Here is a 104,777-nt window from a genome sequence, read left to right as displayed (position 1 = left end):
TTTTTAGTTGATTAATTTTACTCAGATACATTGGCAAATACAAATACTACTGATTTTTATTAGAAGTTTTTACAATAAAAGAATACATTTTTTGGTAAAGATATTGAATAAAACATCAATATCTCTTCCTCTGGAATAAATCAAGGCTGTGACCCAAAGGGGTCACCTGTACAATTACAACATTTCCCACATTTTCACCACTATCCACCCCATATCTTAAACATTTGAATTATGAAAAGCCACTTAAATTATTAAAATCATTTTGTGTGTGGAAGGTGGGATGAGGGATGGAAGTGTTACATGTTATACAATTTACTGACACTGCCAGCTGTGGAGACGTCTTAAGTTCATGTTTCCATAGATCACAGCACCATTTCCATCATGTCCGCGTTCCCAAAGGGAATGATACAAATCCCTAGAGTCAGCACGGGGAGCTGTGCCTCAGCTGTTCAGTGTCTTCATTCAAAGAAGACTGGGCACCAAACCCTTAACAGATTATAGGAAGAACTCTATGTCCTCAGTGTATTTCTGTAACCACAGATGTTACTGTATATAAAGATACATAGGCCCCTCTGACCTCCTCTAGTGGAACTGAAGGGGTGTGCCAAAGGAATCCCTTGGTCATGTGAATACTAGTCACGAAGCTGAAAGTCCATCCCTGAGTTCCTCATTTGGAGATTATTCCTCAATCATGAACCTTCATTAAGGACCCTATGAACAAAACAATTAACCTGAATATATGCATGACAGTTATGATAAATATGGGCACTTATCAGGATTTCTACCTGTGAAATGGACCCTTGATTCTGACTCATTGTCCCAGACAATTTTTGTCCTGTAACAAAGAAAAAACAAAAAACTCTTGTTTGAATATCTTGTTAAAATATCTAATGTGTGCAAAAATACTGGTCATATATACATGTCAAACATAAATATTGCATAAAATAAAACTTTCTTTTTGCTTTTTTAGATCTTTTTAATCTTCACTTTTCCAGGCCCAGGAATCAGAAATTAAAAAATTAACAGTTTTCTATATTTCCACTTCAAGAACACTAAGAAAAATTATTGAACTTTATTGACCGTTATATGTTAAGTGAATAAAATCTAAATAAAAAAAGACTTTATTTTTTTAGACATTTTAAATAAAAAAAATTAATGAAAAAAAATGAAATTATATTTAGAAATCCCTCAACTAAGCGATTTCACATAACAGATGTCTATATACCGTCCACAAGACAAAATAACTACATTTTAAATTAACCAGTTCTAAAGTTTACATACTTTTAATTATTTTGTATTTTCACCCTACTAAATAAGAAAATACAAACTGCATTTTATTATCCCTTTTGACTAATTCTGCAAGTGAAGTATGATGCTAAAATTAACAGTTGTCAAACAGAAGGAAAAGTGCAGTGATTCAGGAAAAGTTTGATTCTATCAGCTGACACTCATTCAGTGAAACCGTCTCAGAGCTTCGAGTAAGTGATGCCAAAACCAGGGATACATACAGACGATCTTTACTCACCAGCTCTCCTAGAAAAAGGATTGATCCCACTGAGTTGGGGCTGTGATGCCTTTGGGATGGGTGGTGGAGGAGAAGGGAAAGGAAAGCTGGCTGTTGATTCCTACCAAGAAACAGAAAAAGAACATTTGTTACTTGACCGCAAACGAGGCTCAGCTAAAAAGGTGCATCATTAATTCTGTCAGTATATAGTGCTCCCAAAACTAATCTGAATACGTCTGCCATCCTTAAATGTCTGTAAAATTTATTTAGGTTGAAAACTCGGTCACTTGCTTTGATATTTTTGCTATATAATGTGGATAAGTAATCCAATTGCTTTTTAGGACCACTGTATGGATGAACAGAAGAAATGTGGAAACTTGGAAAATGTATCAGATTTAAGTCACTTCGATGAATGTAATGAGTGTAAAAAGGATACTTATTCCAGCAAGACAAAAAAATTTAATAGCTGACTTCTCCAAATAATTTCAATGAAATACTGACTGCAGAATATAGCAGTTCAAAGGTGCCATGGCACAAGTGGTTAATTTTTATAAATTGAAAAGGGTTTCAATTCTTCCTCTTTTCAGTCATATGATTAGTGAATATAGTTATTTTATATGACAAGGAAGGACAACAGTATATGACATGTTCTAATTTAGATCTTTTCTATCACAAACTTCCTTAGATGGTTATATTATGATAGCAAATGTAGGAGCGTATACCGTAGTGGTGGGTTCTGGGATTTGTTCTTTTGGGTCTTCTTTAGGCTTAGACTTGAACCAGCCACTGAACCATCCAGGCTTAGAGGGCTGTTCACAGATGAAATAATACAACATTTTTAAAAATAAATAAAAGTAGAGAGGAATCATGTAAATATTTGATGTAATATACCTTTGCTGATTGTGTGCTGGATTCTCTCTGGTTGTCCTCGTATGGAATTGTCCCAGACTGATTAACGCCATCAGTCATAGTGTCATTTTCAGCAGCACCCTGTATGAATTGTTCACAGAGGTGATACATGTCATTTTTTTGTGTTAAAATACTTCCTCCAATCTCTATTAAACATACAAATGAACTTCACTCAGGTTTTTCTCAAACTTAAAAATAAACATGAACTGAAATCTCTTTTTCTCACCATTATTGCACCAGAAGAAAAGTCACCATCTTAGAACACAAAAGGCAAAAGTTTAGTATTAATAATATTAAATAATAATAATAGGTGTTTGAAATATTACTAAATATTACACTACTGTTTAAAAGTTTGGGGTGGGTAAGATTTATTTATGTTCTTGAAATAAGTATCTTATGATCACCAAGGCTGCATTTATTTGATCGAAAATGTAGTCAAAACAGCAATACTGTGAAATTTAAAGTAATGTTTTTCTATTCTAATATAATTTTATGTATGTTTTTAAATTGTAATTTATTTCTGTGATGGCAAAGATGAATTTTCCTGCAGCCAAAACTTTTCAATGTCACGTAATATGATTATTTGGTTCTTAAGAAACATTTCATATTATTATCAGTGTTGAAAACAGTCATGCTGATTAATATTTTTTTGGAAGCCATGATAAGTTTTTTTGGGATTCCTTGATAGAAAGTTCAAAAGAACAGCATTTGAAATAGTATTCATTGGAACATCATAAATGTCTTTACTGTTTTTTTGTCTTTTGATCAAATTTTGAATGGCAATGTACAGAACAAAACTTTATTTTTAAGAAATCATTGAAGAACGATATACTTTATAAATTGTGTCATACTGATGCTGCCATCCATAGTCATCCTAACCTGTAATGTTGTAGCTTCTTTCAGGGAAAGTAGAAGCAGCAGTGTAAAAGTTGTCATTTTTACTGCTGCTATCAAGATTAGAGTAGCCTTGGTCCATTGAAACTTGTGGAGGCCCAGACATTTCCACAGGGTAGACTGGGTGCAGCTGGGTCGGGTACAGTGGCACTGGGGCCACGGTCTTAGGAGCCTGTTCTTCAGAAGAGTAATAAGAGTGGCTCAAAGATTCCTGAAACCCGGCATCAGTGTTAGGTGTCATGGATTGAGGTGGGTTCAAGGTTTCGTTGTCAGTGCTAGTCGGGTTAATGGCATCTGTCTGGAAGCCTTCTGTAAAATCTACAGAGAAGCCAAGAGAGAAAATACATTTTTTACTGCATACTGACAAACTGTTAACACTTTTCTCCTGCACATTAACAATGTTCTAAAATTACAGGCAACACTGACAAACTTTCTGAGTTTTATTGCCAGCTAGCGACTCAGAAAGTTTCATGGGCACATAGTCAAAAAGATGTGGCAAATGTTTTAAACCTGAACAAGTGTTGCTCTCCTCATGACTCCAAGTTGTCTCCCCAACTGGTGACTGATGTGTTTCACTACAGTAGCTCCCCTCCTAATAAAATAAACATTTTAAAAGTGGAACCGGGGGAAAGGACACAACATTATGGTGATTAAGAGTAGCTTCTTAAGATGTGTAGGGCCCATTTTACACCTGGTACAAAATCAGACATACAGTACCACCTCTCCCAAGGGCAAGTAGCCTTGCGCTATTGATAGCCTGATAGCTCACTGACGTCTGCAAATTATATATAACGCCCTGTTTCTACAGCATTAAAGTGCATTTTTTGTTAATTCAATCACAAGTTGTTTGTGCAGATGCATTTGCCATTTCCACCTGGTATGCATGTGTTTTAAATTTGTCTCATTTGACCATTTCTGTCTGGAATTCATCACAGTTTACATCTGACATCTCTGAGTGCAGTGCATGTATACTTATTAAACCGGGTAATGCAACTTATGAGTGAGCAAGGGTTAAAATCATGTAAAGCATACATATCTATATGCAAAATTCGATATATATCTATGTTTTTATTTAGTTGGATATATATATATATATATATATATATATACCAGGTATAAACTGGACCTGAAGGTGGGCACCTTGGGTAATGAAAAACGATAGTGTGGTCTGTACATTGAGTTCCATATAGATAGTGTTAAGTCTTGCTATTAACAGTCCTGCTGATCTTAAAGTGGACTAATGGCTATCACATATACTGTCCAAACTTTGGGTTTACCAATATGGCCTGGTGTCTGCAGCGAATCTGCACTAGCCAGTCGGGATCCAGGAAAGGCTGACCTATGTCACTGAGCTGTGACTCGGTGAACTTCAGTCTGTCCACCAACTGTGATAGCAAACAAATCAGACAAATTACAAAACACTTTTCAAAGCATACTCAGAAAAGACAAAAGCACTGTATGTGCAGGTGTGTGTGTGTGTTACTTTAATAAGCTCTCCCTGCAACACCACATGGGGTTCCTCTATCTTGAGCAGAGCTTTTGCCACCAACTCACAGTAGTGGAAAGCCTGAGAAACCAGACCACAGTCCAGCAACCGGCATGCATATAAGAATTTATACACCTACACAGAACAAAACTCAATAATAACTATGCAATAGATGAAACATAGAGTATAAACACACTGAACCATAGTAATACAGCAAAAAATAAATGTGAAACAATCATATGATCTAAATAAATTTTTTTATTAAGTAGCGCTTATCACCATATAAAACACTGACCTATAAAAATCTGACATAAATAGTCATAAATTAAGATATACAGAGAGGTCCAGAATTCTGAAACCACCTTGTTTAAACAATAAAAAGGCAGTAAAATAAAATTCAATTTTAAACAAATATGTAATGATTTTGTTTTATTATTATTTAATCAGAACATAAGCAGATCCCTGATTTGTTAAGATTCCTGTAGTTAATGTACAGTATGAATACCTGAAAAGCAGGAACGATAAATTCAGCATTTCCAAGCCTCTGGCAGTACTCAAAGAGTTCAGTACAGCGGATGGCAGAGTTGTGACAGAACTTGGAAAACAGAACACTGCAATCAAAGAGTTTAAATAAAGAGCCATTTATATTCAGCATCTCAGCCATTTAGATATCTTAGGGTTCATGCTGAATTCTCACCTTTGCTTGCTGCCCAGAAGCACAAGGCGTTCTGATCTGTTTGTGTACCAACCAAAGGGACACTGAGCCGTGAGGTAGCAGATCTGGGAGGCATACAGCATATCCCTTGAGGCTGAGAGGAGAACATAAGAGAACACGAGATCTACTTGAAGAATCATTTGATATTAGCCAAAATATGACAGAACATACAAGGAGATGGTTCCTTCTAGAAATTGGACTAGACATTACCTAGGGTATCACCCATGGTGATGATGGACCTGTGATGTATCAAGGGGTCTCCTGTCTCATTGGAAAGCAAAACAGCCAAGTGTGGTCGCCAGTCTCCCCACTTCTCACTACTCCAGGACTGAACAGTGGAATTAGAGAGCAGAATGACAGCATTTAGAAGAGAAAGCCAGAGAGGACACTTTAGAAGAAAACAAGAGTTTTCACATGATCTGTGACTGGAGTGGTCTGTATTACACTTCCATTTAAAAGGAACAGTTCATTTAAAAATCTGTCATTATTAGCATCCCACTCTCATGTTGTTCCAAATCCTTATGCTGTTATTTTTTTCAATGAAGCATAAAATTTGAAATTCTGAAGAACTCATTTATCAGAAAGACAAAAAAAAAACTTATGGAAGCACTACAAGATTTGAGGAACCCTGGTTTAGAACAACATGAGAGCAATAAATTGCTTTTAATTACAATAAACAGAACGCGAGCACAAGATGCTGTAGAATACCATGGAAACAGCTGGAATCCTCCCAGAGAGCAGCTGGAAGAGGGTTTGCAAAGGGTCACTAGGAGCCAGACTCCCTGTAAACCTGCAAACACATACATAAATATTAAATCGGCTATAACATAGAAACAGGGGAGTCGGACTGGGGGTAAAACCAGTACTGATTACCAGGGCCCCAAATGAAGAGAGGGCCCTTGAAAAGTCTGGAATATATATTTTCGGGGGGGCATTACGACTGTCTATGCATAGGGCCCGGGATCTTGTGCAGCGCCCCTACATAGACACGTTTAGCTTGGCACAAGAGTATACTGTCACACTTATGCACATAGCATGCATGCACAAACATATTAGTCGGCAAGTTCAGAACTTGCATATCAACAAATAAAAATTTTACCTTCTTAACTCAAAACACAGCACAAAAGGAGCGACATTTCCAAGAAATTAAACCAAGGCAAGGCTCGCTCAGAAGTGAAACCGGGTCCACTTGCTGGTATCCTCATTAGCATATGTAAATATAAATAATTTACTGTACTGTTTTCTGGGCTTAATATTTCACTATTGGGATTGCTTCCAATTTATGTAAAGGAGTCTTCTCCGTGAGACATTTTCAAGGTATGCCAATGCTAATAATGAAACAGATATCAGACTGCTCAGAACTGGCAAGTGCCAGGAAGTATAAATATAACCTTGACCAATTTGTGGCTCTGCAACTGCCTTCACTCACTGTATATTTGATCTGGCCTCATACCAGGGTGTTTACGGAGTGTAAAATGTATAACTGCAATTAAAATGCATGATAAACCAATCAAAGCCTAACGGATTCTATAGAGACATGACACTGGGATTTGTGCTATTTGAAAACATGACAGACTGGTAGTTATTGATGGAGAGTGGTTAATGCTAAAATGCATGCGTTGATATCCCTCAGGCAATGACAGTATCAGTCATCTTTTACAGTGCTACAAACCTGCTCAGCACTGTGTTGTAGGATCTGCTGTCCATTTTGCTAGCCAGAAATAAAGCATGACCCCAAAGACCACTCTGCATGGCTGACTCTAGTGCCTCCTGCAGGGAGGAAAGAAGTGTGGAGAAAAGATCAGACAAAATTAAAAAAGAAGAAGAAATTGTACCACAGTTTCTACAAAATTGTTCAGCAATACAACAGTTTCCAATAAAGAGGTTTCTTGAGCATCAAAACAACATTAGAATGGTTTCTCAAAGGATCATGTGACACTGAGGACTGGAGTAATAGTTGAAAAGCAATTACATTTAAAAAGAAAAATCAAAATAGAAAATTATTTTAAATAATTTAAAGTAATATCTGTGGTTTTGCTATTGATCTCTCTCTCTCGCTCTCTCTCTCGCTCTCGCTCTCTCTCTCGCTCTCTCTCTCTCTCTCTCTCTCTCTCTCTCTGCAGCCTTGGTGAGCATAGGGGACTCCTTTTTTTTATATATATTTATAAATTGTACCAACCACAATCCTTTTACTGCTATTGTACATATTTACAGTGTGCAATGTCTTTCTCTAAAAGGGAATAGATTAAAGCTGTAGTCTGTAATTTTTGGCGCTTTAGCGGTTAATAAACAGAACTGTGTGCATCTTGTGGAAGAACATTGTAGCCGGAGCTACTTCTCTCTGTCCTCCGGAGCGGTACCTACCCGAACCAGTCTAAATAGTCAGAATTTAAACACTTATTATAGGTGCACCGTAGTGATCCAGGACAAGCCAAAAACACAGTTTGGAAAATGGATTCATGGTGTACTCACTTATTATATCATTTCTGTACATTTTAAACACAATGAAAGTAACAGGCGGCAGCTTCAAAGCATATATATCCATATATAGCTTATATATATGATTGAATATAGCTCATATATATATATATATATATATATATATATATATATATATATATATATATATATATATATATACATTATGTTACTACAAAGAGTCAGGTTTCTTCAAATAATTTTGTTCAATAAGATGCCCTCTACAATGAGGCTATTGACTTGAAAAATTAGAGGAAAGAGAGGGTGGAAAAACTGAGGATTAACTAAGGATTTTTTAGGATTTATTATGTACTGCCCCAATCTCTATTCTCAGTAGAAATTATGACAACAAAGAAAGAACTGCACTGGTTAAACAGTTTTACAGGGTCTTTACCGGTCAAAAAAAGCTCAGAAAAAAGGTTGGATTGAGAGACTCAAGGTAGAAAATACATTTCAATAAAAGGATTAACCTTCTTTCTGCCAGACAGCAATAGTTTTGTGTATCTGTGAAGGTTTTGCTCTGCAGCCTCTTTGTTAGTTGATGGATATCCAGTCAGGAGGTCGGCAAAGTTGAGGGTCTCTTTTTCTGATGCGGGTGTTTCACTCAGATCAATGAGAGTTTCTCCATCTCCATCACCAGAGACCCCACACGCACCCAGAGAACTGGAGTCCCTCATCAGCAGTTCTGCAACATCTGAACCCATGATTCTCTATAACATCAACAATTACTCACATTAACAGTGCAAAAGGGGCACACAAACCTAACTGAAAAGAATGGTCTTAAAATATTTTAATGCAATGAGCTGTAAATGGAACTTACTCCATTCTGTCTGCACAGCAAGATTAGTAGATGCCACAAGAGGGCAGCAGAAGATGCATCTTTTAATTTGTCATCCTTCAGACATTTCTCTGACATTTGGAGGGCAAAATTAATGGCATCCACCTTATGCAAATCCTCCCTTAACGAAAAAAAGAAGAAAAGCAGCAATCTAATATATAACTTTTCAGGCTGGATTAATGTATTGCAAATTTAAGTATTATTGTGAGAGAGAGATATTTTGGAATATCGTACCTAGCCAGTGGTCCAGGAAAATCTCTCATATCCTGCTGTTCATGTGCGTCACAGAGAATTACCTGAAATCATTAAAAGAACATATTTAATCCACCATGATACTTCATATTATGCTTTCAAATTCATGTTTGTACCATGTCTCTGTTACCTCCAGACTGTGGAGTTCCACTTGAGCAGGCTCACCCTCAGAGGCAAGGGCAGGACTGACCCATACCAGCTGACCCGAAGGCCCAAAGCTCACTGCCACATGAGGGATGCAGAACTTCAGTGGAGCCACCTCCATGGGTACGGCATCTAAATCAAATGACCAAATAAACCACAGCCATTCAGAATCCACCGACCATTCAGATTCGAGGACTGTAACTAACTGCTGTAGTTAAAGAAAATGAACAAGCACGCATTTGCTGTACAAAAACACAAACCATTAAAGTTCAGTATTATTAAGCCTGGTTGTGACAAACCTGTGTGAAATATGAGCTCAGGCTCACTCAGTTCAGCACCATTGATGTACTGACTGAGCTCATAGCTGCTCGAGGACAGACCTGAAGCTTTAGAGTTGGCAAGAGCTCCACTTTCATACACCTAGAGAAGGAAAACAAAACAGTTCTACTACTGTTTAAAAGATGAGGGTGATGATAAATGACTTGCCCTTGCTGAATAAAATTATTAGTTTCTTACTCACCACAAAACTTTGAACAATAATGTAAGTTGACTTTTATGAGCAAGTTTACAATAAAATCTTATGAAAAGTAATTTCTGGAAACAAACCTCCCCAGTTCCATCTCCATTTTCATTTTCCATGCTTTCTCTGTGCTGTCTCTCTGAGACACCATGGTCATAATGACTGTCGGTCCTATGGCTATAGCTGTTAAATACATGTGTAAGGTCACTTGATATGAAATGATTTGATTGTTCTGAAAACATATTTCAGGCATTAAGGAGTATATAATGTATGAGTGTATGCCATTAACCGACCCCTGCTGATCTAAGTACAAAGCTCTTGCTGACTCCTGCTGCAGTCCTCTGTCCTGATACCCCTCTGTTCTCCAGCCACCACCATCTACAAAACACCAATGGCCTTAAAGTGAGTTTGAATTTTGATGAGAAATAAAAACTGTGGGCACGTGATAGAATATGATGTACCTGGGGAGTTGTATTGTGATCTGTGATAACCATGATAATCATAATACCCGTAGTCTTCTCTGTAGGGCCAGTAGTTGGACGCGGAGTAGTCATATTCCTGCCTGAACAGATATTAGTAGTTAGACCTGGGACAAATACTAACAGACAAGGTGCCCGGATATTCCAGTATATTAATATTAAATACTGTTCAAAAGTTTGCAGTCTCTTGAGTTGCAAAAGTTTCTTAAGCTAACCAAGGCTACATTTATTTGATCAAAAATAAAATATTGTGAAATTTTAACTATTGTGAAGTTTAAAATAACGCTTTGAATTTTAGTTTATTTATTTTTAATATTTTAATTTAGCATAGATCATAGTTGAAAATAATGGTGCTTAATAATTTGTTGAAACTGTAATTCATTTTAGGATTCTTTGATAAATAGAAAGTTCAAAACAACAGCATTCATTTAAAAAAATACAAATGTTTTATATTAATGTAAAAGTTTTTATTGTCATTTCTGATCAATTTAATGCATCCTTGCTAATAAAATAAGTTAATTTCTTGGAAAATCTTACTGACCTTAAACTTATGAAGAATTAATCAAAATAATACTAAAATGCTGCCTTATCAGTATTTTTTCTTTATTTTGGGTTGTATAAAAATGTCAGAATATTCCAAATTTAACTTCTTTTTCTTTCAACTTCATATCTGACAATTATCTTATTTTTATTCTGTGAGATGACTTTAAAAATCTAACAAAATATACTGATGTTTGTCAATAACTAATTGTACTGCAATTTATGCCAATGAACGGATTAGCCAGTTTTATGGAAATGAAACAAACAGTAATTCAGATATGTTCTCATAAAAAAAAAGTCTTAATATTTTATGCTGTTTTGCTTCTCAAGTAGATTTATTTGGGATACATTTTAAACGTTCAAGGACATTTGCAAGAAATAAAATGCTGATTAAGAATTAAGAAAGCAATTTTTACTGATTTACCTGGAGTGAGGTCTGAGCTGTAATGGTTGGTTTGATGCATAAGCACTACTATATCCAGGAATATACTCTGGTTTAGGAGGAGGACTGGCCATGTAGCCTCCATAGCGAGGATCCACATGAGGCCACGGTCTTTCTCTCCCTCTCGGGTCTGTAGGTGGGTAATAATACGGTGTTTGGTGGGAAGATCTGTAGTGGTCGTCTCTGTTACTAGACTGGTACTGATAGCCTGGCGTATGCCAGCCTTGCCCTCTGGACTCCATCATGAAACACAGCGCCGGATAAACTTAAAGCAAACTGCACTTACAAAGACAAAAGTCAGGAGTTAGACAAACGGGAGGATTTTGCCTGCTGCAAGTCAAATGTTATCAGTGAGCATAGATCCAGACACCGTTTATCAGGATGAGAGAGCAGTAAATCTAAAACAACCTTTGTTTTCAGTCTGTCAATATTTTTGTGGTAACTTTTGTTATACCTAAGGACATCTGTATGAGATTTTAATTTTTGATTTTAAGTACTTAAGGGAAACAATAGTGGTAATATTTAGGTTTTAGAGTGGTTAGGGTCAATGTGTAATTATAGATCTAATTATAGAAATAAAATATTTCTTAAATACAATTACAATGATGAAAACGACACAGTTAGTGCTTAAACAATTGATTAATTGAAATACATAATGCATAAATACAGTACATAGTGGTTAATTTAAAGTGGGTCCTAAAAGAGTGGTGTGACTGACGCACACAAAATATAGGCCTACATAGAAAGGAAACTTACTGTAAGTTTAACAGGTTTTTTTAAATATAGAAAATAAACATAATTGACATTAGCATTAATGAAACATTTCCTCATAATCGACTTTCAAATACCTCACAGGTGTCTATTTGAGATGTTTTCCATACACACGCGCGCGCTGTTGACGGAGTTGTGTCCTGTCATAGTTTCAAAGTGCACATGCCACATCATTTCAGAGCACAACACAAACAAAGCTGAACCATGAACCTGCTTTACTGTAGTCTCAAAGTCTCTCCATATGTTTCTTTGCCTTTCTACCTCTAAAGGAAGTCAAAATACACATTACATTTTAATGAACCTCTTCATGACTGTTCTAAACAGCTGTTGTCAGCCCTATGCAACAGCTGGACATCGGCTTTTTATCATTTTTACTTTTTATCTTTTTATTTCATATTTATAACTGCCATACATTTGTGTAAAAAACAAACACTATGCGTTTAAACGCACAAAATAAGTTATTTTACACATAAATAACGCTAAATGTGAAATAAATCAAAGCAGGACTTACAGTATGTTTGCATACAGAGGTTTGACAGGCGACCTGGGCTTTCTGAACTCACTCCCATATTTGGAATATTCAAAGTTGCCACGTCGAGCGGAATCATCGCGCGGAGACGCTGGAGCTGCACGGACACACATCGAGGGACACAGCACTTACTGGTTTTCAATGAATACTTCACTAATCTGCCACCAGATGTCACTATAATCACGTTGTTTAGAAATATTATTATTTGGCTGAAGCAACATTTGTTTAGTTATATTATGTGCAGAAAAGTACTTATGTGATTGCCTACACATTATGGTGCATGCAAAATATTTAGAAAATATATAAAGATGTTTTAAAATTAATGGCACTTATGAGTTGTCTCCGCTCTGTTCGTTCATGGACGTACGTCCACTTGAGCTGACCAATCAGCGACAGTATGTAAATGAGGCTGGAGTGAGTACTCTACCGCGGTCTCCTGACACAAGCGCGTCATTATCACTCCACTCAGCGCAAGCGGTATATCCGTGCTCCTGCACCGCATAGGACTACACGCTAACGGATAACAGCGCGCGACACATACGAAGGATATCCGTTTCTAATGTGCAATATGACTTTTGAAGAACCGTGTGGAGACAACGCAACGGAAAGGTGTGTTTTCTTGTTAAACTCACTGGTGTTGCACATTTGTTTGAGCTGAGCATCACGCGTAAGTTATCTGTCCGTGCCGTTGAAAGATCGTGATTTTTCGAATTTTTTATACAGATGTCCTCTTGGTGACGTGTGCTTATAAATGACTTTTACTCGAACGTTGCACATGGTCTCCTGTTAACTTTTTTAAAATGCTTTGCTGCATCGCGTGCAAAAGTTTGATCAAATGACAGTAATGTTAGTGTTACTAGGCGTGACATTGATTAACGTAAATGTCCTCTTCAGTTGCAAATCGCATTCATGCAGAACGTTTCCCTATATTTTGTGCTTTAAGATAATTAGATTAGGTAATTTGTTGTGTAAATCAAATCTAATGTGTGTTTTTCAATCCTGTTGAAGAATGGACTCGGTTGAAAAGGCACTGGAAGAGGTCCTGACTGCTGCATTACCTCAGGGTTGCGTCACTGTGGGAGTTTACGAGGCAGCGAAGTCACTTAATGTGTAAGTGATCATTGCAAATCCCTTCTAAACCATAAATGGCCCATTCCACGTTTTAAAAATGCGATAAATGCTGGGATATAGTCAACAGGTTAACTTTTTTTCCCCATGTTGCTATCAATAGTCTTATAGTCATGACACTACAAGGAGACTAATACTAACAAAACACAAGATAAAGATATGTTAGAATGTCTGATTCACAAACTGGACACGCATTAAACCGTTTTTTTTTTCTTTTTTTCATTATTTTCATGTTTTTGCAAATTTTTCAATGTACTTGTCATTTTCACAGGGACCCAGACAACGTGGTTTTATGTCTGCTGGCCACAGACGAGGAGGATGTGAAAGACGTCGCGCTCCAGATTCATTTTACCTTGATTCAAGCATTCTGCTGCGAGAACGACATCAATATCTTACGAGTGAACAACATGACACGTCTGGCAGAGATCCTGGAAGGCGTGAAACCAGGAGGAGAGTCGATGGACCTCCACTGCGTATTAGTCACCGTATGTGTCATTTCACTCTCCTATTGTCAGATTATTGCTTGCTAGGTAGCCTTGAGCGCACAGAGCCATCACAGCTGCACATTTGCAGAATTGTTCATGCATATTCTTATTAACTATCAGGAAGGTTTAGTTAAAGTCTTTGAGGGCGGCACGACTGAAGTAGTTTAAAGTCCAGTGATCCATTAGAGCGTCTGTGATGTGGAATTCCAGCCGGTCCGGGGCTGCAGTAAACTGGCAGCTCTTCAGTGAGATCTAATAGCAGTGCTGAACTTCTGTGGCTGCCTTTAGTATTCACAGAACTTCCTGTGCAACTCTGGGGCATTTCTGCAAACACCATTTCCTGGAAGAAAAGCTCTGTGAAGTGACCATCTTTAACAAATTAGAGAGAGGCCCTTTGAAAACAAGTGCTTGTCCGTTAACCAGCAGCTGTTAAAACCACTCTCAATCAGACTCTTGCTGTTTGTAAAGTTTTTCTCTCTTCTCTCACAGAATCCACAGTCATCCACGTGGAAGGATCCAGCCCTCAGCAAACTGCATCGATTCTGCAGAGACAGTCGGGGATTGGATCAGTGGGTACCAGTTATCAATCTGCCCAAAAGATGAACAGGAGCGGACAATGTCAGAGCTTTTACGGGCTCCAGGACTAGATTTGTGTTCTGCTTTGGATGAAGCCTAATGCCACTGAGAATGAGACATGAGGGGGATTAACAATATGCAATGGATGATATGTTTTCCAGCAAACCCAGTGATCAGAAGTGTGGGTTTTGTTTGTCCCGTTGGACAGGCGATTCATGGTTTCACCTCGGAGCAGGAAGAATGACTCAGCACTGTGTTCGCAGTGCTGTCAGGGAGCGTCAAGTTTGCCGGGAACTGTACAGGAAACTGAATCACACATGCTGGATTACAGTACTAAGAGTGAGCTGAGAGACTGGAGTGTGTTCAACTGGAATCTACTCCGTAAAATGTGACCAGACTGTCGGAGGTCAGATGGACCGTTAAATGATGGGCATGACCCTTTAGCATACATACTGCCATTTAAAGACCGTAACTTCTGATGTTAATGCTGTCCTGTATTATAGTTATTTAAAAGGGAATATACTACAGTATTTACTGAGTTAGAAATGAGTTGCTTGTTTTAATTCAACCATTCTGGAATATGTTCTGTATTTTAAACTGTTAATTTTAAACTTTTTTTTTTAATTTATTAATTGTATTTATTTTGTGTTAATTGTCAGAAATGTAAAAATAAAATGTCTGACCCATGTGCATCTGTCTTTGGCAGTGTTTCAATTGTCTGTGTAATGCATGTTATAGTGTCTCAAAAAACGTCCTGGTAATTATAATATATATATATAAAATAACAAGAAGCCTGTGTTATTTGTATTGCTCCCATCCTACACTTAAGTGCGAACTGTAGTATGCTCTGCTATAGGCTATGCTAATTAGAAGGTGTTCATGGTGACTGTAGAATATTTAAACTGCTTGGTCACTGTCATAACTTGGGAGAAGCAATTAGTATACTGAATAACCAGACGGCAGCGTGTGGGTGTTTTGCTTAATACTTGTTCGTAGATCTGTTGTTTACATTTATTAGGCTACCTGCTGCAATGAAGGAATATGTCCATCCCTGTATGATTACAGTGTCTTCTGATGGCTACTTTCAGCAGGATAATGCACCATGTCACAAAGCTCAAATCACCTGAGACTGGTTTCTTGAATAGAAACTTTACTCAAATGCTCTCTGCCGTCACCAGATCTCAATCCAATAGAGCAGTTTTGGGATGTGGTAAAATGGGAGATTCGCATCATGTATCTGCAGCCAACAAATCTGTAGCAATTTGGTGATGCTATCATGTCGATATGGACCAAAATCTCTGTGGAATGTTTCCAACACCTTGTTGAATCTATGCCACGAAGAATTAAGGCAGTTCTGAAGGCAACCCGGTACAAGGTGTACCTAATAAAGTGGCTAGTAAGTGAGTGTGTGTGTGTGTGTATATATATATATATATATAGGCCTGTCGCAAAAATCAATATATCAACGCAATATATTATAACGCAAAATATATATATGACCACATAATTTTTGGTGATGCAATATATATCGGCCATTATATTTACTTAAAAATGTATATTATAAAAATTTATGCAACCATGTTTTGTACATTCCATGTGTCTTTTGCAGCCTCTCAAACATAACGTAGTAGTCGTTGTGCATACAGACATCTGATCTGACTGCTAAGTAGTGATTGTGTTTTTCAACATTAGTGTGCACCCTTTATTTACAGAGAAAAGAAGGTCCGGGAAAAATCTCCTTACAAGTTTGTTATGCATTTTATTATTATGCCCTTATTGCAAAAAGAAAAAAAAAAGTTTATTCAAAAATTAAAAGTTTGTTGTCATTTGGAAGTGTGTAGGCTGTAATTGTAGGCTGTTACATTATGATTTTATATTTAGTGGCATGGTCTTTAAAATGACAATAATATTGATTATCGCAATTATTTCTGGGGCAATATATCGTACATCAAAAAGTTGTTATCTTGAAAGGCCTATATATATATATATATATATATATATATATATATATATATATATATATATATATATATATATATATATATCCTCCTGAAAACCAGAAATAAAAAGCTCTCTGAATTGTTTAGGGCATAAGAAAGCAATGGTAAAATAACAGTTTTTTTTAAAAATGGACAAAATAAAATGAAAAGAGTAGACATGAAAAGGCAAAAACAAAGGATTTTAGGTCTCAGGATATTTTTTATACCAATCTTTAAGGATGGTTCTCAACTGTTTTAAAATGTTAATAATTTTGCTTTATGGAATTTGTGTTTAAAAATTCCATAAACTGGCTTTTCCATTAAGCACAATGTTATCCACTGTATCTAATTTGCATATTAAAGTGTTGTTGGTACATCATGTTGAAAAAAATCATGTAATCATGTGATCAGTAATTGGCCAGATTTTCATAATATCTAATATTCATAAGAATATTGATAATTTGTTTTCCTATTCAATTATTTTGTCTCCCAAAATGCATAATAATCAAGGTTTTAGTCCTGGTGTCCTCTACAGTGGACGAAATTATATCCTGTTAGAAGTCATATTTTAATTTAAAGCCCCATGACATTTTCCTGAGATGTTGATTTATAGCAAACAATTTGAAAATAAATCAGAATTACATTATAATGACAAAATATTCTATTTCTATAAGGATGTACAATTATATCACTACACTAATGTCAGCCATTTTTAAAAACTAAGGAGAGGGAGTGGCCATGGTGAAACATCCAATCACTTATCTCTGAAAAAACTCCATAACTGGGTCTCAGGAGGATATACTGTATGTATATGTGTGTGTGCGTGTGTGTGTGTCAACCTCACAGCCAAAAGTATCCTTAACCAGCTACATTAACTGGCTGTTTGGCTTCGCTTGCTTTCGAAAAGTTCATTATAAGTAATATAATTATGAAGGCCTGGTCGAGCGCTGATGGGCTGGCGATGGGGATAAGTGTCCCATCCACAAGGCCAATTACTCACGGGACACCTGCAATAGAATGGAAGCCTTGATGTGCCTCCATCAGTTCACGCCAGGTGAATATAATATAATATAACATAATCAGTGGCATGATGGAGCAGGCTGTTTGTGACTGAGTGAACGCACCGCCACACTGAGGTCTTACTCAGCCCATATCCATCTCCAACCACCTCCAGAAAACTCCAAACAGTATAAACAGAGAGCCGCCAGCAGCTGAATTTCGGGGCTTAGGAGGTAGCTCCGTCGAGTTTATCTTGACAAAGTTGGACCACAAGATGTAAAAGCTGCTGAATTTGCTACCGTGATGGGCAAAATTTTTGTAGAATTGTATCTTTTGACATGGAAGCTATTCTGACACTATTAGGGAATAGTGCACTGCACATACACTAATTGGCTCCGCGGATGCAAACTGTTTGTTGTCTCGCAGCCATAGTTTGACCAAACTTCCCATCACATTCATTCCCTTTAAATAGACTCCAGACAATGTTTGCCAGCCAATGTGCCTTTTTATATTTTAATGGAAAAACTAAAAACCATCAGTATGATGACAGTTTTATTCTTTGCATAAAAACACTTCAATTAATTGAACACTAATTGAACACTGGGTGTATTACAACTTTAGAATTGTAATATTTCACTGGTTTTGCACTTTTTTTTCTGGCAACAGAATTACAATTGTATTGACTGAAATGTGAAGAAGCTTTTTGCACAGTTGTGGTCACTAGCAGAGTGGACTGTGAACAGCGATATGGTATAGCTAAGAGTGGTCCAGACTAATCTTAAAAACGAATGACTTACAATACTGTAGGTATACTTAACTAAGAACATTTCGGGAAACAGGTATTAACGTCAAGGAACAACTTAAGGTAGAACTTAAGCATGACATAGCGTTAAGAAGGTTTTGGGAAACGCAGCCCAGGCTCCTCCTAACGGAGCAAACTGCACAACTTCTTGTCCAGGCCCTTGTCATTTCTAGGCTGGATTTCTATCAAGCACAATCATACCTCTACAAATAATTCAGAAAGCAGCGGCACGACTGGTCTTCAACGAGCCCAAAAGAGCCCATGTTACACCTCTTTTTATCTCCTTGCACTGGCCGGTTGTGGCTCGCATCAAGTTCAAGACACTGATGCTTGCATATAGAAAAGCCACATGCTCAGCAAAAGCCTACTTCCACTCACTACTATTTATCTACATCCTCTCCAGCAGTCTGAGATCTGCTTCCTTGTGGTACCATAACAGGGAGGCTCAAAATCACTTTCCAGAACGTTCTCGTTCACCATTCCTGGCTGGTGGAATGATCTTCTCACCCCTATCCAGAATGCTGAATTCCTGACAATTTTCAAGTGACGTTAATTTTCTTTCGATGCTACTTGACTTCATCCTTAAAAAAAAAAAAAAAAAAAAAAAAAAACTGTCTTTCTCTTTATTTATTTCTAGCTTGTGCTTATTTGAACAAATACCCGAAACTTGGTATTACGAGCACTTCCTGTGTCTGTTTGTCTCTTTAAGAAGAATCACTTTACATATTCCACAATTGTAAGTCAGTGTTGATAAAAGCATCTGCAAAATAACTAAATGTAAACAATATATGAAACACTGTGCACGATATATCGGTACCATAATAGTTATCGGCCGATATTACAGAGTTTGTTCGTTTTTTGTTTTTAATCACATGCAGTGTTTTTGGATATTTAATTGTAATCTCTGGTTGCCTTTATATTTTTTACATTTAGATTACCTTTGCAATCATCTAACATTTATTTAGATGATGGTACATGCTCAATGTTTGTCTATAAAAATGCTAATAAATTAACTGCACTGTTGAAATTTTATCTTAAAATCACAGATCTTAGCAAATCTTAAAATAAAAATCTATTTTTCGTACTGTACAGCATAATGTTGTGATGCCTTCATCCACTTACAGCATTTGAAAATACTTTATTCATTTATTTATTAAGTAGTTTTAAATGTGTACAATTCAATACATTTTTAAGGCCATTTTTTTCTGCTATCATTTATTAAATTAAAATAATATTATTGGGTTGAAGGAATTGGTATTTTAGTATCAATGCCATGGTCAATGAGTGTATACAAAAACCACAAAGGACATTTATTTGCATAAAAAACCCCTGACTTTTTGCAACTATTTATTTTGATAATATAAATGCACCGTATGCAAAATATTTCACAAGGCAAGAACATTCTGAGGGCAGTAGAGTAGAGGGCAGTTTCAAAGTGTCATTGGGCTTTGTTTTGTAAACAGCGTTCTTCACATACATTGCTAAAAAAAAGCTATTTCCACAAGTAGGTGGGAAAGAGAATTCCATTACATTCATTACGTCAGCAGGGAAACGCATGACGTCGGGTCATTGAGGCCTTGTGTCTTTACACAAAACAGAAGATAATCCGGGTCCTGACCAAGCCAGAAATAGATACAGCGCTGAGAGAGTGAATCATACCTGACAGCATCAGCAGGGGTGGGGGACATGGCTGAGTTAAAATGTGGACAAAAAAAGAGAGAAAAGATAAAGTGAGTCAAGGCCATTCAAGGCTGCAGCAGGAGAGCTGACAACTAAAAATAGCCCTCTGTTCCCTTTGCTCAGTTTGCTGAGACCGTACAAACAGAGAGAGGACTGGAAAGACCCTAATACACATTGAATGCGACTGTAAACTGTTGTTTCATTTCCAGCTAAAGCTTTGCTGCATTGCTCAAGCAGTAGCTGCTGGAAAGTAGAATTCAGGCTTCTAGTAGAAGCTGGGTCATGTATTTCATTCAAACAGGAGTCCACTTATCCTCAACAGGTTCACAAGGAGAGTTTGAGATGTCCCCCCTTTATTTTCACACAGTATACTGTATTTTTTTTCTGAAGTTATAAATAAAACAAAGATTATTGGAGTTTTACAAGAAAATACAATTTCATATATATTTTTTTTAACTTTAAAATTGTACATGTAATGCAATGTGTTACTTACATGATACATAATTACTTTTTAATTATTTGTGAAATTTACTTGCAATTTCTAATTGAAAATTTCTACATTGGACCATTTTTTTTTCTCTCTGTGTCTAAATGAGTCTTTCTATCTTTGGGTTCCAGGCAAGATTATCACATTTTGGGGAATACTTCCTTTGTTTTAAAATGTTGTGCATGGAGGGAGGAGGGGATTTCTGTACCTAGCTGACTAGAAGTAAACAGAGCTGACATTATGTCCCTGCTGCAATGACCGTCCGGTCTGACATTAGCCTCATCCTGCTAAATACAGGTTTGCAGGTCAGTGGAGTCACACAGTGGTACTTTCTCTCCAAATGTGCCTAGAGCTGGGAAACTCCAGCTTCACTGGGACCATGAATTTAGGTGGAAGTGAGACATCGGCTGTTCCCACGCATTGGGAATACAAATGTTTCTGAAAGGACCAACTGCAGCGCCACAGATCAAACCCGGAGCATGAAGGACACTTTAAATGGATAGTTCACCCAAAAATTTAAAATTATGTCATTAATTACTCACTCTCATGTCATTCAAAACCGTAAGACCTTCGTATTCAGAATACAAATTAAGATATTTTTGATGAAATCTGAGAGCTTTCTGACCCTGCATAGACAGCAACGGAACTGACATGTTCAACAAGGCCCATAAAGGTTATGAGGGCATTATTAAAATAGTCCATGTTACATCTGAGGTTCAAATGTAATGTTATGAAGCTACGAGAATACTTTTTGTGTGCAAATTCAAAAATTTCTTCTCTTCTGTGTCAGTCTTCGCCGTATTTTCAGGACAGTACAAGGACACATGGACACGTGTGCATGGACACCTGTGGTCTCACAAAGCTCTGGTATATAGCTGAATAATAACAAATAAATACCAGATGCTGAATGGCTTCTTGTTTCCCTCATACAGGATTACGGGGGTTTATCCTGGAGCTTTTCTACCGAGCTGACAGGTAACTTTATCACTAAAAATGACATGACCACAAAGCCAGTTCATCAATCATAGACAAGACGCTCCGCTGATTACATCGATGTAGGGCAGTAAATACAACCTGACCTGTTTCTGAGTGAAACAGGTATGAGAAGAGCTCTACTGGGATCATTACATAACAACAGGGCTTTGACCCGGAGGCCCAGATAAAACAATATCAGAGAAAGTAGTGGGAATACTGAGACCATGAACACCTGACTGTTGAGGGAAAGCAAGAGGCAGGCATTAAATACACATTAACTCCTCCTGACTGGTTTGCTAACTAACTTTTTGTAGTTATTATATTGCATAAAAAACCAATTAAAAATATGTATATATTTAAAAATATATATATATATTACTATATTAAAAAATCTATATATTTATTTCTCTAAGTGTAATGCTGAATTTTCAGCATCCACAAGAAGCATTCTGTTTATTGTCAAACAAAGCTGAAAACATTTGTTTTGAGTGATCTTTATGGAAAGTGTGATGCAATAATTTTCCCAGGATTAACTAAACGTTCAAATAAAAAAGCATTTTTTGAAATACATTTCTTTGGAAACACTTTCCATATGTTAATGGTTTTATATACTACTTTAGCATGAAAAAACAATGAACAATACTTCTATGGCATTTATTAATATTAGTACCTCTAGTAAATAAATAAATGTAAATGTTAGACTTGACTCACCACAGAACATATACAAACAAGACAACAAGATTGAGAATAAATCTATATTTAGATGGAAAAAGACAACATCTACAACCCAGTACATTGGGACCTCAGCACAAAGGAAGGTGGAAAACTCACTACAATACAGTGACACTGAATGTTCTTCATAATAAAAATATTTTTAAATGCAAAAAGAGATAAGCCGGCAGACAGAAGAGCTTGTCCATGTCATATTTTCAAAACAAAAGCACCTTCAGAAATGGCCACAGCATCAAAAAAAAAAAAAAAAACAGCAGCCAAATTAACAACAGGCCACTGAGAGAACCCAGTTCTACCGTTGGGAAACATTAAGAAAATGTAACTTAACAAGCATCACACAACAAGAAAGCAAGGCTGAAATTGCCATTCAAAGCATACTGTTGTTCAAATAAGATTGTGGTTTAGCAAAATCGTAATGCAGGTACAGTTGCATGATGCACAGGCATAGATATATCCAGCCTTAGGCATGAGACATGTGTAATGATGAAGATACACAGTGAAGATGTCTGTAGGATCTCAGCGCCGCTGGTTCACAGTAGTTTAACTCTGGCTGTCGTCTCGAGACAGGAGTACGGCAATGAAAGACTCAGAGCAGGAATACTTCATTAAGGCTGGTTCAGCTGGTCTGGTCAGGTTGTTTTCTGCAGCTGTGTCGTGAAGACATTACACACTCCCTTTCACCAATGCATGGCAATTCACAAGATTATTACAAAAAAGGTACAGGAGCTGTAAACATGGAATGATGTAAAAATGCATGATTATAACAGTCACAAAAATAACTACAATCAGAGAAATCATCATGTGCTCAGTGTGTATACAGAAAAATCATATGCTACCCTATTGTGGGTTTCTATTGCTGGTTAGAACCCAGAACGAGATGGCACAATGACATTTTGTCATAAAAGAGACAATGATTATGTGTCGAGTGGGGCGGGGCCGAGAGACGTGGGAACAGGAGCGAGGCCGGTGGAGTGATTGGAGATGAGCGACACCTGCTCGACCCACCGGACTCAAGTCCCACGGAGGACATGGAGGGATATAAAACATGAGCTTTGTGTTTATTTTTAAATCTTAAATCTTTTAAATCATTATTAAATCTTATTTGATTGTCCGCCGGTTCCCGCCTCCTTCTTCCCGATGATTATGAAGTTTTAATTGTTACAGATTATTAATAAAAAAGAAAAAAATCAGAAGAAATGTGTACATTAACATAAGGCATCTTGTAAATAATCATTAAAGGGTTATAATATTTTATGTACCATGATCTGCTAGTATTGCTACAAGACAAAGTATTTATAATGTAAATTCTGATGTTTTGAGTAGGGGAAATCTCATCCCATTGACTGAAAGTAGGAATTTAAAGAATGGAGAAATTGGTAAAGCAACACATGTTGGTAACAATTTGCAATAAGACAAAATGTAAAGGATAAAAGTATCATGAACTAATTCTGATTTTTTTTTTTTTTTTTTGTGCAACCTATAATGGCTAGTTAGGTTAATGTTCATTCTACATACACTACCATTCAGCTTGGGTTTGTCAAGATTTTATTATTATTTTATTTTTGTCTGTTTGTAATATAGGCTTATTTATGATGTTACCAAAAATATTTAAAATAAATAATGTTATTTTGAACTTTCTCTTCGTTCAGCAAAGTTATCATATTAAGTAGATAATAAGAAATGCTTCTTAAGCACCAAATCAGCAGATATGCAGAAATGATTTCTGGAGGATTATGTGACATTAAAGCCTGGCATAATTTTAATATACAAAAAAAAATATATATATAAGAAAATCTTACTGACCCCAAGCTTTTGAATGGTAACGTATATGAATACATTTTTAGCGTTTGTTTTAACAAGTTGTATACATTTACTTTGAATTATTAGCTATGAATTATTCATTAACAATTAACAATAGTACAGCACATTTATAAATTAACATTGATTGACATTAATAAATGCTGTTAAAATGCTTTTCATTGCTAGTTCATGGTTCCTAACACATTAATGATAACAAATTCAACCTTATTGTAAAGTGTTTCCCACATTTTGTTTCAGTAATTAAAATAAGAAAAAAATAGTATAGGACATACTAAGACTTTCATACTACGGAGCCCCGCACATGACATGCAAGAAAAAATAAATAAATTGTGCGCACAATTTACTAATTCGTTCCCTCAATTTACTAAAACGTGCACACAATTACTATTGCGTTCGCTCGATTTACTATTGCGTTCGCTCGATTTACTATTGCGTTCCCTCGATTTACTATTGCGTTCGCTCGATTTGCTAAATCGTGCGCACGATTTAGCAAATCGAGGGAACTAATTAGTAAATTGTGCGCACAATTTATAAATCGAGTGAACGCAATAGTAAATCGAGGGAACGAAATACGTTTTAGTACATTGAGGGAATGAATTAGTAAATTGTGCACACGATTTAGCCTTATATTTTTTCCTGCGTGTCATGTGCCGGGCTCCGTACCAAACAAATGCATAAACACATCACCTTATTTTAATCTTAAAATGCTGATCTGCAAGTTTTAGCAGTTGTTGAACATGTGAGTTGGCCGGTTTATTGCGAGAAAATAAAAAGGGCATAGTCTAGTGTGTATTGATTTGACAGGAGGGATTAGCTTTGTATCTCTCCATTGTTTAGACACAGTGAGTAAATGGGGGAGGGCCGAAGCAGCACTGTGTCAATGTGACGCCTCCAAAAGACACCTGTTTCCTCCTCCACTGAGCGCAAGAATCCTTCACACATTAGTGATGCTGACATTTCAACCCTCACATCAACCCCCCACTCCTCCCTGCAACTGGACGCCTTTAAAAGCATCAGATGCGGTCAAAGCACTGCTGATGAGGCTTTGCTTATCTGCAGATATACATGACAGAGTGCAGTCATTAAAAATGATCGTTTCCTGTGCTTCATGATACTGAGAACCGCCCACACTGACCTCACCCTTTATTTGCAGAAGACACAACCACATCAGTGGACACTATCGCAAAGCAAACAATTCATCTGTGCTGTGCCCTAAAGTGAAAAATTCATTCATGGGTTGGTTTTGTCTTTGCACCACAAATAATTTGTTTACTAGGAGCTTTGACTCTCCTTTTTACAGAAAACAGGAACATTTCTAGTGTGGATACAATCAAATAATAGCTTGGGGTTTAGCTCATTTTAAGGCGAATAGTGAATGAATGTATGAAGATCATATTCTTTCTATTAAAAAAATAACAATAAAAGGGAACATCAAAACATAGAGCAAGAGTTCAAACATCCCACTACAATATAGTGCATGGCTTTTTATCTTTAAAAGGGTTTTCCGAAGCTGGGATACCAAGAAGTAGAGGATCATACTTTGCATGGTCACTGCAGTAATGCATGAGGTCTGCAGAAGCTTTAGACACCTGCACAGAAGAGATACAATATGAACAACAATTGTTAGATTTGTATGATTTATAAATTAACAATTTATTAGTCATTAAAGGGGGAGTTTATTTCAAAATTCTGTCAATCCGAGGATTTCTGTTCTTGAATATTCTTGAATTTAACTGTTAAGAAAATTAGAATACTGCATAAAACATTTGCAAATAAAGCACCATTTCATGTTTCCATCATCTCTTTTTGCAATACTGGCAAAGTAGCAATTAAAACAAAAGTTTCTGCAAATGGGGAAGCATGTGGCTCTTTTTTTCTTCTTACATAATACTGTAAATGATTTGCAGCAGATGAAATGCAATAACAAATGCTGTCATGTTATCTTAAATGCCTGATGTTTGGGAATGCAGTTGTGTGAGACAGTTATGGGAGGTGTTCATACCAAATCATTTTAATGATGGATTTTGCCTCAGGGATTTCAAACTATTGAAATAACATTTAAGATGGTTTGGGATGGGTTGGTGTGCTGATTAGTTCGGTCATCCTATTACATGATTTGCTGAGGCAAAGTCGCATGCGTTTTTTGCTGTTGTTGTTTATGCAAATCAAGGAATTTATTCAAATTTTTTTTTTGTGGATTTTATGCAGATGAAAAATGATATGTGCATCTCATAATTGAGGCCGATGCGATACACATCTCGGCGCATAGCCAATGAAGCATACATTAAAAATACGATGCGATACAATACAAATCACCCTTGTTATGAAGCAGTGAAGTCCAATTTAGATTTGAGTCAACACAATGCGATTCGATGCAATGATCGCTAAATTAACTTAAACCGTTAATTCACCCTAAAATTTAAATTAGCCCATAAATTTCTCACCCTCAATTCATCCTAGGTGTAGGGGGTGGTTGGTGAACAAAGTCCTCCTGTAGTGAATTGATGCGTTTTTGTAAGAAAAATAACCATATTTAAAATGCAATAATCAATTTAATCTAGCTTGCGCTCACTGTTGTACAAGGAAGCAACTCCAGGTGGATGATGTATGATGTCAGCTTTGCTCAGAAGTGATGCACGCAAAAGTGCAGGGGAGAGACCAAAACAAAACTATGTTCATTAATTAGAAGTACAAAATGAAGAATGGTAAAGAGGAATGTCAGATAAGAATTTGATTTGATTTTGATTTATTTCACAAGTTCCATTAAAAAAAATTAATATTCAATATAAATTCAATATAATTCAATTCAATATAAAAAGAATATTGTGAAAAGGTTCAATATTGAAGACACCTGGTGCCACACTCTAATCAGCTAATTAACTCAAACCCCTGCAAAGGCCTTTAAATGGTCTCTCAGTCTAGTTCTGTAGGCTACACAATCATGGGGAAGACTGCTGACTTGACAGTTGTCCAAAAGATGACCATTGACACCTTGCACAAGAAGGGCAAGACACAAAAGGTCATTGCAAAAGAGGCTGGCTGTTCACAGAGCTCTTAATAGAGAGGCAAAGGGAAGGAAAAGATGTGGTAGAAAAAAGTGTACAAGCAATAGGGATAACCGCACCCTGGAGAGGATTGTAAAACAAAACCCATTCAAAAATGTGGGGGAGATTCACAAAGAGAGACCGCAGCTGAAGTAAGTGCTTCAAGAACCACTATGCAAAGACTTATGCAAGACATGGGTTTCAGCTGTTGCATTCCTTGTGTCAAGCCACTCTTGAACAACAGACAGCGTCAGAAGCGTCTAAAGACAAAAAGGACTGGACTGCTGCTGAGTGGTCCAAAGTTATGTTCTCTGATGAAAGTAAATTTTGCATTTCCTTTGGAAATCAGGGTCCCAGAGTCTGGAGGAAGACAGGAGAGGCACACAATCCATGTTGCTTGAGGTCCAGTGTAAAGTATCCACAGTCAGTGATGGTTTGGGGTGCCATGTCATCTGCTGGTGTTGGTCCACTGTGTTTTCTGAGGTCCAAGGTCAACACAGCCATATAGCAGGAAGTTTTAGAGCACTTTATGCTTCCTGCTGCTGACCAACTTTATGAAGATGCAGATTTCATTTTCCAACAGGACTTGGCACCTGCACACAGTGCCAAAGCTACCAGTACCTGGTTTAAGGACCATGGTATCCCTGTTCTTAATTGGCCAGCAAACTCACCTGACCTTAACCCCATAGAAAATCTATGGGGTATTGTGAAGAGGAAGATGCGATATGCCAGACCCAACAAGGCAGAAGAGCTGAAGGCCACTATCAGAGCAACCTGGTCTCTCGTAACACCTGAGCAGTGCCACAGACTGATCAACTACATGCCACGCTGCATTGCTGCAGTAATAAGGCAAAAGGAGCCCCAAATAAATATTGAGTGCTTTACATGCTTTTAATTTTCATACTTTTCAGTTGGCCAAGATTTCTAAAAATCCTTTCTTTGTATTGGTCTTAAGTAATATATAAAATAATTTTCTGAGATACTGAATTTGGGATTTTCCTTAGTTGTCAGTTATAATCATCGAAATTAAAGAAATAAACATTTTGAAATATGTGTGTCTGTGTGTAATGAAAGAATATAATATACAAGTTTCACTTTTTGAATGGAATTAGTGAAATACATTTTTGATGACATTCTAATTATATGACCAGCACCTGTAAGCCAAGAGGAGACTGGTTTTACTTTGCTAAAGTAAGGAAACTTTGCTTCCTTTGCGTCTGTTAACAAACGTTGGTTTTCACGAGACTCACATGTGCATACCCCATACTTCATCCTCCTGGAGCTGCTTCTGTGTACAACTGTTGGTGCAAGCTACATGGATATTTATCTTATAAAAATGAATCGATTTCCTACAGTAGGCCTTTGTTCACCCCCTGGAGCCATGTGAGACACTTTTTTAATAGATGGGGGCTTTTTATTTCACTTCTTTTGGACTGATGCCATGAAACATCAACTGAGTGCCATTAAACAGCTTGAAAGATCAAAGACAATTTTTTTATATAACTCTGACTGGATTCATGTGAAAGAAGAAAGTCATATACACCTAGGATGACTTGAGTGTGAGTAATTTATGGACTAATTTTCATTTTTGGGTGAACTAAACCTTTAAACATCTTCTGACTTCTAACGCCTCAAGGCCTGTTTCATAAAACAAGTTTTCAAATGATATTACTACTAACTCTCTGATATACTATTATAGCCATGCAGCCGTTAAGTCTGGTGTTATGATAGTCGTACCTTTTATATTTAGCAGAACAGATAGCAGAACATTGGAACATTACAATCTAAAATAGCTCTTTAAAGCATTACAATCACTAAATTAAAAATTAAAATAAATAATAAAGAAAAAGACTAAATTTTAACGGCTAAGAAACACACATTAACTCATTTGAGCTTTGTAATTAGGACTGTATTAGCTTACATTTTTTTACCCATTGCAATAGTCCCTTTACAGTTACTGCTATCAAAAAAAAACACTTATATGTAGGTTTAAATTTCTACAAAAGGCACATTTAATGTCCAACAACAAATATTTTAGCAAAATGATAATTTTACTCAGAATTATTGTGCAACTATTCTATTACACTCCGTCTGTTTAGCGTGAATGTACACAGCAGCACTCGTTCTCTCGCGTAAAACTGACAGCAAAATCGATATATTTGCATGTCAGTTATGCACTGAGGAAAACACGTGTTAGATGCATTAATCAGCACAAATATATTTCCTTTTTGCCATGGTGGATTGATTTGATCCACAATCGACATTAAGGGCTGCTTAAGATTAAGCGTCCACAAATTAGTTAGATTGTGTAAACTTATTTTGTAGTTTATTGTATCGCTTTAGCCCCAGTTGATTTGTAAGGTTATTTCAAGGTTATGAACTTTAATCGCCTCTTTTCTTGAGGTCTCTGTGGTGTTGTGATACATCATATTCATGCAGCAGCAGCGGTGATGAGAGAACATGCTTAAGAAACAGTTTATAGAGGAGAAATCAATCTACATATAAAACATTGGTCACAGATTACTGGTCATTTTCTAAACAATAAAAGTATAGCGCATCCACTAGTTATTTTAAATAAATCATTTTTTTACCAATACAGATATTTTAGAAACGAAGCATCGTGACACAAATGTCAAATTGTACCCGATGCACTTTTTCAAATTAATGCTTCGCATCGTTAACTTTTATGCCGATGCACCGGGCGAATCAGTGAATCTTCCCATCCTTAGTTTCCATAGTTTTTTAAAGTGATATACAGTACCAAAATATGCATAAAATATGTGCATGGAAACAGCTTACAATATTAAAACATACAGATTTGTCAAAATACCTTATTTTGCATTTTGCAGTAAAAGTGCATACAGATTTGTATAATTAGTGTAAAACTAAATGAACTATGAATTTGTCATTAAAGTGGTAGTTCATTTAAAAATTCAATTCTGTCAATTCTATGACTTACTGTTCTGTAAAACACAAAAGGAGAATATTTCTATTGTTTCTGTCAATGCAGTGAACTACGAACCTCATCACTGAGCCTAAAGCCTATCAGTGGTCTACAGTCCAATTTACAAGTTTGGCAATCGGTCCGAGGAACTGTAGACTTGGGCTTTTCACTCAAGGCATTCTTGAATCTTACCAGCACATATGTTTAAATAGTTTAAACAGTCTGTCTGTTGCTGCTCCATATTTATGATTCTGTTTAAAGAGATAGTTCACACAAAAATGAAAAATCTGGCATTAATTACTCACCCTTGTGTTGTTCCAAACCCATAAGACCTCCGTTCATCTTCTGAACACAATTTAAGATATTTTTAATAAAATCTGAGGGCTCTCTGACATCTCTGACCATCACGGTCAAGGTATAGGAAAATACTAAGATGATTGACAAAGTACTCCATCTGACATCGGTGGTTCAACTGTAATGTTACGAAGCTACTAGAATATGTTTTTTGCGCAAAACAAAACAAAAATAATGACTTACACATTTTCCGCTCTACTGCGTCACTATTAGATACTCATTCACGACAGTACCATGATCCAAGTTTATGGCGGCGTAATGATGCTGAACACAAGGCGCCGGCGCTGACCCAGATCATCATCACACGTGAACGCAGAGTAAGTAATAATGACTTAATTTTCATTTTTGTGTGAACTATCCCTTTAAAGATCTAAGGCATGATAATGATGTACTAAATACTGAAAGTTTTTTTGTTTGCATTTTTGAGATGTTTCACGTACAGTCGACATTGTCAAGTGATCCCTGTTCACACAGATCTGCAAAAATGACTAAATATGCTGTATTAGGTATGCTTACATGCCAGTAACACTACACTCCTGCATAACTGAACAGGTAATAAGCATGAGTATGACAACACTGTTTTCCAAAATTTGTGTGACATTAAAACATAGTGACATTAGTATGCCATTTCAACTGTCTTTAAGTATGCTAGACATTTATTATCTATTTTCCTTCCCAATTGACTTATGATCATGAGAAACATACTTTTATAAATGGTATTTTAGCATTAATCCATTAAGTAGTAGTATTTGACACTAATACCATGGTGGGTGAAAGGAACATTACATTTACCTTTATTCTCTCTATGTTAGCTTCTATCCGTAGCTGTTGAACAGTCCTTCTGGCCTGGACTATATTATTAGAGCTTTGCATCTTAGACGACATCTTCGATTATCTTCACAGACCTGAAAACAAATGAAAAGTTGATTTTGACATGCACTATAAACAGCCTGCAGAAGATCAAAGTTACACATCATTTAGGTCCCATGATTCATGAACTACATACAACAGAATTCTCTTACAAAGCATGCAAAACAGGAAATTTGCATGTATGTACATGTTAACACACATAGTGAGACAGCAAAAACTCTCTGAGGAGGTACACAGGGCCACTTTGACTCCTGCAGAGTTTGGGGGTGTTTAGTGTGTCAGGGCTTTTTCACTCCGTCTGCTTTACGACTGCAGGAGGGAGAACTAAAGCAAGCTGTGTGTGTTTGAACAGATGATCACATGCTGCCAGTGGTTCAGTCTCTGCGGCTACTGTCTGTTCCTGCGTAGCACGCTTTCCGTAAACCATCGTCAACGGTTACTCTGCCAACTCATCTTACACAATGAACACATGTGCACAAGTGGAGAGAGACTGAGTCAGCAGTGCAGTCGCTCAAGCAGAAGGAGTTGTGCAATGTAAACGGTCTAAGAAAAATGGAAATGGTGTCAAACAGGTGGTCTCTCATCAACCAGGAGATAAAAGAGGACGGTTAGCTTTCTAACTTCCTAAATTTAGTGAAACAAAGCAATGTTGAAACCTGACAGGTTGATACTGAAATGCTAACATTTCAGCAGTAGATACCAAAACCAGTAAAATAGCACAGCAAAATTAATATGCCAATAAACACACTTCATTAGTTTGAAAAAAAGAAAAGAAATAAAGATAAAATTCAAATAAAATATTAATATAAACAAAAGTTCCTTAATGAACAATCAGACATCTCCAAAGACAGCTCTACCAAAAAAGTAAATGTCATTATCCAAATCATTAATAAAGAACATAGATATAAAAAAGTTTCAGTATATTGTTTTCTCTTTTTATTTTCAATACAGTGGTTTCATTGATATTGACTGATAATGAAACAACCCTGCTGAAAAATAGAAACCATCACAGAAATGCCACTACAAATACCATTACAAACATTACAAAGCATCATTTAAAATGGTTTCCTGTATTGTAGTGTGTTTTGGGATATATTCCAATAGGATTTAGTGGTTTTAATAAGACACCAATAGAAGGCAACCAATTATCAATAGAGACCAACAGGCACCATTACAGTTTCGCCGCTCATGTCTAATGTAGACAAGTTGTAAGTGTTGGTTTTAACAACATGGGAAGTGTTTAAAAGAGTGGCTTCCATATTGCTACATGGTCAGCTGCATAATCTCTAGCACAACAAACCCTGATATCCTACTTCCTGAGAAGCCCACACATAGCTTTATCAAGAAATGAGAGGAAGAGTGTATGGCTGTCTCCTGTTCCACTGGCACAGGGCTGGTATCTCTACACGGAGGTCCGTGTTGGGGGTGACCTTATCTGGCCGCACACCAGACAAACTTAACCACACCAGAAGGGGTTAAGAGGTTTGGATAACAACTAGTTGTTAATGCAGTGACATAATTAGTGTGAGACAGAGTCCATAGTTGCTCCCACAAGCCCTGGGGTCAAGGGGCCATTCATACATTACGGGCCAGAGAACAAACTGTTTAGCTGCTTAACAAGCATAGACAAAACATGACACTTCTGATGACATCGGTTTACTTACGATTACATCTTCCGGACAATAAGGCATCCCAGGTTGCTAATTTTATTTCAGTCAAGAATTGATCATATCAACTGTTTGCATCCATGTCTTTTGTTTAAAGGCAGGAAATGGCCGATTATCAATGCATGCGTTTACAAGCCGTTATAATTGAGCACATATTGTGTCCATCTCTATTGAGGTTTTGACAACAAAACACAAATATATACATTATATGTACATGTTTTTTTTTGTTCGTTTGTTTTTCATACCATTGATTACTGTTTTAGCTTTTATTAGTTTTATATTTTTTTAATTAGCTTTTAGAATTATTTAGAATTATTAGATTTTCCATTTTCATTGTATTTTTAGTTGAAAGTTTATAATTTTGTTGTGTTTTGGGGGATTTTCAATTTAGTTTTTAGTTTTTTTCATAAATTTTAAAATATTTAAAATTTAGTTATTTTTCAGTTTTAGTTATTTTAGTAAATCAAGCTCAACTGAAAGAAAATGAAAAATTATGTCTTGGCAACAAGATGAAAAAAAAAAAAAAAGTTTATATATTTTATTTTAAATATTTTTTTAAAATATTTTATTATATTTATTATATAAATATTTTAAATTTATATTTTCTTTTATTTCAGTATACAATTATTTTACTTAAAGTAGGCTAACTAAAATTATTTGTATGATTTTAGTTGTAGTTATTGATAACTCAGAACTCAAAACTAATGCTAAGTCAGAACTATAATAATAATAACAATAATAATTCATTTTATTTATAGGCACCTTTTTTAAAACACCTAAGGACACCTTAAAATAATAAAATACAAAGTAACTAAAAAAGGAAATGCACAATAAAACACAAAACTATATCAATCAGAATAAACTTAAAACAAGAATTCTTACTTTTTTTAATGTTACGAAAGAATCTGATTTATTCCAAAATCGTACCAGTCTGAGTTGAGCAAATGCAAAAGACAATGTCATTTGTCCAAGGACAGATTGTGTTGAGTTGATCTCAGTCAAGGTTGAGTAAGAATGCAGCTCTGTGAAAGGGCACAGTGTTCCTGTGAGGTAATGGTTCATTCGCACAGAGTGGCTCTGAGGGACAACCAGTTCATTTTCTGCAGACGCAGCACAGAGAGCACAACTGTGACGCAGACAGACACGGCTCAAGAGATGTGCCAATCAAACTCACTCGTGACCTCTGACCCCTCAGGCTGATTGTTGTGCTCATCAACTCACACCAGCCAAGCAGAGGTTCCCGTGTAGAGACAGAGTCAAGATGACAATGTGATTAACCTCCAAAACTAGCACCCAGCAAGCCTTCCAAGAGCCCACATCCGTTTCATTAACACACTCCCTTCTCTCCCTGCAGTATAAATGATTAAAGATGTGTATGAATGTATAAATAGCGAAGAAACAGGAAGAGGGGGCGTCTGCGAGCCTGGACTCAGAGGAGAAAGGGTTCGCTAATTACTGCATATCCGGACCAACAGGATCTCTTTCATTCCTCTCACGTTCGTCCTGATAAAACCCTTCATTTGCTCTAGAATTTGTCATTTCTGTGCTGGCAAATCAATATGTGACGTTTCTGCCACCAAAGTGTTTTTAAGCATTTGCCCTCTGCTGTCTACGCAATACTGACTTTAAATCATCCAGCAGATTAACCGCTGGTTTAAATGCAGATTGGACACAGGATGCCGGCCAGTACAGCTGGCCGCTGAAGAGAGAGGACACTTGAGGTGCACTCAACTGTGCCGGACGGCTCATCTGGACGTCTCGACTGTAGTTACAGCTTTAGAGAGAGATACCCAACAGTCAAGCACACTCTAAAAGCTCAGGCTGACGCCACAGAATTCAGTCTTTTGTTACATCTCTCTCACATCTGCCCTCGCTGCGACCCTGCCCCCCAAAAACAACTGTGACGCTTCAAGAGTGAAGGCCTATTCACACTAACAAATGTTTGGCATGAAAATGTTCTCTATTTAGACCAATGTAAAAAAAAAACGGTAGCTGATAGAGATTTGCAATTCATCAAAATACAGTATTGATTTCGGCTTCCAACATTTATGAAAATACAATAATCAAGATAAATCAATTATTGTTACCTATTCACTCCTCCATAAAAGCCCAAACTTCTAGTGTAAATCAGAAAAATCATGTAGCATGACTTCCGTTTATGTGAAAGTGCTCTATCACAAATCAGAACACAGGCAAGTAAAGTGAACTTTTAGCTTATGGTGCAGGCTTAAACAGTCATATTCATGCAGAAATGTGTCAAAATGTGGCACTTGTGGCATTATTCATTGTAAACCCTCCTCAGTTTGGTCTTAAGTGAACATAAACATTTGAGAATGAAAATATTTGTGTAAGTATATTGGATCCGTGCAGCTCTTAAAGTGATGACCGGTATTATTCCTTCTGCTGACTGTGTGCATAATAATGAAACAACAAAATACAAAAAGAAAATTACTCACAGCTATTGACTGAATGATTTTTGAAGCTTTAATAATAACTTTAACAAGTTTAATTCTTACAGTGAAGACTATGCTGTTTTATTTTACATTGGATTATTCAATTTCTGCAGTAGCCTGTTAGCTCAATACTTTAGACTAAAAAATGTAAAGCAATGTTTGTTTCATCATCTTTTATTTTTTAGGATTTTGTTTTTTATTGTATTACTAACTATTTATTTTTCAATCTTTTTTGAGGACTTAAAAAAATATATAAGTTACTGTTCTGCTGTGGTATCAAGAATTGTGAAATTTTGCTGGTACATTTGTACATTATAGCAACTTTATTTACAAAAAAAATAAAAATAAATTATAATAATATCTATATATATATATATATATATATATATATATATATATCATACATTTTCCCTATTGTGTGACAACAAAAATTAAGTAGAAAAAAACAACAACTCTTAATTATACATAAATAGCAAGACAGAGATTAATCTTTATTGTGAGACACTTATTTTCATAAAGTGATATTTATTTAATATGAAATTATAATGAACATAATTCTTGTTTCGACAATTTCAAAACAATCTTTGACAAACAGACAAACTTTGCTGTCATTCGTTCAAAACTGCTGAAAATCATACCATTTTAAGTTGAGAGATATTTGTTTATCCCCTTCTGCAATCCTCAACTGTATTTCTTTTAAGATATTTTGAGATTAAAACAAATCTGTGGTGCTTTTATGTGTCACACCATAGGACACTACATCACACTAAAGGACAGAAACGTTATTTTTGGTCATATGATCCACTCATGAGTGTTAAATAATTAATTATGTTGCATCTGGGAATTGCATCAACATTTTCTTGTAATGAGAAGCGCTTAACAAAATATAACAATTTCTAAGTTTTAATTCTAAAATTGTTATTATTATTATTATTATTATATAGCCATAGCAATATATAATTACAAAATTTACCCAAAAATTCAGCAAACCTGGATTTTGTAAATCACATTTTTTTTATCAGAATCAGTGGTATGCATGATATGCAAATGTTTCTGCAGTCTAAACAGATGCATTAACAGCCGTGACAAAAAAAGACTGAATGAAATAAGGTGTTGCATTGGATAGCTGGTGCTCGTCTAATGACGGAGGTCAGGAGGGGTTGGCTGGATGTTTGTATGTCTTGCAAACGTGTAGAAACCGTGTGAGAGAGGGCGATGGAGATGAGAGAAAGAGAAGGGACTGTAACCGCTTTGAAGTGTGTGACTCGAGCTGAATCACTAACAAACAACAAGAAGGGGAAACTAAGTAAGACCACCAAAAGGCAGAGTACAGACCACCTTGGGGCACAGAGAGATACTGCAGCTGACTGAGCTGCCCACTGGGCCACCCACACCTCTACACACAGGCTCGTGCCTCCCTCCCGCTCTGGCTCTGCCGTTGTCTGCTGGATCTCAGCCAGGACTAGGCGGCTCCAGACATCGACCCAGCTTCTGATGTAGCACTCCAGGAATAACAGAGCGCTGACATACTGAGACCACCACAGCGGTGACACAGAGAGTGGGAAATGACTTTCAAAACTATTTTACAAATTATAAATTAAATCTTCACATTTTCTGAAGAACAAGTGTGTCACTGCAATGCATGGTTAGAATGGGTTGATATGTTTATAGCATTATGGGAGGTTGCAATGGCCTTGCTAGGTGGTTGCTAACCTGCTTGCATAAAAAACAACAACAAAAACACCTGAAGTCTCAAAAATGCTTGGGTCTCTCCCTCAATGTAAATATTTGTTAAAATCCAAAAGCATTTAGAAAAGTAATAGTATCTTTTCTCAACAACCTGCATGATTAAGGTATGTTGCAGACATGCAATAGTACAAATGTAGTTTGATTCACAAGCAAATGACTTTGAGCAAATTCTGTTCAATTGTTGGACTATTAATTCCATTATTTGTAAGACTTATTGTACAAAATCATAAGATACTGGACTGAATCAGTCAGCATCGAAGTAGCTAGCTTACTGAATCAACATTGAAGGGACAGTTCATCCAAAAATGTAAACTCTGTCATCATTTACTCAAACACATAAGATTTTTGTTCATCTCCAGAAAACAAATGAAAACATCTTAAATATTCTCTATCATTTTTCTCTGTCCATTGAAAGTACATACAGTCAAAACATTCAGGCTTTAAAAAGTTAATAAAGACATCATAAATATAAACTATATGAATCAAGCTGTTTAATCCAAGTCTTCCACATTTTGATGAAAATAAATAATTCACATATATCAACACACATCAAAAATGGTAAATGGACAATTAAACTTGCTTGCTTAAAGGGTGAGAACCATTGAGGTTAAAGGGATAGTTCACCCAAAAAAGAAAATTATGTCATTAATGACTCACCCTCATGTCATTCCAAACCTGTGAGACCTCCATTCATATGACTCATGGGTCTCTTAAAATGAACAACTAAGTTTCCTTTTTTAGAAAAAATATATTTTTATTTTTTAAATGCATAGAATGCAATGCATACATCAAAAATAAACATTTAATTATTACCCATTGTTTCTCTGTCTGTACTTGTACTGTGAACAATGATGTTAATTTGTCACAGTTGACAAATTAATTAAGTGCATTTAAGTGCCATTCAGTTGGGTTTTAAATAAAGCATTTTCTGATATGCACATTAAACATTAAACACATAAAATATTAATTTAATTTATCTTTTAATTATTGAAAATTAACTTAACTTTTTGGTAAACAAAGGGGATTTACTATTAAAAATAAAACATGGAAGAAATGTTGTGTGATTAAACCTAAAAAAATATATAATGTTTGATTTTTTTTTTGTAGTAGGCTATGTACATTCTGCTGAACAATAGTCTTTAACCAGACTTTTATTTTGACAATTTGACGTACCTTTACAGTTCTGTGTATGTGATGTGACGCTAGTTTTACTCAAATCAAACGTTCGAATGCTCATGAAGTGCCTCTAAGAGCAGTTCTGGAGATATTGTTCATGTGTTCACATCCTCATTTAGTGAGACAGCAGACGCTGAAATTACCGCGAGCGTTCAGTGTGTTAATAAAGGAAGATGCGCTTCTGCTCCATTCATTAACAGAGACACGCAGAACATGCAGGATTCTTATTTAAATAGACTGTTCCGGCTAAATATTTACAGATATTAGTCCATATTGCGATTTGATGTAAGTGCAATGACCTATTTTTTATTAATTCATTCAAAATTTGGCAAATTCCGTGCCATTCCGCGTTAAAGTGTCAATTCCGTTTTTATGACTGGATTCCGCGATTCCCTCCGCGTTTTCTGCATCGCAGAAATCATAGGGCCCTAGTTGTGGTATGCCAGCTCTATCAATGGACACACACCACGACGTTCTCTTTACGTTTGTCCGCGCCCTCAAATCAAAACACTGCTGACTCCTTGCAGTATGCGACTTCAGCCGCAGCGCCAGAGGAATTTGCCTCTATCATTTTTTGTAATCGAGTTACTCGAGGAATCATTTCAGCCCTAGTGTGTACGGTATACTGTCCATGTCCAGAAATGTAATAAAGCATCATCAAAGTAGTCCATGTGACATCAGAGGGTCAGTTAGCAGTTAGAGGGTCATTTGTTGAAGCATCGAAAATACATTTTGGTCCAAAAATAACAAAAACTCAGACTTTATTCAGCATTGTCTTCTCTTCCGGGTCTGTTGTGAGTGCGTTCAATTGTAGTGATATCCGGTTCGCGAACGAATCATTTGATTTAACCGGTTCTTCTTGAACCAGTTCACCGAATCGAACTGAATCATTTGAAACGGTTCGCCTTTCCAATACGCATTAATCCGCAAATGACTTAAGCTGTTAACTTTTTTAAAGTGGCTGACACTCCCTCTGAGTTAAAATAAACAATATCCCGGAGTAATTCATTTACTCAAGCAGTACACTGACTGAACTGCTGTGAAGAAAGAACTGAAGATGAACACAGAGCCGAGCCAGATAACGAATGAACGACTGACTCGTTCTTGAGTCAAGAACCGTTTCTGTCGGACGCGTCCGATTCGAGAACCGAGGAGCTGATGATACTGCGCATGCGTGATTCAGCGTCAAGCAGACTGGCACACAGCGTGTCTGAACCGAACTGGTTCTTTTGGTGATTGATTCTGAACTGATTCTGTGCTAATGTTACGAGTGCAGTCAAACCAAAGGCTTGAATGAAGGTCAATCATCGCCAATGATGTCATTATGTCGAGCGCAAAAGAACCGGTGAACTGTTTTCTTCAACCGGTTTATTGAATCGAACTGTCTGACGGAACCGAACTTCCCATCACTACTGGTGATCCGAAAACCGATGCAACCGGTTCTTGACCCAAGAACGAGTCAATCTTTGGTTAAATCAAATGATTCGTTCGCAAACCGGATAGCATTAAACTTGAACACGCTCACAACAGACCCAGAAGAGAAAACAATGCTGAATAAAGTGGTAGTTTTAGTTATTTTTGGACCAAAATGTATTTTCAATGCTTCAACAAATTCTAACTGACCCTCTGATGTCAGATGGACTACTTTGATGATGTACTCTATGCTGCAAAAGTATTTGTTGTTATGTACACTAAAGTACGCCTTTCACATTAATGTTATTCATATTCACACTGCACTAATTCTTTTTTTTCTTTTTCTTTCAAGACTTGAGGAGAAATATATATACAGCTGCGTTTCCAATGCTCAGACAGGAATTTGCCAGCTGGTCGTACCTCACATGAGAGCCCTTGACCACAGTGACAGCCCAAGTCTGACTGGACCACCATCACTGGGACAGAATCCAGCAAGTGTGCACATTAAGTCTTTAGCATTCTGAACATAACGTCTTAAGATGTACATGAATCAAGCACTGTGTTCCTAAATGACTGGGTGGCAGTATGGGTTACAAAGTTCTAAGAAGAACAAGCTATTTCTTATTCCCCTGTCCCACAGAGTTCTTTTACCAGGTCTATTATCTCTCCTTCACACAGCCTGATTGATAAGTGACGGTTATGGCAAAAACTGTGCCTTGTGCTGTTGTAACACAATAAGGCTGTTGAGTCCTGGATGCACAGTGCACAGAAAGGACAATGAAGACTGTGCTATCAGAGAACCGATGCACTCCAGCTTGTAAAGTGAGAGATTATGGCTAGACAGCAAAACACGGTAGGCTGATGTAACCAGTTTAACAGCACCCTCATGGGAACTAATCTCCGAGAGCCAGATATTATCAGACAGACAGGCTGAAGCCATGAAGCGTGGGGAAGAAGGGAGACAGCCTCTCTCACAGTGACGCAGGGCTTTGGAAGGAGAAGGCGGGGGAGGTGAGGAGTGTTGACAGAGGTGTGTGCATGCATGTGTTTGTTTAAATGGAGAGATGGGAGTCACAAAAAAATTGCTGAACACTTTAGTGCTTACTGTGAAGGTAATTCTATAGATAAGAACACATTAAGATACTTGATCATGACAGACAAGAGATAATAGATTGTGTGAATGCTTTAAAGGTGTCAGGTAAAGGCACCAAGCATAGGTTGTTTAATTTACACTGTGTACTCGGGACATTTAGCCAGTGAGTCACAGCTTGTGAGTTTCTCCCATGTCTCCAGAGTGTCTAGGACTGAGGGACTGAAGAAAAGAGATGAAAATAAATGCACACCTACATCCCTAAAACATCCGGGACAGTAAGACTCCAACAGCCTCCACTGCGTCTAATTCAGACAGTATTCGCTTTTCTCTTCTTCTTCTTTCTGGCTTTGGCTACAATTACAATGTCACACCTTGAAGTGTGAGTTTGGAAATCTCATGCTCAAACAGAATAAAAATCTCATATAATTATTATTGCAATTTAAGAGCAAATGCAGCATAAATGCATTCATGTCACCTCTGAGCTGCATTGAATCGCCTGTGTAATTACAGTGTACATCTAAATGTCACTATTTGTTTGTTTTTCACATTTGCTGGAACAGAAATTTTAGTATCTGATGTGAGCACACCAGACAGGTGCTGGAACGATAAAAATGTGGCAGTTTGATCTCTCAGTACACAAACGCACAGACATCAGATCTCTCCCTCCTCACACATTCTTCAAGCTGGCCCGCACACAGCTCTGCCCAATGCAGTGTGGACTGCCAGGTGAGAGACTTCAGATACTCCGACTTCACTTTCAAGTGTATGAGCATCTTGCCACATCTGCACGGCAGGACGAGAGCCAAAAGAGAGAATGACCATCAAATGCAGCGGAGAGGAACGATGTTTGCATTTGGGATGGGCGGCCCTTCTGAGGTATGGTGGGACAGGAAATGGTGCGGCACAGTAGGGAGAGTTCAGTTAGGAACAACCAGATGCAACATCAATGAACGAACCCACCATCTGCTTCTATTAATATACCAGTATGGGACAAAGAGAGATAGGTGGGGGAGAGAATGCAGATGCAGCAGAAGTCTGTTTGCTTTAGACCTTGGCTATTGAACGAGACAATCTGGCATGAAATTCTGGTTAAATGGGTTGAGAGTATGCGTGCACCTTGAAGTGGCCTCAACTAGCCTTTTGTAAAAAAAATTTCCCGTTAAGTCCACTTGTACTTGTAAGTTTGTGCCAAAAGCAGAGGCTCCACGCTTGCCCTTACTCTTAAAGTCAGTATGAAATTAAATTCATTTTTTAAATCCATGGACTGTTCATCCATGCATATGTTTTTATTTATAAATTTATTTTAAACAATGTCGTAACTCATTTCGTGAAACAACAGACTTCTCTCAGTGATGTACTGTATGCCAATCTTCTCCAATCATTTTGTCTGCTTAAACTTTTCTTACAATCAACAGCAAGCTCACATTCAAATGTAGTACATCTGGATTTCATTCACATTGCCATTTTCATATTATATAGATACTTTTTTTAATGGTCGCATAATAAGTTTCAAATCAAATGCAGTGAATGCAGTGCTATGACTATGTAGTATGTGATTTCAGATGCAGCTAAGAAGTTTCTAGTATGCTAAAGACCTTGATAGGGTGGTTCTGCTGTATTTAATTAGAATTGGAGCTTACTGTATAAAGCAGTTTACAGTGGAAATAATCTGTTGTTTTCCTAGTACTGATATTTACGCAATAACTTCATGAAAGTTAATCTCCAGATGAGTCACTGGCCGTTAATACCAGGAATTATAATGCATTTACATCGATTCAATCACAAGTAGACAACGCTAAACAGGGTCTAAAATATTTTGAGCTTGTCCACTTTCAACCACTCCCAGAGGTAGTCAAATACTGATTCAGTGGCATGTGGTTAAAAGATTTGAACAGCCACAAAAGGTCGCCTACTCAACCAAACTTTTGAGTGTTCTGAGCATTTTGAGAAAATGCACCTGATCCAAAAGTTGCTATGTTGTGCCAAAACACATGTATTTCAATTGCAATGGCCATTAACATTTTCATCTCCTTTCCATTCGCTTCCTTTTGCTGCTCATAATCAGCGTAAAAGCTTCATTCATTCAGTCTTACTTGTGGACTAAACTCGCCGGCCCACAAAAGTGATGTAGAGTGTGACAAAATAGGAAGAGAGGGTCTAGACAAAATCTGAACATAAGTTGCAATAGGTGATGCCTTTAAAAGGCATGTTAAGACCAGGTGTAAATGGTAATATGTCACAGCTGACCACTCAAGATCTCTATAAACATCTTAATAACAAGTGGAAACAGGGCCCTTAATGGGACAGCAAAAAACATCCAGGAACATGCAACTAAAAACTGACTCAGTGTTTCTTTGTGTTCTTTTGTGGCATCAGCAGCTTTTATCCTTACTGTCACTGTGGTTAGTGAACTGACAGAGACAAACATTTTAAATCACTGGACATCTTCAGAGCTGCTGGTAACCTGTCACCTTTTCGTCACCCTACCGTCATGTTATGTATAAGTGCATCTTTAAGGAGATGAAAGAGGACGGGTGAGTCATGCAAAGGCCATATTTTATGACAGTGTGCATGCTCACCTTCGGTGAAAGCCTGTATGAGCAGATCACAGCTTTTGTTTGGGTGTTTTATCGTGGAGTGCAGTTTGATAGGGGCTCTGTGTGTGGTGAGAAAGTAGAAAGGCTTTCTTCTGTCTCTGAACAAACAGATCGTGCACTATGAAGCACTGACTCACCTTTATAAACCTGATAACACATACCAGACATGAAGACGAGCAGTCTGTCTGGACCCTGTTTGTTCTTCAACGATGCACAACAGACACTTTCATTTATTTAAAGTCATTTCACGGTCCATGCTATCATAGCAGATCATTATATTCAGTGATCTCTGCATGCAGACAATAAGGAAGCTGTGGTTGCATGTGTGCAAGAAGGGTTGCATTAAGGTTACCAGAAATTACAGTATAAAGTTTTCCAGTTCCTCAAAATCTCAAATACTCATTGACCTGTTGAGAAAATTTGCACTGGTTAACTCTGCTTGTGAGGTCTACATTTATCTTATGGAAGAAGAAGAATCTCTGTATTTCAGCCAAGTAACCAATGCTGAGAAGCAACACTGAAGCATTTATGCAAGCATGAAAAAAAATGCAAAACAAGAATAAATAAAAATCACTACAGTCATATGACATGGTTTAAGGCATGAAAATGCATTAGAATATGCATATGCACAATATGCATCAGAATCACCATAATTACAAGAGAGCTCCACATTGTACCAACTGGGGGGTACATTTTTCACCCTCAAGCAAAAGTGTGGATTCTTATTCATATGATTCGATGATGACTTAGAAGATGTAGAATACACATATTGCATGGACTACTTTTGTGTTAATTTTAATTAGAAGAAACTTCATATTGCTCTTTATTTTAGCTCAACATATCTTGTTCCTGTTCACTTTGATTGTATGGAAAGAGCAAAGAATTTTGCGTTGCATGGAAGATGGTGTGTGTTGCTTGTCTGGTGTGACAAGAGAGTAAGTAAATGATGACAGAATTGTATATTTTGGTCAACAATCCCTTTAATTCGAACTTCAAAACAAAACCACATAACTACTGTCATTTACTGGAAAATGCTAGTTGCGTAAAGACTGGAAGAGTATCTATGAGTATCTGGCGTATTTCATGTTAAGCTGCTCAACTCTGTGTTTCCTGCTGCGCAACAGTACAGATGCACAACTCTGATGTCCATCAGTCGTGCAACTCTCCAAGTGAGCACTGAGCAGGAGGGGATGTCATCATTTGTCAGTGGAGTAAATGTGAGGGACACAGTAAAAGAGACTCCCAGGCAAGCCTGCACACAGGAAAGCTACAACTGGAAGAGCGTGCATCTTAAGATCAAGCAGAGCGTTTTGGACACAGCACCCTCCCCAGGGTCTACAGAGAAGGGGCTGATGCTGACAAGAGCTCAATCCCATTTTTTTCCCTCCACACACCACTCCCTGCAGCCCTGAGCTCTGGGTTAGACTATTTTTGTGCTGCTCGAACAAACACATTAAGTCCTGCCAACGAATCCATTCCAAGTCTAGGGGCCAGGCCAGACTGAGCTCATCTCCCAAGAATCCAGTTTCAAACTAATGGTTCCTCACATTAACACATACTGTGACCCTAAAAAAGTATTTAGACACCTATGCCACATTTAGTATGTATAAATGCAATTGCATTAGATAAATTAAACTTAATTTGCTAAATCATTTTTGAGCTGTTCTTGCAACTCAGCCAATGACAACTGTTTGTATATACTTTGGATAAAAAAATAAAAATAAAAAAAAAACTTAAAAGTAACAATTAAAAGCTTTTTCCTCGAAACTTACACATGGAAGAATATCTCCATCAGTCATTGTTTTCAAGTTTTTAAAATACATTGTGACATATTTTTGTAAAGTATTTGTAGCAAATATCATGCATTTTTAATTCATAAACATCATCACAATTTTTGATAGGTTGTATAACATGACATTTTACTAACTGAACTAACCTTGACAAAAAAAGCTCAAAATATCTGATATTTTATTGTCCTTGTGACAAAGTTTATTAGCGGTCTTCACTGTAATATAATTTCTTGTTTTATTTTTTCTGCATGTTGGTTGCATCCGAGCGCCAACCTCCCGCTCTCTCTCATGAGGCCAATAAGGAAAGGACTAAAACTGCAATTCATCGACTGGCCGCTTGAGGCTGGCTGCAAAAGGGAGTCAGTCCCATAGACTCCCCATGTTAAATTGCCCAACTTTACAGCAGGAAAAAACATGTTTACAGCCTGGTTCAAAAAATGATTTTGGTCTAAATAGCTAATTTTGCCCTTCATGACAACTGTGAGGGGGGTGAATTTTTTTTTATAACTCATCCGTTTAAATTATATTAAGACTTAAAGTTCTGCATAATTAAGGGCGTAGCCACTTGAGTGACAGGTGGATTGCCGCTGCTGACACTGCCGTCGTGCTCGGTGGGTGGGGCTACAGCAACTAGCTCCCGCCCTTTTGCCCATGTTTGATTGTCCGGTAGAGTTGCGCGGTGACGCACTGCCAAGATGGCGACGGCCCGCTCTACACACTTTAGGCTTCAAAAACTCTCTTCAGGAGTCTACGGGTGACGTCACGGACACTACGTCCATGTTTTTATACAGTCTATGGTTGCATCACATGACATCACAAAAACTGTCAAATATTGAAAAGAATTTTCAAGAATTTTATACTTTTAACCTTTTTGGACAGCTCTCACAGGACCTACAGTATGATATCTGTTGGGCACTGAGATATGTTTGACTCCGTGCCATTTTTTCATGAATGACTTTTGAGACCTCACCTTGTCCGTCCAACAAAGATGTTTACTGTTAGCTGCTCTCACAGCAGCAAAAAAAATGCTAGTCAACCGTTGGAATCCTCATCACACAATGGACAGACGAACCTGGACTGTGTATTTGTTGGACATTAACTCAATTCAACTCTCAACTTCTCGTATACATGGATCTAATGTGAAAACTGTACATTTATGGCATTCAGCTTTTTATGTTGTGTCAGCTTTTCTAAAATCTTTGTAAAAAAATATATTTTATTTGTTATTATTATTATTATTATTTTTAAAAGTCTACCAGGCTTGGCATGGGTTCCAAATTTGCACAGTTGCCATTTGTTTTATATTACTATCTTAATTTTTTTCTTTAGCATATCAGAACAAATTTGCTACCAAGTTATGCATGTCTTTCTATAAAATGCCACTTGCTGTAATCTAATACAATGTTAGTAATACTTTATATGAATGTGCCTTGAAGTGTCTGAAAACATCAAATGCTCGAGGGCCAGTTAGATACAAAAGTACATATGTTGCCATCTGACTTTGCATGTAAACTTTATTTACTCTCTTTATCTCTATGCAAACACTTAAATCTCTCCACAAACAGTCACAGTAAAAGAGCAAAGCAAGGATTTGTATGAATGTGCAGGCAATGTGTGTTTATGTACAATAGCACAATAGCTCATAACGTAAGTGAAAGCAGCACAGGATCAAGAAATTGCTGTAGATGTGAGTACAGAAAAGCTTTGGGTGTGTTCCTGAAACTGACCCATCAAGGATCCATGGCAAGGTTGTTTAGTCACCTTTTACCTCCTTTCCATTTAAAAACCATCTCCGTTGTGTTAAGAATCGCAGCTTACATTCATGACAATGACATCAAATTTCCATGTAAATCTATGTTTACTCTCCAGTTATGTGCAAAGAACATCAAAGATGAAAGACATTACTGACATGCTGTAGCAAAGTCATATTTAAATCTCCTAAAATCACCCTTACTTACCTCTACTTTGATCTACTTTGATCTATTTAAATCAAGCCATTCATATGCACAAAAATATTCCTACAACTATTTGCTGTTTCCTAAGAACTGTTATGACAAGCAAACAGTGCAGATGAGATTATGAGATATTTCAGTGGAATTGACAGCAGGCATGAGACAGACTGCAGAAAAAGGACAATGATGGCATGAGGCAGGAATGTGAGCTGCAGCTTCACACACAAACATAGGTTTTTTTTTTTTTTTTTACAGTAGAAGAGTACATTCTTATCTCTTAAACATGGTGTCACATGCAAGGTTATATGCTCTTGTTATCTTTTAGATGGCGACAGTCTTTTACACACCCGTAAGGAAAGAAAAAAGAAAAATCACAAATGTTTAGTATCTTCAGTATCTCAATCAGTACTTCTAGACAACAATGACGTTATATAGGGGGGCAAATAAGGAATTTTGCAAGCCTCCTATAGTAAATAACCATAATAATCTCACATGCATACTCTACTGATAATGTAATAAAATCTGCAGTCAAAAGTCAGATATTCTAACAATTCTCAATGATTTCTTCTAGACTAAATGATCTGAGTGAACTTCGCTATATAGATTTTTTTTTCTTTTACAGCTTTGTAATTGTACTGTTATCTGTAATTTTTTTCTCTCTATATATATATCTCTAAAGGACAAATGTGATAATTAAATTAATATAATTGAGAATGTCATTATGCATGGCTTAGCAAAAAGGATTTTCTTCCACTGTGCTTAACATTTAAACTGTCCCCACCACATACACACATACAAAAAATTAATTTAAGTTGGAAAAACTTAAAATGCAAGCTATAAATTCATATTACAGCACTCCTTTGGAAAGCAATGTTATATGGTGATTTGTTTCAGTACTTTCTAAATGATGCTTTCATTACTATTGTCAATCTTGCCTCATCTGTGTTAGTCAGCAAGATGATGTCACTTTTCTGACATTTAAATCAGCAGAATACACAGCACCAATCTGCAATATATCACAAATGACTTATGCAATATTTAAGTTTGCAAGGCACATGACCATTGAATGCAATGATAATGCAACACTGCCCTGACAAAATGAAAATTCTGTTAACTGGTCCAAAACGCTCACACACTTGGCCCAGGCCATTCTTACCAATAGCCGCGTTTCCACTATCGAGCTTAAACCGGGCGTGCTAGTGCGTGCCAGGGCCAGTCGCGTTTCCACTGTCACTTCCGGGGATTGACCGTGCCTCGCCGGGGCTTCCTTGGGGCCAATGGCCAGGGTTTTTGGGCCCGACAAAAACCTTGGGCCAAAGCGGGCCAGCTGGGGCTAGAGGAAGGGTTATGAACAAAGGCGGAGTTTCTCCGCGTCTGGAGAGCGTCAACGCGGATCATTTCAGAAAAATAACAGCTTTAACACCAGCATTAAACACTTTTTTAAATAAGTCAAGCTCAAAACTCACTTTCAGTCACCAGCGAGTGTTTGAAATAACTTGATCTGATGTGGATTATAATCACCATACAAGGCAGAAATATTTATAAACGATGCAAAAGACTATGCACGCTGGGCATTAACATTACCATAGTAAACATGGTAAATATGAATCGCTTGAAGAAATCAGACGTCAGCTTCTTATATTCTCTATTTATTTAGTAACTTAAATTATCTGTCACAAGCCTCGTCTCGAGAGTTTAGCTCACGTTGCCTATCATAAAGAAATATAATAATGTTTTTGTTCGGGAGCTTTTATAAAAATAGAGATATTATCATTCATTCTAAATGTGACGGCTACTGTGGCTACAAATAAACAGAAACAGACTCGACTGAATAAGCAGGCTATTTTCATAAGCGTTAAAAATAAATAAATAAAGTGTATTTATGTATGATTAATTTTGATTCCTGATCAATTAAATCAATATGATCAATGTATCACTTATTCTATAGTTAAAACATCAATGCTTTTGAATTTGAATATATAAAATGCATGCAAACAAACGGACGCTTTTATCATGTTCGTTTTGTGATCGTGCATGTTCCAGTGACTTATTTCTTAGTTTTCTGATAACTTCTCTTTGTTGGTGAAATGATGAGGTTGCATGACGTTGTTCTGAGAGGCGTGTAAAGGGTGTGTTTTAGTGACACGCAGCGGAGCTTCAGGCTCCACTGTGGAAACCCTGCACTATTTTGGCCTTGGTGCTACTGGACCGAGGCTATGAGCCCTGCCCGGCCCGGTTTAAGCCCTGGCTCGCACTGGCCCGACAGAGGAAATGCGGCTAGTTAGTGCTGCATTATATCTCTGGACTTCTGAGCAATATATTTTCCTCTGGCTATGACTATCTGACACAAGAATCTTGACACTTTCCGTACAAAAATAACCATAGTACAGTTCAATCTCCTTCATATGCACTAACAAATAGGTATTATCTGCACTGTTTACGCATTAGTGCATGTGCACACAAGGAGACAAGAGTCAGTACAGAAACATTCCTCTACTTGAGCCGTAAAAATATAAATTGGCAAAATTGCCCCTCTCCTGATATTTTTGATGCGGTTCTGCTGCACTCCATTAAAGCTGCTCTCCTGTGTTGTTAGAATGACAAAAAAGTCAAGTTATTAGGGTTAAAATATATATAATAAACAGTGTTGGGGGTAACACATTACAAGTAATGTGAGTTATGTAATCAGATGTCTGTTTTCAAGAAATTAGTAAAGTAATGCAATTTTTTTTTAATTTACAAGAGAATATCGGAATTACTTTTTCAAATAAGTAACGCAAATTATTATTTTTTTTATTTACTGATTGACAGCTCTCCTGACTCCATGTTGAGAGAAATCTGTTACTGTAGTTCTAAAATAAATATGAATTGAATAATGCATAACTCATTAACTCACAAAAAAAAAAACAGATTCAGTATTCCTCAAAATAAATTAAAAAAAAAATGCAAATCAGAATATGATGCAAACTTACAACAATAAAATGTTAAACCACACAAATATCCTTTCTGTATTTAATCCCCTTCTATAAACCAACGGCTTTGCTTCTGACCTTTGATGATCCAGTTCAGCCATACTAATAAGCAAAAATGTATTTGTCTTTTTTTATTGCTGAAGTGTGTTGAAATTTTTTCTTCTGCATTCTACTGTACGGATGTAAATTTACTTTCTCTTCAGCCTGAGGCAAATTCATTTCACTTTTGGTGTGAAAAGGCTTTTATATTTGCCAAAACTGTTTTACTTTAAAAACAAACAAGCAAGCCCTGTCCAGATTTTAAAAAAAAAGGCAAAAGTAATGTTGACACCTTACTTTCCATAAAAAGTAACATAATTAGTTACTTTTTTATGGATTAATGCAATATTGTAATGCATTACTTTTAAAAGTAACTTTCCCCAACACTGCTAATAAATATACTGTATATATAATGTTAAAACATTTTTGATGGCCAATCAAATCAAAGAAAGTGAGCTCTACTGTCCACAAAAGACAAATGTGAATTGCAGTGCTACACTTTTTAGTATATTTTTAATAGTAATACAGTATGAGATAAGAAGTATCTAAACATTTAATATTTGCCACATTTTGCAACAGAAATATTAAACAACTGACAGAAATATTTAGTGATGCAAAGAAGTTTTTTTATCAAATTCCACATTTTTGAACTGGAAATAGACTTTTCCGTTCACGTGTTTCATGTAGAGTACTCTGTTTCCTATTTCAATGTGATGAAACAAGAAATATTAAGTAACAACAAATGTCTGTGGGAAACTGGCACAACAAACTAAATCACCATGTACTGCATTTTTGAGATATTGCAATGTGACTCAGTGAAGAAAGTCCCTGATGCAGGTGAAAACAGCCTCTTTTGTTTTTGTGGAGGGAAAAAGAGAGAAAAGCATAACGATGACCTCATCGTGGCATAACTTTACAATGATGTGTGTTCACAAGCATCAATCTCTTGCCTACATGACTGAATACTATCCTTACTGTCCAGAAACAAAGAGTGTGTGTACAAGGAAGAGTGTGTGTGTGTGTGTGTGTGTGTGTGTGTGTGTGTGTGTGTGTGTGTGTGTGTGTGTGTGTGTGTGTGTGTGTGTGTGTGCTCAGGCTGACCTCAATGGGTAGGAATAGGTAAGACTGGGAAATCAAGCTGGATTCTCGAACACTTCAACGGCTGATGAGAAAGCACCTGACCAAAGAACACATTCCTGCATAGTTAGTCACCTCCTCAGTGCAGTTCAAAGAACACACACTCACACAAACACATGCATATGTAAGCTTACATACTGTATGAGAAAATCTAATGCAAATAACCTTGCATTGTAGATGCAAATTTACTATTTACTATTATGTAAATTATCACGTGCATTGTATACTTTTATCACTGTGTTTTACACAACGTTATGTATAGGATATATCATACAGACTTAAGTTTGCAAACTGTTGAACATTAATCTGATTTATATCAGAAAAGAGACAGATTAATCAATTACCAAAATAGTATAGTATATATAAAATAGTTTCTGACACATGCAATGCTCTACACCCTGTGTGAAACTCTGGCCTCTGCATGGCTGCAATCTTGAGAAGGGGCCTTAATGACAATTGAGAATTCAGAGAATTCAGAGTTAATGCTTAACTGGAAGCTGGGCGTTAGTTCAGTTCTGTTCCTCCCTTGATTCTTAGAAGTGCCAGCACTGTTTCTAGTGAAGTGAAATTGAAAGATTTCTCTGAACAGGTGGAAAAGGAGAAGCCTACCTGAAAAAAAAAACAGTGCCTGCAGGGCCAAGGACAAGAGGGGGCTGCTTGTGGTGTTGTTGAGCAATGACATGTCCGTTACAAAAAGGAAAAGCAAGGAAGACATTTCAGAGAAACGTTTGTCAACCATGTGACTGTCTTACGGTAAGGCCGAGTAAATGGAAATATAACTGAACTGAAAACCCAGAAACAGACAAGTCTGTTAGAATGCAGTGCAGCAGGGTCAAATGCTTAAATCAGAGCCCTGTGCATTAAAATCAAATGCAAACTATCTAAAGTCACACAACGATCTTGTTCTGTATTCTCACTCGTCCTTCACTACTCAATCTCTTTACATGAGAGACATGCACATGGGGTCATCTGCCTTGCTCTGGTGGGAGGACAGGACAAGGTAGAAGTGAGTGTATGTTTGTAAATGTGTGTGAACGTCCTGCTGTGGTCTGGAGGCCGTTCTCTTGACCTGTATGTGGAATGTGTACTTTGTGCAAACTTAGTGGGGGGTCAGTGCTAATATGACCCTTAGAGAGACAGAACGGAGGCAGACGGCTCATGGGAAGGTCCCTCCCCTCTCTCTGGTCAAATACCTTGGTGTACACATTTCCGAGGACCTGACTTGGACTAACCACATTCAAGATCAAGTTAAAAAAGCCAGACAACGACTGTACCATCTGAGACTCCTGAGAAAATTCAAGGTTTCCCCTAGATTCCTGAAAACTTTCTATATCAGTGCTATAGAAAGTATATTGACTTAGTGCATCTCATCGTAGTATGGATACAGTTCAGCCCAGGATCTTAAAGCCCTGCAAGGAGTAGTGCGCTCCACTGAGCACATCACCAGAACATCTCTCCCCTCTCTGCAAGACATCCACACCAGGAGATGTAAATCTAGGGCTGTTAAGATCCTTAAAGACCCCACCCACCCTGAACTACTAAACAATGGACATTAAACACACTACACTTTAGAGACTCTGGTAGTGTAGGGTTACCCAATAACTCTTTGCACACTGCACTTTTTCATGACAACCTAACTATGCACATCATCTGTACATTGTTTACATCTCTGCACATCATCTGTATAGCAGTTATTGTAGCATCGCTACACAGTATCTGTGTAGTAGTTTAATATTTTGTGTATATTTCATCATTTGTATTTAATTATCTTTTTATTTAATTTTTTTATTTTTTATTTTTTCCCTATATTTCATTATTTGTATTTAATTTTCTCTATTTTTTTGCACAGTCTAAAAAGAGTATTCCAGACCTACATTTCACTGCTTGTTGTATGTCATATAACTTGTATGTGACAAATAAAACTTTGAATCTTGTTCATTTTCCATGTTCCAACCTCCCAAGGAGGAAGTGAGGAAGAACTAAAACCTTGGGGGGAAAAAATCCCACCATAAACAAGCAATGAGCCTTTTCAATCAGTCGTGATAGTTTAGAAAGCACAAACTGGCACAGTTGGTCTCAAGTATTATTTTCACAACTCTACAATCTCATGGACACGACCTCTAATGCCACGTTTCCACCGCAGGAACTTTACCCAGGAACTAGGGACTTTGGCCTGGTACTCGGTGTGTTTCCACCGCAGGAACCATGAATTAAATAAAGTTCCGGGAAAAAAAATGCTCCTCAGAAAGTCCCTGTTGGCGAGGTGGTACTTTTTCAAAGTTCCGGGACTTCCGGGGGTGGGACTTGAGCGCTAAACATCCTGATTGGTTGAGTTTACACAGCATTGGTTGAGTTCAACCACCATTTATTCGGATCATTTTCAAATTATTACTGTTATTTTGTCATGAAATGTAATTTTAAAAGTATTTCAAGCGAGAATGTAGTTGTTTAAAACTCAAATCTGTGGTTTATTTATAAAAACGGCGCCCATTTAAAAATGTGTTTCGCCGATCTCGGAGACGGTGAGCTCCACGCGATCAGCGGGAGCTCAGTCCTCATGTATCCGCCGAGAGCAGCCTCACCGCTGACTTTGATGTCTCTTTAGATGTTAAACATAACATATAATTCGTTTTGGGTAAATCTAACAGGTTATCTTTGGTCTGTATTCAATTTATCTATATATTAAAATGAAAATAAAAAAGGCAAATTTATGTAATATTTCGTTTCATTGTAATGGCTGTATACATATCCCTGAACTAAGGACATTACACTCCCGAGTCGAATGCGCAAAGTCTGAACTTGAACTACCGAGGATGCACGTCCAAAATCAGAGTGCTTTGTATTGAGAAATGCGCGCAGACCTACGTCACCAGTCTATTTGCCTAATCTTCCCGGTACTTTACACCGTGGTGGAAACGCAGAAAGCAACAGGTCTGGGGGGAAAAAAGTTCCTGGGAAAAAAAGTTCCTGGTACAAATGTTCCGGGTAATTTCGGTGGAAACGCTGCATAAATCTCCATAAGGAGTGTCCATGCAGATTATACATCAATGACTAATTTTTTTTTCAATAACAAAAGCTGCAAGACACTAGACATGTCCCGGTATTCTGTAATGCGATACATAAAGATAATGAACATACATGATATTGTTATCGTGAGCGCTTCAAAATACAGAAAATAATTGTAACTAAACAAGCATGGATAAGAAGTGCAGTGCATAGCGGAGCGCATGAGAGACGCTCTTAATGAAAGCACATTCACTCTCTGACAGCAGATGGCGGTACACTACAGAAATGCAGCCGTTACCCCGGAAACACCATCAAAAATCCAGGTGCACTAGTGTTTAAATGAATTAAACAGCCATTCAGATTTTTGTAGTCGATGTGTTGTTCATCATAGCATCAAATACTTAAATATTTAGACTTAGACTTAAGTTTTATTTGTGTTTTAGTTAAGGATAATAATCCTGATCACAGCCAAAATAAATGCTTAATTTGCTACCATGATTTAACAAAATTAAAATGAGGGAAAAAATTAGCACGGCATGACCACGATTTAACTACAAGAAGAAGAAGAAATCTAAAACATGGCAATGAACTAATAAATCTTGGGAGCAAATTCTTAATTTTATGTCATGTGTGGGGTTTTAAAATAATCCACATTTTTGCCTTTAGAAATTATTTTTTGTGGTTATTAACTGTTTGTCACAAATGCTTTTAATTGTGCTAACTTGTCCCCAGAATATTCTTTTAACTGCATTTCGAATGAAGCAGAATTAGAGACGTGTTAGAATTAGATATGTGCCACTCACCTGCTCTGAGACTATACATCATGTGGGCTCATAAATATTAATAAGGCTGATAAGATAAGGGTTTCAGTGGTAGATAAGACTCATTTAAACACTGAGGCAGTTCTGAAGAAATGTTTTCTATATAATATACTCATCCAACACAGAGGGACACACATATACACATGGTGAGACAATACATTGCAAGCACACAAATAGCAAGAGCATCTGAACAATGTCAACGTAAGTTGTTCATAAGCTTTGCTGCTTTTTTAATGAAGAGCTATTATCATTTTGTTTGAAACCCAGTAATTGCCAGAGGTCTGTGTCCGAATGTCTGCTCTTGATGTGCATGTTAGGAGACAAGGTTTATCCTACAGGAAACACAGTGTCTAAACTGCCTGTGATGCACATAGACTAAACATACATAACTGCACATGCAACAGCACATTACACCCACATGCACAGACACATGTATTCTCAGCATGGGAAACTACTTCAAAAGACTCATCATTTAAAGTGGTTGAAGTCCAGTTAAGCTAACCATTTGCATTATATAAAGAGACACAATCCAAATATTTCTAGCATACCAAAATTGCTCAAAACTTGCAAAAATGCAGAATTTTCCTTTTAAATTTATGTGCAAAAGCCAACGAGTGCTTCTAGCTGTTTTTCTTTCTTTCATTATTTAGAACATCCAGAGACAAAAGACAAAATTTCCATTAGAGAATGCTTCCTTTATGTGGTTCATGTGTGAATGGTTCACTCTTTACATGAACCAACTAACACTGTAGGTTACAATACAAATATTTATGTCTGAATTTGTGTCTAAAATCTTTACTTTCAAGTGTCCCAACCCACAAGCTTTAAACATGTCAAATTCCTAAAGCTTTAATTTTGGAGGAATTTCTTCTGCCTTCTTTAGTCCACAAAAAAAAAAAAGAAAAATAAATAAATAAATAAACACTTGGAAATTATGCAAATGTCAATATAAATAATGTCAACTTAGTAAAAATGTGTTCCCAAATGCACGTTAAAAGCAGTGTTTGCAGAGAAGCGGCATTAACTGTGAACCAGGCTGCTGGTACAATGCAATATTATAAGCTGCACGTGTATAAATAAATACTCTGAAACATGCACCTAAACAGATTATATAATTCTTCAATTAAATAATAGTCTTTTATTTGATAATCACAATTTGGTAAGATATACTGCTGTTTCAGTTTAACTTAAATAAGAAATAATTAAAGCAAAAAAAGAGAGAGAGTTTATCTTCTACTTAAACTGGAATATTAACACTTATTAAACTGTGGGGGTGAGAGGACTGGCAAAGCTGCCCCCCTCTACTTTCCAACACATTAATAATCTCTGGCCACCGACAGCCACTGCCGCTGCAATTAAACTCTACTTATTTATGGCCAGGCAAATATTTCCTTTTCCTCTGTCTACCAAGAGACATGACTTCAAATGAACCTCAAAAAGAGAGAGAGAGAGAGGGTACAAAAAGCACCGTGAAAGGCAGACTGCAAGCAGAATTTCAGGCATGTGGAGATTGTTCCTGTGAGGCCACAGAGGGTTTGGTCACATGCCACTGACCTGTGGTCATCACTGAACATTTCGGCTCATGTCCTGCTGAAGGCAAGGGTGATGGAAATGTTTCCAGATTACATACACATATACTGTATACCAGCATCGACTGATTCTAACAGCACTGAGAACCTAACCACCTGATGCACAGACACTCACAGTCTTAGATTACTGTCTTTGTTTAACAGTTCTGCCTAATTAGTAATAGTAAGGCAAACACTATCATATCTCATATGCTGTTGGCATTCAGCAAATATGCATGTGAATCAATATTTAATCCCGCAAACCTTGCAAGCTTTCAGCTGTTAGATTCTATGAAGTGTGCGATTGTTAAAAAGAAAAGTTAATTATCGTTCTGCTGTAAGAAACAAACTTTTAAATTCAATTCAAGTTTATTTGTATAACGTTTTTTGCGATACGAATCATTGCAAATCAATATGTAATTTGAGTTTCATTGTGTGCTATATGTAAAATTAGTTGTAGTATGTACTGTAAATTGTTACCTGGAGTTTATTTGACAAAATATGGTGCATACTGAATTACAAGATTACTGAGTGAACTGTTTACTTACTTTTTAGTCAAGTCAATTTCTTTATTTGTAAAAAAAATTACAGAATTACAGAATCGATAAGTTGCTAACTAAAGTATAAATTTGGTAATTTTCCAAATACTTTTACGTTAATTTATTTTCAAATTCTTCATAATTTAGTAAATATTATTTACAATAAATATGCAGTTTATTGCAGCATACATCTTCAAATGAAAACTATGCGAGATCAAATATACTGTCTTTGCATTAGCCATTCTCCACCTCTTATTATCAGCACTGGCCATAAAAAATATTCTATATTAGTCGACCACTATTCTTTTTTATTGTCCCTCACATGAAAATCATATATCAAATTATTCATATAGTCATGTAACACTAAACTGCCACAAACACACAGAGCAAAGATTTTATTTTTTCACCTAAAATTAGATTACTTATAATTGCACATAAATGTACTAAATGTACTGCATTAAACTGATCCCACGAATGACAGTCATTGTCAGTGTGAGAAAGAAAGCCTGAGTACCAGGAATGTGATCTGAGATGACCCAGTTAAAGATACTCCTCAGATAATCTTACCACACGCTTCTGCAATGAACAAAAAGTCAAATGTTCAAGCCCTGATTTTGGCTCTGAGAGCTGGTAAAGAGCACTTCCTGTCTCCTGCTAGTCAATTAGTGACTGTAAGATTTGAACTGGCCCTTGCCCCGAAGGAGAAAGCTGCTGAAGGTACACAACAACACAAGATTCAGACACTCTTATCAGAACTATTACTGTTAAACAAATCTGACTGCTGTCAGGAGACCATGAGTGCACAAGACATCCGACAGATTCAGCCATGAGGGAGATCTGTGAATGAATTAGCTCTGGTTCAAGTGTCTCAGTGTGTGTGTTCATATCAGTGCTTTAAAAACTCTCTTCGAAACTCACTTTGTGAGCAGCCTGAACAGATTGTCCCCAGAGGTTTAAGTCTACTCCTTGTTGTATTTTCTGGGTAGTAAGCTTTATTTAATTACTTTGAAATATATCTCTCCTTTCAAATCTCTTTGGACATTATATTATAGAACAAATAACAATAAAACTATCAAACTATATAAACATATTATGCAAAATATTTTCAACAAATACTACTTACTATGACTTAGCTAATTACTACTGATACTGTGACAAGTTTTTTAATACAGAGCACACAAAAGTGTTTTTGTTTTTTCATTTGTTTACAACTTTTTAACTTATTCACTTGTTTCATTTAATTTTCATTCTCTCGATTTAGACACAATTCAACAAAAGGGGACCTTTACACAACACTATCTTCAGCTAAAAAAATGAAAACATTTTTATGCATTTTTGCAGCTCAACGCGACAAATAAATTTTAGGTTCATGTTCATGTTTTTGAAAAACGATACCATTACCACCAAAAGACATTTATCACCACATTATATGCTTTTTTCTTTTGCATTCCATGTGCAGGTCTATTGACATTTATAATTAAACTGAAACTATTTTTGGTGTTGAATGAAATCAAATCAACACAATTATAATCTATTTGGACCAGCCTAACATAAGGAATGCATATGATGCCTTAAAATGCTGCCTAGGCAGCTCGCCGGGTTTTAGAACAGAGCTATTATGTGCAGATATGCGGATATGACTGATCCAGGCAGCAGACACACAGGTAAGTTATGTCTTCTACTTGCTGTAAAACTCTGTTCCTTTGTTTTCACTGGCTCTCCTAACAGGGTTTCTCCCTATTTTCTCTAAATGAAGTTATAAGCAGGAACCTGCTCTACAAGTCACAAGATGCAGCTGGCAAGATTATTCCACAGTGGCATAAACCAACAGACAATTAGACACATTAGTTTCTCAGTCATGGAAGAGACTGTACATTGCTTCTATTATTTTAATACTGAGCTTGTGATATTTTCTATTCCCTTAGCCTAACTCTGAAAGTAAAAGTTTTTTTTTTTTTTTTTTAATTGAATACATCTTATTATATTTTCTAGTATATTCCCATATATATTCTGTTTCATAAGGGTTTAGAGAGTGGGGCATATTTGTATGGCAAACTGCAATTCACACGGAGTTTAAATGATGATTTTGTACATTTCTTAAACTGTTTTCTTTCTGGTACTACTGGCTCATCCTCACAGTGCAGCTGATTTCAGGTTTTGTTATTCTTGTGGTACATTTTGTAGGCAAAACATGACCCTCACACATAGGAACAAGGAACTTCATATTCTGTTAACAAGCAACTACAAAGTTATCTGTGGTCAGCACCCGCACTAACAGACAGAGAGAAAAACAAATCCTAAATGAAGCACTTCCTCATTTTCCTGTGGGGCGTACTACTACACGCATGATCAAAAACACCAGTACTACAAAGTCAAGTAACATCACTTCCTGCCGGGCCACGTCTGTCTGTGCTTCGAGCCGTTTTGCACGGATGTCGAGTGAGTGTGTCTGTGCGGACGACGTGGGAGAGTGTGAGTCTAGTACGTGCTTGTGAAGGGGGAGCTAAACGAATGGCAGACGGAAGTCAACCACGTTCATATAATGCAATGTCCATATATGTGCAGATGTTTGCGAAACAGGAAGGTAGAGATGTCTTGAATGGGAATGGCCTATAATAAAGAAAATGTGGTAATGTAGGCCAAATGTGTCAATTCTCACTTTGACAGTGTTTTATTTAATTTTATTTAATTTTATTTATATATTAGTACTATCACTTTTTTTATATTTTCATACTTTACTTTCATTTGATTCTTTTTTAGTTTAATTTTCTGTGCTGTTGTTATTTTTATTATTTTTTAATATGTGACAATGGACCACAAGACCAGTCATAAGGGTCTTTTTTTTATTATTGGGATCTGAAAGCAGATTAAATAATCTTTCCGTTGATGTATGGTTTGTTTGGATCGGACAATATTTGGCCAAGATACAACTATTTGAAAATCTGGAATCTGAGGGTGCAAAAAAAATCTAAATATTGAGAAAATCACCTTTAAAGTTGTCCAAATTAAGTCCTTAGCAATGCATATTACTGATCAAAAATTAAGTTCTATGCGTTTACGGCAGGCAATTTGCAAAATATCTTCATGGAACATGATCTTTCCTTAATTTCCAAATGATTTTTGACATTAAAGAAATATTGATTATTTTGACCCATACAATGTATTGTTGGCTATTGCTAAAAATATACCTGTGCAACATAAGACTGGTTTTGTGATTCAGGGTCACATATATGCCTGTATATTTTCATATTTATTTATTTTTTAAATTTTATATTTAGTTTTGGTAATTTTGTAAACTTAAAAATCTAAAGTAACTATTAGAAAAAATAGAATTTTTTATTTAATTCTTTTAACAGTTCACATCTCACCAGTGGGCATTTCATACGTTCCTAGAAGACAACAACAAATAAACTTGTGCAAACGCATATTGATGCATGTCTCTCCTGCGACACACAAATGCATTCCTAACCATACATTCTGCTTAAAAACTTCCACAAGATACCAGCGATGCTTCCAGGTCTTTTGCACATACAACATTTCCCAAAGACGGGTTAACATTCACTTCCGCTGTGCCCATTAGATATAGCATACCATTAATGCAAGCCCAGAGCACACATGATTATGAGCTCTGAGAGAGCGAGCCATCGATCCACACAAAAGAAAGACTGAAACCAAAACCGGCTGCTCTTGTTGTCTTGCAAGAAGAAGGAATTTTTCCCACACTTCCTCCAGCAGGGGTGAAAAAACAGCCTTTCTCAGCCAAGAAGAGCCTCCCTCCTCTAAAGCAGCTCAGTGTGACACTCCATCACAGATTGTATTACACTTCATGCATTCCAACCTGCTCTCTGCTTAAACATTTAACAAATACACTTTCATTAACGTGAACTACGGCTGTGTTCTGAGAAACTATGAGCACACCTGACCTGTCTATACTGTTGAGTGTGTTATTACAATGCTAGGCTAGTTTTGACAGTGAAATTTCACAAAGAATTTTGTTTTGTAAGGAGTTAGTCCTCTGTGAGAAGTGGAGGAGCAGAGCTGAAGGAGCAATTGCAGCATAACCATTCCAGCATGCAAATAGTCTAATATATTACCACATACAGTACAGACCAAAAGTTTGGAAACATTACTATTTTTAATGTTTTTAAAAGAAGTTTCTTCTGCTCATCAAGCCTGCATTTATTTGATCAAAAATACAGAAAAAACTGTAATATTGTGAAATATTATTACAACTTAAAATAACAGTTTTCAATTTGAATATACTTTAAAAAAATAATTTATTCCTGTGATGCAAAGCTGAATTTTCAGCATCATTACTCCAGCCTTCAGTGTCACATGTAACATCCAGTCTATCACATGATCATTTAGAAATCATTCTAATATTCTGATTTATTATGAGTGTTGGAAACAGTTCTGCTGTCTAATATATTTGATGAATAAAAGGTTAAAAAGAACTGCATTTATTTAAAAAAAAAATTCTGATAATATATATTCTAATAATATATTTTCTTTACTATCACTTTTTAGCAATTTAACACATCCTTGCTGAATAAAAGTATTGATTTTATTTTAAAAAAAAGAAAGAAAAACATTACTGACCCCAAATTATTGACCAGTAGTGTATATTGTTATTACAAAATATTTATATTTGAAAAACATAGCTTTTTTTCTTTTTTTTTTTACTTTTTATTCATCAAAGTATCCTAAAAAAGTATCACATGTTCTGAAAAAATATTAAGCAGCAGAACTGTTTCCAACTTTGATAATGAATCATCATATTAGAATTATTTCTAAAGGATCATGTGATAATGATCCTAAATATTCAGCTTTGCATCACAGAAATAAATGATAATTTAAAGTATAATAAATTTAAAAACAATTATTTTGAATTGTAATAATATATCACAATATTACATTTTTTTCTGTATTTTTGATCAAATAAATGCAGGCTTGATGAGCAGAAGAAACTTCTTACAAAAACATTAAAAATAGTAATGTTTCCAAACTTTTGGTCTGTACTGTAATGGTGGGATTAAATTAAATAATATATAGAATCATAATATATACATGCTGGACCTTGTGCACAGCAACTGAAGAACCCAGTCGACTTTGTTGATGGCAACTTGGTGATCTATGTTGAAGGAATATAAAAAACTTTTATTTTAACTCTTTGACTCCCCCTAGTGGAGAGTCAAAAAATTACTATTTTTGGCTTCAAAAATTATATTAACCACGAATTGTTGCTCTAGACATCCAAAAGTAAACTGTCCCCAAACCTTATTATTTTACTTAGTCACTTTAATTATGTTCCCTATTCTAAAGTGTTACCGATTTTACTAACTTTTTTGGAAATCCCTACTTTAAATAAATACTTTTGTTTAAATAATTGCTTCATATTTTACATTCTACTCAAGTCAAAAGAAGTAAAACAATACTTGTAAATGTTTGGTTTTCTAGTAAGCTGACAGTGCTATGATAGATAAATAGATAGATAGACAGACATACAAGCAAATACAAAATACAAGCATTTTTCTATATAACACTAATATCCACATGTGACGTAATGTAGCTATATCACGCTGTAATTGCATGCATTGCTGTCTTTATCCCACTAGGGGTCAGTGTTCCCCAGATTTCACTCTCTCCAATCGCTATCCATATATCAGGAACAAAAGTTTGTGTTTGTGTGTGTGTGTGTGTTCCTACTTAACCATATTTTGGGAACAAATTTGTACCCAAAAGTGAGCTAAACCTGACAAAATCTCCAAAAACCTCCCTTTGTGTGTTTGTTAATGTGCAGATGCGTGTTTGTTAATGTATTAAACATTTTAGTTTTTTTTTTTTTTTTCTTAATTAATTTAGCAAGGATGTATTAAATTGATCAAAAGGGACAGTGAAGACATTTATAATGTTACAAAAGATTTTATAAATGTTACTCTTTTAAACTTTATATTCCTCAAAGAATCTTAAATAAATGTATTGCAGTTTCCAAGAAAAAAGAAATTGAAAAGTTTTTTTTTTCAATAATAATAATAATAAGAAATGTTTCATGAACACCACATCAGCATATTAGAATGTAAAAATGTTACCGACCCCAAACCTTTGAACAGTAGTATATGTATATCCATAAATATTATTACAAACTGTGTGCTCATTGAAAGATTATAGACAGATGTTTGAGACAGAATAAACAAACATGGACAAAGAGAGGAGAATTCTTGGGCAACTTATTAACTGTGCAGGTAATAAAAACTCCATCTGTGCAGATTTTTTGCAACTTTTAACACCCATTTTGGATTGTGAAAGTAAATGCTAACAACAAAAGTATTCCAGGAGGATATAAAACTCAGAAATAGAAGGAAACACTGATTATCTGGATCAGGTTGGACATTATCAGCAAGAGGATCTGACCATATTCTAGTGAAACCAGTTTAACCCCTAAGACTCACCTTCATCAACCAACAGATGCAGGTCGACGTGAAGAGTGACAAAACCTGAAAAACACATTCTTGTAAAATCCCTATGGTCATTATTTCCTCCAGTGTTTCTACAGAGGCTGCCTTGCATGTTCATATTTAGCGTGATTTCAATCGCCGTAAAAATCAGCGATGGCTAACAGCACATGAAATCTCCAGCCTTTCTACACCTTTTCTGGACATGAAGTCTGGAAATATATTTCATCCTCAAAAACATGACTTTGTAGCCAAAAAATAAAAATCTGTAAAATTATCCATATGTGTATGAGTGCATATGACTACCCAATCATATTAGAGCTTGCCAGATTGAGTGTTTTACAGTGTTCCTTTTAGCCATGCATCAGAGATGAGCATAAGACTAACAGTCTACCAAACTATAGTATGATTATTGTGGACATAAAGCAACTGTATCAGTATGAAATGTTACATTTATTACCGTCTCTTGTAAGCAGCTGGAGCGGTCAATTTAGGCAGTTGAGGCAGATAACTGCTGACTGTTACAGTAGATAAGCTGATCTCTGACAAATACAGGCATTGTTTGTATGGTTCTGAAAAACTTTTTTTAACAAAATAATCTAATTTTATCTTATATAACCATCAAATAAAAAGTAATAGCATATTTTCCTTGCACACTGAATGAGGGCGAGTGAACAAATCAATAATTATTTTAAATTATAAATATATAGGCTATATATATAAAGTCATGCCCAAAAATATGGACACCCTTGGTAAATATGATCAAAGAAGGCTGTGAAAATTAATCTGCTTTGTTAATCCTTTTGATCTTTCATTTAAAAAAAATTCACAAGAATCTACCCTTTCATTGGATTATAAGAATTTAAAATGGGGGGAAATATCATTATGAAATAAATGTTTTTCTCTAATACACATTGGCCACAGTTAAGGACACCCTTTTATTGAATTATTTTTGAAACCTCCATTTGCCAGTTTAACAGCTTTTAATTTTCTCCTATCATGCCTGATGAGGTTAGAGAACACCTGACAAGAGATCAGAGACATTTCTTCATCCAGAATCACTTCAGAACCTTCAGATTCCCAGCTCCATGTTGGTGGTGCTGCTCTTCAGTTCACTCCTCTCATTGTCTATAGGGTTCAGGTCAGAGGACTGGAATGGCCATAGCAGAAGCTTGGTTTTGAGCTCAGTGACCCCTTTTTGTGTTGTTTTTGAGGTTTGTGCTTGGATTATTTTACGGTTAGATGATCCAAACATGGTCCATTATAAGATTTCTAACAGAGTTAGTCACTATTTTATCTGTTGGTATTTGATAGAATCAAAGATGCCATGTGTCTAAACAAGACATCCCGGACCTCCAGCAGAAATATAGGCCCACAACATCAAAAATACAGCAGTATATTTCATTGTACACATTGGGTACTTTTTATCCCTGCGATCACCAAACCCATCTTGAGTGTTTGCTGCTAAAAAGCTCATTTGTTTTGTTTCATCTGACCATAGAAGCCAGTCCCTATTTGAAGTTCCAGTCGTGTCTGATAAATGAATATGCTGGAGTTTGTTTTTGGATGAGCTAGGATCATTTTTCTTGAAACCCTCCTAAACAACATGTGGTGATGTAGGTGCTGTTTGACAATTTATTTTTAAGGTTTTCTGACCCCGAGACTCAACTATTTTCTGCAATTCTCCAGCTGTGGTCCTTGGAGAGTCTTTTGCTGCACATCAGAAATATATTCTTTGGTTTTTCTCATTGTGATGGATGATTAAGGGCATTTGGGCTTTGTTTTCCCCCCTATTTATATTTCTGTGAAACAGGAAGCAATGGCTGGATAATTTTATGTTCATAATCACCCTGGAGTCCTCAAAATTGTATTTATATATTCTGTGAAAGGCGTAAGACCAAGAAATGTACGTCCAATCAAAACGCTCGGTTGGGGCATTTTAAATAGCTTTCCTACCTGCCTGTCAACGTATGTATCTGCATACCTCTGCGCACCCAGTTCATGCAGACAGAATACGTCATTAGCGCATTCACACACACTGTGCAGACAGAGCTAAAATGGCAGACAAACATCAACAACCCGGTCATCCTTCCTGGTATTGTAGTACTTTTCAAGTTTTCTCACTGGTTAATGACACATGATGTAGCCCAGCGGTTCCCAATTCCAGTGCTCACGCACATATTTTGCATGTCACGCTTGGTTAACACACCCGATTCATATGACCAACTCGAGCTACGTGAATGAACTGTGTTGCAATCGATATGATCTAGGGCTGGGATAAACGATTATTTTTTAAACGATTAATCTAGCGATTATTTTTTCGATGCATCGATTAATCTAACGATTAATTTTTCCAGACCGATTTGATTTCGATTATCTCCCCATTAATTGACTACTAACAATTTATACATGTTGATTTACATATCTGAATGAAAAAAACATCAATTCCTTAACATTGCAATATATGTTTATTGCTCTTAAAATTACAAAATAAAAGACTGACTAAGAATGCATTACTTTGCACTTGTATAGAGATAGCATTCAATAAAACCTTGAAGCCTTGAAAACACATAGCTTACTGAAACAAGCTTACTGAACACATAGGGCCTAGCTTACTGAAAAAATAAGTTCTTTCAGATGAAAATAACAACAACTTGATGTCTAGTATTCAATAAAAAAGGTCACCCAAAATACTTGTTTAGAGCAATTGAAAGAATACAGTATGTAAATGTAAACGTGAGGGCTTTAAGCTAATACAGAGAGTGCTTTTACAAAAAAAAAAAAATTAACAGTGGTAGCCAGCAGCCTGTCATGGAGAAAAACAATCTCCGAATGCTCCACGTGAAACTTTGGCGTTCCGCCCTTTTTCTATCGTGTCTAATGATTTTGGTTAATATGCACAAGGGAGGGAGAGAGCAAGAAGCACTCGTGTAGTTTGAAGACTGTGAGTGCGCGTGAAACTCTGGTGTTTCGCCCTTTTTCTATCGTGTTTAATGATTTTGATTAATATGTTCAATGGAGGGAGAGAACAAGAAGCGCTCGTGTTGTTTGAAGACTGTGAGTGCGCGCGCAGCCGGGGCTCTCTCTCGTACGCGCCCTGTCACTGTCACTCACCGATCAAATAAGGCTTTGACAGCCGCCAAAAAAAAAATCAATGCAGAAAAACCCCTGGATTGGTTATATAACGTTGGACAGAATGTTGATCCGGCCATCGCGTATATTCAGCGCACATAAGGTAAACGTTTTGCAAACGTCTTTTAGATAAATAAAAACAGGTCGACGAATCGATGCGCATATTTTGCGTCGACATATTTTTTGCGTCGACGTCATCGATGACCTCGACGCGTTGTCCCAGCCCTAATATGATCCCTACACCATGTTCATTGCTCCCTACTCCCTGAGCAGGGGTTTACTTCACTTCGGAACATGGACTGGAATTGGGAACCGCTGATGTACCTTATTGTAGTAATGTTGTCTCTGGTATTCTGGTCTGTGAGCACAAATGCGTTCAGGGCCGTGGCTTTGGACGGCGTTGCAGGGAGGGTGGAACGTTCGCTTTCAGTGCTATCAGGCTAATGTTAGCATTTTCCAAGATCTCCTATTGCACCTTTAATAGATCTGGCCAAAAAAAAAAAAAAAAGAACAACGTCACTGACCCAGTTAAATATGAGATCTTGCAGAAAATCTCTGTAATCCTTTCACAGCCAAAACACACACAGTGAGACACAACAAGCTTGTAATTGCCAAGTCTGAATTCTGGCAGTAGACTAATTGTAGCAAGTACTACAACAACGGCATACATTCTGGGTTTATAGATCACTAGGCAACAGAGCAGAAAACTCTTCATGGACACAGGAGGAGGGGGGACAGAAAGAACTCCAGATGAAACGGCTTAATGAACATAAAGTAGAGGCAAAGTCCAAATACTACGTCTTACTGCTGATTTAATGTAAGTATAAATCACAAACATGCTTGTTTTGTCAGCTTAAAATCTTTTTCTAATTCATTCACGGCACAATTTTCCTTAAAGTGTCTATAATTTGTGTAATCTAGTTGTCCCAACAACACAACACCGTGACAAAAGATAAGGCCTTGTGGACAGTGAGTACTGAAGACGTTTAAAGAGTAACGCTTACACAAAACAATCATGGCATGTCAGCAACACCCAATTATTAATTCAAGCACAGAATCGATAAGGCATAATGAAGTTACTATCATATCTCTGTTCCTTCAAAGCACATCCACAAACTCTCATTCTTCCACAGCTCAATCATCTACTTAATCATATTTGGCTCAAAGACAAAAGATGCTTTTCGACACCAAACATCATGGCGTGTGCTGTTTTGGTTTAGGTGCTAAACCTATTTTCTCTTTTTATTACCTAGTGTGGTGTACAGTTTCTAGGCAACCAGTTAATTTCCTAGCCGGTGAGTTTGTACAGGGTTCTCCTTTTTCTGCCTTCCCATTTAGGCTATAACAGGACCACGGCATTCATCTGCAGACACCTAATTAACCAGCTCTTGCCGAGTGACCCTGTGCATCATTATATGAGTGATTTCTGCTGTCGATGCACCGCTTGGTCAATAAGCTTCCAACAAGTAGCTTGAAAGTCCAGAAATGACATCTTAGATGACAGAAACATCTGTGGCAATAAATACTTAAAGGGGTCATATAAAATTTTCCCTTTCTCTTTGGAGTGTTACAAGCTCTTGGTACATAAAGAAGATCTGTAAAGTTGCAAAGATTAAAGTCTCAAATCCAAAGAGATATTCTTCATACAAGTTAAGAGTCAACCACGCCCTCCTAAATTGTCTCGTTCTAACACGCCCCCACGTCTACGTCACGATGTGGGAAGATTTGCATAGCACCGCCCAAATGTTCACACAGAGAAAGAAGATGTAACTTTTATTCTTATTGTTGCCGCTGCCATGTTGTGGAGTTGCTGTGGTTTGTTGTGAAAGCAAAACTACTTTGTGTGGCCTTCCAAAAGATGACACAACTAGAAATCAGTAAGTGCCCTGCGAAGTGGATCACAGGATATTCTGCCATAATTCCAGTTTGAAGCGAATGTATATGTTCCATTCAAAGTGCATTAAAGTGCAAGATGTGAATTTAAATTGTATTTATTTACAGAGGTATACATTTGTCCGTGTGTAGACTTTGCGCAAAGCAAATCTGTGAATGAATGTTCCGAAGTGAGGTAAACTTCAACACATTTCCCCTGCTCAGGGAGTAGGGAGCAATGAACACTGTGTAGGGACCATGTCAATCGCAACACAGTTCAAGCAAGGAGCTCACTTCTAATGAGCTAATTAACAAAAGAGCGTGTCAACAAAGAGAGACATGCAAAATGTTTTTCTTAAATGTAATTAGCATTTGTACACATGACTGATAAATGACTTAAAATTAAATTAAATTAAATTAAATGTAATTTTAATTTAAAGGGATAATTCACCAAAAAATAAAAATTCTGTCTTTAATTACTCATGTTGTTCCAAACCTGTAACCTGTTCATCTTCAGAAAACAAATTAAGATACTTCTGATGAAATTCAAGAGGTTTCTTACCCTTCACAGACAGCAAAGTAACTGAAATGTTCCAAGCATAGAAATGCAGTAAGGACATCTTCAAAATAGTCCATGTGACATCAACCGCAATTTTATGAAGATACGACAATACTTTTTGTGCACAAACTAAACAGTAACTTCATAAAATTACGGTTGAACCACTGATGCCACATGGACTCTAGATGTCATTAATATCTCAAATAAAAAAATTTTTTAAAGCAGCGGCTATTTAGTGTAAATAGCAATATATGCTATGTACACTATAAGAGCAAATAGCAATTAGATGCTATTTACACTAAGTACAAATAGCAATGGATTCTATTTAAACTTAGGGTGTACTCACACAAGGCATTTTGAACTGAGCCCGAGCTCGTTTGACCCCCAAAGCCCAGTTCATTTGACTAGTGTGAGTGCTCCGTGCCACGCTCGGGCTCAGTTCGTTTAGCTGTCACTGGCCCGGTTGAAAGAGCTGGGCCAGGCAATGGTTCAGTTGGGCTTGGGGACGGTACGCTTGCAATTTGAGCGATAACCGTGCCAGAGCACGAAACAGATACTGTTTTGTGTGCGCTGTCATCATTATGACTGCAGACATATTCTATTACTGCTACTACACTTTTCAATTAATTTAATTCAGTCAAGTATATTTAGGTTTATAATGGCTCTGGTTTTCACCTTATTGATGAACAGGAAATGTAGTATGCGAGTAAAGCTGCAAATTATTTAATTAACGTCAGCTGCCTGTTTAATAATTCTCTAATAAGTGAAAATCAATGTACAGCATAAATTATAAATTAATTATTATTAGTTATTTGACAGAATATTAGTGAAATTGGTTTTCTCCATTATCTCGTACATGACGTAAGCATGCTTTGGCCCAAAATGTTCAGTGTAAGTGTGAGTGCAGGCCAGTGGGGCAGTAATCGTGCTCGGATCGAGTCAACCATGTCTAGTGTGAGTATGCCGAGTGAAAATAGTATTTTTCAATGATATGCTATTCACACTAAGTGCATAGCATAAAATAGCAAGATTTTCTGGTATATATAATAATTATTGCAAATAGTGGCAATTATCTGTACTTCAGTATTGTAGTACATTATAAAACAGTACATAATAATAGTAATAATATTGAGTGTAATACTGTAAAAAATTAGAATAATAATATTGAGTGTCCATTCTCATTTTAATGCAAATTATAAAATTATTAAATGGATGCATTTGGACAATAAAGCCTACATCCGCCTTTAACCTAACCGATTACTTTTTTTTATTAGTTTTATTTCCTTCATTTTTATGGAAAAAAATGCCTTTCCAATGTAATATATGATTTGATAAGGAAATAATGTTTTGGTAAAAGGCGGTTAAGAAATCGGGTCAATCGAATCAAAAACACATGCTTTACCATCTACACCACTGAAACTGAGCATCTTTTGTAGTGTTGACTACCTCGATCACTCATTGCTAGGCAAATAGACTCTGCCAACAAGGTGGCTATATACATTTAGTGTAAATAGACACTCGGAAATCTTAATTTGTGTTCCAAATATGAATGAAAGTCTTAAAGGTTTGGAAAAATGTGAGAGTGAGTAATTATGGACAGAATTTTCCATTTTTCATTGAACTTTCCCTTTACAATTGCCAACCAAATTGCTACACTAATATGATATTGATGACATTACTGTGCTGAGGTTGAAGTGCTGTGAAGTGCTCTTCCACCATACATTAGAGTTATCATTTTTTATCCGCTTAGAAAATCGCCACATTTTATTTTGTGTCACCATACTTACTCACGTAACTACTCATGTAACCATCTTTAAATAGGGAAAATGTCATGTCATATACATATATACATTCTGTTCACAAAACTGAAAACTTATTCTCATAAGTTTGTAAAATTACGGTTGAAATACTGATGTCAGGCAGACTACAGCAAAGCCTTCTGGGAGACTAATGAAATGAAGTCAATGAGATAGGTGCTCTCTGATGGTTAGACTAATGAGTTATACCTTGAATTCCCTGAGCCGATGTGCACTGGCGTAGTCGGGACCAGATCACGTGGGGTTTGCCGGGATTTCATTCAGCAGCACAGTTCCACTGAGATGAATAAACTTTTAATTAAGTTCTTAATCAATTAATATAGGCACATTACCAAATTAATTCAAAGCAAACACAGACTAAAAGCCAAGAGATTTCATGGGATTTCTTTTCATGGAGATATTTAAAGTTGTAAAATGCTTAATATACTGAATGGCCCCTCATCTGACATTGTTTGGGTAAACTAGTAGTCTGCCTCAAACTCATGCCATTGGTTAACACGTCATAATTAATGTTTTCAAAGTGCCTTAAAGCCAGAGTGTTTACATTCATTAGTAAAACAGCTATTGAATGGATAACTTATAGATGCCTCTGTACATTAAACTGCTAATTTAATACAAAAATGAAACACTTGACCTTTAAAGGTCAATAACTTCAAAACAAAGAAAGAGATCAGCGACTACTAATCAATCTATGGAAAAAGTAATAACTCTGGAGCTGCTGTGATCAACAGAGCAAGGCTGCTTAATGATGAGAATAACAGCTTCTTGGAGATCAAACCAAGTCTCCACAGGTCAGAGGCAGAATGTGTCACATCCTAGTACAGGGTGTGTTTATAAAAGAGAAAGAAACTATGTTTCGAATCATGTCTGTCATAACACATTTACTGCCTTGTGTGGCTTAATCATACACTGATAAAAGAAAGATGACCATAAATATATGGTGAAACTGAGATTCAGTGCCAACAGGCTAAACTAGGCACTAATTTTTCACTGACAGCCCTACTTTGGGGCAAAAATGTAGCCTTTACTAATGTTTGTGCTAACATATTACAAACCTGTTTCCAAAAAAGTTGGGACACTGTACAAATTGTGAGTAAAAAAGGAATGTAATAATTGACAAATCTCATAAACTTGAAGTTAGAGTTTGAAGTTATCATCATCTACAGTGCATAATATCATCCAAAGATTCAGAGAATCTGGAACAATCTCTGTGCGTGAGGGTCAAGGCCGGAAAACCATACTGGATGTCCGTGATCTTCAGGCCCTTAGACAGCACTGCATCACATACAGGAATGCTACAGTAATGGAAATCAGGGCTCAGGAATACTTCCAGAAAACATTGTTAGTGAACACAATCCACCGTGCCATTCGCTGTTGCCGGCTAAAACTCTAAAGGTCAAAGTTCTTTTTGGAAAACTTGGATGCCATATCATCCGGACTAAAGAGGACAAGGACAACCCAAGTTGTTATCAGTGCTCAGTTCAGAAGCCTGCATCTCTGATGGTATGGGGTTGCATGAGTGCGTGTGGCATGGGCAGCTTACACACCTGGAAAGGCACCATCAGTGCTGAAAGTTATACCTAAGTTCTAGAACAACATATGCTCCCATCCAGACATCGTCTCTTTCAGGGAAGACCTTGCATTTTCCAACATGACAATGCCAGACCACATACTGCATCAATTACAACATCGAAGCCTGTATGAGACAAGAATGGGACAATATTCCCATTCCTAAACTTGAGCAACTTGTCTCCTCAGTCCCCAGTCGTTTGCAGACTGTTATAAAAAGAAGAGGGGATGCCACACAGTGGTAAACATGGCCTTGTCCCAACTTTTTTGAGATGTGTTGATGCCATGAAATTTAAAATCAACTTATTTTTCCCTTAAAATGATACATTTTCTCAGTTTAAACATTTGATATGTCATCTATGTTGTATTCTGAACAAAATATTGAAATTTGAAACTTCCACATCATTGCATTCTGTTTTTATTCACAATTTGTACAGTATCCCAACTTTTTGGAATTGGGTTTGTAGAAAGGTTGCACCATGCAAGCAGTTCTGAGTGGAATTTCAGTGAAGAAGCAGACACAGGACACAGACGATGATATTAGGAATCACATTATAACTAGATACACTAGTACCAGCCAAACGTTTTTGAACAGTAAGATTTATGTTTTTAAAGAAGTCTTGTCTGCTCACCAAGTCTGCATTTATTTGATCCAAAGTAGCAAAAACTCTAACAATTTTAAATCTGAAATATTTTTTTCTATTTAAAATGACTTTTTGTTTTCTCTTTTTTAATATATTTTAAAATGTCATTTATTCCTGTGATTTCAAAGCTGAATTTTTAGCATCATTATTCCAGTCATATGATCCTATAGAAATCATTCTTAGATTTTGATTAATTACTCAAATCCCTTTCTCTACTTAACTGTTCAACCAAATTTGTTAATTTAACTGTTGAAAAACTGTTGAAAAAATGTGTTCTACTTAAATGAATATATTTCTGTCTAATGCAGTATGAAATTAAACTAAATGTGGATTCTGTTAACTGTGACAAGATGAGTGACAAGATGCTTCAAATGGTGAAGTTTACCAAATCAAGGGCTGCATATATTAAAGAAGTTGTGCTATGTGCTTCAGAGTGACAAGCAGCACTGTGTTTTCTGTCTCTTTTAGGCATACTTTTTTTATCTATCTACCTCTCTCTCTCTACAATTTTACATATAAATGCAAACAATATAAATAAATATCTTACTAAAAAAAAAAGATTACTTGCATGTCATGTGACTAATAACCCACATTAGAAAACCTTATGTGTTTTGAAAGAAAATATTTAAATATCAAGCAAATATTTTACATCAATGGGGTTCGGCAGACAGAAAAGTTTAAGAACCCCTGATCTACTGACTTCAGAGGGACAGAAAGGTATTTTTAGAAACGTACATTTAGTATTTATCTGTTCAAAAGAAGTAGACTTTTCATTTATTGATTTAGGATGATATTGAATATATATTGACCAAATGAAAACACTTAAAAGTTAATTAATCTTTAAAAACATAAATAATTTAATAAAAATGTAAATGTAACTTTTAGCAAATCCCAAAAATGAATATCCATTGCAGAGCGATCAGATTACGTAAAGAGGGAAAGCCAATGGCTAACCTTGCAACTTGCGTGTACCTGAACCTGGACCAAACTGGTTAATCCACATTCATTGTTTAACATGACTCTGACCTGATAGCATGTAGTAATCAGACAGAAAGTATCTAACTTATATAAACTTTAAGTATCTCTGTATGTATTGCACACTGCAGATTTCCTATAAGAAATAAAGTGAAAAAGTTATAACATGAAATTCTGTATCACAGATGCAGAACAATACAATATTAACATCATGCTGAAAAGTAGGGCCATTAAAGCCAAGGTGATGTGATAACTGCAAGTAGGCCATTTAGCAGCGTATTTTATGGAGGACGAGGACTGTTAATGCCGGTCTGTTTCTATAAAGTGGGGCAATTCCAACTTTGCAAAGACAGTCTGGTGCTTCTGACTCACAGCCTGTAAGTACATTTTCATATTTAAAGAATTTGCCACTGATGATTCAAATGCAAGTTCTGAGCAGTGTAGAGTAGCGTTTGGTGTTTGTCGTTTCTCCAATCACAAATGAAGACATGGTTTTATGTTTATGTAGTGCGATACACAATGCAACGTGTAAAAACACAGTATAAGTCATTATAATTAGTAATTATGACCCCACTGGATGCAACAAATGCCTCGTTTATAAAGGGATTTATTGTTTTTGTCTTGTCGAGCTGGGACACACGGCATCAAAGTATGTAAGGGGCGTAGCATTTCCGTCACACGTTTGAGGCATTCGGCCAATCACAACACACTGGATAGCTGGCCAATCAGAACACAACTCACTTTTCAGACCAATGAGCTTTGTAAAAATCGATGTGTTTCAGAAAGAGCCACAGAGGAGAAACAGTAATGTACAGTGTGTGGAAAATAATGTGTTTTTTGAACCTTAAACCGTATAAAGACATTTCATTACACCAAATACACAAAATAATGTTTTTAGCAACATCATATGAACCCTGTAAAAGTCTCTTTAGACTTAGTTAACCCCAAAAATAAAGTTTTTTTCTCTCAACCTCACTAATTATTCTGAACCTGTATTGTATAGACAAATCAGTGTTGTCTTGGACCCCAGTGACTTCCATTATATGGACGAAAACAGTTCTTCAAAATATCTTCTTTTGTATTCCACAGAAGTCAGGAAGTAATAAGGTTTGGAAAGACAAAAGGGTGAGTAAATAATGTCCCAAAAAAATGAGGTGGGGTGCACTATACATATTTTCATGAGCTATAACTCCAACCAAAAAAGGCTTGTTTATTGGCCTTTCTGGTTGGAGTTATAGCTTATGAAAATAGCTATAGTGCTCCCCACCCCATTAAGCATAGAAAGCTGGTAAAGATTTAAGACCACCTCCTGACAAAACATTTCACAGAATTAACAGCCTAGAAACATCCATACAGCCATTGTTTCAAATGCTGTACTGTGTAAATACAGTATGATATTAATATCTTGTAGCAAACATTCCCAAAACAAATAATATATAATGCCACTGAGAGAACAGACTTGTTTAAGAGATCAGTGTGCAAATTCATCTACATCAAGTTTACATATCTTTTTCAAGTCAGTCACAAAAAATGAGTTTGTTCTAGCTTTCTTCTGGATGACATGAACTATGTTCTTGAATTTCCTGCGATATGTCACGTCTTATCTTATCGTCTTATATGTCAAATGTCTTGATTTGTTACTGCAGAACATTGATGATGATCATTGTTCCCAAACATAAAGAACAGAAGAAAAGTAGCAGCTCCCATACAGGAATCATTTCTTCATATTACCAGATATAAATGATTTTGTCTAAAGGTGACAGCTAAACATCTCAGCTGATCTTAAACTGACAAAAACATATCGTAAACATTGTAGCTGGAAACACATCCATGGCAAATAGATAAATATGCCACAAATCTCAACAGCCATGGTAATAATTTTCTTATTGTTGAACATGGGCTTCTGCTTACAGCAACTATCAAACACGAGACAGATCATATAAACTAAAGCCAGAAAAAAACAATATCGTACACAAATCAGTCGTGCAACAGTGTTTATAAACATTTACACGATTATTTACCCCTGAACAGTGCAGTACATATTGAAACGCCTTTATACATATTGTATATATGTTGTCAGTTCGACACTTACCGTATCTCGGCTGGGTTTAGTGGGGAGGAAAAAAACGGGAATAGAAGACCAGCCTTGGTGTAATACTGGAAAACAGACCGTTCTGTCGATGGCAGTTCATAAAGTTCGCCTGTTACAACTGTCACCTCATTAACTTATTGTTATTGTTGACTTGAATGTTCTGAAAAACTGTCTCTGTTTATCTGATACAGCCGAACTCAGAAAACGATCTACCTTTCACTTCTGCACGCGTAAATAAGGCGGAATGGTGGGAACGGTGGAGGACTGGAGCGCAACAGTTTCTCTACACGTCTTCGGCGTGAGTTACGAATTCTACTATGGCAGAGGCAGAGCTTATGAATATAAATTAGGCCACGCTGACGTTGCCTGGTAACATTCGGACAGCGTCCAGTCACGTTAACTATTAATATTCAAGAGCAAATGATTCAGCAAATCACTCTTGGCTACTAGGAGAACGTCAGATTGCGTCATTAATATTAATGTTTCAAGCCTTTGCCATAGCAGGATTATCATCTCTTTAGGAGCGCCATCTGTCGACGCAACGTAATATAACCTCAACCGTGTTTAAAGAACACAGGGCTCTATTTCCATTTTATGTTACATCAAGTTTTACATTTTCGGCATCTTTTCTTACTGTTGTCATTTAAAATCTTGTTATTTAAAATACTGTCATTAACAAAAACAAAACAGAACACAGGCTGTCTATAAAACGGGTCGACTTTATTGCTTAGAGAATACAGCTTTTGCAAAGGCATGTTAACACGCTTCTCAACTACATCTTACCAGTCATCACAAGATAAGAATTAACCACACATTCACAACTCCACTTTTACACATTGCACCTGGAAAAAATCTGCTATCAAAACATTGTACAAAGTGAGAGTTACAGAGCGCTCGGTGCGATATGCACCAAAGCGCCCACATCATATAGAGAGCAAATACCATGAGCAAATTTCTGAATTCTATCTGGTGACTGAATTTTTAAAGTTTTTCTATCTTTGGTTCTAATGGACAGATTTTATACTGCACATGTAAATCTTTTCCTTGGAATACTGTTTTTGAACACAGGGCAGGTAAAAGCCTATCTACACGTAATCTTTATCCTCACTTGAACTAAAAAAAAAAAAAAGAACCAAAAAGCAACATCCTACATTACAAACCACATTCTCAGATCTCACTCAGCAGAACAAAGAGAAATACAGAAGTGGGGATGAACGGCTGTAAAAATCATTTTCCCAAAAATGTTCCCCAGATGTGTCTCTTTAAACTATTTTACAAAGACAAATATAAGAGAAATACGCAAGTCACCTAAAACAGAATGCAATTCGAAACGCCGGCTCCTGATTTTAACCAATGACAATTAACATGGTGCGCCTCATGTCACATCACATGAGTTAACATCCTTCCCACACAGATACGGTGAAAATTATGCCAACTGCCTTCAATTAAATCAGGAACAAATGAGAAAGAAAAGAAGGATTTTCAATAGCTAATAATTCTAGTTAACAAGTGAATCGAGGCAAACATAGCAACAAATCACAGGAGAATGCCCATGATTGCTCCTAAACCATCAGTATGAATTTATACTGGCGATCTGGGATTTATAAGTTTATATAGAAGAGAACACTGCAGAGGTCCCTCTCTGCTAAGGTTACAGAGAACAGAGTCTGTGTGGGAGACCGAACATGGCGGTAAATATATATATTTGTCAATCTATCTGTGTGCTTCGGTGAAAGCCTGCCCGGATTCACATGTCGTCCTCTTCATCTTCATCCTGGGAAGATCCGGCCTGCTGAGCGGAACTGGCTGAAGCGGCCGCTAGCTGTGCCTGCTGGGCGGCCTGCTGCATCTGTAACCACTCCTGCTGTGCCAGCTCAGCCTGCTGCTGCCGTGCCTGTAAGACAGCCCAACTTATCAGAAGAGCCGCTTGAAATCTCAGCATTCATGCTGTTACACAAATATAGGGCATAAACTGGAAAGCCACCGGGCGGGAATTTCATTTAAGTAGCTTCGTGCACAGTTCAAAATGCTTTTATAGCTATTACATTATTTTTACCTTGGCAAATAATTCCTGTTGTTGACGAAGAAGTTCTTCCTCTGGTATCCCAAGGTTCTCTAGTCGAGAGCTGGCCTTCCTCCGTTTAAGTGCTACAGTTTTACACTCTTGCAGAACATCTTTTACTTCTGTGATGTATGACCCAAAACCTAGACTTTCAAGTGCTGAGGAAAAATAAATTAATTCCCTGTTACATATGTGTGTTGGAAATCAAATATCCAACCAGTAAACAAACAAGAATCAACACATTCATGCTGTATCTATATCATGGTTTCAACACAATATTATCTATTCACTGTCTCTGCAAATCCAAACATAGTAAATTAATCTTTAGATTAACTTGAATTAGTCTGTAAATACAATCTAAGACCTTAGAAGACCTAAAAGGTTGCAGGTTCAAACCTACAAAGGGACGACAATCCAATCACCATTGTAAATTTGATGAACATATGTAAAGGGAAAGCTCTTTTTTTTTTTTTAAACCCCTCATGTTGCTCCAAACCTCTATGACTTATTTCCTACTATGGAACACAAGGATACTGTGGTGGTTTGTGAAGGACTGCATGAAAGTGTTTTTGTGTTATGAGTTTTGTTCATTCAATTAAAAAAAAATCAATAGGGTTCAGCATTGCAAAAAATATATATATATATATCTTATTTTGTGTTCCAAAGAATAGTCAAAAGCATACAAGGAATTTCATTATCAGATGAACTCAAACCAATCCAACCAGTTTAAGGTGGTCCCCCAGAACATCTTCAGCAAGTCTTCAAGACTGAACAGACGAAAATTGCCCAAAACCCCTATAAATCAGTCAAATGATAAACCTAACCAGGAGACCAACGTAACCAAACTAAGACAGTCTTAATATATCAGCTATGTTTATGCATCTGGCCACAGAGTGAGAGCAGCTAAGAGCAGCAGAAGCAGGGGTGTTTCCCAAAAACATCCTTAGCTAACTAGGCTCGTTAGTTCTGTTGAACTCTATTGGAAATGAGAGAACTTTACGGCCATAGTTGCTTTTGGAAACGCACCCCAGTTTAGCCTGGTTTTTCATCATGAATTGTATGGAAAATAAACCAATGACAGTGAACGGTGACTGAAGCAAACGTCCCATTTTGTGTACATCTGAAGCAAGTAAGAAATACATGTTTTTGAATAACATGAAAATGAATAAATAACAGAATGTTAATTCTTCAGTAAACTACCCTACAACTCAAACTCACTATGCAAACTATGAATATAATTCTCCATCATGTATCCAAATGGATTCATTAGCGTCTAGTGACCTCACAGCCATCCTCACCGTTTATAACATGTTCTGGGGATATAGTCTTCTTCTCGGATTTATTGCAGATCTCGTTGGCCTCGGATGAGACGAGGTGAATGAACTCTGTGCAGCAGTTCACCACCAGCTCTCTGGCATCGTTCGCCACTCGCACATTGGGAAGCGTTTCTTTAATCATTTTATTGATCGCCGCCCTCGGGATCGTCAGGTCATCGTCGTTGCCCGATGAAGAGGCCATGAGGGATGAGCTGCCCAGACGCTTCAGAGTTTGAAGGGAATCGAAAGCAGGCGAGGAAGTTCAGTGGGCTGTTAATGTAACAACACCCACAGCGGCGGCTTTGTGTGGAGATTCAAATGATGCGGTCGGTTTCTTCTAGCAGATCACTAAAACACTGTCAGAGAGAATGTATACTTTTGCATATACGTTTGAATTCAAATTTAGGGAAAGAATGTGAGTGTTTGACACAAGGAAGGGAGGGAGGATGAGAGGAGTCGGTACCTTTCGGTCGATCAGTTTACGCTGACTCTCCACATCCACACATCAGAGCTGCTTCTGCTGCTGTTCCTGTGCGCGTTCATAATCATGATTCAGCTCCGATCATTCATTCTCAAGCTGCTTGGATAAACTAACAGACGCCTCGCGCGTTCGGCTAAAGCCCGGGGCGGATTTTTTAAAGCATTCGAAGCTCTTAATTCATTACTTCACCCACTCAGTTAGCGATCAACGAAATGAACCCCACCATGCAACACTTCCGGATATCCGGCGAGTCTTCTGCTTGTTATTGTTTCGTAGTGTCGCTTGACACTGCCTCCTACTGTACGGAACGGAAACTTACGAAATTTGATCCCGAGGTACTCTTATTACCCACAGCAACTCGAAATCCGTCAAACCATTAAACACTGTATTGTATATACCCCTAACATTTTGTACGGAAAAAGTACAAAACTGAGAGCGCAAGATTAGGGAAAGTCACGTGGTTATAGACTATAGTTTTTGGTCCAAGCAGCCATGCAGTTCCTTGAACCTCGTGTTTGTTATTGTTTTCTTTTCTTCCTTCTTCATATGTTATGCATAATTATGTGATATAATAGTAAAATATTGAGGCGATCCACTCCGAGAAGAGCGCTCGCGGCGACCGGAAAGCGATTCGCTAGGGCGCCACGTGGGACTGGAGGAAGGACGGAGTAGGAAATGATGGAGGTAGAGGGTGCGGGTGTGAGTGGAAGTAAGCGGAAGAAAAAGAAATCATTGGAAATATCAGATGATTATAATGAGGTAAAAGATAGGGAAAAAGTAAAAGAGTTTAATGTGTTTATCACACTGGTGCAGGAGGGAGTGACTTTTGATAGATGGAGTCCAATACAACTTTCGAAAGCTATACATAAGGAAATAGGGGAGGTAAATAGTGCGAAAAAATTAAGGAATGGATCACTATTGGTAAAGTGTAAGGATGAGGTGAAACAAAAGAAGGCAGTAAGGGCAAATGCATTAAATGGACAGAAAGTAAAAGGGGAGAAAGTTCAAAGCCGAATCAGAGGAGTAATAACAGGAATCCCTGAGAAGGAATCAATGGAAGGAATGTGTACAAATATAAAGAATGTAAAGGTGAGTGAGGCAAAAAGATTAAAAACAAAAAGAGATGGTGTAGTATGTGATAGTCTCTCAGTACTGCTAACCTTTGAAGAAGAAAGACTTCCAGAGAAAGTTTTTATAGGGTACATGAGCTACGATGTTAGGATGTACATACCACCCCCTTTGAGGTGTTTCAACTGCCAACGATATGGGCATGTGGCAGCAGCATGTAAAGGAAAAATAAGATGCAGTAAATGTGGCGGTGAACACAAATATGATGAATGTGAGGAAGGGGCAAGGAAAAAATGTTGCAATTGTGGTGGAGAGCACAGTGCTGCATATGGAGGGTGTGAAGTGTACAAGCGAATGCAAGAAGTTCAGAAGGTTAAAATTAATCAGGAAATCACGTATGCTGAAGCAGCCAGAAGAGTACCAAAGATACCACAAAATGCAGTGAACAAGAGTAAAGGCAATGACGGATGTGTAAAGTGTAACAGGATTCAGGAAGAAACATTGATAGTGAGCAAAATAGGCTTTGTGCTTTTCATGGCAGAAATCATTAACTGCACAGCCCAGACGACTAGCAGGACTGAAAGGATTAAGATTATAGTAAAAACTGCTGAGAAGTATTTGGATGTAAAAGGGTTACAGTGGGAAAATATTAGAGAAACCCTTGAGGAAACTCAACAATCTCAGTCATGGGCTGGATCCTCTTAATGGTGTTAATAATACTCCAATGGAATGCCAGGAGCTTAATTGCGAATGGCCAGGAGTTTAAGAAGTATGTGGAAGATGTTAAGGAAAAACCCAATGTTATATGTGTCCAAGAAACGTGGTTAATTCCCAGGCTAGATTTTATCATAAAAGGGTATAATGCAGTAAGAAGGGATAGAGAGAATGGGAAAGGTGGAGGGATCATGACTTTTATACAGAAAGGGCTGCAGTACAAGGAAATTAAGAAAGGAGAGGAATTGGAATATGTCACTGTGGAAGTGTGGGCAAAAGAGGGTAATATTAAAATTATAAATTTTTACAACCCATGTAATCAGTTAAAAAGCAGCCAGCTTGAGGAAATTTGGAAAGATTTGGAGGGCAGAGTTATTTGGTGTGGGGATTTTAATGCACATAGCACTTTATGGGGTGATAAAGATGATGTAAATGGGAATGTGTTGGAAGAATTTTTAGAAGAGAAGGAACTAGTATGTCTTAATGATGGAACTTGGACAAGGATAGATGTATCTAGGGGAAAAGAGTCAGCAATAGATTTAACCTTGGGCACGAGAAATGTGGCAGACAAATGTGAATGGGAGGTGTTAAGAGGAAATACAGTGGGTAGCGATCACTACCCTATAAAGGTACACATAGGTGTGGAGATGGAGAAAGAAGTGAAAGTAGAGAAGTGGTTTGTGGAGAAAGCTGATTGGAATAAGTTTGAAGAGCTAAGTGAGGAATGGCTATCATGTATTGATGGTAGTGAAAGTATTGAAGTGTTAACTAGAGAAATAAGGTCAAGCATTATAGCAGCAGCAGATGCCACTATTCCAAAATCCAAACCCAAACGCTTGAATAAAATAGTGCCATGGTGGTCAAGAGAGTGCAAGGATGCTGTTAAAGAAAGAAATAAGGCATTTAGATTACTTAAGAGGACACACAATTTCCAACATTTGATAGAATACAAGAGAACGCAAGCAATGGTAAGACAAAATGTCAGGAAAGCAAAAAGGGAGTACTGGAGGACGTTTTGTGACTCTTTAGGACGAACTACTCCAATAGAGAAGGTTTGGGGGATGATTAGGAAAATGAAAGGAAACGGTAGGGAATATGGATATCCTGTGATAATTGATGGAGATGGCAGTATAACTTCTAGTAAGGAGAAAGCAGAAGTTATAGGCAAAACACTAGCTAAAGTACACAGTTCAGAAAACCTTAGTTATGAAGAGAGAAAAGGGAGAGAAGAAACTGTGTCTAAATATCAAAGGGTGTTTGAGAATGGGAATGGGGAAAATGATAGTTTGAATGAGAAATTCACAAAAGGAGAATTGAATAGAGCACTGAAGAAGTTAGGAAAGTCAGCCCCAGGAAAAGACACTATATGCTACTCAATGTTAGAGAATCTGAGTGATAGTGGTAAGGATGTCTTGTTGAAGTTGTATAATAAGATATGGATGGAGGGAGTTATCCCTAAAGAGTGGAAGGAATCTATCATTGTACCAATTAAGAAGCCAGGGAAAGACCCTCATAGTCCAAGCAGTTATAGACCTATAGCATTGACATCGCAGATGGGTAAGACAATGGAGAAAATGATAAATGATAGGCTGATGTATTGGGTGGAGTCAAAAGGATTGTTGCAATGTTACCAGAGTGGTTTTAGAAGGGGAAGGGGTACTATGGATCCAGTGGTATGCCTGGAGGAAGCCATTAGAAAGGCCCAAGTGAATAAAGAGACTGTAGTGGCAGTGTTTTTTGACATCGAGAAAGCCTATGACATGATGTGGACAGAAGGACTATTAATTAAATTAAATCAGATGGGAGTTAGGGGAAGGATGTATCAGTGGGTCAGAGACTTCTTATCTGAAAGAACAGTGAGAGTTAAAATTGATGGGGAAATAAGTGAGAGTTTTAGAGTAGAAAATGGAACCCCTCAAGGAAGCATTGTGAGTCCTTTATTATTTGTAATTATGATAGACCAGATATTTAAAGACTTGCATGGCCTAGATGGAGTAGCGTTATTTGCGGATGATGGTGCAATGTGGAAGAAGGGAAGGAACATTGAGTTTATTGTGCGTAAGATGCAAGATGCTGTGAATGTAGTTCAGCAATGGGGAGTGAAATGGGGATTTAGAATCTCAATAGAGAAGACAAAGGTTATGTTCTTTACAAGGAAAAAAATTTGCAGAGAATTAAAAATAATGGTGTCAGGTAAAGAGTTGGAGAGGGTTGAGATCTTTAAATATCTGGGAGTCTGGTTTGATAAGAGGTTAACATGGGCATGTCACATCCGAAAGATGGTAGAAAAATGTAAAAGGATACTAAATGTCATGAGGTGTCTATGCGGGATAGATTGGGGTGCTACAAGGTCAGCATTGAAAACCATCTATACAGGTCTAATGAGATCAGTGTTTGACTACGGCTGTATAGCATATGGATCAGCCTCCAAGACAAGCTTGAGCAAACTTGATGGTATGCAAAATCAAGCAATGAGGATAATTAGTGGTGCAATAAAAACTTCTCCAGTAGCTGCAATTCAAGTAGAGGTGGGTGAGATGCCACTGCATTTGAGGAGGGACCAGCTAGCACTGGTATACTGGGCAAACATCAGGGGTCATAAAGAGAACCACATGTCTCAGACAGTATTAAGAGAATGTCAGGAAAAAGAAAGTATGAAAGTTAAAAGTTATGGGTGGGTTATAAAAGATAAGGTGAATAACATGGGAATTGGGTCACTGAACATCAGCCCTACAGTAGCATATCCAGTAGTGCCTCCTTGGATGTTGGAAGAATTGAGGGTTGATTTAGGACTGTTGGAGGAAAGAAAGAAAGATGGAGTGGATAAGTATGGGGTAAGAAATTATATAACAGGAAAATACAAAGAGTGTGTAAAGGTTTTTACAGATGCGTCTAAAAATATTGAAAATAGAGTAGGGGTAGCTTATGTAATCCCTGAGATGGGAATAGCAAAGGCAAAAAGGATAAATGATGACCTATCAGTGTATACTGCTGAACTGGTTGCCATATGGTTAGCACTCGTGTGGATAGAGTCTAACAATTGTCTGCAGGCAGTGATTGCCTCTGATTCAAGTTCAGCAATGTTTAGTGTTCAGAATTATCGGTCTGATTCAAGGGAAGATATTTTAATCGAAATTTTACAGCTGGCAAGTGGAATACAAGCATCAGGAAGGAGGGTGACATTCTTATGGGTTCCAGCCCATATAGGAGTAGAGGGTAACGAACTGGCCGATGAGCATGCAAAGAGAGCTACAGACAAAAGCAATATAGATGTAGATGTAAAGTACAGTAAAGCAGAAATAAAAAGTATAGTAAAGGCGAAAACGATTAAAAAGTGGCAGCATATTTGGGATAATGGGTACACAGGAAGACATCTTTATAGGATACAAGGGAAAGTGGGAAAAGACACACAAATAACCAGATCAAGACAGGAAGAAATTATACTAACAAGGATGAGGTTGGGTCATACAAAGTTGAATAGTACAATGTTCTTAATAAAAAAGCATGGAGATGGAAATTGTGAGTATTGCCAGAACAATATACCTGAAACAGTAGAGCATGTAATAATGCACTGTCATAAATACAATGAGGCAAGGCAGAGGCTTGTTAATGAGTTGAAAACAAAGAAAATGTCGTTAGAAATTAAAACACTATTGAAAAGAAGCTCAAGGGAAAATTTTGATTTATTACTTCTTTTTTTTTGAAAAGTACAGGCCTGTTAAAAAGGATATAAGTGTTTTTTTTTTTTTTTTTTTTTTTTATTATTATTATTATTATATTAGTTTAACGTGCTGGTATATTTAGTTTGGGAATAGTTAGTAACTCCCGTGCCTACTTCAGTCCAGTGGTGGCGGTAATGCACAAGAAATAGTTGAAAACCGCCAATCAAAAAGAAGAAGAAGAAGAAGAAGAAGATCCACTCCGAATTTTATCACGTTTAGATGGTTTAGGTTGCTATTTACATAATCGTTACATGACGTTTTTATTTAGTAAAGTGCTGCAGGTCTTAAAATAGAAATAGACAAATTAATCAGAATTTGTGAAAACTGATCAAATATCATTTAATGACACAGTTGATAAAAAAGTTTAATCGAGATTAGAATAGTTTTGCGATTCAGGTTCAGGTCATCTTATTTCTGTGCCAGTTTTTCAAAGCAGAGTTGGATTAGATGACCATGATACACTTGTTTAAATGACCAAATCTGGATTATCTGTGCTCTCTTGAATAATTACCACAAAGTAGGCTACTATAGGTATAACAACAGGTGGAACTTTTAGTGTGGAATCTGTGCTTTCAATTCAAATATGCACAAAACAAATATCCAGCAAATAACAGTTTTAATTTTTCAACAGTCAGACCTCATCTTACCCACAACAAATAAATAAAAACAAACAAATATACATCACAAATACATTGTGGATATTTTTAGCACATATTCTTAATTTAGGCTTTTGAAGCCCAGCTTTTAGGAGCTTTCAATTGTGTCTTTGGTAGTTTGGTGGTAGTTTGGTCAGAGTGATTTGTTACTCTGCATGACAAATTTGTACTTCTGCTCTTTGAGTTTCTAATTTAAGAAGTGACTAGGGAACATGGTATGGGCGGGGTTCGTGGGTGGGGCAGGAGGTGGGGTTTTGACCAATGTAGCATACGTGTAACATATATATGTAGCAAGGTTTTTTTTTTTTTTTTTTTTGCTTGTTTGTTTGCTTGTTTTGTTTTTAGAATAAATAAAAAGAAAACAAGTAGATATAATAGAAAGATAATAGGGAATGCTAGTGTTAGAGGATCATTTTCAAATAAACATAAAACAATTCAATAGAACAGAAAAAGAATAGAGAATGCTTATGTCAAAAGCTCTTTTATTTTTAAATAAAAGTTAGAATAGAAATAGAAATAGAGAGTGCTAGAGTTAGAGGGTCAAATGAAGATGAAAGAGATGTATTTTCAGCCGTTTCTTGGAAATGATTAAGGACTCAGCTGCTTGGATTAAGTTGGGCAGGTCGTTCCACCAGAAGGGAACAGTTAATAAGAAAACGTTTTATCATAGGTAGAATGCAAAATGTTTCAATACAAGAATTTCAGTCAAATGTATTTTATGCCATATTCAAACATTTAACCCACTTGGAAAAATCAACCCATGGCAACAGTTTAAAAGTAGTCCAATGCTGTTGAAAAAAACTTTCGGACTTGGCAGCCATGCATCCAAAAAGAGCTTATAAGAGGAGGCTGCAGACCTGGAGCTAGCAGATCCCCGGCCCTCAGTTTCACGCCCCTGTAGTTCCTGATGCGTCCAGTAGGGGGAGGAGGATACACGGCGAAACGCTCGAAACTTTATTGATAACCATCCTGTCCATAAACATGACTGATTGATAGTTGTTGTTTTTTGTTTGTTTTTGTTGACGTGTGTGTTAATTTAAATATAAACATTACATTAAGATATCAGATGATCTGCACAATAACACACATAATTGGATCAAATGGACAAAGTAATTATACATGATGTGGCCTAATTATATTCACTGTAGGTTTTCATACAGAAGTGGATTGATATATATATATATATATATATATATATATATATATATACGCAAGTTACTTCCAAACCTAGTGACGTCCCTACACCTGCTCTATACACTCTTCTGAAGCTGGTCTTTTAACTGTCCAAACAACATGGCTAAAACCTATGGGTGATGTGGCTTTTTCTTCTTTGGCTCCTAAATTGTGGAATTCCCTGCCTTCTGAGATTAGGAATGCAGAATCCCTTAGTGTTTTTTAATCGTCTCTTAAAACATACTTTTTTAGGGTAGCTTTAATGTGATTCATGTGATTACTTTGTTTGTTATTATATTGGCTTTTTATTTTTAGTTTTTTTACTGCCTGCACTGTTATGTGTATAATTTCATATAAGTGCTATGAGATGCTACTTTTAAAGGCGCTATATAAATTAAAATGTATTATTATTATTATATTACATTGGCTAGCCTGGTCAGTTTGTCTCATTTCCAAAGGATGTTCAGATTGCCCACACCAAGCATGAGTTTTATTTTTTAACATTGCCCAAAACTATTCAACTGCCCATGATGCACGTATCCTTAGGAAGAGTGCTCTATAGAGTTCCAATCTGATCCGGATAATCCTGTTGTTGTTTTGTTTTTGTTTTTTGTTTTTTTAATCAAAGGTAAAGATAACATTTTTGAACAACACCTATAGACAATTAAACCGTGATTGAATGACTGGATCTAATCCAAAATCAGATTATTATTATTATTATTACAACCCATGTTCAAGAAATGTTCTAAACTGACACCCGAAAATCCGATCAGTTTACCTTTAAACAACTGGGCCAATAAAATGATTTCTGTTATTTGAAGATTATGACAAGTGTAATGTAAAAAGGCAATGCCCTTTTGAGAGAACTGGCCACAAGGTGGTGCTATAACAAGAGATTTAAAAAAAAACAATGTTTGCATTTTTTTTCTCACATTTTCCTTATCCTTTCCTCACATGCATTTGCTATATAGCTCTTCATCTCATATTCTTTTTCCAACTGTTGGTAAACGAATATATCAGTTTCATTCATTACATAGAGTAATTGGATAATATCCAAAAGTTAAGAATACAATCTCTTCCCTCATGTCCTGACTCATGTCTCTTTTTTTTGTATCAAGAAATGTATCCAGATTAAGTCTGACAGATAAAATTTTGCTTGGTACTAGGCCTATATTTAAGGATAACCTAAAGTAGATTATAAGACTTCAAGATGACCAAAAGAAAGAGGGAAAAGATCAGATGAACAATTAATTTAATCAGATGTCTTCAAATGATGGATGGAAAATAGAAGGAACAATTAGCACAAGCAACAACAAAACTATGCATTTTGCATAGTTAACTTTTAGCTAACTCTGTGATTTATAATAAAAGATCATGTACAATGTACAATATTTGGTATTATGCATTATTGCATTTATTCACATATAATGAAATTCTGAAATAATGACAACAGGTCAGCTGTCCTTGGAGGTATACCAGAAAATAAGGGTAACATCATCGTTTCACAAAATATACAGATTGGCTGTACTCTGGGACCCTGTTTCACGACTCGAACTAGCAACCTTCTGGTAACTAGTCCAGCTCTCTAACCATTAGGCCACGTGAACTGGGCCTTATTGCCAAATAAATCCTGAACTCAGCAGTCAGGGCAGCTGTGGCCTAATGGTTAGAGAGCTGGACTAGTTACCAGAAGGTTGCTAGTTTGAGTCTCGGTGCTGGCAGGAGTTGTGGGGGGGTGGGGGTGCTCTCTTCCACCCTCAATACCCATGGCTGAAGTGCCCTTGATGGATCTATAGCTGCCCACTGCTCATGGTGTGTTCACTTCTCACTCCTTTGTGTGTGCACTTGGATGGGTTAAATGCAGAGGACCAATTTTGATTATGGGTAACCATACTTGGCAAATGTCACGACTTTTACTTTTTTTAACTTGTAGAACGTGTGCGATTAATTGGGTCTAGAGTTAAGGCTGGAATACACAACATGGCTTTTGCCCAGTACCAGACTTTTTCAGTCTGGACACACTGATGCTAGATACTGAAAGTCAGAGCCAGCCTGCAGGTTATCGACAGTCAATGTTGACAGATTTACCAAAAAGAAAAAAAGGCATAGCATATGATGGGCAGATTGAGCACAGTCTATGTTTGTTTATTTTTTTGTGTTTTTTTTATGTAGTATGTTCTAGTAATGAGACACACTTTAAAAATGCTCGGTTACTTAGTGTAATGATGCTCAGGTTTTCTCAGTAACAATTTACAAGTCAACAAGTGTATGATACCTGGTGTTTTTGTTAAAATTCAACCTTCATGAACAAATACATTTTCAACAGAGTGTTGAATCCATGAAACAAACTCTATAAAAACAAATGCTAAGAAGCACATATCGCTATTATTGACGCTATTATTCTTTTTTTCTCTCTTGGTAGGCTACTGTACTTCAGTGATGCAGAACTGATGCGAAATAAAGATATTATGCAAAGATATTATGGCTATATTATGTTCAGGGGTATCCCATCCTGCTCCTGGAAGACAGCTCCAACCCCAATTAAACACACCTGAACCAGCTAATCAAGGTGATCAGAGTTAACTGATAATTGGAACTGAAGTCTGCAGTGCTGTGCTTCCCCAAAGTATAATTTCCCAACTAGTTCTATAAACCCTGTGACCATAGTCACTTTTGGGAAACGCACCCCAGGATGATAGCTCTGCTGAAGAAGGGATAGAGATACTATAGAACAGACTATAGAGTCTGTTATGAAATAGTCTGACTTTTTGTTCTAAAAAAAAAATCATTTCTTGGTAAACATCTTGAAGATTAGTCAATAGGTTGTCATGATAAGCTGTTTCCTCACAAAAGCAGTTTATTCAACATATGGAAGCATTTCCTCCACTGACATCCTTTAAAAAACAGCCTTAAACACATCTGAACAAGCTAATAAAGGTCTTCAGGATCACTAGAAATTTCTTGGGAGTTGTTTTGGCGCTAAACTCTGCAGGACAGTTAGTCCTCAAGGAGCAAATCTAGACCATTTCTAGATCTATATCTATTTCTAGATCTATTTCCTGCCATACACAGAATGTATATAGATTTTTTAGGGATATCCATTTTGCTTCCATATTGGTGTGATGTATCTAATGTGTACGTTAGTTGTATTTTTTTTTTATTAATAAATTATATTATATAGAAAAATGTAGTATTATAATGCCTTAAAAAGATAATATCAGGCCTTATCTTTGCTGTCACACCCACTGGCGCCTCAACAAAAAGGCAAGAATTAGCTGAATATCTGAGGCTGAGAGGCATTTTTCTGAAGTAAACCAACCCTGGAACATATCCTGCTCTGGAACGATTTATGTTTAGAGAGTAATTTGCTGTATACTACATAATGCCATGTAATTTCCTTTGGTTTTTGGAACCAAACGTTGAGGTTGTCCATTTACTTTGGGTAAACTTAGCAGTTAAACTGCTTAACTAAATTGTTAAATCGTTTTCTGGAATACCCCCAGGTCTCCAGCACTATATTCTTTAGGAAGAATTCTTGTCTTTATGGCTTCTCCAGCACAGGAGCTTGAGGAAATTGAGACTTGTTTTGAACACCTTGTCATGTTCAAACACCATTTTGTAGAAGGTTTCAATGGGAAGGTCACCATTTGGATCTGAATATTTTAGGTTGGTCATGGGTGTGCACAGATGGTTAATCTGATGGCGAAATGGTGGGTTGGTCATGGTAATCATTTTGAATGTGTGCTGGTTATAAAAGAAACAACATATGGACTGTTAGTAATTCAGAGACGAGACCAAACATCAGAGCATTGGAAAGATAGATGATTGAATGAAATGAAATGCTATATGAAAAAGCACCTCTGCAACATCCTCTGGAGTTTGTCCAAGACTCTGGAATATCTGGTTGTAATTTTTCAAGTAGATGTTGGTAAACATATCTGCTGTCACTTTATCAGCTTTGGAGAGGTCTATCTTCACGCCTTCCTCGTACACCTTACGCTCAAACTCTGTGATGACGGGTCCTGGTTCAATGAGGCTGATACTGCACAGATGCAAATACAATATACATACAATTACAACTTAAACATGGGGGTCAAAGCTTTCAAAACACATCAAAAATCTTGAAATTATTGCTGCGATTTATTATAATGAAGAAGAAAACTGAGCTCTTATAGGACTGAGCTACCATAGGATGTGATGAAGCAATGTGGTTCATAGATTCATGTTTAAGTGAATACATTTTAATGGGGTAGTATATGAGTATGACCACTTACTTCAGATTGAATCTCAGAGCTTGAACTGCCAGACTCTCACAGAACCCTTCAACAGCAAACTTGGAAGCAGCATAAATGTCATTAAACAAAATACCTGTGTACGTGAACACAACAGTGATTACCCAGGGTGAATCCTCTCAGAGCTCCTTTAGTCATTGTTGTTAATCCTTTAAGTATCTAAGTTGGACCTCTCACCCCCTGGTATAAAGAGCTTAAATGCAAATATCGTCTTAAGAAAACCAGTCATTAATAAAAGCTGTTGAGTTATTTTTAACAACTCACCCTGAATCCCCATTACATTGCTGATTACCACTATGTGGCCACTTTTTCTCTTCTTCATATCAGGCAGAATCTCCTTCAACAATCGCACAAGCCCAAAGAAGTCAGTGTCCAGGACAGATTTCATCTCATCAATGGTCTGACACTCAATGGGGCCAATCATTCCCATTTCAGCATTTCTGCATAAATGCATAACTGTAACACAGTTAATGCAAGGTTAATATCAGCAATGCTGATTCACAGAAGACAAATTAAACAAATCATGAAGTCTTCTTGAATTTTCCAGATTTAAAACGGTTCCAGGGTTAAAAGCAAGGTTTAGATTTAAGATAATCCGGGGTTAAGGGCAGTGTAAAAAAAAATCCCTGCGTGTTACAATTATGTCTGTCACCGCCTTATATTAAGGAGCGGTAAACATGGTGTGCGGGTAAAATGAGATATTATGGCCACAAGTTAAAGCATAACATTTGTGTTTTGATGTAAAGTAGTACATAGAAAACCCTTACTGAGAATGTCAACTCTGCGCATGGGCAGGCTGTCCAGACAGGCTTTGATAGAATTCTCATCACAGACGTCGAGCTGCTTGATCTCCAGTGTGCTGCCCAAAGTACAACCGGCTGCCTTCTCCAGAGCTCCACGTTTAGCCAGATTCCTCATAGTCGCATACACTGCCAAAGTCAAAACATTTAGCTTAACTTTCATTTGAACTAGTCTACTAAGATTTCAGCTAACAGATGGAGAATAATCATTTAATTACTATTAAAGCTACTCATAGACTAACGTTTTGTTTTGTTTTTTTGAAGTAGACTCAATTTATTTATTTTTATTTTTTTTACTAATCTGATTACCTTTCCAAGTAACAGATTATGATCAAAGTCGTTAATTAATGACTAATGGATTAGTGCTTCTCAGATGCTTACTTTGTAGTAATTCTACATGCAAAGTCAATTTATATAGAAGAAAGTTTAAAAAGTTGCTTACGGAAAAACAAGATTATGATATTTTTTACTACATACAGGTTACAGTAACTCTTTGAATATTACACATTCCTTTCTGTCAATAATGTGCACATTCACATTTGTCCTTTTAGAAATAATTGTTTTGGGACATGCCTTTGTTGACAGCACTAATGGTGGGACAATCTGTCTATAACACTTTAGATAGAATAATTTTCCATTAGTTAATGTTAGTTAACTACTTCAGTTAACATGAACTAAGCAAGAAGCATCCTTTTACAGCATTTATTAATCTTAGTTAATGTTAATTTCAACATTTACTAGTGCATTATTCAAATCAAAAGCTGGTTAACATTAGTTAATGCACTGTGAATTAGCATGAACTAACAATGAATAACTGTATTTTCATTAACTAACATTACCAAAAACGAATAAACTATTATTTAACTGTTATATTATAACTATTATACGACTATAGATATCCTTACCCATAAACCTCTTTTTCTCATCTTTGGCAAGACGAACAGCAAGTGCCAATCCAATACCAGAAGAACAACCAGTGATCAGTACAGCCTTCTGATTCATGGCTGCTTTCTCTGATGATACGGTGGGATGAGAGGACAAGACGTAAATGAAGGCTAGGGAGAACTGGAAAGAAGATAAAGAGACAGAATGAGTAAGAGCTTGAGAGGTGAGCTAAAACACCTGCTAATCCATAGCATAAACACTTAGCAGAATGACCCATGTGTCACTTTGGTCTAAACATATGGTGGAAAATACGCAACATTAGTATTGCTCCTTACACCAATGTGGTCTAAAAGAGATATCTGATAAAACACAACATAATATGCATATTGTTTTTCAAAATTTTGGAGTCAGTCAGTCCCACATCAGCAAACACACAACTCAGCACTATTTTGAAAAGGTGATTTATTATATACTGGGATTCAGAATAATGGTAGAGATACATTAAAATCTTTTTCAGCAACTACAATATATTCTCTCAGATGTTTTAATTTGCAAATTTATGAGGAATTAACCATGCACGTCTACAATTTTTAACAATCCAAATGGCACCAAGTTGTCAAATACAGACAAATATTACTGACTTGCTCATATGAAAAAAAAAACATTTTGCATTTCTTGTAATTTTCATTTTTTTAAAAATCATAAAGACCATGCAGTCGAAAACATCACTGGAATACAGAAGCATATAAAAGAAAATATAAAAGAGTTTAATTGTATAAGGCAAGTCAATGCATAGGAATCAACAAGGCAAAAAGTCATTAATAGTAGCAAAATACAGTACATAGTGGCTTAACATGCAGCATTACTGCTTACTGTGTTCCCATCTGCATCCTTTACAGACCATCAATGCATGAAACACAATAGGTGAGTATTCTGGAAGCTATGCAAAGTATATAAAGGTTTGCTTGTTTGAATGTGAGTGCTTTTAGAAACGACCACGGATGCGATCCAGTGGGTCTGTGTCCCACATCTTTGCGTCCCAAGCCTGGAACCAGCCAGTGAAAGTTGGGGGCTCAAAGCCTTGCTTTACAGTGATGAGCGGGGTGCCACGGCGACCAGAGGGGTCAGAATCCACATAATCTTTGGCTAACGGTAAAGAAACACTTACATTAATAATCAGGAATTACATTAAATGACAATGTTAAATAACATTTAATTCTCCATCATGGGACTATAGTTGGGATTTTGCTTTTTGGTACCTTAACTGTATTAATGTAAGTGTTAACGTTAGTGCTTCAGCATCTTAACTTACCTATTTTATCAGCTCCATTCCTCTCCGTTTCGTTGGCATCATTACCAATCCAAACAAAGACCTAAAGGAAGAAGAAATTGAATTAAACATTTAAAGATTAACTTTAGACCCAAGTCAGGTTATATTTATGTATTTAATTTTGGAGAGGAATGATAATAAGGCTGTAATGAATGGACACAGATAACATAATTTTCACGACTTTCAAAACTGATTTATGGAAATTTTGTCTATTGACAGTTTTTTAACAGCACATCAACAATTGGTATTTTGTTAAACATAAATACAATCCATTCAATGCACGGTACTTCTATCCCTCACAGTCCCGTTTCATTCCTGTATAAAAAATACAGACTCTACCTTGACTAAGGTTTATAACTGAACTTCATTCTGTGCTCCATTCTGGTATATAACACCAAGTTTTCAAGGACCATTCAAATAATTATGGATAAAATCTATTCTTGTTCTGTATTTTCTGCTTGAAAATTCTGTTTCTCTCAGATGTTCATCCGATTACAGAAGTTAAATGTGTTGCAAACATTATTTCATGCTGACTTTAAGTCATTATTGGTACTTCAAATGCTAACCTGATCCCAGGTGTCCAGCAGCATGACATCATCAGTGGCCAAATCAGACTGAGTGAAATCTCCAGGCACTTCGTCAGCCTGAAACGAAAAAGGAGAGGTACAGTAAATTGTATGCATTCATTTAACAAAGAAATTGAAATGAGTTGCAAATTCCATTTACATGAACTCACAATTAGACGTCCAGTCTTGTTGGAGCAGCCAAAGAGACGTGGAGGTTTAACAGTCTTCTGCAGACTTTTAGAGGTTTGATAGTCCTTCTTTCCCCCCAAAGCTGACCAAAACCCAGCTGAGCAAAGGAAGGATACAGATAAGCACCAATCAGTTCAAAAGAACAGGAAAAGTGATTAGCTTAGGAATGCATTTTAACTCTATACATTTACAAAAAGGCAGACCCCCACCCGGCTCTTTGCCCTCTGAAATTTCTGTGGTACTGCCTCCAAGGAAGCTGCAGACATATTTAGCAGCAGCCATTTCTTCCTCTGAAGCGGCCACTCCTTTCCACAGAAACAGGCCACCAGGACACTTCAGCACAAACACATCGTTAGTATTCAGTTTGGATGCAGTGGGTTCCACCTGGGTGAGGAGAGAGAGAGAGTCAGAGAGGAAGGTTATTGCTAGATGGCCATTGCTGTTTGTGTCCATGTATGTGCCTGCCGTCCTCACTGACCTCCACAGCGCGTGTTGCACGGGTGGAGCTCTGGCGGATATGGAAAAGGCGTATATTGCCAGTCTGACTTTGACCACCTTTACGTGAAGTCCCACCCATGTGGATGATCATGGGTTTCCCCTTGAACAGGCTCATCAAATGGGCCGGTTCCTGGCCTTGAGTGACACGTACCTGCAGAGCGACATAATAGTGAATTCTAAATCCTGTTGAGCTTTTTATTTTCTACAAACTGAGCTATTCTCTGCATCATGACAACAAGACATGACAACAGGAGTAAATAATAATAAGAAATGCACGAATTATCACAAAAAAAAATGAATGATTGTAGATTATATTATTAGTTTATGTAATTTTTTTTATTACTTTAAATAAGTGTAAGATGATCATACAATACTAAATATTCAGTTTTGGCAATATAGACTACTGTTTAGAGTTTGAGGTCTGTGAGTTTTTTAAAGAAACATATTTAGCAAGGATGCATTAAATTGAGCCAAAAGTGGCTGTAAAGAATTTTATAAAAGATATTTTATTTTTACAAAAGATTTTTAATTCAAATGAATGCCGTTCTTTTCAACTTTCTGTTCATCAAAGAAAAAAAAAAAGAAAAAAGTATGAGCATCAGCATGTTAGAAAGCTGAAATTTCTCCGGAATAAATGACATTAAAAGAAAAACAACTATTTTAAATTGTGATAATATATCTCAATATTACTGTTTTTATTATATTTTGATCAAATAAATGTAGCATTGGTGAGCATAAGAGACTTCTTTCAAAATCATTAAACTATCTTACATTACACAAACTATTAAAGGGAAGTGTAAATATCCAATAGGAATCAATATCAATAAAAGTCTAATATCAATTGATAACCAATATGGTACTGATATATTGTGCACTATATACTGTGTACTGTACTAGAAACAAAGATGTTTTAAAACCAAAGTCAAAAGCATCAGACTATTGTGGAATTCTTTTTAATTTGCTAGCTCCGGTCACTTTATTACCAAATTAGAAAACCTCATTATAATTAACTTGGCTTACAGACAGTGTAAATAAAAAAAATACAATGAATCAACAATTACACAATAATAGCCGATAAGGCTGAGTTTAATTTCATTTAAGCATGGAATAGAAATTGACCAGAGCAGAAATAGGCTTGTGTTTAGTAATACCTGGACAGGCGAACCTCCCATGGAATCATCCAGCTTGACTGTTAGAAAAGCTGAGGCAGCCAGCTCATCTTGTGTACACTTAAGTCCTTGCCTGAAATAAAAATCAATAAATATAAGAAGGTCATTAAATATTGACTTGATTGGTTAAATATTGGCTAATCGGGTGGTTAATGAGCACATGATCCAGCATGTTGACTTGTGGCTATCTTGACTTACCAGGTGTAGATAATATGTTGCTCTCTGCTTCCCTGGCGATAGGTGTAGAGGATCAGGTAACAGTCTCCTCCATAGAACTGCCCATAGCTGGAAGCGTCCACAGGAACTTTATCCCCACCCTCTACACGCCATATCTGTCGAGGTCAGAGTCATGAGTTTGAATGAGTCGTTAGAAAAAAGCTTCATTTATGAGTTACATTTTACCATAAAATAAATTATATGTTAGCATTAGCAACTTAGGCTAAAAACTTGTTACACAAGGACTAGAACAGCTGTCCGATGAATCTTTATGTAGCAACTTAACCTAGCAGTTAGCAAATAGCAAAAATCTGATTATCAGATCAGAACAAATAACTTGAAAGCTTTGTTAAGTAATGTTAACCAAAGTTACAGTTTGCATTTCCCATGGTTCTGTTAATGATTTACATACACAGATTCCATTACAGCTTCAAGTTGGTCATTAGAATTTGCTGTTGACCAACAGAAAGCTGATCAGTTTGAAAGTGACTTCTATTTGAGTTGTGCTTTATGCATTGCTAAACTACTGACAAAGGACAGTGGAACTTTTTGCATGCAAGATTTTGTCTATAGTGTCACAACACCTTTAAAACTAAAAAACTATTCTAAAAACCCATCACCAGTTCCTGAGGCAACCCATGCCTTGAATACACTAATTCTCTTCTGGGTTTTAGGACTACAGACTGAATGTCTTTATGATGATTGGTGCTATTAGCTTTTAAATATTTACCTGGACCTTGCCAGAGCCGTCATCCACCATGCCATGCTGGGCAGCCATAGTTTTGTTGGAGTGCAGACTAGATGCATCAAAGGGAACCTGTGAAACTTTGGCAATGCGGCCAATGCTGTAGGCCTGGCCTGGACCTGTGCTTTGATCCTTATCCTTCCAGTTACTGAAGAACTGCTTGAACAGTGTGGTCTCGCCTCCGGCTGGTATAACCTGGATCTGCTCACAAAAAGTTAGATAGACTGGTTAGAATTTGGCTTTCACTTGACTTACTTTCATTAACATGCTGGATCTAAGTCTGATACCTGTGTGTTTTTGGGGTAGTTCTTGTCTTTGATAAACTGCTCAGCTACCTTCATGGCTGCCTTACGTTCTTCAGTGTTTGCATTTGGTCCTGAGTTGTTAAAACAGATGAAATTGTCAATATGTGTAATGCAAGAACACCAAAATAAAATTTGACCATACCTTTCCAAAGAAAGATCTTGCTGTCCACTCCATTGTCCAGGATGTAGCATTCAGTGGGAGTGAGCATTTCCTGTTTAAAAGGGCTGCTCTGGGCCACCAGAGATGTCTTCATAGAGCCTGTAGCATCAGACACCTAACCCATACAAAACAAATGAATGCATACTTTAACATAAGAATTAGGGTAATATAGTGCTCATAGTGTGTGCATAACACATAAATTTACCACGTAGAGTGTGCCCTTTTTCTGATTGCTTCTGTCAGTCGTCTCATTGTCAGGACTTCCTGCTGGGATGTTGGGCTTGCACCCAAGAGCCTAAAAATAAACAAACACAATAAGAGTTTCCACCAGTTTTCTCCATGGCAGCGGTCAACCCAGGACACAAAAAAATACTATTATGCAGAACCTCAACCAAGAAGTCAAACCAAAACCAGGTGGACTGGGATTCTTTCTTTGCTAATTGCAACTATAGTTGTATTAAATATTAAATATTAACTATTTACTGTGACAAACAGATACCATCTTTATTTTAGTGTTTCTGAACCTTAAACACTAGAGCATTGTGTTAGCAACGCTAAGGCCATGAGTTCAGTTCCCAGATAATACATGATTTTAAATACACTGTAAATTGCTTGGGATTAATGTGTCTACCATGTGAATGTTTACTGATTAATTTTGTCTGAATTTATAGTGTGTCTGATTCCATGTGTATTGATTTCTTGCTTGAATTACTGGATTATATTTCTGTAGCTACAAAGATGGTCTACAATATCTGGAGAAAGCAATCCGTTAGCGTTCCCATTCATTTCAGCTCACTTCTGCTTTTTGGAATAAGATGATGGTTACAGCATCTAACAGCAGAAGCGAACTAGATCATACTTAACCCATTGGTAGCTACAGATGTTGTTAAGGTAATGAGGCAAAGGACTGAACTTTGATCATCCATAAAAAGAAAAAAAATTGTGTAGATTGAAAAAAAATTCTGTAGATCGAACAGTATAACATTCCACTAATCACACCAAGGTCATGAGATCAATTCCCAGGGAATGCATGAACTGATAAAAAGTATAACTTGAATGCTATGCAAGCTTTGTATAAAAGGGTTTGCCAAATGCAAAAATTTTAATTTAAAAAAATGTGTCCATATTTTACCATGTTCTACCAAGTTTATAGTTGCTGTTACTGTTCTCGCTATTTTGCTGTCTTTTATTTGTGTTTCAGGCATGCCACCACTGACCCAATAACTAAATCGTTCACTTCCTGTCACAGCAATTAAAGACATGCTCATTCTTCACACTGCATGTTTAAACTTGCACCATAATTTAGTTTTATTTGTTTTGTATAAGGAAATTACAGCAGGAGACTTACAGCAATGACAGCCTCTGGCTCAGCACCATCCTCAACCATGTGCAGACTGGCACGCCCATTTCTCTCATTATCACGAATGCCAATAGCCACCTCAGAGGCTTTCAACCGCTCAAATCGGTTGCAGTCACTCCCACACCATTGGTAGATGTCCTAAGAAAAATTACAATATGATTTGTGAGGTTGTGAATTTTGGATTTCTCAAAGGGACTGCAGTTTCATTCATTACTTCACCCCATGTGTTTCTAACCTTGCCGAGATCAATGATGAAGCAGTCTCCGCGATTGAAGCTGGCCCAAGACATATTAACCTCTGTGGCACGGATGGCACGTCGCCCCTTAATGTGAAGCAGACGCTTCACATTCATGTCATTAGTCACCACGTGCTGGAATCCAGAGGCCACACCACCTTGCTGTGTATGGGAAAAAGAACAAAATACACCAAAATGTCTCATGGCTCTCGAGTTACAATAAAAACAAATATGATTTTCTCATGATACACAAAAATTCATTGCACATGGGGTTATACCAAAAAGTAAAATGCACTTAAACTGAGAAGGATATTGCACATACATGAAAGGGAGCTGAGAAATAAATATCCATAACGGCAATACACTGTGATACATTCTGCTGGATTAATTCTTGTTTTTAAATGATTAAAATCATCATAGACTAAACCTGCCACAATATACCATAGATTTGCAAAGGAAATATTTTTCCGGAACTTTCCACCAGTGATTTGAATGTGTTTTTATTCATGACTCACATTTTTCACATCTATTATTTGAGAAATAATAACTCTTATTCCCTACAACCAGGGCTGTACACCATCTACATAGGTCTTGACAAATCAACATTTTATTTTTTCGATTAGTGGTCTATCAATATAGGATGTCAATGACAGATTCTTAAAGCTTTACAGGTTCTTAGATTCCAATTTTGATGTTTTACCCATAATCTTTAATTACTCTTCAGTCAAAGAGGCTTTAATTATAGAAATTACTGAAATGTAATGTGTAGTGATGCTAGCGCAGATTAAATCTTATTCGTCTGACAGCATATTTTTGACACAAAACACAATAATACATCTCCAATATTTAAAAGGGTGGAGTTATATGGATCACTAAATGTAAAATAAAGCATGTTACCTAATATGACAATGGGTTTGTCAGATATAGAAATAAATAATAAATTTATTCAGCTCTCTGTAGGCATAATTACCTTGTACTTAATTCCAGTTTTAAAGTAGCCAAGGAAGGTAACGGACTCATTGTTCTGAACCTCACGGTACTGGACTGGTGCTCCACCCAGATGATCATCCAGCTGCATTGTAAAGATGGCAGCAGCTCCACTTTCATCCTGGGAGCACTCATTGCCTGCAGATAAACAGACCAAGAGTAATGCAAATACTCAATATAAACAGTGTCAAGGTGTGTTTTGTATTAGCCTACACATCTAACAAGTAAAAAAGGGCACTTTATTGTAAATTTGGTTATTTTCACTCACCCAACCACATGTGGACATTGTAGGATGGAGCAGGAGTGGTGTAAAGGACAACATAGGCATCACCAGTGAAGAAGTTTCCAAGCAGTTGTTTGGGAACAGGTTTCAGATCCATCTTCTCTATCCTCCAAATCTGCAGACCAGGCTCCTTGCCTGCATTCTGGAACTCCTTATGGAAAACCATGATTCCTGGAAAATACAAAAATACTGGGGTTGAACTATGAAAATCCATACAATTCGAAGACCTAATGGTCTGAATGTGGAAACTACTGGGAGGGAGATAAAACAGGTTCAGAACGGATCTTATAAAGACACTAGAATAGCAGAAACATTAAAAACAACAAAGACCAAAGACCTATATTGAAAATGTGTGGATGCAGGTGTGGATGGTAAAAAATGAGCATCGATAGCTGCCTAATGCAGGAAGCATCAGATGCATTCATTCTGACTGTTTATTTTACTGTAGCTACACTTCATCAGTGAGCGTTTTAATTGCATTTTCAAGACATATGGAGAAAAAGGGCTGCTTGGCTGTTGAAGAAGGTGTCAACAATTGAGTCATGCTGTATGATTACAGCTGCGGGCAGACATGCGTGCCCATTCTTCTGAGTTTACCATGAAAAAGTTTTACGCAAAGAACACACTTTGCATGTACATGAGATCTGCCATTTACAGATTCATAGTATTATAAGAAATACCTTACAGTGCGATTTACTTTAGCGTAAAACTATAAATGATAAGAGAAACATTAACCAATTTTGATCAGCCAGGCAACTAGCTACTTCCCACACAATACATTGCTAGATTTATTTATCTCTCTGTCTTTTCTTTCTAAACAAATAAATCAAAATTAAATTGCCCTTTAAGCAAATTCAAAGTGGTGTTAATATAAACTTATAGCACATTTTTAGCCATTTAGAATTGAATTAGATAAACCTGATATGCCTAAATATTTAAATGCAAATTATGGTAACCGTGGTAATTCATGTAAGAGCTTCACGTCAGTGTCTGAATGGACACGCCCACATACGAACTTCTAACTTCAAACCGGGATTTTAAAGAAACAAATTTATTAAATACGAACTTTTGACATTTTCTATTGAAAAAGAACCAATAAAACCTCATATGCACATTCGGCGTACTTTTTTTTCTTTTTCTCAGATAATTTTCTGATTTCTTCGATCATTTAAACGCTTTTTCCTGTTAGGCTAAAAGTGCGCATGATCACAAATGCATGCAAAGCACAAAAAAATAATATCAATGTTTGTAAATTATATATAAAGAGTTTGTCTGAAAAAAGCGGTCTGCGGGCAGCTACACTCCACGTCTATATATGTAAAATGACATTTGTTATAATGAAAACTGTTATTTCCTGTTCTTCGCTTTACGTCATAGTCTATTAAACGCTAACAAAGAAATAAAAATCCGCTAACTTACCTCAAGCATCCAAGAGAGAAAGTCGCCAGAAAGTAACATATATAAAGTGATAACCCAGAGATATAATAACAGTTTATTCTGTACTCAGCTGTCTTTCGAAGACTAAATGAAGTATGAGACAAAAAGTAAAGGGAGTTCAGTTTTCTTACCTGGTCAAAGAAATGCACAGAAGGCGATGAAGACAGATCTGGTTTGAGAAGCTGCTGCTGGTTTAGTCCAGACTCAGTTTCACAGGTTTTAACAGATGCGAGCAGACTTTAAATGCTGTGCCGTATTTTCAGGGGAGAGGCAGATGCTTGTCTTCAGCCAATGAATCTCTCTGTTTCTCTTCTCCCTGAGGCCTCTAAACCACATTATGCAACGTCGTTCCACTCCCACAAACCAAAATCACACCATAAACCAGCATACCTCCTTATTCTTTCTTCTTGTATAGACACAGAACAGTGTGCAACATACACCACTATAATGAAATGCGTTATAAAAACTATATTATGGTTGCAGGTTAAAAAAAATAAATAAAAAAAGCTACTATGGCTTCTTTCACTTAATTTGTCATTTATTAGCTTGTTTTTATAATTTAATTAATAATGTTTTATAACATAAACAATTATAGCTATGTAAAACGAAATATAAAAGAATATACTAAATTATTTTTTGAAATACTGTTCGATGCACACTGAAGAACATGCCAGCTTTCAAAAAGTTTTTAATATTCAGTGTATTTCAGCATCCTCATAAAGTGCATGTGTATCAAATGTTCCACACATTAAATACTTCATAGATAAAAATGTTTTTTTTCCCCTCGTGCATTGTATATCAAATGCATTATTCACAATGAAATAGAGTGTAATCATGTGAATTCAAGGTACAGAAGGGTAAATGTTTGTTTGTGCTTCATGCACATTAGATTCACAGTACAGCTAACAATTCACTTTTCCCCATGTCAGTCATTCCCTCCATAACGCTCTCCAACTACTTGTGCTGCCCTTCCCTGGTCTTGCATTTTCCTATACTGCTCCATCCAGCCCTCATGTTCTCCAATGTCATTACAATCTCAAGGCTTTCGCTGAGCTCTGCTACACCTGCAGACCTGAGAATCTGGCTCACAGCAGCTGGCAGAAACCTTTGACAACACTAGAATCTAAGATTTGCTGTAATATTCTGGAGGATCTGAAATATTCCATCAAGACACCAGCCTTAGGAAGGTCCAAGCTTTCTATTTAATATTCTCATCAGATCCATCATGGAATGCCCTGAGCACACTGCTTTATTTGAATAGGGTTATAAAGCTATAAGCAGGATTTCCATAAAGTGAAGGATAAAGAAATCATAGAAAACCTGCCTAAAGATTTGCTCAGATTTAAAACATGAGGACTGTGAAATGAGAGAATAACAGCGGGGAGGAGTGGCATGAGATAGAGTGGAGTGTGTGAGTCAGAGTCATAGATTCTATGTGCTAAACTTAGCCTTGTGGTGGTGTTTCCTCAACTGTCTATGGCTGTTTTCCATTGCATTAACTTGTGCTCACTGTTATGCATGAAACAGATTTTTGAATAAATCTATGGGCACATTTGGAGCACTGGACTCTCTTTTCATACTCTCACTAGTTTATGCAATTTGTCAAAGGACACTTCTGCAATTGTTGCCATTCTGAGCAAACAACACATATTACAGAAGCATCACAA

At 36.8% G+C, this 104,777-nt stretch overlaps 6 protein-coding genes across 8 annotated transcripts; 1 reads left to right on the top strand and 5 right to left on the bottom strand.

The window, feature by feature from the left end:
* Positions 1–213: 213 nt before the first annotated feature.
* sec16b (SEC16 homolog B, endoplasmic reticulum export factor) lies at positions 214–12,595 on the bottom strand. 3 transcript variants are annotated; one of them, XM_059571216.1, is made up of 25 exons: positions 12,484–12,595; positions 11,184–11,477; positions 10,202–10,302; positions 10,034–10,118; positions 9,827–9,923; positions 9,520–9,640; positions 9,207–9,352; positions 9,059–9,120; positions 8,807–8,945; positions 8,457–8,696; positions 7,181–7,278; positions 6,217–6,298; positions 5,719–5,836; positions 5,491–5,602; positions 5,299–5,404; positions 4,791–4,928; positions 4,585–4,692; positions 3,818–3,899; positions 3,293–3,625; positions 2,640–2,668; positions 2,396–2,494; positions 2,227–2,313; positions 1,526–1,625; positions 786–835; positions 214–711 (listed from the first exon to the last, which is right to left on the bottom strand). In XM_059571216.1, exons 2-25 carry the CDS (start codon positions 11,444–11,446, stop codon positions 703–705), a joined length of 2,805 nt encoding a protein of 934 aa, XP_059427199.1. In that variant the 5' UTR covers positions 11,447–11,477; positions 12,484–12,595; the 3' UTR covers positions 214–702. The 3 variants fall into 3 exon arrangements, with proteins under 3 accessions (XP_059427199.1, XP_059427200.1, XP_059427198.1); XM_059571217.1 differs by having other exon boundaries at positions 11,184–11,482; positions 12,484–12,557; XM_059571215.1 differs by lacking the exon at positions 12,484–12,595 and adding an exon at positions 12,050–12,351.
* Positions 12,596–12,917: 322 nt separating this feature from the next.
* gadd45ab (growth arrest and DNA-damage-inducible, alpha, b) lies at positions 12,918–15,380 on the top strand. Its single transcript, XM_059571214.1, has 4 exons — positions 12,918–13,110; positions 13,510–13,611; positions 13,901–14,114; positions 14,604–15,380. The coding sequence occupies exons 1-4, from the start codon at positions 13,061–13,063 to the stop codon at positions 14,715–14,717; spliced, it is 480 nt and encodes a 159-aa protein (XP_059427197.1). The 5' UTR covers positions 12,918–13,060; the 3' UTR covers positions 14,718–15,380.
* A 9,362-nt stretch (positions 15,381–24,742) lies between these two features.
* On the bottom strand, positions 24,743–76,806 carry gng12b (guanine nucleotide binding protein (G protein), gamma 12b). Its single transcript, XM_059571213.1, has 3 exons — positions 76,462–76,806; positions 31,300–31,412; positions 24,743–25,754 (listed from the first exon to the last, which is right to left on the bottom strand). The coding sequence occupies exons 2-3, from the start codon at positions 31,390–31,392 to the stop codon at positions 25,629–25,631; spliced, it is 219 nt and encodes a 72-aa protein (XP_059427196.1). The 5' UTR covers positions 31,393–31,412; positions 76,462–76,806; the 3' UTR covers positions 24,743–25,628.
* A 354-nt stretch (positions 76,807–77,160) lies between these two features.
* Positions 77,161–80,575, bottom strand: LOC132161269 (protein Dr1-like). The gene is made up of 4 exons (XM_059571212.1): positions 80,303–80,575; positions 79,822–80,195; positions 78,518–78,681; positions 77,161–78,355 (listed from the first exon to the last, which is right to left on the bottom strand). Exons 2-4 carry the CDS (start codon positions 80,039–80,041, stop codon positions 78,209–78,211), a joined length of 531 nt encoding a protein of 176 aa, XP_059427195.1. The 5' UTR covers positions 80,042–80,195; positions 80,303–80,575; the 3' UTR covers positions 77,161–78,208.
* Positions 80,576–91,175: 10,600 nt separating this feature from the next.
* LOC132091049 (retinol dehydrogenase 8-like) lies at positions 91,176–93,773 on the bottom strand. Its single transcript, XM_059497819.1, has 6 exons — positions 93,651–93,773; positions 92,713–92,874; positions 92,210–92,401; positions 91,928–92,021; positions 91,512–91,695; positions 91,176–91,397 (listed from the first exon to the last, which is right to left on the bottom strand). The coding sequence occupies exons 1-6, from the start codon at positions 93,745–93,747 to the stop codon at positions 91,176–91,178; spliced, it is 951 nt and encodes a 316-aa protein (XP_059353802.1). The 5' UTR covers positions 93,748–93,773.
* Positions 93,774–94,075: 302 nt separating this feature from the next.
* On the bottom strand, positions 94,076–103,396 carry LOC132161268 (gelsolin-like). The gene is made up of 17 exons (XM_059571211.1): positions 103,242–103,396; positions 101,659–101,844; positions 101,374–101,528; positions 100,404–100,565; positions 100,157–100,306; positions 99,014–99,103; positions 98,791–98,923; positions 98,631–98,719; positions 98,329–98,544; positions 97,581–97,714; positions 97,365–97,455; positions 96,194–96,364; positions 95,925–96,099; positions 95,697–95,812; positions 95,527–95,604; positions 94,943–95,003; positions 94,076–94,776 (listed from the first exon to the last, which is right to left on the bottom strand). Exons 2-17 carry the CDS (start codon positions 101,837–101,839, stop codon positions 94,616–94,618), a joined length of 2,163 nt encoding a protein of 720 aa, XP_059427194.1. The 5' UTR covers positions 101,840–101,844; positions 103,242–103,396; the 3' UTR covers positions 94,076–94,615.
* Between the last annotated feature and the right edge of the window lie 1,381 nt (positions 103,397–104,777).

This window comes from Carassius carassius, chromosome 17 (assembly GCF_963082965.1).
Source record: "Carassius carassius chromosome 17, fCarCar2.1, whole genome shotgun sequence".
Taxonomy (NCBI): Eukaryota; Metazoa; Chordata; class Actinopteri; order Cypriniformes; family Cyprinidae; genus Carassius; species Carassius carassius.
This window is presented reverse-complemented; position numbering and strand designations above follow the sequence as displayed.

Bases quoted from the DNA above. Each gene is read 5' to 3' on its own strand.
- sec16b (XM_059571216.1), bottom strand. From the start codon at position 11,446: ATGATGGAGTCCAGAGGGCAAGGCTGGCATACGCCAGGCTATCAGTAC. The intron at 10,119-10,201 runs GTACATCATATT...GGTGTTTTGTAG, and splicing joins ATCACAATACAACTCCCCAG to ATGGTGGTGGCTGGAGAACA. The intron at 9,353-9,519 runs GTTTGTCACAAC...CATTTGATTTAG, and splicing joins TGAGCTCATATTTCACACAG to ATGCCGTACCCATGGAGGTG.
- gadd45ab (XM_059571214.1), top strand. From the start codon at position 13,061: ATGTGCAATATGACTTTTGAAGAACCGTGTGGAGACAACGCAACGGAA. The intron at 13,111-13,509 runs GTGTGTTTTCTT...ATCCTGTTGAAG, and splicing joins GGAGACAACGCAACGGAAAG to AATGGACTCGGTTGAAAAGG. The intron at 13,612-13,900 runs GTAAGTGATCAT...TCATTTTCACAG, and splicing joins GCAGCGAAGTCACTTAATGT to GGACCCAGACAACGTGGTTT.
- gng12b (XM_059571213.1), bottom strand. From the start codon at position 31,392: ATGTCGTCTAAGATGCAAAGCTCTAATAATATAGTCCAGGCCAGAAGG. The intron at 25,755-31,299 runs GTAAATGTAATG...TCTTCTGTGCAG, and splicing joins CTAACATAGAGAGAATAAAG to GTGTCTAAAGCTTCTGCAGA.
- LOC132161269 (XM_059571212.1), bottom strand. From the start codon at position 80,041: ATGGCCTCTTCATCGGGCAACGACGATGACCTGACGATCCCGAGGGCG. The intron at 78,682-79,821 runs GTGAGGATGGCT...ATTTTTCCTCAG, and splicing joins CCCAGAACATGTTATAAACG to CACTTGAAAGTCTAGGTTTT. The intron at 78,356-78,517 runs GTAAAAATAATG...GCTGTCTTACAG, and splicing joins AACAGGAATTATTTGCCAAG to GCACGGCAGCAGCAGGCTGA.
- LOC132091049 (XM_059497819.1), bottom strand. From the start codon at position 93,747: ATGAATCAGAAGGCTGTACTGATCACTGGTTGTTCTTCTGGTATTGGA. The intron at 92,022-92,209 runs GTGAGTTGTTAA...TCACGTACACAG, and splicing joins CAATGTAATGGGGATTCAGG to GTATTTTGTTTAATGACATT. The intron at 91,398-91,511 runs GTGCTTTTTCAT...TTTTATAACCAG, and splicing joins CTCCAGAGGATGTTGCAGAG to CACACATTCAAAATGATTAC.
- LOC132161268 (XM_059571211.1), bottom strand. From the start codon at position 101,839: ATGGTTTTCCATAAGGAGTTCCAGAATGCAGGCAAGGAGCCTGGTCTG. The intron at 99,104-100,156 runs GTAAGTCTCCTG...GTTTATTTTTAG, and splicing joins AGCCAGAGGCTGTCATTGCT to GCTCTTGGGTGCAAGCCCAA. The intron at 96,365-97,364 runs GTATTACTAAAC...GTCGCTCTGCAG, and splicing joins TGGGAGGTTCGCCTGTCCAG to GTACGTGTCACTCAAGGCCA.